Below are 114,155 nucleotides of genomic sequence, written 5' to 3' on the forward strand. Positions count from 1 at the left end.
TACTTCTAATACACTTTCTGCAGTATCTTTCTCTCTTATGCGCACCTGAGTGCCCATTTTAGCCCAACAAAGTAGAATGTCTGGGGTGAGGATCCATTCCACAAAGCTTCATATCTACACCACATGCACAGTAAAATCCCCATTCCCAGTTTCATATGGGGAAGTGAAGCAAAGTTGAAGTGAATGCCTTTTAGCTGAAAAAAACTGTACACGGCTTGCCAAAGTATACTTATTCTACACAAAACTTTGCTGGGTTGCAGCTTTTTCTGTAGAATTCCTGTGAATGCAGAGTATATTTTGGTTGTTGCTATTCTTGACTTGATAAAAGAAACAGCATAAGCTATTACTGCTATTTATAAAAGGACTTTGTGACCCTATACCATAGTGTAGAACTGTAAACAGATTGCCTGCCAATTTTTTAATCCAAAAATGTAGCATTGCAGCTGAACAAAAACTGATAATGGCAACTCTGACTCTTTTTAAAAAATACTTCAAGTTCATTGATGTAGAAATAGTCCAAAAAAACCCCCCATTAGATTCCTCTTAACTTCTAAACCGCTATGTTTATGTCTAACCGCTATGTCTAAACCCCTGTGGAGGAGCTGCTAAGGAAAATGAAAGAAATGTACTTCTGAAGACTGGGTTAGTCTGAGCAATACCACCCATTTATTTTGAGGTCTTTATTTCTTTACTTTTACATCATCAGGGCCAAAGCCTCTACTGAACCCAAATGCACAGTCTATGGCAGAATGTTTAATAAAATTAATAATTTCTGAGGGGTTTGCCCCTGCAAAATAGTAACTGCATTCATGTGTGTGAGGATTGTATGTGAGAAGGTCAAGAAAGAGTTTGGCTTGCTTTACTGAGGTCTTATCCTGACATAGAGAACTGTTATCTACAATGAGAGACCATACCAAAACCCAGTTTGGTATTTTATTTCCATCTTTCCTGTTCTGCTTAAGTAAGTGTATTAAGACTTTTTTTAATGAGTTTATTAATTTGTATGATTTGTAATTTTGATTCAAGATAAAAGATTCAGATATCTGTTCTGTACTCCACACCCAAGTATGATTTCACTTGGCATTAGTAAGACATATGTGCACATTTATGGACATAGTGCTTCAAATAATCTTTTATGGGTTAAGAGACACCACATGAAAGGCTATTATCTCTGACTCAGCTGTGATGATATTTTTAAAGCAGCATTTACCAAACTTTGATCCATAGATTGATAGCCATGTTTTGATGACTTCTTGATTTTTGCCTGCTAAGTTACAAGAGAAGAGTTTAAAATCCTTTGGCTTGGCAGAGTTTCTTTGCTATTGCTGGGACAGGAAGCTGTGCTATTACAAATGGGCATGTAGCTGGTTCCCAGTTCTAACTATATAAAAAGATTTGAGACTCCCTGCTATATAAAATTCAGTATGAAATGTCTTCCTTTAGTGACCAAATCCCTGTGGGCAATGATGTGAAGCCTGCCACTGACGTAACTGGGATCAAAACTAGGTATGTCCTACAAGTCCTGATAAACAATCTCATTGGGAAAGTACTCCCTTGTCAGAATTGTTGTCTAGGGACAGAGGGGATGCAGGGAAGATGAATCTATGGAAGCTATGATACGAAGTCCTGGAATATTCAAGTGTGCTAAAGTGATTGGCAAAACAGAAGAGTCTATGTGTGGTAGAATATGGTAGACGAGAAGAAAAATGCAGTGGAGAGATCTGAATGGGAAACCAAAGTGAGTGTAGCAGTAGGCAAATAGTTGATGTTTGTGCACAAATCTTGACTGGGCTGAGGAAAGTGAGATGAGAACTGAAGTGGGACAACAGCATCCTGGCTTCTTCAGAAGAGACTGTTGGGATGATCTATGTGAGTGACAGATGAGAATGGCAGATGGCTCTGATTTGGGCATCTGGATATGCAGTGTAAAATACCCACTGATAGTGAGCCACCTCTCTCTGAGTGGAATCAGTGGAACGGGTCAGAAGCAAATGGTAACATCCATCCTCTAATTCCTTTGGAAGAGAAGGGGTGCTGGGTGTGTACCTTCCCTCCCCTTCCATGAAGTGATAAGCACTATGACCTCTGCAATAATCTTAAAAATCTGTAGAGATACCAACGTTCCCGTGCCAGGTCATAGTTCTAGTTCTGTCTGAAATTGTACATAACTGGCCGTAGGATCCCTGAAGTGAAAGCTGTGTAACTGTGTATCTTTCTGGCAAACCCAATTAGTCTGTCTCTTCCTTAAAGGAAAAAAAAAAGCTTGTAGCATGTCTTTTGCGCAGACTGCAGGGAGAAGAGGAGCTGGCAGAGACACTCATGCGTGAGCGAGGGGCAGTCTCTGTCTGTAGAATGTCATGGGAGGAAGGTCATTCAGGCCCATTTCTCAAAGGAAAAGCTGTATCTCAATCTCTGCTTTATGCTGTTTCTCCCTTGATGCTGCTATCCCTCACCTTTCCAAATTGTTTGGAAGCCAGCACAGCTGTGCTGCACGGTAGATGTGAGTACTCTATGGTTATAAGGGCAACAGATACAGATGGAGATGAATAACTTCTGTGGAACACGCTTTTGCACACACTGATTAATTGTGTTGTGTCAGTGGCCTTGAAATGCTGCTGGAGCCGCTCTGGTGCCTGCAGGTTTTCCCAGCAGCTTTAGTTTCTTTGTGTCATGGAAAGATTAATGCTGTGAGACACATGACATAAGGGTATAAACTGACCTCATACGCCCTATGATGACTTTTGGAATTGGTAGATAAGGTTGTTCTCCAGCCTTCTTATTTTTAATGAGCTATTATCTTCCCGCAGTATCCTGCAAAAAGTGCAGTGACTTCTCAGTAATGCATAGGGGCTAAAAAGATGTCCTTTTATGGTAATCTCTTAGATGTGATACGGTTTTCAGCAAGGAGTTAATGTTGGAAGATTATTGTTACTGCTACAGTGGATCACACAGGCAAATTTACTTTTTTGTCTTTGGTTATAAAATCTCGAAGGAGAGCAAAAAAACTTGAAGCACAGTTCCTGATGACATTAACACCTACATGACCTACTAATGACAGGGAAAAGGGAGCATCAGCCTATTCCTCCAGCTAGAAAGAAGTGAATACAGCAGCTGTAATGGATTCTTCTTACTCATATTTTCAGAAAGCCTGATCCAGACCAAACCCTCCAGGGCCAAAGCTCTGGAGCTTTGGATGTTCACCTTTGACTAGAAGGCAAGGAAGAAGCAGCTTTTTCTTTGGAAGGCCCTCTTGGTATGCTAATGAAATCCTTTTGCAGGTGACACACCATCAACAGTTTTCTCTGCTTCCTTCTGAGGGGCTGTTTTTAGAGATGCTTAAGTAGCTCCTTTAAGAATAAGGACTCTGAGAATTAAGGGCATATTTTCTGGGAGCCTTATCTATTCATCTTCAATACAAATCCATAGCCTCCATTTGTTTTGGTTTTTTTAGAGAATGAATGGGAAGGAAAGGGTTTGGAGAACTAGTCACAAATGTGACCATGTTTTAAACTGTCCTAGAATGGCTTTCCCCAGCAGAACTATTTACAGTCTGTGGTTTAACAGATGACAGTATAAGTTACATTTTTTTTTTTTCCAAAAGGTGAAACTGCCAGTTACAGCTCTAGTTGCTATATAGTATGCAGCAGGTTCTGCTCATAAAGACTCATAAAACCGAGGAAAGTTTCAATATGAGGGGGCTGAATGTTAGAAAACAGTTCTCATTTCAGAGCACGCTTCTGTCGTGTTTAAACCTGTATCTTTTTGCAGTGTTCATTCTTTTGACTCTAGTTTGAACAAAATCAGCCTGAAGTCGCGAGGTTTTTGCTTAGTTTTACGTGCATTTTTATAGCCATCATATTCCTTTGGTGCAAAAGTGCTTATTTCCATATTAAAATCAGGATGTAAGAACAAATAAGGCTTTCTTGAGTCAAAAAAATATTACAAAAGATTTGAAGGATATGGATTGTTGTCCATTTTTAAATGTCATGTGCCTTTGCAAATCTTATGACATCACTTGACTAGATTTTGTCTGTCTTTATGGATATAGTGTTAAAAGTTCTTTTCAGAACTAAATCATATGCTTGTGTGACTGGTGCTGTGGCTGCTTTTCCTAATAGCAACAACGTATAAGAAATTGTCTGATATAGAAAATACATGCTTAGTTGTGAAGACTTCAGAATGTTGGGGGCGGGGGGAAATTCCTGTAGCAATGTCTCTGAAACCTGAAAAGCTTTCCTTGCTTGCTGATGTCCTGTCACAGCTGTCTTCTGCAAAGTAGGCTGGTAGTTGTCTGGTATTTGTCCTAACACTATTTGCCCTGGTAGTGAATAGATGTACAGAAAAGAAAAGGGAGCAGACAATGACTTATCAATCCAGCCTTTGATTCTCCCTTGCTTTCTGGACTCAGCTGTTGTGGGTCTTTCTAACACTGGAGGGAAAAAAAGGGAGATGAGGTGAATCACAGCTGTTAGTTTAGTTCCCACTCTCCTGTTTCATCTATTGTGTCTACTGTTTCCTCACCTGTATGAAAGACCAGCGTCCTAACATCATGATGTAAATGGCTCTTACTAGTTGAGTGAACAGGCAGCAAAGTTGTAACCTGCCAGGTAGTAAATACAACTTCATTTTGAAGTCGCATGTTCTTTCCATAATCATTTTATCTAGAGTCCTGCAGGAATCTCTACTATTTCTGCATTGGCTGAAATGTACCTATTGCTTTAATAGTTGTTAAATAGACTGAGCTGGAAGATTTCCTACTTGACCAAGCGCTTGGCTTGGATGTCAGTGCATGCCTTACTTAAATAAGAGGACTTTAACTGGTCTGAATCAAACCAAATTAAACTTTTGAGGTGATGGTAAAGTGGCTTCCTGGTGCTTTTGACTTTTGCTTCTCACTTGCGTTATTAGAGGGGTCGGGTTTTCCTTTCAATAGAATGATCTCGGTCTAGTCTTATTTTCCTGAAGATGCCATGTTTCCAACTTAATGAGGATGTCAGAAATGCTGGGCAGAGGAAGGTTTCTGAATAATCCACCAGGAGAAAGGCACTGATAAGATACGAGAATAATCTTACATGTAAACCGATATGTATGTGATCAGCAGAGTTGTCAAAGAGAAGGCATAGCAAAGAATTGGAAGTTAAGAGTTAAAGCTTGTTAACAGACTCTGTGTGTGTGTGTATATATGTATACATAAAAAATTATCTGCTGAATTGCAAGGGTCATTTAAAATCAGTTTAGTATAAAATTCATTTGAGTTCTGACAGTCATATATTTTTTCAGCAGCTCTGACAATGAAGCTTCTGGGGGCATATTCTGAGGCCTCTCATTTAGGCCAGGAGAGTTGCTACTACAGTTTAAGTTAGGAGGTAGCTTGTTATTGACCCAGTCCTCCTGTTCAGCTCCACACTGGCAGATAAGCTTTATCAGGAATTGAGAGCCTCAGCATAACTGAGAGGCAAATTCATCCCTGAGGTGATTCCATTGAAGTCAGTGGCTTACAATAGCCTGCAGGAATATTCAACACCAAATTAATTTCTAACTAACAAGTTTTATTAAAGAGGTAGATTAATGGGACTTAGTTTTTAAATCTCGTGGTCTATTATCTTCATGTCTTCTCAGCCCTGTTTACTTCAACAGGAGCTGCCGTTCTGGTCAATAGTAAGTAGTGTGTCTCTATGGCAACTTTCAATAAAAGAATGATTTATTTGTACACACATGCCTTTTGTACCTCATTTGTAACTTAAGGGATATGTCTGAATCAGTGTAAACATAATGATTTATAGTTTTATCTTTTAAATAAATCAAACTCTACCCTGTTTCAGGCCCACCAAGGGAAAATACTAAGTCATTGAGACTTGTGCACAGAAGAGGAAACGATGATGTGCTGTAGGAATGTTAGGTCTGGATGGGGTGGTATACACTGATCCTTTACTGAACACCTGTAAGGTGTAAGACTTTAAGTTGTGTACATCCTGTTCCTTTTTAATCTTTGGAATTTGAGTAGCAATTCTCAAGCTGAACCAATCACAGATGGAATTTGTAAAGATCAGTCCCACTGGCTTTCTAAAAGTATTAGTTATTAGTCTTAAGTACTATTTCTCATTGCTGTTTAAGTGTGTACAGTTATAAGCTTGTTTCATGTGAAAATACATGGTATAAAACGGAATTACTTCTAAGTTTTTCATGGAGTGCAAAATGCATATTTTCTATCTATATATCTGCATTTTATTCAATTATAGTTATGTTAAACCTACTTTTTAATGTATTCCATTGCTTCTGAGTGATTCTAATCTTTGTATAAGTTCATTAGGCCTAAAACTGCTTTTGGTTTTACTTGTGTAATTCTGAAGCTAGCCGCTATTTTCCATGGTTGAGCTGAAGGTAGCAGTAGGCTCCATAAGTTGAGTAGGCTTGCACTGGGGAAAAATTAGCTTAACAAACTTATAATAAGTTAAGATATTTACAAGTGTATGGAAAATATTAATGTTTATCACCTTTGATTGTATGGAAGAGAAAAGCAGTATTACCCAAGTAGAAGGCTGCAACTGAAATGAATCAAGAATAGCAGCTGTGTATAGTGTATTAACCAGAAAAGCTGAGAAATTGTATTAAATTCACTGTTTTTCCTTTGGAGCATTCATAGAACTTCTATGAATACGCTTATTTCTGCAAGGGAATTAAATACCACAGCATTCACTTCATAGCGGGGTTACCTAAACCTATGCCATGAGTCTGAATGTACCTTCAGGTAATGTTATGGACACTGGTGATGTGCATTTAAAATTGTGTAATACTTATTCCACATTAAAAATATAAAAATCTTTGTACTGTTGGGTATTTCAGAGTCTTATCTAACACCAAATTTTGGTATGGGTGGGATATGCTAGAAAGAAGTCCTTCCTGAGGCTAAAAGTCCTTATTTGTTATTGCTAAAGAGCTCTCTTTTGCCTCTAGATATTGTTGTCTAAATAGTTTTTGTAATAAAAAGCCCCAGTAGGTCATGTCAGGCTTGTTTATTATCATTACTTCTAAAATTTCTTTGGTGTTATTTTTATGAAAGCTAGGCAGTGTCACAAAAAAGCTGTGGAGCCCTATGGTGCTAAGAAACCCTGAAAATGAGTCAGCCTTAAATAATTTGTAACAGACAACAATTGCTCTGTTTCCCAAATAAGTGAAAACTATTAGCAGTTGCTATGCAAGTTAATTTGACATTTAATTGCATGGTATTTGTCTGTGAGCCAGAAAATATATAGAGCGAGCTTTGTTTATTGTCATGTTATGCACAAAAGCATGTGCGTATCAGCTTACCCTAGGATAAATACCAGCTTCTCCAGCAATGATTTTTCATTTGGGAACCCTACTCTGTGGTGGAACTGCAACTTTTAAAAAAATTTGCTGCATAGGAAATGACGTGTGACTTGGCTCACTTATAGTTGGCAAGACATGGAGAAAAGGATGTGTGAGTTGAAGTAAAATTGTGTATAGTGTTATTTTTGCCATGTGGATACATTTCTTTGGCATCTGTGATGCTGTGTCTTAGGAGACAGAAGTCAAAACACTTGTGTATCTTGCATGTCAACATAAAGCAATATATATGTGTTGTGAGACTGGTTCTAATGGCAATCCTGAAGTTACTGCTTTTCCTGCTGGTCTAGCCATGTCAGTTATACCCCACAAGAGCTGGGGATGGAGACTGATTTTGAAGACATAATTGCTGCCGGTGCTCCTTTTTGGGGCAGTAAAACCATTCTGCAGCTCAACACAGTCCTTGGTAGTTCAGTTGTCTTCATGTCTGCATACAAGTTTTATTTATTCAGAAGGGAGTGGTCATTTTGTTTTACAGGTTATAGTTTGTCTTGTGGCTCAGATTTGCTTGCCAGGTCAGAGGCTTGAAATTCTTTGCCCATGTATAGCAGGAGCACGGTTTCTTTCTGTGCTTCTAAACCCTTTAAACATTTTCATCTGGTGACTTGGGAACAATTAATAATGTTTTGGTAATGAATTTTGATAGATATTCGACAAGAAAAGTGCTATTTATAGGGATTGTATTGCAGAGCCCATAGTAAACCTTGTTTATAAATGGCTGAGGCTTTTTTCTTGGAGAATGTAGTGTAATATTACTAAGATGGGGAAAGGAAAGCTTCATTTTAGAATTTGAATAATGCCGTTCCAGATTAAAAAAAAAAAAAAAAAATCTTAAAAATCATTCCAGCAACAAGTAATGAAAAACTTTAATCTGTCAATTGACACAGGTCAATAACCTGGTGCTTGTATAATCCTGGAGACATTTTTCTGGGAGTTTATATATGCTTTTTCTTTGGTTCGAGTGAGATCACAAGAGGAATCCATTTGTTTTCTCAGAGAAAGGGGCAGTGTTGTATCTCTTTCAGAAAAGTAAGATAGAGTGCATGATTCCTTAAAAACGTTCGGAAAACATTTTCACATATTCATCTACCAAGGCCTGTACTGTAGTTGACAAAAGCATGGAATAAACTACAGATGTTGTTCTACTCCCTCAACTGACAAGCTAACATATGAGTTTGTTTATCATTTCAAAACAGTATGGAATGCAAAATACAGCCACATTTAGTGTGAAATTATAGAACTAACTATGGTTTCAGATTATACGTTTAGAAATTCATTTGCTATGTTCTTGAATTGATGCCTTTTTCACATATTTGTTTAAAATATACATTTTCTAATTCATAAGATTTAAACAAAACAACTGATATAAACAGAACAAAGTCTAAGGTTCTTCATAGTTAATAGAAAAGCATAATCATAATGAACTGTTGGAAGCTCTGCTCATCTGTTTCATATATTAGGAATATACAGCTGCCAAGCTCTTAGTGGCTCACAAAACAACCCCTCCACCCCTTCTTTTATCCTGGTTTGAAACTTCTGTTAAACAGATAAAATCCTTGAATGCATTTATTGTTTGAAGTTCTTTCTCATTATGTTTTTCAGCCATTTTTTTTTTTATTCTTTGAAATGTTTAATTCAAATGTATGCTTATTTATCTGTATCGTTCAGGAATACTTGGGTTCTCAGACTGTCCATATCAGAAGACAGGTCTGCAAACAGTACTTGTCTACACATCCAGCTATTTCAAGAGAGTTGATGTTGGGGAAAGTAAAATTTGGTGGGTTAGGACACTATTCCATATAAAATGTGAAGCTATCATACCACAACCGAGACTCATAATTAAAGGATCTAGTTGATGAAGAGCAAAGACAAAGATTCCAGAAAGCAATTCAGCCTGTTAAAGATCTGAATCTTTAATGCTGTCTGGTGATGCCTTTTTCTACTGACTGCAGAGGAAGTCTAAATGTGTATACACTAGTATTTAAATCCAGATCAGGATTGCTCTTTTAACACACATCTTCTATTTGTATCTCCTCATATGTTTTGGCTTGCATGGAGCGATATCGGAGTAGTCCTCAGCGCACCTTACCTTCGGTGGTGGTGTCTGCAGAAGGTCAGGATTGCACTGTTTTCAGTAGTATATTAGATATTTGCCCTTTCCCATGACTTTAAAGTAATATGTGACAGAAAAAAAAGAAGGCAACATGATAATCTAAGCTTTTAACTGCACTTTTAGCAAGGTGCATGATTGCACAGCTTTGTGGTCCTAAATTATTCTGTAGTATTTTAACATATGCTATCGGTAGAATGGAAATTAGCCCCTCAGGAGCTTTTTTCAGTCTTCGAGCAAAAAAACTTTCATGTTTGCAGAGACTTGTCAGTTCAAAATTTCATGTTGAATTCCAATAGATACTCATGCAAGATGTTCCCCTGTATTTCCTCTGCCCTACATTTTGTTTATCTTTGTAAACGTTTCAGAGGAGATTGGCTGTTCGGTGAATGACCAAGCTTGAGAATTTTCTGCAGATCTTCTGAATGTCTTTCGTTAGACAGATATGGGTATGTTCACACAGTTGAATCTGAGTATATTTCTGGGTTGATATTTTATGGAAGTATTGCTGCTGTGGAAATTTTAGGAAATAATGAAAGCCCCATCTCTAGGGGTTATGCTAACCATGGTCAGTGGCTTTGAGTTTATAGTTTATTATAGCCAGGTCCAATATAAGAATTTTCTCTTGAGGTAAACATGCATCAATCTAGATGCCACTGGTTGGGCACACAAAGTACATAAACAAGAAATAAGGAGGAATCTATAACTCTTCATGCTTGAATCGTAATAGGGACAGGATTGGAATGAAGTGTTCTCTGAGATTTGGAGAAACCTGGAACAACGGCTGAGAGGTTTTGGTTTTTTTTAGTGAAGTTCATTGTTTGACATCAGGCCATTCTGTTGTATTTTGTATGTTGTATGAATATGTACAAACTATAATAATGATAATTATATCTAGAAAAAACACACTGCCAGAACTTAGCTTCAGGAATTACTTTGCTTTCTTGGATATTTCTTAACTATCTTAAATTTAGGATGGTATTTAATGTTTAATATTTATAAATCATGGAAAGGGCTTTTCTGGAAGCTTGTACAAGAATTGGAATAGTGTGCTTGCACATACTTTTTCCTGCTGGAAGATGTTTGACAGGTTTTTATACAGCTTGAAAACATTCAAATAAGATCAGATGCAAGTTTTTGAGAATGGGAGCTTTTAGATCAGGAACCAGACAGATTAATGTTTTGTGAATTAGATTAGAGTTGAAATTGTCTGAATGAGTTTGATACCAGACAGCTAACCAAAATTTTTTTCCTCTTGAATTGGATTAAACTGTTGTAGTCACAGCAATTATACTGTGGTTTGTGGGCAGTTTACTGACTTTTATTATTTAAATAAATTTGAAGGAATTTTGTAAGTTTGACCTTTTGTATCATCAGATAGCAGCAGAAGTTTGGAAGGAAACCAGCTGGCTAAAGAACTGTTGAAATGCCAGATTTTCTCAAGCATATAATCATTACTGAAGATGGATTATATTAAAAATACAGAAGATCTTTTGAAACCTCTTGAATAATTCTAAGGGATATTTTTCTAATTTTTAGTGTTTAGTTCACATCAGTTTTTTTTATTGCTATGTTGGAAATGAAGCCTTGGAAATTAAGAAATACTGGGTGGTAATTTCTATTCCAAATACTTTGATACCCTCCTGATGCATTTGTTATGGCTAGGCAATAACTACTTATTCTGCTTGCATACAAAAACTGTTAAATAACATCCTTCAGAAATAAAGGAAGAAAATCCCTGGGAATGTCTGACAATCTCTGTGGAACTCTTATTTATCATTTTGACTCAAAATGGAAATATGGGAAGTAGAGATTTAAATAAGGATTATGCACACCCGAATTGTGAGTACAGAGTTGTTTCAAACCCAATACAAGTAGAGAAAAAATCAGTGAAGTTAATAGCAATAAATTTGTACTGATTTTTGTGTGTACAGGATCCAAATCTGTATAGAACAGCCCAATAAACATCCTTGTAGGTCATCATTTCATTTTTGGCCCGGAAATGGGAACGTAGTATGAGTTAAAGGAACTCTGATCCAGTCAAAGTCATTTAACTTTTTCTATCATCTCTACTTAGTCTGTATAATATATTCCAGTCTTATTAAATACATGAGCAAAAGTTAGCTATTCAATAGACATAAAAGGACTATTTTTGCTGAAATTGTAGCAAAATGTTGTGTTGAACAAAGCACTAAATAATTTCTTCCCTGCTTTGTAAAGAAAAATTTTCTGAAACAAAATTTTGGGGGGGCTAGCATAATTTTCTTGACAGAAGCTTTAACTGCTTGCCTAAAAATACAGTCTATATTGTACAAAATACTTAGCTCATAAGCTGTTTTTTTTAGACTGAGGCCCTCATTTGGTCAGTTTTAATTTTAATCTTATGGACACTGAGGTTGCTATCAAGAAAATAATCCAAAAAGTCTATTCTGGTGTAGCTACAGAACACGTAGCTGGGTTGAAGATATTCCTGGGAATCAAGCTGGCATTGCTGATAGGTGCTAATGATAGATAATGAAAAATAGCAGTGATAACTCATTTGTCATGGACTAGAACTCAAAACCCAGGGAAAAATGAAATATGTCTTTTTAAAATACGAAACTGAAATATCTCAGAAGTCTTTGGGACAGGCCCTATGTAATGCCTAAAAAGGTGTTTCAAGGGCTATTAGTTAAAGCAAAACATCTAGAAGAGGTGGTAAGGTATCTTTTAAGTTTTGTCATACTTGGGACTCCTATGTCTGGGGTAAAAACAAAACAAAAAACCTAACCCACAGAATAGAGCCTGAACTGAACTCTTTCTGACCTGAACTTGCCTGCTATCCTCATTTGTATTGTGAGGAGTGTCAGAGCCAATATATCTCCAACAGGGTTCTGCATGGAAGGGGTGAATAGGAGCAGAAATGGTTGATCATGATTCTTTTTATCTTTTTAGTTGCTTAATTGTATCTTAGCTTTGTGTACAGTGACTTTTCTGTGCTACCTATTTCTTCATGACAACAGCCCCATGTACTTAAAGGGTAATGTCATTTGGGCTTCAGAAAGCATTGAAAAGTCAGTGGAAAATGTGAACTACTGAACTGGCATATTGCAAGGACAAAAACATCAAATCAGAAAACAGCTCATTCTGTTCTTGGATAACAAAGAATATTCTACATGCCTAGGAGGGACATTAATATTTCAGGTTTAATTTTTAAATAAAATAGAGTTAAAAACAAAGAACAAAATAGTTTAAGAGATTCAAGGTCAGTTCAGTAGGTGTATTCAATTATTTGCTCTGTAACATGCTTAACAAAAAGCAAAAGAGCAAAATAGTGATACAGAGTTTGAAACTCCTAGGCTTTTTTAGTGTTTCAAACTAGAGCAAGGCTGATGTGGGCTTCTGGCCTTTCTAGGTAGGTGAGCTGGCACTCAGTCAGCACCCAAGCTTTTCTTGCCCTTCTTTAGGATGAGACAACTAGAAATTGAAAAACAGTTTGTTCTTGTCAAAAAATGGGAAATCAAAGTTCTTATACAGTCACTTCTCAGCCTTATTTACTATCGTAATAGGAATGGGGCCATTGAAGCCAAATTTAGTATTTACATAATAAAATAAAATCAGCTCTTTCTAACATTCAAACTTCACAGTTTTCAAATGCAGACCTTTATCTATGTTTTCTTAGATCATGGAATGTTTTACGGAAAACTTAATACAAAACTTAACCCTATGCAGGTTGCATAGCTGGCAAACCTGAGGTGACAGGAAAGGCAAGGCAGTAACCCGTAGCCCGGTGCAGTGCAGCTAGGGGACAGTATTAGTGTCAGCTAGCAGAGCTGATGCCAGTCAATGTGTGCCATGGCCTTACTTCATTAATGCTATATGTTCTTTTAGAGGGCTATCCTTTCACTATGTGAAGCTCTTGGTGGTCTGCGTTTCTCACCACACAGCCCTACAATGCCTTTGTCCCCTTCAGAATTTTCATTACTGATGGTGAAAGCTTAGTGACAGCAGAATTAAAAATAGGCTGTAAAGTTAAATCAATATAGTCTTTACAACCAGATTTAATTACCATTAAGGTTTGAAAGCAGAAGCTTAAGGGAAGCTGTCTTAGCAGAACATGGAAGACTTAATGTTGTTCAGCTCTCGGGACCAAAGTTCTAACGAAGACAGTAGGTGGCAGAAAAATCAATCAGTTCTAGGAACTAAAACCAGGACAAGATCCATTATCTTGCAGTCAGTGTCTGTTTCACCTCAGGCTCAAAAATTCTGGTCTGTGGTTCTTATGTGTGTTCTGGAAAGAAGTCAGGAAATGGTTTAGATACATGTGTATTTGGTTGCAAGCAAATCACCAATATTTACTGTAAGCCTCGATTCAAGATAAGCTTCCCTTCTTGGGGAGGGAGGAATTACCCTTAGTTAAGTATATATTGAACAGATATCCTTTTTTTTTGTCCCTTATATTGCACTTGAAGAAAGAACAAAAGCTTTCTGTATAATTGGGCCACCTGCACTCAGAATATCCTTTGAGTCAGGTATTCCTAGAGAGCCACTTGAATTCTGTCTCTTTTGGTGACTCTTGCGCCATAATCAGAGTAGGTGTTTTGTAAGGCATTTTTCACATCAGTCTTCCAGGATTGTCTCATGCATAATGGTTAATAGCCATAATGAAATTTTTGATCTTTTATTTTAGATTTTCTGGTTTTCCCCATATAAATATAAGAATGAAGCATCACTCTTTTGTGGTACTATTTTAAATTTGTTAAAGTGATTTTTCACTTGCATTTGTCACTTGATGGAGCACTGGGTACCCTGGCAGGTTTGTGACGGTCACTGTCTGCATATGAGATAGCAATAACAGAGGTAAGTAAGGCTTGCTCTGTTACAGGCTGGATTTGTCACAAACTTTCTTCAGGAGGAAGCTGATATTCTGTCAGGTGTGTTAGAATATTGCTGTCTTTCAGTTCATGGGCTCTCTTGCTGATCAGCCTGTCGCAGGTTTGCCGAAACTGTAGTCTTATTTCCATGTTTCTTGTCTGCTTTGGGGTGAAATGGCAGTATAAGTTTTTTGTTGAGCTCCTTAGTTAACAATTGACTTGGAATTGATTAATGGTCATAATGGCATCCCTGGACCTTTTGGTCTTGCAGAGATCTTTTTTGGCTTTCTGTTCTTTCTGTACACCTGTATATACGTGCGTATGTGTTGATATGCACTGGGCAATGGGTGCAATTGTCTTGGAAGACTTTGTCAGTACCTTCCACTTTATCTTACTGACTTGAAACATCTTTTGCAACATGCATGTTTTGTTGTCAGTTTTTTCATCTACCAAAGAAGAAAACAATTATTTGCAGGAAAACCCACTGATTTTTCTGAAAGAGAAAATTAGCCTTAAACTCTACTATATTTATGCCCAGGCACTCCCTATTAGAACTTTTGTGGCAAAAGATCAGAAGTAAAATACCAAGAGTTGTTATGGTCAGGCTTAGAAGGATGTGTAGGATAGCTTTCCTAGTTGTAAAATTTTATTGGTTTAAAGATAGATGTGTTCATATTTTTTAGGTGGCCTGTCGTTCATAAGCAACAGCTGCTCAGCTGCAAGCACTAAGGAGAAAAGATAGAAATTGGCAATGAAAAAGAATTGCTGATGGCACATATATCAATCTGCAGATTAGGTGCTTCAGCTGCTCTAGCAGAGGTTTTATATGCAGATAAACTGTGAGTAATAGGTAATTTATATTAAGTATGGTCAGCAGTAGTCAGAGCTTTGCCTGTGGAGGGAAGCTGCTTTAGGCATTTGGCTTGGGATATTTCACAAAATTATCTCATCTGGCTGCAATGTTAGTGGGGCATCCAGTATGCTTCCATCAGAAGAAAAAGGAGAATTTTGACAGTACTAGCACAGGAGTGTGTGGCTTCTGCTCTTCTCATATGTTCATTAATGTTGGAAAGAATAATAGTGCCTGGTTTTCTTAGATGTAAAGTTCTTAATGTATGGAATATTACATTTAAGTTATCTCTCATTGTAGTTTTTAAGGGTTCTTCAGACCATAAGATATCAAAGTAAAGTTTGGGTAGACATGGAATTTTTACTTAAGGCTGGGTGAGAGAAGAGAGGGAACTATGGAGACAGGGTTAAATTTAGTCCCACATTTTATATCCTATATAATTTGAAACCTTGGGAAATTTCCTCCTAGTTGAATGACGGTATCTGAGCGCCTCTGCAGAGTTTTCAGATTGGCAGCTCCCATTAAGGGAGTCAATACTATCAGAGAATTCTGCTATTGCAGGGATATAGATTATGATAGAAACACCTTTTTTGGTTTGTGAAGTTTTTCCTATGAATTTTTTCACTTTTCCAAATTAAAAAAATGGCTGAAAATATGCAGTATCAATTATGCAGCTTTCAATTTTTCAATTGAATAGCTGTAACTGTGATCGTTTCCAGTCATGGTCAATGTCAAAATATACAAATTTGTCAAACTATACAAGTTTCTCAAGCCTTGCTTTCATGGCCACCACCAAATGAAGTGTCAAGCATCTTTTCTTTGAAAGGTAGTAGTAGTGTTTCTGTGATTTTTGTTTTTTTTAATTTTTTTGCTATCTACATATGCTTTATTTCTACTGTGGCTGTCTGGGAAGGGTTAGGTAAAAGGTAATGAGTCATGAAAACCAAAATGTAGTGGCAATATATTGATGTCAGTGAAACTTTTAAAGGGAATGGAATTTCCAGTCAAAGTTACAGACAGGTGACAGTAACAGGTAATAAAGAACTCAAACTACATAGTCACTGCCAGATTCAGAACAGGATCAGGAGCAGCTCATTGTAACATTTGGGCTGAAAAACAATTTGTGGGACTGAATCACAATGAATAAATTCTGTAAATAAACAGAACACTTAAGAGTGAGATTAAAAGCATGTCTGCTTGAATTAGAATAGCATTTGGATCTAGATCTCTTGCATATTCTGTACAAGTACCTACCTATCAATTGGATACAGGGAGTGAGGAATACAGCAACCTCTTTCTCTGTGTGTTGAGAGTATGGACATGCATGAAAAATTGAAAGCAAGACATTTTCAAAAAAGTGTTCTGGCTTTTCCTTGAGCCCTATTCCATAATGTACAGAAAATGTTGAATATGCAGGTAATGACTAATACAAAATTCACTGCGTTTTCTCAGTGTTCCCTAAAATATGTTATTTTCATGTCCCCTGATCTAAGTTTTGTTTTTACAGTATTTGGAAAGGTCAGTTGGAAGCACGTTACTAACTTTGTGTAGGTGACAATTCTGTTCTTGAAATTAAACTGACAGTCTGAAACTTAATTGATCATTTGGCAAATGGGATCGTGGCTTTTTAGATTTTTATGTGTTTTTCTGAAAACATCTGCTGCAGCGTAATACAGCCATTAGCTGTAGAAGCAATCTGTTGCAGTTAGATATTACTGCATGTGGTTTATATCTAATGGGATCTCAAAAATTTTTATCACATCTTCAGAGAACAGCTTAATTAAAAGCCACTTACTGCATCTGTATGATGAACTATTATGCATGGCTGAGAAAAATGTGTGATTTTCTTCTTTCCTTAACAACAGTATAGGTAGTCATTGTAGTGAATATGTAGATGTCACATGCATCTTTTAATAAGGGGTTTATTTGTGTAGATCATGAATGTCTGAATAATTGTCCTTTGAAAGCAACACAGAATAAGCTATTATGAACCCTTCTCTAGATGTGCTGCTTTTTTCTTTGTCTGGTTTATACAATAAACAAAGCAGTGACACGAACTGGATTTTTCCTTAAAAGCGAAGTAGCGAGCCAGGTTTTTCACAAGCTTTCTTCTATATGAAAATCAATCTTTTTAAAGTACAAATATTACAAGAACAAATACTTGCATGAACTGGGTTGAAATTACTGAGTTGAAGCATTCAGGTTGGGAGTATTTCTTCCTTCTGACTTTTAAACTCAGCCACAGATCTTTTTTTCTCTGTACTGAAATAATTACACTGAACTAAAAAGATGACCTGTTTAAACGTGTTATCACTCTGTTCTTAATCTTTCAAGTTGAAGAATTGGGTGTTAATAGGTCAAATAGGCCTTAATTCTACCTGCCTTATGTTCACTGAGGCTGACCAATCTAGAGAAAAAGGTGTAATCAGTCTCCAAGGACTCTAATAAATCTTTGTATGAATTAAGCTAGTATAGCTGATCCTTCACCACCCACAGTGTAACAGGCCTGGAAAAGAAAAGACCGGTCACGTGTCAGTAATGTTGGTCACTGGCAAAATCCTAGTCCTTTTTTGAATTCAGACAATTAAGACTCCATATGAAGGTACTCTGAATTCATCCATGATCCTGATGTGTTGCTCAGTTGCCTAGAATCAGTGAATTGCAAAAGTGGCTTTACTGCAGAAATGGTTTGGCAGGAGAAGGAACAAAGTCCTTCAATAATAAAAGGTATTCTATATGTTGGAATAAAGGAGCATGTAATGAAACTTGATTTCAGGAGTGGTTTTTAAATGCAGATGTATGCGATGTGGAAGACGCCAAGACTGTCCTCTACAGCACTGGAAATGCAACATCAGCCATGCAAATAGTCACAAAGACCAAAAGTCAACCTGTGAAACTGAGTAGTCTAGCGCTGTACTCAAAGATGTCTGAATTGCAAAGGCACAGCTGAGTAAATACTTCCCCAAATTGCTCATGAATAACCACTTAGACCACAATGTCAGTTTTGTTCTCTGTTTGTAAACTGTTATGTTCACATTTGCTAATATTGTTGCAAATGGGTGCTTGCAGAAATATCTCTAGAAGCAATAATTTTCATGTTAATATTTGTGGAAAGCAAGTGCTCTTTTGGATAAAACCGAAAACATAACTCTGAGCATTAATCTCATGAAATTATCAGGACTGGTATTGTGTGTCAATTAAGAAAACTTGAACTTCAAGTGTTGTTTTACAAGCCAGTCTGAGGAAAATTTGTGATCAGGAATTTAGAAAAACAGTATCAACCAACAACATTCCCTGCTTGATTGTTTTCTTGCTTTGGCAGAAATAAAGGTAATTACAAAAAATGGATTTTAATTTTAAAATGTTTCACTCTTATATAGGTGTCTTAAATTACATTTTGGTTTTTTTGAGTCTCATGACTACAAGTAATAAAACCTTACATTGATGCCTTCTGAAAATGTATGCAGTGTCACATATTTTGGTTAAAATTGATTTCTGTCCATGTAGTTTGAAAACAAAATCTTTACTGAAATGGAAATCGATGGCTTGACCATACATTTTTGCCTGAAACGACAGTAAACATTCCAATTTGATTTTAACAAGACACTGAAGAGAGATGAATTAACGGGTGGCTGAACTTTTAGTCTGCTTATGTGTATAAGGAGAAATTAAGACCAGTGGATACTGGTATTTAGCTTTTCAGTTTGGTTCAATGATTTGTGATTTGTGTAATGTGGAATAACAGTTCATTAAAATGTGGAAACGTTTCCACAGACACTGTGGAAGAAAATTATTTCCTTCTTTTGATTCCTTATTGCAAACCATGAGAAGAGGAGAATTAGCATTGGGTCCCCTTATCTTGCACAAGTGCTACTTACTCCTAAGTGATTTATAAGAGCAGGGATTCCTTCAACTAGTTTTCTGTGTCTGCATCAAATCACACCCCCCAAGACCTATATCTTTTCAGTGGCTCAAGCTGTATTCTTAAATGTAGTTTTGAGGAAATGTTTGCTTATTTAAACATCTCGTGCTGGGGGGGGGGGGGGGGGGGGCGGGGCAGGGTGGATAGATCTGCAGTTAGTGTGTCACCATATTTGATTTTGGAGTAAGTTGCTCCAGTTGTCCTTTGGAGGTGATGTTACTATGAAAGCTTGAAGGAAAAGATGACAAGCAGTAGGTGGGAGTTAAAGGAGTAAACTATTCAGCACACATTTTTCAGAATTTCCTTTCGTGTTTCATGGTGGAGACAGCGAAAGTGTAATAAGCACCAAATAGCGGTGCATGCTTATGTTATCACAAGTCACGAACCTCATCTGACTGATCTGAGCATCAGAGGAACAGGTTACTTTTCTTTAGGGTAACTGTGTAGGAGTAAGAAAGAAATGATTCTGTTTATGTTTGGGTTTAAGATTATTGCATCAGAACAGGAAATGGGCTGCAGATAGAGCAGCAAAATATTTTGAATGAATCAAGCAAACACTTGTTGCTGACAGTATCACCAGATGTAAACACGATAGCCCAGGTTTCTGCAGCATGACATGCTTGTTTGGTGCCTTGGGGTTTTGCTTTTCTAGAATGGACCCAAAGCAGGGTAGTGATGCCTATGTAAATTAAAATTCTTCCGTGCTGTAGTTAGAACAGGTAGGAAATTACGTTCATAGCTTTTTTTTTTTTGCTAGCTTTTTTGGTATGTATGCTTAGAGTTTGATTAATTCTCTGTACTGGGAAAAAGAGTTGTGAACAATAGATTTAACTCGTTCCTCTAGAAAACCTGGCAGTTAGATGATTGAAATTTGAAGCACTGAGCTTTTCTATCTCTAATGGGAAATGCAGTCACGTATCTGTAAAGATCATCTAACTTCTAATACACTGAGAAAATTACTGTTATATTACGTATTCCAGATATAACTCTTTGAATATTTTTCTTCCATAACAATAAAAAACCCAAAGAAAGAGAACAGTTTATCTGCAAAGAATTTCAAGCGTCATTGATTTTTGTAAAGAAAAAAATGCAGGAATTCTTGAAGACTAACGGTGTATATAATTTACCTATCTTCCTCTGGCCGAGAATTTTTTCCTGTTATTTGCTAGCTGAGTTTTGAAGGTCAAGTGGGCTTTGGATCTATATGGCTGATTTTCTGCCCAAGCCAATGTGAATTGGCATTGTGTAAGATGTAACTATCTGAAGATGATCAGCCACTATTATGAAAATCTAAACACCTACAGTAAGGATAATGCTTAGCTTTTACAGAGCACTTCTCGTCCACTGATTTTAAAGGTACTGTAGAAGTACCTTAAAAGATCAACTCCCTTACCCTGATTAGCCATTCTGTTGAAACATGAATTGATAGAGTGTATGCCTGTAAAGAATTACTTTGTTACTTGTGAATCCTTGTGATATTTTGGTGTCTCTTACCCTTTTAATTCTTTTGATGTTTGAAACCACACTTGCTATTAATGTTTGTTTAATTTGCAAGATGTATTAAGCTTCTGAATTGCTGAGGTATTTTATAGGGAGCTGCTGTGACTTAACCATTCATGTTTTCGCTTCCAAAAATTCTTCAGGGTTTCAGGATAGCTGTTAGCTATAGAATCAGTCCCAGTGTTTGAAAATTGAAGCTATTTATAGTTATTTCAGTTCTGCAGGAACTTCTCTAGAATATTTCTATATTCTCTAGAATATCTCAGTTGTTACCTGTTCTTTTGATTGCATAAGAAGCTGTGGTTTTCAAGTATTTCACTCCCATGAATGAGGAGAGGGCAGAGCAGGGTACGTCTTCAGCTTTGTAAAAGCTTGAAACAGTGGTTTTCAAAGTGGCTAGCATCTACAGACTGATCTAAAGTTGTTTGATGGGTAGACTTCAAACTGGTTTATTTTTGCCTTTCATCTAGTTTTAACCTGACTAAATAAAAGAAAAACTCCTTTAGTTCTTAAACGCTGAATATTTTGGTTTTATTCTTTTCTGTTTTATTCTTCACCTCTGTGATGCAAGGCAATCAAGCTGGAAATTCTGTTTATTTTATTGGGGTTTTTTGTTTTTGTTTTGAAAAATGTTTCTTTTCCTATAGAAATGTTTGGTTTTAACTTCTGTTTTCTGTATTTTCTGCTTTGTCTTCAGTGCTATGAATACACAATTCTGTCCCTCCAGGACCTCGGCTTTTCTTTTCTCATGTATTTCAAGCGTTTAGAATAGTAATGCCTGGATATGAGACTTTCTCTGTATTTTTAAGACATTTAAAACTTAGTGTTTAAGTCAGAAGAAAATGAATTCTCTAGCAAGATTATCCTGCAAAAGTAATTCTGAAAATAATCTAGCACAATAATTTATTTAGTCATGGCACCAGCTGTGTATGTTTCTGTCACATCTCATCCCATTCTGTTTGTACATCTGCCCACAGCTGATGTTTTCCGATCTGAAGTAAAAGCACCCATGCAGATTATGCTTGGATTTGGCATAATGGTGGTTTTTGGTAGATATCAACTTTATGCAGCTCTACAATGTGTCAATTTATTTTGAATGTGCAGGCGGAAGATATGATGGCTGTTCCCTTCAGCAACTTGTTTGTCTATGTTTATGTAAATGATATTGCTCCTTTAACTGGGTCCATGCTGGCTTCAGATTTTCATTGTTGGCTGAGGTGGATAGTTAAAACTAATGAGCTTCGTATAAGACCAGAAGATTGGTTTCTTGTCCTGTTACTATGAAATTTGGGAGAACTGTGCTTCAGAATGCTAAATGTCATCTGATATCTAGAATAATTCAGTAGAAAATACTCAATATTTGGATGTACTTGCTGCCTGGGCCTATAAACTTATGGTATGCTGTTATTCCTGTATTCTGAAGGAACATAGTGGGTGCTGACCCATTCTGCCATGCCAAAGAATTATTAATCTGGTAGCAAGAGTATAAAGACGATTTGATGGGAAATAGTTAGACAATAAATTGTGATAGTATAGGGAAAGATTGTATTGATGTAAGAAGAAAACTGCAGTAGTCACTCTAAATGTGACTCTTTCTCTAAACTCAATTTAATCTTTTATATTCATAGCACTTTAAATACAGAGGTGGATACCTGATCCAATTTTGCATGTCTCTTAACTTGCATCTAGAACGATAATGAGAAACAACAGAATATAACTTGACAGCTGCAGTGGTACATTAGCTGAGGGGTTGTGACTGGCCATTCTTTTCCTAGTCTGTTTTACACAGTGATTTTGCAAGTCCGTCACTGGCCTTGTGAGAGAAATGATCTTTCTTGCAACTTTGGCCGAGTTTGAGGGCAGGACCCGTGAGGGGGCTTGGTATCCCAAGGTTCTTCAGTTCTTGACTCTCAGGCTGGAATCCACAGGACTGAGTTAGGCAGTAAGCTTCCTCTGTGTGTGTGGGGGGCAGGGGGGGAACCTTCTTGGAGAGGAAGGTCTCTGGGAAGAGACTGTGGACTTCTGAGATTATGGGCCAAGGCATGTCCAAGGTGTATCTTTTGAATCTGGACCTTTCTCTGCTGGGGGCTTCTATAAGTGGCACTAATAGCATGCTCTTATGAGGATGTTAGGAAGAGAAAGGCACAAAGAGGCTACTTGGTTGCTTTCAGGAGGGTACTGAAACCCCCACAACATTCATAGGTGATTTTGAAAATAGTGCTGAAGAAAATAAGAGTAAGAGAAGCGGACATATGGCTGGATTGGGAGAAGAGGAAGCAGGTAGCAGCATAGTTTGGTTGGAAAAGATTGTTGAAGATGCTTTGAGAACCATGTGACATATAGACCCTTTCAAAGGCAAAGTGCTTTTGCCACTCGAGTGATTTAAAGTCCTTAACTGAAAAATAATACTTTTCAATGCAGATGTGAAAGAAAGCTAAGGCAAACTTCTTTCCAAAATACAGGAGAGTTTATAGGAGGGTACAACATTATGGGCTTTTTTGGTGCTTTAGTAAGTTTTAATAACTGCAAGAGTGAAGGGTTCTAATATTTGGTTTGTGTATGCCATTGCTGTGGTCTGTCTAAGATCTTGCAAAACTTTATGGAGATACGCAGTATTATCACTGTTTTTACAGTTGAGGAAGCAGAGAGCCTTTCTGTTCTCTAGGAATTACTTTTGATTTATTGCTGGAATGACACGTTGGTGGATTATGCAAGCGAGTGTTTCTGGTTCTCTCTCAATTATAGCAGTACATTTTTAGTTTTTAAAAAAACTAAATGGGTTTGTCTTTGAACATTTTTTAAAAAGTAAGTGTTTGTTACTTGTAGTTACTACTTTTAAACAATCACATCTGTTTTTCTCTCTCCATTCTCTTTGGATTTACAAGAGTCTTAATTTTTTGGCAGCATTGTTCGTTTGTGTTGTAATGAAAAAAGAATCAGATGTATTCTGACTTTTCCCCAGCCTTCAATTTTCTTTTCAAAGATAAAATTTTTGTTGTCCTTTGCATTTTAAATTAACTTAGGTTATAAATATTAGCTTAGATAAGGGGGCAAATTAAAACTTCATGTTTACTTGTGTGAATCTGAGATGCTGGAGAATCAGAGATGCTGAAGCAGTTGTCTTTACTACTAGTAGCATCGGTACCTAATCCGCCTCTTCTGTTTTGGGTGTTGAAAAAGGCTGTAACTTAAGTTCCTGCTTTTAGAGGAATTAGAGAAGAGATGATGTAGTTATCCAAAAGCAGACAGGAAACTTGGTTTCTAGAATACTTCCAGGAGGGCAAAATTCCTGCATTATTTTAAGTAAGCCCTGCCTAGTTTACTTTCATAATAGCATGCTAATGCTGAGTCTAAAAGACTTACCAATTGACCGAAGCTTGGTGAAAGTGGTAAATGGGAGAATGAAGAGTAGTGAAAAATGAAAATTTTGTAAACAGGCTTCTGTTGAACAGCAAAATACATTAAAAGAAACGTCTGTGAAACTCTTTAAAGTATTTTGAAATTAATTAGCTTTGAGTTATTTTAATACTAATTCGTGATTTTAAATGTTTAACATTATTAAAAACTGACATACAAAAATTTTCATTACTCAGTTTTTCAGATGTATTAAAAATAATTTAACTCATGTTTTTCTTGCTTGAAGGCAGGAGAGGAATACGAACAACTGAAGGCTGTACCTTAATAACATTGAGATCTTTTTAAAAAAAAGCACTGTGGGAAGTAGATTAGTCTCTGTACGTGCCAAGTATGAAATTTGCATGTAGATAATTGAGAGCCAAACAAAATGTACCTTTGGAAATAGTGCTTCACATAATTTTGTGATGTTCCATGTGGAAATTAAAAAAATGGTTTAAGTTTTAGTAAAGTCATTGTTATCTATTCTTCCTTCATGTTGGATAAGAGTAGCCTTTTCCTGGCTGATCCATAAATTAAGAATAGTTTTCTTATGGCTATTACTACTTATGGCAAAGTTAATGAGACAAAAGGAATTGCTTGCAAAAAGGAAAACAATGTAGCCTTGGGGAATTACAGCTTTTGTACTATGCATTTTGATTCACGTTCCTAAAAGGTCTTGATTATTTTCTTTCAGTGTGTGGTTGTGAAAATGCCATTGCATTACTGTAATTACATTCCTGAAGGGAGTTCAAATGTAGAAATGAATCTGTTCACTGCATCTGCTGGACACTGACAAGGTGTGAGCCATCTCATGAAGGTTGAGAGCTGTATAGGGTTCCTGCTTTTGGGCTTTTGTTTTCAGCTTTCTGCTAGTCTTTAGAGTCAGCTCAAGACAGGCTTCTAGAAGCCCTTTCCACACTGCTGTCAGGCAGTCCTGCTCCAGAAATACCTGGCCCTGGGAGGCAAGCGTGCCACTGCTGGGGAGATCGCTGCAGAGCCAAGGGCCAGCTGTCACTCTGGAGCTTTAGCTGGGAATAGTATTGACAACAAGCAAAACTTTCATTTCAGCTTTTAATTGACTGTCATAAGTAAGTTCTTGGTACATAAGACTTTTCTTTATACTCTTTTTATGTGCATATTTGTCAGATTTTATTTAAATAATTTTATACACAATATTGGAATAATCTGTTACATTAATGCACAGCTTAAAACAGTTCTTATTTACACTGATCACAGAAAGACAGAGGAATGAGGACAAATACTTTACATTCACCATCTTTATCAGCATTTGAAGTATAGTTAACCAGCACACATCACACACATCCATATCCATATTTATAAGAAATGTGGTTGTTTCTAATTATACACACGGGTATGTAGGCGTCTCCCTTTCAAAAAAAAAAAAAAAAGAAATGCCATTTCCCCCAGGTAACCAAAGACTTAGAAAAAAAGGCAAATGGACCTGCAGATTGCACAATTAATGGAATCAGGCATAGAAATGTGGTGGCTGTGTTTGGACACTTTTGGTCACTAGGGCGCTTTGGAAAGCATTTTTACTAGTGGCAAGTTTTGAACTCCTATGAAAACTTATTCCTGAAAACTGTAATGTGATCTCTTGCTTTGGAAGTAGACCTACTGGACACTAACACATTTGGTTTAATGTTAAGTCGTCTAACAACATGAAATTACAGCCAAAGGATGCTCTGGATTTTTTTGGTTTTAGAATATAAATTAAAACCACATGACTTCCTTTTATGAGATTAAGGCAGCAATGGAGAATATTGTGCTACAATGTGCATTTAGCTGTAGATAATGTTTTATTCTCCTTTATCACATTTTCACATTTATAATCAAAGGCCAACATATTATTGAACTAGACTGGCTGACTACAAAATCTTATAATGGAGAAATAGGTCTTGTGTGATAACCTTGTTACAGCAAAGTTGAATTTCTCGCCTTACAATATACACTTATATTCTATGAAAATTAAAAAAACTGGTAAAAATATTAAAATATTTCCTATACAGAGGTACCCTTATCTAAGGTAAAGTCTAGTCACTGCTATAAAAAGGCATTAAAAATTAAGTAAAACACTGGTGTAAACCAAGTAAACGCTCACTATAAAGCTTTTATTTGTAAGGCAAATCTTCATCAGACCTATTAGAAGTTATTTTGAAAATGTACTATTTGGAGATTCTCCCTTTGTAACTGATACTACCCATAGAAAACAAAAGCTGTCTTGCAGATAGGCTCACAGAGAGTGCAACATAAATGACAAATGCAGGTCACCTGCAAGTTTGAGGCTTCATGGCAGTGACCAAGAAACAACATGACACCTTTAAAAGAGAGCCAGCTTAAGGCTTAGTAATTTTCTTAGTTCACTGAATTTATTCTGTTCCCTTATTAAATAAATTAAGCAACTTTTGTTTAGTATGGGAGCTAAAGAAACACATTTAGAAAGGAGGAAAGCAAAGCACACAGGCGGCCCCATCTTGCTGTCAGTGCTTAGGCAAAAAAGGCCCACTGTTCTCAACATGAAAACTAATGGCAGTAATGGTTACATTACATGATGGCTGCACTGCTGGACTGAGACTTAAGCTCTCAGTTTTTCCCCTTCTTGGCTCCATCCCAGCCACTTGCATCTAGACACCTGTGTGTTCTTCTAAGGAGGACAGTTTCACTGAATGCAATCATGATTATCTGTGTTACTTATAGTCTTCTGGCTGTCTTCTGTTTCTCTGCATGCTTCTGCTAGGTCGGTCATACAGTGATTGCAATTTGTCTAAACGTATTCTGGTTTTAAATGGTGAAGGAAAACTGATCAAATTCTGTACTTAAAAGCAGCTATATTATGCTGTTATGTTTTTCTGCAGGTCGGAATGTCTTTATCTGCCATCTAGTTCTCTATAGTAGTCTCTGATGCATGTAGATGCATCTAAATTCAGTCTCAGGCAGTGAACAGTACCACTGTACAAATTAATCACCAGCTGAGGATCTTGGTCCTATGTTGATTTAATTTTTATTAGGAACAAGGTGCAAAAATCTGAAATTTTTTTGTCTAGAAAAAGTTTCTCTGTGCATGGCATGGCTTACAAATCTTGTCGTTCCCCAGTTAAGCTTAAGCAGGCAAAACCAAGTAATTGTACATCTAATCACAGCTAAGGAACACATGCATGCCTGCTTGGTCAGTCTGAGTGGTCTTGGCTGATAGTCAGCAAAAACTGTCCTTTGACAATATGGATTAGAGTGGGACAAGTGCTTGGTGAAGTGTTCCAGTTGAAGTCTAAGTTACAACAGACTGAAATGGCTGAACAAAAAACTGTTTTCCGCAGCACAGAAACACTCAAACATGGATGTTTGAGATACAACTACTCCCTGTATATGATCCTCTGTGAAACTCAGTGATGCAAGGTCACGAATGTAACGGGGCTTAACTGAAGGCTTAACTTCTATAAATTAAGTTCTAAAAAGATTCCCCGACTGTTTTGCAGTATCCTGTACTAGTGTACCTTTTTCCTAAAGGGAGACAGAATGTGGCGAGCTTTCTTATGTACCAGCTAATATGAGTTTAGTAAATGAAGATCTGTAATAATTCAGGTGTTAAAGCAGTTCCCAGATTCAGTCCTGTATGGTGAATTCTGGGCAGCTTTGCTTAAAATAGTCCATATGCTACTTTCATCTTGTATATAGATATGAACCTAGTAAGGTCACTTCAAGGTCCTGTTTCTGACTTCTGTAATGTATTATAAACAGTGTAGCTTCATATTCTAACAGCTTAACTTTCCACTGATTAGCTATGTCAGCCCACAGTCATCAACAGGAACATGGGTATGAATCAGAGGAAGGTAAACTGAAAAAGTGTTTTCCTTTGGAGGAGAATTTCTAGAAGTGTTTCAGAAGATCTGTCTCCCTGTACTATAGCCAAGACTCCAAACTTGTTCAAGGGTCTGATCTGAAACATCGTGTTGGCCTTTAAATTAAGGAGATTGAGTTCTTGCACACGAGCTGATCTGTGGACCATAAATATTCTTAGCCCTGAGAAAATAAAGTGTATTAAAACAAATGTATCCTATTTTACTGCTCTGAGAGGCTCAGAGTACACACATAATTTCTGCAGGTAGATTATATACTGTCGTTTGTTGAGCTATGGTAACTGTCTTATGTCTGAGTCCTTCAGGTCTATTTTAAAATGTTTTAATGGGGCATTGCAAGTAAAACATTTTTAAGTCTCTCTTGAAATTGCTGATCTACAGTTTAAATTTGGTTCTTAGGAAAGAAATTCTTAAATGTTTGCCAATGCCTCATGCAACTTAGTGAATCAGTCCAGGATATGATCGAAAGCTATCTACTCCCATAAAAGCAAGTGTCCGCTAATTAATGCTGTATGAATCGGAAGAACTAGGAGAGAGACACTAAAAGTGAGAGAACTTTCTGCGTGGCCTCCTACAACCTAACAGTACAAAATCAGCTTAATTCATGTCAAAACAATAGCATAAGAAGTGGATGTATACACAAAATGTTTGGGTTTGACCTTTTTAAATAATAGCATTTAAATGGTATTTTGCTGAGAAGAAATGAACAATTATATGGAATTTCCTCTGGGAGAATTACATACAACATACGTTGCACGTGCAGTTAGGCAACATGTACAATAGTAACAGCCAAGTATTTCTCCTACATTCTATATTTAAAATGTCATGTTTGATCCTGGATTTCCCGCAAAATCCCTCACTATGGTAAGATGTCCTTCAGGTGTTGCCAGAGTGTATGCCTCAGGACATGACAGAACACAAGAAGGACTGACAAAAAACCATATGGTTCAAAGAGGGGCCGAACACTAAATAGCACTAGTGCTTTTTGGACTGTTGCCCATGAAAGACCCACTGTTTCTACCAGAAATCTGAATCTCTGGAGTTTTAGTAATGTAGCTTTAGAACAGTACCAAGTCTATGAAGAATCAGTCTGATTGACTGACAGCAGGAGGGTTACAAAGAAAATGGAGGATCTCTTTCCTTGGTGCTAACTTTCTGTGGCTTGATGAAAAAATATGGATCACAGGCAGGTCTTTTTCCCTGACCGAAAAGAAGGTCAGAAGAGAGATGCTAGCGTATGACAGCTGCTTCCTTTATCAGATTACAAAAAGGCTTTCAAGAAAATATTTTCTAGAACTGTCAAATGAGCTATTTAATTGCTTCACTCAGTTATTCCCACTGGCTTGTTACCAAAACAGCCAACGTAATTAGCAACCAGATGATGCTGCATCTTGAATAAGCTTGTATCAAAAATTTTCTTCTTTTGGAAGTGGGCTACGAACTCCATCAGCATATACATGCCATCCTGCAGGGATAGCTGGGAGAGCACCAGTCCCCAGAGCGGGTCTGTTCCCACAATAGGTATAGCTGAGGGAAAGAGTGACCTGCTTGGCTGAAAATTCCAGACTGAGTTAGAGGAAGACTTACAGGTAAACCAGATGGGTGATAAGGACCTGACTGGGTGATTATTTTTTTTAAACTACAAGTGGTTGAACTGAAGGGAGATGAGTGTCTTAGTGGCATTTGATATTTTCCATACTGAAAATGTATTAGGCAGCTCAAAGCAGGTGCCTAAGAGGAGCTGGGTGCCAGAGCTGTGGCTTCTTATTGGACTGTCTGTACCATATCACTGAGTTAAGGAAAAGAATATAACCTGGTCTTCACAAGGGTATTTGTCATTTGAATGGATGCTAGTTTGTGTCTGAGGGCATCATTTATCGTCCAAGAGGCATGAGGTAGTTGAGCATCTTATTCTGTGGAGAATTGAAGACATTGTTCTTCATCTCTGGGGCAGAAGTTGTATTATTTTTGGGGAGACTTCCTTTGGGCAACATCTTGAACGTAAAGCCTAGCTGTGCAGTCATGCAATGTATTATCTTTCTTTTTCATTTGGACTATTCCTGGTAATAAGATTCCTGCTTTCTCTGATTTGCGTATTGTCTTCTGTATAGATTGCAAGGTCTTTGTCTATAAAACCTCAGAACAAGATGGCAATAGTGCAATGGAGTCCTGAGCTATAAATACTACACTAAACCTAAGAAATTATACAGTAATAGAAATAAAAATAATGTAGTAGGTAACTGCCTTGGGAGTTGGGTGTTAAAAATACAATCAAACCCTAACATGCTGGGTAAAGCCGATTTCACTCCTGTGTTAAAATAGCTTTGCTCCTATTTCAGAGCTCAGTGGTGATGAAATGTAACTTTTCCTGCATGGGTTTTGCTATACGGATGGTGGTGATGGGGTGCGTCACAGGTGAACATTGATGCAGGTTGTTAGCATTTCCAACCATGAGCGATCCAAACAGCGTATAATGTGACAAGCTGTTAAAGCTCCACGTTACAGAGCCCCCAAGAGCTTCAAAACTTGGTAATTATACCTATGCTAAGAAGCTTTTGAGCCATGCCAAGCCAGTGACTGAAGCAGCTGTATTATTGAAAAATAAGCTTTATAACCATGAAAAGATTCTTATGTAGTTTAGCAAACAATAAAAATGGGATCAACTACGAAGGTAGTGGGATTGCTTTTTTTGAAGCCCTCAACATATTTTCACTGTTTGGCCTCTTGTGTAATTACAGAACTAGAACCGCAACATTTGGAATTCCTTTATTATTGAAATGTATTTACTAACAGGGTTTAAACAGCTATCGGCCATCAGCTGGGCCAGAAAATAGGACTTTCTTTGTAATTAGAAGAAAGTATGCTTTGGGTTTAAAACCCTGTTTAAATAACACTATTTGTCACAGAGACTCTTTAAGAAAATGACAATACTTGATATGTTCCAAAGTATTGATTATGTTGGAGGAAAAGGACAAATAAGGAGAGAAATTTCCCTTCCATTATTTTGAACAGAAATCAATGTTAAATGGAAGAGGCCAAAATCACTTGTGACTTTTAAATTGGGCTGTTTTTAAAAAGGAAGAAACCCACTCAACAAAAATTGTATGACAAATAAAAAAGCTCCATCCTTTTAAATGGTCTTTTTAAAAAGAGGAAGCACTGCATGCATTTAAAAGACAAGCTGAATTGAATGTATAAAGGCAAAAAACTTCAGAGGTAAGGTCCAGAGGTGAACTCCGGACTGGGTTCAGCTGAGAAGCTACTGCCTCTGAACATTACTATAGATCTAGTGATAAATAAGTACAAGAAATAACTCAAAGCTACCAAATCTAGTGATCACTGGGAAGATACTACAGTGATAAGTGACCACAGAATAAGAACAGCACCCAAATGCAGAGTTTGTTCTGTATCTTCTACCTTGCATAATGCTACCAGAGAGAAGAGCTGGAACAGGCTTAGAGAGCTGAGTATGCCCGAAATATCCTTCTAAATTATTCAACACAGTCTTACTATGGTTTGGTAGGTGAATCCGGGTTAGATTATAATAATAGCATGTTCACAGCAGGAGAATGAAGCCAAAGTCTGGTATTTTGGTGCCTCTGGGTAGATTATGTAATTCTAAAAAATCATTCTCTTCACCTATGTATCTTGCATTCTTTATTTGGAACAAAATATAACAAGAAGATGAAAGTCTCTCTATTTGCATGTAACTTTCATAGTCAGCTGAAAAAGCCTGTGGAGTATGGTTCATATGATAAAGCCATTTTAATTGTTGATATAAGGGAATATATTTTTCATTAAGTACAGTGTGGTATTAAAGTGTATTCTGTACTAAGCTACAACAGGAATTCTGTTCCTGCTGCTCTTCAGATTGTATAATTAAACTGGACAGAAAACAGCATGGACATATACAGACAGCAAAGACAACCTTCTTCACCAAGAGAAGAAACTACTAACAAACCACTGAAGATGAAGCACTGAGTCTTCACTTCAGAAGGATGCAAACTCATATCCCAAAGGATAGTATGGCAAGAAAGCTAATGACATTAGTACATAGTTAAAGTTGCTCTTTCCTCATAATTGAGATGTACTCTTTCCTTAGAGCTAAGAACGTTCAGATGTTCTTGGTTTAAAATAGGTCGTGGCATGAATATCTGAAGTTATTATTACTGTCAGAAAAGTTTAATTCACTTCTTCACGATAAAAGAGCATTTAACTTATGTTGATTGCTTTTTTCTCTGCTCCCCCCTCCTCCACTTCTGCCAATAGCAAAACTCACAAGTTTTGGTCATGTAGGGATCTCATGGCACCAAAGGATATAAGAAAAATTAAACTGAGTCTTTAAAGATCATTTGAAGCCAAGTAATAGAAGGGAGGCATTGAGAACAGAGAGCAGATGTCTTCCCTCACAGAGTCAGTAGATAAGCTCTGAGCCAGCCTGGTCCAAGCATAATCGAGGGAGCTTTGAACTTGACTTTTCTGTATTCCCAGTTTAGCTTAACATATTGGCTTTTTCCTCAACCTGTTGGCTGTCATATTGTTAGCCAGTGTTGAAGCTGTAAGGGAACAGAAGTAGTTGTTTAATAACATTATTGATTCAATATGAGAGATGTTTTAAATAAATTAGTTAACAAATCTAGAGTTTACAAGGAGGTTTCAAAATAACAGATTATAACTAAATTTTTATGGATTCCAGTTTGCAGTGAGAAATGTGCTGAATGTGAAGACTATTTAGTCAGCTCTCAGTTCAGTTTTAAAATTCAGAACTGCCCAACGTATGAGCGAAGAAAATTTTTGTATGTGTTTGATTATGGTAGTCAGTGTTTTGTTTACAAACTTAAACATCATGAACAAATCACTAACTATGCTTTAACAATAACAAAGCTATTCCTAGCTCTTCCTTGAAGACAGCAACAAATTAATACACCCTAGTGTTTGACACGGTTTGAGGTATCATTGGGAATTCTGAGTACAATCTTTTCTAATTTAAGTGAAATTCATTTGCTTCCTTTCTGCCATTATAGATTTGGGTTCAGAAGACTGGCACTGTGTAGGAATGGCTGTTTATAGCCCAGTCGCACAGGAACATCTGCCTCTGGAAAAATCAAGTTATTACAGCTGGAATATTAAATATTCAGACAACTGAGGGCAGGAATTAGGGGAAAGAGAAAGCAGGAAGAGGTGCTGTGCTACTACATATTCTTGGCCACATCAAATAAATTGTGGGCATGAAACAGGGAGCCTTTTCTTCCTGCTTCCATTCTGCATCCCATAAATCTACACTTGGATTATTTCCTTTAAAATTCAAAATTATACTTCAAATAGTAGTTTTCAGAGTAAGCAAAAGGCAAATTTATTTTTTCAATACCAACATACAAACCACCACTATAAAATCTGGGTCATGTTTTGAAGTGATGTGCATAATTCTAGTTGCTTTCAACTTTGAAGACAGAAAGTGGTCCGGCATGAATGCTGATAAGTGTAACAAGCTTCATATTTGCATCCTTTTTATCTTCTACAAAAAGGACTTTATTTCAATAAGCCCATTTTATTTGCTGAAAGGAAAGCAGTGTTTGGAATCCTATAGCATATTTTTCATGGCTGCTTAAGAAGTCTCCAGCAGTGTTTTCAATCAACTGTAGGCCTGTGGGGAAAGCCTGTTCCATATAACCTAGCACATTATTTCATCACGGCCATTATGTCTAAGCTCTGACACTGGGTATTTGTTTTGCTGTTTACCATATTTTGTGGTACATAATTGGAGTTTAGGAAATGTGACTTCAGATTTCTGTGCAATAACTGAGGGAGAGGCTACGACCTGTTCAAATGCACATGATAGTTTGAAAATACCTTCATCTCTTGGTGATATGTCGCTGTATTCAGATACAACCTAAAATACTGGATTCAAGTGATCTGTAAAATTGTGGGTTCTGCTTAGTTGAGGAAGGAAGCTGCCAAAAGCCTTCCAACAGAGTTGATGTGTATAGTACTGAGCCTCCTGCATCTTGTCATGCTGGTAGAAAAAAAAAGAACCACAGACCTGCAAAGGTATCCACTATGAGGAGATTGGTGCAAACCTGTAGCTGTTGCTAATGACAGGAAAGGGTTGGTATCAGGAGAGGAAGCATGGTGAAAGGAGTACAAACCTTAAACTGCCTGACATTTCCTTGGACCACGAGTTGGTGCTCATTTTCAGGTGTGATGCAGTAAGCTAGTCTCTAAACCAGATGAGAAGAGGAAAAAGTCAGCCATATGAAGTGGGATTATGTCTGTAATCCCCAATCTATAACGGGGAAGTAGCATGAACTTTATTTAAAACAGTAACTTAAATCTTTAATATCACTGCATCATGTGCCTTTAACTTAGTCACTGAGAGAACAAGCTTATTATAAGCCCCTTGGTATTAGCCTTTAATATAAGAAGCAACAGTAGAAAGCTTATGCAAATACTAAGTCCAAATATTTAGCAAATGCATATGGAAAAGAACATCAGGAACAAGTTGGTACACAGGCCTTACATCCCCTAAATTCACACTTTTCTGTTAGTGCTGTCATGCAGTTGACTAGTCCCAGTGGAAGAGGAAGGAAGTACTGACTCTTTTGCACCTCATCTCCCTTGTCTACCCTGTGCTGTGCCATTTGGGATCACATGTAGGTTTTGGTTTATCATGAACTTTTAACCAACTTAAGGTGTTCCCATTAGACTAAGAGCATACCTTTCCCCATACTTTTAAGAGCCACAATTTAGGGCATCATATCTTATGAGAGTTATTTGGATGTAATACACTAGCCTTTTGCTCTCTTTCTCATGGGGAGACTGAAAAGTGACTGTCTACAGGAGCTGTAAAAGACAAATCAGAACTTGCTAACACTACAAAATGAATGAGCAAATGTGTTTTTGGCCAAAGGCCTGTTGGGCCAGTACAAATTATTCTTTGACACTTAGGGGCTCCTAGAAAATTGGTTTGTAAACCGCCAGGAATGGAACAAAACAAAGGGCTTATAGAATTGCTGGAAATGAGAGCTGGAAATTGTGCACAACTTTGAGATGTTGGAGCTGATGAAAAGAGGGCAGGTGAAGAGAAGTTCCCTCTTTGGGGTGCCTTTCTGAGGTGAACATTAAGTGAGGTGACTGTAATGTTTCAGAAACAAGGCTTTTATCCCTTTGGGCCTGCCAGGTCAGTGTGAGGGGTAACTCTATCTAGGTAAAGGGTGAGATCCTATTTTCTTGCTTAATTCTCTGTGTGGTGGTTGTGGTTCAGTGATTTGCCTAAGAGCATCAAGATCTTGCTACACCATTGTGTAACTCTAGCTGTAGGAAAGGAGAGCAATAGAACTAGGTATACGTCAGAGAGTCTAGGTTAGGCTATAAAATTATGACATATGATGGGACAAAAATTGATGCTGTATACTGGTGAGGAGTCTTACTTCTGAGCAGCAGTAGAGGTTTTAACACTATAGATAATTTAGTATGACAGTGATGGTAAAATTAATATGATCAGTGAACCTTAATCCCATGCCATTTTGAACTGATAAATAAAGTACAGGGGAGTGAACTGTAAGGAAATACGGGTGAGTTTTTTCCCATAGAAACAGGTTCTTTTAAATAGAATTCATATATTATTACACATAAACACATAAATGAATTTAAAAGAACACTATTAAGGTTGCAATGTTAAACTTCTTGCTGTTAGGCAAATCATTAGAATAAGATGGTCACAAATTGTTTCTCACTCAGTTTCTGCTTTATTCAATGCACAGACCAGGCATATTATGCATGAAGTGGGTTTCTGTAGTGCAAGACGCTGCTGTCTAGTACGCTGGTTCTTTTACTGAAGTAGTTAAAAAGCAACAGGCTAGATGAGACCATAGCAGTGCCTATATCAGAATTTTCTTGATTTCTAGATCTATTTCAGTACCTTGGTCTATCTTGAATATTAAGTTTCTTCAAGCATTTTGGTATTAGTGATGAACACAATAGAAAGATCTGCATTAATTCTAGCCTTGGCAGAATCTTGAAATAATTCCAGTAAATAGAGGATAAGGATACATATTTGACAGAGAAAATCAAATACAAAGTGGCTGCTGTTAAAGACAGAATACTGGGCTAAATGGATCTATTGCTGTGACCCAGTAAGGCACTTCTTCCCTCCTTGCTGGATGCTCATAAAATGAACAAAAGTCATCCTGAACACAGGGCTACTTTGGGGGTACATCCCACCCTCCCAGCATATGGATATATATTTAGAGACTCTTACAACGCTAATATAGGAGAGGGCTGAATTACCTTTGTACTTATAACAGTTTACAGCACTCCAGTATAGAGTGAATAAAGCATACCTTCGACTGAACTCTGTTTAGGTAGAACTGCGTGAAGACCATACCTCAGAACTGAACATGAAGATACCATAATTTGTATATTTTTTTGTTAATAAGGAAAAAAACCCTCATCAATTGGGTTAATTACATGCATCAAAAATAATTTTTCAGAATTATTATGGTGCTTTCTGGAAAGCTAATCTCTATCTAGAAACTCAAACAGCATGCAGTAATCCTACCTCAAAACTCCAATCCATCTGACTGTTGGATCCAAAAGGTCACTCATAAGTAATAAGTTTTGGAGTAAGAGAAACAAACTGCCAACTTAGATCCAGCTATTTCATTTCATAGCAACATTTCATGACATTCTATTTGCGTTCCACTTACTTCTTTAAAGGTCCCACGCACGTTCATAAATTTATAGATAATATAGGCAGGCACAAGTATCATTGAAGATAATGCTATTCCCCAGCCAATGCGATTTGCCCAGAGAGGGAAGGTGTAGTCATCGTAGGTCAAAGGTTTGAAATTTATTATGCTGACTATCACAACAAACTAGGGAGGAAAGAATAAAATTAACCATAGTTTTGAGATGAAGAAACTTAGTCATTTCATGTGTTTTATTAGGCAGCCACCCTAAGGTATTTTTCAACCCAGCTTTACCATTTGCCTTCATCCTATTTACTTTGTGCCTCTTACTGCTTAAACTGTTGAAGTTCTTGATGCATTTACTAGTATTAACAGTTCATTTTAGCTACTCTGGACACAGATTATCTGATATTTTCGTAGGAAGATCAGGTGGTTGTCTGCTACTGCCTCATTTAAACTAGTGTTACAGATATAAAAAAGGGATTCTGTAGTCAAGAAAAACCTCTGCAGGATCTGTTGGTTTTCCCTTCTTTGTTTCCCAAAGGCATTAGGCTTCATTTAGAAGTTTTGTGCCCATTTTACATTGAGAAGCATGATGCAAACTCCAGCATGATACATTTACTGAGGAAAGGTCAAGCAGCCTTAAGGCCTGGAAAACTAAGTTGGTTTTTTTTTGTTTTTTTTTTTTTTTTTTCCTGCTGGCATTACCCCATCCAGTACTAGATGCAAGAAGGAAAGAGTGGGGTACCACCCTACTTCCCTCCTGTTAAATCCATATGGGTTGTGTAATATGCAGAGTTCCTTGATTTGGTTCTCTGGGCCTATATGTTCTGCTCCATATAGCAATTTCAAATTTGAGTATTGTGAGCCTAGGGTTTCAAAGGCTACACAAAGAGAGTAATGGGGTGGGTTAAAGGAAGTTGACAGTGTGAAATCCAGTTGGAAAAATACTAATTCCATTTTGAGATTTTTCTTGGGATGAGGTACATAGCTGCAGACAGTATGGAAAAAAAGCTTCAAGGAGGTATTTCCTAATACCAGATACTTGACCAACCCCAACTTACCTTTATCTTACAGAGAACTGTATTTATCTTTAGGAACTGCTGTAATACATTACCAGTCCCAAACAAGGGCCACTTTGCACTAAGCACACATGGGATTGTTAGCAAGAATTGTATTGAAGTCTGACAATTTTATAGTCTTTTCCAAATTATCCTAATCTATATATAAAAAAGAACCTGTATCTGATTTTTTTTTTTACTTATTTGTATTTACTATGCTTACGGTCTCAGTTTGTATGCTTCATACGGGTGGTATAAAAATGCTGTTTCTTAGATCAAGTGACCAAATTTCTAGAATTTGTAGTTTTAAATTATGTAGGCTGATGGTGGACTACTTTTTTTTCATGCTAGTGACCATCTGTATAGTTTTCACTTATAAATTACTAAGTTAAACCATTTTGGTCAATTTAACATAATTTGCTTTATTTTCTTAATGTGTTAAATAATGAACCCAAAAGATAGGTTGTAAGAAGGTAAATTACACTTACTTTTCCCTTATAAATCAAGATTGTAATGTCCATGTTGCCTTTTAGAAAATTGAGAAAATGTACAGCTATAATAAAACTGCCCAATGTCCCTTACCAAGTGTGATATCATTCCCATGGGTTTTAAAATATATTGGTACCCAGTAATTAAGTTGATATGTTCCAAGTTTAGCACTTCCAGCTGGAAAAAAAATTGTGCATTGTGATGGCTGAAAGATGCATTACCTACAGATTCATTCTGACCCTTATGTTTATAGGCTTCGATAGGAAGGTGTTGGGGGCATTTCACCAAGAAATCTTAAGCTGCCTGACGGTTAGACTGACAGTCACTTCAGCTTCCTCTAGCTAGCTTGCTAGAACTCTGCTCTTTGTAAAATTTAAATTTTCAACAGTCTCCTAGTGTGCAAAACCTAAGGAAGCTTGGTGCAGCATTTTTTCCGTTCTACTTGAGTCAGCCTGTTCGAAGTGCTGCAGGATATAGTTCCATACAAGCTTCTCTATAGAACAATGTTTAAAAGGATAATTAATACATGCTTGGTAGGTGCTTAGTGATGAATTGGGGCCAGAAGCTTTTATATAAAAGAAAAAACGTGGACCTGAAGGCTATCATAAAAGGCTACCCAGCATAGCTTTGGAATACCAGTACTGCTTTAAGAATGCACAGCTTTAATGCAATTAATAGTCTCCTAAAATCAGAGCGAGGTCAAATTTCCGTATTATTCATCCTGACCTTTTGATTTACAAATATGCATAGGAAAAGATCCCAATATAAAACCATAGTTTAGTTCTGAATCTAACCTTTACACAAAGCAACCAAATTCACACCCTGGGATTTTTTTCCCCAAATGTAATGAAACACTTGTTTTTCACATCAAGCAGCTTACAAGGTGTATTTAATACATCTCTTCAGTGTTTCACATAGCTACTTACTGGGTGTAGTTGCATATTAATTATTCTAAGGTGTCATTCCACAATTTGGGGATCTTGGTATCCTCCAATGAAAAATAAATTCTTGCTAACACAATCTGTTATCCCTGGCTAGTTTATTTTCCCACCAGAATGATTTCTGTTTAATATGCATAGATGCTGGGGGGACAGGGAGCACACTGCCTAAGTGTTCAGTATTCCCTAAGAAAAGCTGCTTTCTTTAAATCCTGCTAAAGTGAAGGAACAGAAGGTGACCACAGCCACAATTAGCTTCTCTTTCACACTGAGATGTGTTATACAAAATACAACCAATGCCATTGAGGAGAAAAAAGAATTAAATTGGAGTGTCTTCTATTCATCCTGACAACATCAGGCATAGCAATGGGTATCTTGCTCTTGGTACCTATTGTATAGTCTAGAAAGCAACATACTAGCATTCTTTCCATGATGAAATAATTATCAACACTTACCAATAAAAAAGCAGGGCTAACAAATTTCCAGCACAATCTCCAGTAGAGGCCTGGCTTGAAGCCCATCATTTGTTGGATATCTTCGCTGAATCTGTCCACACCTAGAAGGGATGTGAACATCAGACTGGCATAAATCTAAACTAATGAGATGCTGGCATACCCAAAACCATCTGCTTTTTCAGAGAGCAGATGTGAATGACTTCCAAATCAGAAGACATACATAACAACACTGATCTCCTTTCAATGACTAGATGTGTCCTTGACATCACTGTATCCAAGATTTAAATGCCTGTGAGCACATGAGGTCTGTTGCAAATAGCATTGCCATTGAAAAGTGGCATTTCACAAATATCTAGAATTTAAGTTGTGAGTTGGACGCACATTTTTTTAATAGTTGTGGACTACTGTAACCTAATTACTCAATACTATCATGAGTACACTGAAGGAAAACCCAGACCCTTACTCACACAAACCGCTTACTGATAATGAGGTAGATTCGTATGATTCTTAGTTTATCAAAGGAGGCTTATTTGTTCCACTTAATGGCATACTTTACTTATGTATTTCACTAAATACCAGAGAATGTTCGTTATATCTATGACAAATGGCATTTCATCTTTTATCACCTTTCCAAGGAACTGGGTAGATGCTTTGTCTGTTCAGTGTAAGTATGTACAAAACTACGTTAGCTAGAAACAGGTGGCCTTTTTTAGAGCACCCTGTGTGGTTTTGAAAATTATAATACCAACTAGAATTTTCTAAAATTGTCACCTCTGTATGCATCTAAATATCTAGTAATGCAGCTGTTGTAGATGCCTTAGAAGATACATGATTTGTTCATGTGAGTAAAAACCAAGAGTAGTCAGATATTTTACCTGCTGCAGTAATTAAGACAGCAGAAGATAACATGAAAATCATTAAATGAAGACATAGATCAAAGATAAGTTCTGCTAATTGTACCAGGAATATAGAATGGGTTTAGAAACATGGATGGCTTGATTGCTTGATTATTATCAAAACCTTGATAGTAACTTACAATATTTCAGTATAAGACTTTGTTTATTAGCATGCAAGAAGTAAAGGACAAGATTTCTGTTGTCAGGAAAACTATATAACAGTATTCCATGCTAAATCACTCAAAGTTAGCGACCTGCTGTGGGATTTGCTGCACTGTAGTGCAGAGAAATGGAAGCACCAGAACAAAATGTTTAACGAGTGACATGACGGCCAGAGGGGAGAAGAGCTGCAAATACCCAGTTCTCAGTCTTTAATATTCCTTGAATCCATCTAGTCTGAGATTTTGTATGTATGTGTTGAAATCTGTGTGTATTTAGTACTTATGTCAGTTGAAGTATTAATAGTTATAAAACCAGCGTAAATAGTTGCAGTAGAAAGCTCTTTCTACAGCCAATGCAGGAAGGAAGATACTCTGACCCTGTTGACTCCCCTTCAGAAACACTATCTAGACACTGACTTCAAAATTGGAATAGGTCATGCTATGCAGGTCAAGGTGAAAACAAAAAAATCTGCTGTCCTGGGTTCCTCAGGACATACCAGATTCTGTAACAGTGAATAAGGAAGAAATAGCATTTCAGTTAGTGCCTTTTAATTCTTTGTGGGTTTTACACATTTAAGTGTTACGAATTCTGTGTCTGAATACCTTAAGAAGCCCCGCAGAAGTATAATGTGCTTTCTGTGAGTGGCACTAGCCTCATCTAGCTAAATATTGTGAATAGTCTACAAGGGTATCAAGCTGTCTGTATGTGAGAAATGTTTGGTTTTTTTTTACTCTAGTAATATTAATTCATGTCAGCTCGTATGCTTTGGACTTTCTGGAAATCTTCTAGTCTTCAGTGGGACATGTTCCATCATCAGTATTTATTGGAACACTTTTTTGCATTGAGTAATTTACTGTAATTTACTATGCAAAGCAAATATGCATTTTATAGTGACTGCAAAATGTCCGTTTGAATGGTAGCTTCTTCCCAGTTTTTCTTATTGATTTTATTCTGGTTGGACTTACCAGTATGAGGTGGCTTGCAAAAGTTTAATCTAAGCCCGTGCTATTTTCCACACTGTATTTTAGAGTGGGATGATTATCGCTGATATAAAAATGTGCAAAGAATGTCCTTTTCAGTTTTCTTTAAAAATAAAACAATCTCTGACTTCACACCTTAGAGACATTGGCTTACAGAGTAGTAGTTCTCTAGTGCAATCTGGCATGTCAGACTACTAGTTTGTAATTTATTACACTTGATGTGTTCAGGAAGTTTGCTTTTAATCCTGAACCCTATTAGGTAAACAGCAGAAATGCAGCTTTTTGCCATGAATGTTTGTTCGTTAGAGAGGATGTATGGTTTACCATAACAATCATTTCTCTTCATGTGGATCAGTTCAGTAGGATTTATTTAATGTATTTATTGTCAATAATTAGGACAGTTTGAGGTAGTCCTTTACATGCAGCCAGGGTGTAACGTATTTACAAGGTCTGGACATTTGAGTGTAAACTTCTTTTTGATTTCCACCCCCCCCAATATTATGTAGAGATGAAGCAAAGTAACCAAAAGGATCTGCAAATGCTCTTTAAATTTAATTTAACTCTATTTGCAGTGCCTCCTGTGAACTTTAAAGTGACTGAATTTCAACTGCTACAAATACTGAGTGAAATTTGTCATTGTGCAGAAGGTCAAAGTCAAGGACTAGGTATCTCCAAAAATTTTATTCATAGACTTCCAGACAGGCATATCCAGAGCTCAAATAGTGCTTTGTGTTCAATTTCTAGTGAAAATGGGGGATAAGTAGTCCATGCTCTCAGACTGCTTTTTCAATACTGTATGTCTTCAAATAACCATTCTAAGAATCAACCTGTGAAGTAGAACATAGCTATAGCTACAGATGATGGTACCTGTAGAGCTTGTTTTTTTCCAGTTCTTGAAAGAATTTACCCAGGTTTTTCTGTGATTCTGCAGGATAAACTGATACTGTGGGTGACTCGTTTAGTTACAGGAAGGAACCTGGTGTACCACAAACAAAACTCTAGATTACTTGCTGGAGACCTGGTGTTGAATATGGAAATAATCTCCTTGCTTTTCCAGTGGAAAAACAAGAAAGAGATACTTACAATTTATGATCAGGTCCTGGTTAAATACACTGAACCCAAAGAGAATTTCAGTGTAATTTCTGAACTAATAAACACTCCAGCTGCCTGAGAATGTCTCCACTGTAATGGTCTATTAAACGGTACAGAAAATTTGTCCCATTCCCTAAGTACATAATATTGTATTGTCAAGGGAATTAAATCTATATGCAAAAAAGAACAGATTAGGAAGAAAATGAAAAGTAGATTTGGCTCTAAATGCAAGTTACACTCCTCACATTGGGACAACCTTCTTTCTGAGTGATGCAGATATCAGAGTTCAGATAGAATGGAAGTCCACATGTTACCTCCTGCACCCACTGCCTGCTAGACCTTTGTAAGTCATTTTGCTGTATAGGCTCAGCCAGTGGCTTCAGAGCCTTTAAGCAGGTCCTGGCCGTGAGGTGAAACTGCTTAGTGGCCATAGCTGAAATAATTTGTGGGCTTGTTTCCAAAAAGTAGTGTCATAGCTCCAACAATTATTTGCATCCCTACAAGCAATCTTTGTATGTGTTGTTTTCCCCTCCTGTCTTATTTAACTATGTGATGTATAGTATTCTATATGCTTGGAATTTTTTTTTAATTTGGAAAGTAAAAATTAGTAGTAATGCCTTTAATGCCATACATATGATTTAAATGAATCCAAGAAATCAAATTAACTACACTGAAATAATTTAGTAGTAAGAAAAAAGGTATATTGAATCAATCGTGAAGTTATTTTGCACTTAATTCCTTTTCCCTGTGAATGTTACTTCACTGTTTTTTCTCCCATATTGAGTTTTGCTAGTGTGGACGTGTGTAACAGTGTATGAGCTCGCACAGTTTGTATGCAAATGAAGAGTCATAGTGAAACTGCTTCATCGATCCATCCTATATTTTGGCCCTTGGGAGTAATAGTAAATCATAGAACCATCAAATTGTTCCTCTTGGAGGAGTTCTTGGGAGGTGTCTAGTTCAGCCTCTTGCCTGAATCAAGGTCAGCACAATTCAGACCAGCTTTCTCCTAGCTTTGTCCAGTTGGGTCTTGAAAACCTCCAAGAACAGAGTCAGTAAGCATGCTCTGGGCAAACTGTTCCAATGTTGTAATTATCCTTATATAGAAAAATTATTTTCCTCCTTTCAATTTGATCATGGGTTTTTTTGAGGCTTTTAAGGGACATGGTTTAGTGGTGGACTTAGCAGCATTTAGGTCTATGGTTGGACTTGATGATCTTAAAGGTCTTTTCCAACCTAAACGATTCTATGATTCTATGGTCTTTTGTTCTCCCATTGTGCACCTCAGTGAAACGCCTGATTCTCTTTCTTGATAACTTCCTTGTAGGTATTGGAAGGCTGCTATCAGGCTGTCCCTAAGCCTCCTCCAGGCTAAATAAGCTCAATTCTCTCAGACTTTCTTCACAGGGCATGCGTCTTGGTGGCCCACCACTGGACTCTCTCCAGTCTACCACCACCTTCTCTTACTGAGGGTTAAAAACAGGACACAGTATTCCAGGTGCAGTCTAACAAGCACCAAGTAAAAGACAATAATCACTTCCCTTAATCTCCTGCTTACGCTTCTGTTGCAATTTAGTATGGCATTGGCCTTCATATGCCGGCAGGCCATTCTTCTGACTCGTTTAGCCTGCTGCCCACATCCCCGAGAAGCTCATCTTTGAGTGCAAGTAGCAGATCCAGAAGACTGTCACTTCTGGTTTGCCCACCCAACATCTATGCTAAGAAGTCTCCTGATACCTTCATCTGTAAGAACCAGGGTCTGATTTGGACACTTTAAGTTGCCTAAAGAAGGCTTCTTCCACTTCCTGACCCTGATCAGGTGCTCTCTAACAACGTTCCCCACAATGTCATCCTTGCTGGCCTCTGCCCTGACCCACAAGCACTCAGCCATCCTGTCATCCATTCACTACATTTGAGTTGCTCTTCTGCACATAAAGATGACACCTGCCCCCTGCTTCTGTCTAACGAGCATGTATCTATCAAATGCAGAATCCCAGTCATACAAGCCCTTGTCTAGGAGAAGATGAGGAAAAGACATGTGTTTTTCACGCAGTTCAGTGATCGTTGGCACTGGGAGCACGAGAAAGAAGGGGTAAAAAGAATATAAAAGCCATTGTGTGGCGTTCATTTGCAAATCCTACAGGGCACAGAACAAGGTATCTGTTGATTAGCCATGTAGTGAAGTAACAACTACTGTCCCTTTTTGTTCCTGAGTCTCCTTTCTAACTCTGGAGCACTATTGTTATTTGTTGGTGGTGACCCTCACCCAGTGGCAGTAAGGGAGTAAGCCATACCAATACCATTCTCAAAGAAGGGCAGCTGTGCTAGTGTAAAAGGAAGCACAACAGTAGGAAACATTTCCACACCAGGGCAGTGCAGTAAGCTCTCCAAGTTGGTTTGCTCCAGTTGTATTTCCATTTTACGGAAATGTGTGCATTCATATTTTGTTTCTCATGCCAGGCATACATCCATACAAAAGCATCTGTGAGCAAAGATGAGTACCAGCAGTCAGTACTTGGTTAATTTCTTTCCCTTTTGCAAAATCAAACAGTCGACTTCACCTTTTTTTCAAATAAATGTACCTTTTAGTCTGAAATTTCAGTCTAAGGGACCTCTTTTGGAAATGAGTTAAGTAAATTAAAGCGATGAGATTACAGGTGAGGATGAAGATCATTGCTTACTCTAGTCATTCAGGGAGATAGTCACATTAAAATCTGAGTAGAGATTTTCCTGCAAGTGAAACTGTAGAGCGGTTTTGTGTCAGTGGGAGAGGTGTCTGGCTTTTCTTAGAGCGTTCATCAGAGGGATGGTATCAGGGTTGCACGAGAGGAAAAATGGTAACAAGCTAGCAGTCATAACTAAAATACAGCTGCATAGTAAAACAAACTGGCTCTCCCTTCTTTTACAGATACAGGTGGCCTTTGCAAGAAGAAACTTCACAGTAATTGGTTATAGGCATAATTTGAACTAAATTTCCACTGTTTTGGTCTGTGCCAAAATGTCAATGCTTGCCTTCAGGCTGGCTTCATATTCAGCTGGGTCATTAAGGCAACTATCAGAAAAAAGAGGTAGACAAGACCATGCCAGGTTTTATCAGTTTAAATAGCACCCGGGGCTGTAATAAGTTCTTTATAAAGCAACAGGTCATGATATGTCAGTAAAAACATCTGGCAGCTGCTTAAGACAAATGAATAGATATTTTCCTGGTTATGGGGAGGCAGGAGGGAGAAAGGAAAGGATGATGGAGGACAGACAGTGCAACAAATAAACAAAATTTTACTAACCCTGGCTTAGCCTGTGAACCACATACAAAGCCTAGCTATTGTAAAGTGCAGTAAATCCCATTTTAATAGCAGCAGATAATAACTTGCCCTTACTAACTGAAGAACATTTTTATGCCTCTGCTTCCAAGCTAACCAACCTATGATCACTCTTCTGCATTCAGCTCTTTTACAGGGATTAAAGACAGTTGTCTGTGAAATCTAGTGCCTCCACTATTTTGAGAGAGAACAGCATGTGAGCTACTAGGTCCATGCTGATGTTGGGTGACAGAATTAGTACATGAAAGCTAAAAACTATTTATTTAGTAGATTGAACAGCTTTATGCATGAGTGCCATTCTTTCACCTCATTCACTCACCAACAGTTTTTAACTGCAAGAGAGAGTTTGTTTGACGAGAAGAATATGGTGGCACAGCATGGATGGATAAATAAGTGACTGAGGGAGGTAAATGGCAGTAAAAATGATAATGTCTAAGAACCTTCTGAATTGTGCATTAACTATAAACACTATTTCTGAATGGAAATGAAGATGACTTTCGGGGAGGAACAATCTTATTGGGAATCAGGGCAGCTAGTTCAATACAGACTTCGATGGGAAGATTTGCAGGCTGCTATGACTTTGAAACCTGGTAATAATGAAAAGAGATGTGACCAACCAGAAACTATGACACGAGAATTAAGAGGAGATCAGGAAGAAAAGCAAGAGCTCAAAAAACTTTATTAATCTAGCAGCAAGCAATTTCAGATAGAACTGATAGTTTGGACTGTTGCAGTGAGATGACTTGTATAAGACCTAAGATGCAGAATCCAATTGCTTTATTTGAAGAAAATGAGATACTCTTTTTGGTGTCCTTATGATTTTACTAACCCTGTCTGTGACAAGATAAAGAACTTGTCAGAAGAAAGGAAAAACAACTTCCACTGTTTCTTTAGCAAGATACGCCTAATTCAGATTAAATTATGACTTTTTTTTTTCTGCTTGATTTGGTGACTTAACAGCACTTTGTAATTTCTGCTCTTCCGGAGACGGCATCTTGTCCAGTGAATAAGCTTGAGGCTATGAATTGCCCTACCTTCCTATATGATAGGGGAAATTTTGAACTCTGGGTCAGTGCTGGCATATGAAAAGAACTCCTCTACGTTGGGGGCACAGGGGAAAAGGGATATGTTTGAAACGCTGAATTCAGCTATTTAAAAACATCTCATCTATTAAATACTGAATGAGGGATGGGGAGAACACCCACAGGCCAGATAATATCTCATAACTTTATAATCAGAGGTTTAGCAGACTATATATGTAATAAAATATTCAAATATTTCTACTGTAAGCAGTATTCTATTTAATCTTTTTCTTTCACGTCTTTGAGAGTAGTAGTAGTCAACTTCGTCACTTTGAGCAGAGGACTGGGTTTTTTCCTTGGTGAAATTACACAACACAGGACACGGCACAAGACTGAAGTTCCTGTAGGCTGAGGACTGAGCTCAGGCAGACTCAGTGTCCTGCTATGTTGCCAACGTCAGTGTTGTGGCGGAAAGCACAACTTCAGTTTGTTGGGTTTTTCCCAGTTAAGGTTATCCAAGTGCATTCATATGGGTTTAGAGCAGTGAATGTGGCTGTTTGCCATCACTGTGGTCATTTATACAGTGGGAAAGAAAAAAATGTTTTTCTTCTTTCTTATGAAACTTGTGTATCAAGTGTCTTGCTTTTTAGTTATGTTACTTTAGGAAGGAGGAAAAATATTAAAAACCAAATAAGGCCAGGGAAGTTATTAAATAAGCTGGGCACATCTTCTCAGACCTGACTTAAACTGTGAGCCATATTTTTTTCAGGGTACTGTAGCACATCACTGCACTCTGGTTGGCACACAGTGATTCCAGCCTAGTGCCAGAGATCAACTGAATACTCCTAAAGCCTGCCATATTGGGGATAAAGCAAATTACTGCACCCTTTTTGTGGCATAAATTAGTATGAAATACTAGAAATAGTAGTTTTTCTGGTATGTAGCATGTTGGGTATTCTATACCATGCTATGAAATAAGATAAATTTTAAACCCTAGTGTTTTACAATTAAGTAGAATATTGTCTCAAACAAAAGGGACTAATGTAGGAATTATAACTCTCTAAGGACAAACTACCTTTATTTGTGTTGCATGGGGGGATCTTGAGATTGGCCCTGGGGAAATCATGGAAGGGAGGAACAGGTGAGTCTGTATTTAGGCTAATCTACTTGCTGTGAAACTACCAGGTATAAACCTGCTACTGCAAGCCATCAGCTATGTTAACAGCAGCAAAATACTGGCAAGAGTAGCAACATTTCCATCCGACTGCAGTCTCCTTCACAAGGCAGTTTTCTTTGGCTTTGTGCAGGGTTTCAAAGTTTGGCCCACTGAACGTCTGCATTCCTGTCACTATTCATAAATCAGATGACAATCACTGTATGAAACCGGGCTTGTCATGGTTTCATGTGTACAAGGCTATGCTGTTTTCTCTTAAAACAATGTGTAAGCCTGTCATGAGCACTTGGAATTTTAGAAAAGATTTTGCAGGTGCAAAATGAAGTGCTTACCATAAAACCAGGAAACTCCAATTGCCTCCATTAGAACAGCAAACAATATCGAAGTCCCAGCTGCAAATGTGTCCAGAAGTGTGAGCACATAAATTCCACCCTAGCATTGGGGAGTTAAAAGATGCAACAAAACAAAGTTACAAACAGAATCACCTCAGTAGTTGAGTATCTAGTTAACAGAAATCTGCTTTACTTGAAACATTATCTTGACCCAAGTATTTTAATCTGCAGCTGATGCTGCAGACAGGGGTTCTATTTGCATACAAAATAGTGGAATCAGACTTGCAACTCTTTTAAAGAGGCTTCCTTTCACCTATGTCCTTGCTGAACTGGGAAACAGAAGCCTCAGCTTAGCATGATTAATGAGGACTCTTGGCACTCAGTGTTCAGTGGAAGTTGAAGGCACTGGCTGTTTGGGGGAATGCTCAGCAGCTTGTAGGACAGGGCCTGTCTACAGCAGTTAATGAAGAGCTTCCTAAATTATTGGCAGGAATGGAGCGCTACAAGAGTTTCCACAAGCCATTATCACTCGGTTTGTTCCTAAGGCCAATTATTCTGTAGTCCAGTGAATCTGCAGCCTTAGACTGATGTCTCCTTTTCCCAGAGTGCCTGCATCTCTTCCAGTGTTCCTGCAAAGGGAGCAGTTACATGTTAAGTCTGTTACCAGCCCAGCGTGGAAGCAGCTTTGCCCTCTTCAGTTTCTTTGCTGTGGTATTAGCAAGCCTTTGTTCAGTGGAGAGAGCAAACCAGATCATCTTCCTTCACAAAAGCACATTTCTGTTCTTCAGTGATTTGAGACTGAGAACTGTAAATGCATTTACTGAAGTCTTGTTTCACTGATTATTTTTTTTTAGCTGAAATTTGACTACTTTTTGCCTCATTTTACAATGTGGTATGAATTTGTGTGAATTACTGCTCATTTTATTTAGTTCAGGCTAATGAGGAATGGAAGACCATGGTATGTTTACTTGTTTAAAATTAATCTGAGTAATGTGTTTCAGGACATTCTTTGTCACATGTAAACAACTGAAATCTTTGCAGTTGCAGTAGATTTTTGTTAAAATCTTTTTTTACAACCAAACTTAATCTGACTATGCCTGTTCAGAAGAGGAGGAACAAAGGAATTATTTTCCATGGTTTTACCAATGGTATAAATAGCACTTGTACTATTTAGATCTCTAGGTGATTTTAATCTCTGCAATCAATCAGTTTTCTTTTTTCTTATAAAAAGATGGTTTTCTGAAACAGCTGTGCATATTTACAAAAATAGAGAGAACAGCGCTTAAGCCTTGTTTAGGTTTTTAATTCTGTGGGGACTTGTCCGGATACTGAATGAACTTTGGTTGTTGTGTTAGAAAGAAAATGTTGCTTATTGAATGACATTTGAGTTTGACCTCTTGTTTTTGCTCTACACCTGCTCTAAATGAATGCCTTTGCTATCAAACTTAGTAAAGTGAATGACAAATATGGTTTTGTAAGAAACATGTTTTGAAAACACAGCCTTAAAATTTCAGAGGACAAAATCAAACAGATTAATGTGATGGTATCACAAGGGTTTTTCTTTGTATTTTGTACACATTAGAAATGTTGTTCTTCAGTTATGTGAACCAATACATTTGGACAAGTCTGGGCAGTTTTGTGCATTTCAGCTGCTGGGGTGAACTTAAGTCTAGACAGGTGCCATTATTTAAAAGCTAGAGATAGGTTGTTATCTTGAACTGCTTTAGCTCCCTTGAAGGCAGTGGAATTGCCCCCCCGTCACCTGTTCAGATTCTTAACCACCGAGTTTCTTCTGATTTTGTACTTCAGGAAATTTTGCTCCAGTTGAAACTTTCAATAAGGAAGGAGCACGTTCAATTCTTCAGGTAACAATGGAGATAGCATGGTGTTAAAAGGATGGGTATTTGAAATGATATATCTATTTTTAGTGTCTCAAATGTTTTCTAGTTTGAGGAAACGAGTAAAAAATATTGGGGTATTCTTTTATTGTGAAAAGAGCTCTGTTATTTATAAACTTATGCCATTTCAGTAATCTGGAAACCATTTCTAGGGAAGGAGAAAGTTCAGCACATCTACTTTCATGGTGGCTACCTCAAGTTTCAGTTGTTCTCTGGCACTTTTGGCATCTTTGCTTACAGGGCTTTTTGCTTTTTTGTCAAAAAAAAAAAAAAAAAAGGAAAGTTCTCTTTAACCTAGAACACTGTGATTCTCATCCTTTAATTAGTTATCAAAAGGTGAGGCAAATAATTCAGGATGATGGTAGTGATAAATACAGGTTACTAGATGTCCAGGATAAGTTATCTTATGTGTGCTTTTTATGGTGTTAAGAGTAAGAGATAAGATCTAGGTACATAAAAGAACATTAAGAAACACATGGGGGAGAGGAGATAATTATTCTCAACTCCTTCCACAAGAAGTGAATGCTTCTTACTTGCTTCAAGAAGAGAATAGCCAGATGACTAAGGGTCTGGTCACTTGAAATTCTTAGTTCCTCACATAGGAATAAGCACTCAACACAGTTCCATTTAATGTGATTTAAAAAAACCCCAAAACACACAAAACCAAACAAACCCAACAGTAACACAGACAGTTCTTTGGAACAAAGACTTGTAGGTTTGATTGATAGCTAATGATCTTGTGCAAAAAAGTAGAGAAGCTTCATGTAGATAAAAGTTATGTTCTGACCATAAAGTTGTTTAAGAATTAAAATTTGTAACAAAAATAGTCACCGAAGCCTATTCATATTTCTGTCTGATGAGGTTAACTGCATTTTAGGTAGCTTGTTGATGGAAACTTTTGTTGTACTTACATTGGTGATGCAAAAAAGGGCAAGTAGGAAAGTGCCAAAAGAAACACCAAAGGTGAAGAGCTTTCTATGCTGCTTCAGAATTTGGAAATCATCTGCCAAGCCAGTGATGACAGCCTCCATTCCGCCCATCTGAGGAAGGGAAGGCAAGAGCTCTGGTTAAATGCTACTGACTGTTGTAAATACAGATCGAAGAATGTAAAGCAGCTTGCATAATTAATTCCCAACCACTGTACCATTTCTGACATTTCAGCTGCAAATCACTGGTGTTCTGAGGTATAATTTATTTTCTCGTCGTAGAGAACTGAGTCAGGGAACTGGACATCAAGTGCCATTGTTGCTGGCTCGATAGCCTTAGCAAGACCTGGGGTGCTTGGTGCAATACAATAGTTGGTTAGCAGGTGCTTACATAGCCTGTCCCGTTCCTGTAAGAATTTGATGAAACCAACGTCTCTGGTTGAAATAAGTAGCAGAGAATTATCTCGCTAGAATTTGAATGATCCCTGTCTAGAGCCAGATTGCTGGGGGCAGTGGACCTGTTCATTTTTTAAAGGTAACTAATGTTCACAAGTAAAATATCCCAAAACCTAGTGTAGGCTTGCATTTCCTGATGCCTGGGGGGCATCAGTGAGTGCCCTGCAGTTAAGATGGGTTAATATTTGATGTTCTCAGAAGTTGTTACCGTGTTGGCAGTTACATAGTCTTGGAGAAGTTGAAAATGGAAAGAGACAGCTTGGATTATTTTGGCTAAGGACCACTTCTTAATGTGTCGTGATTTATTCCCCTTGTTAATTCCCTATGCCAAGCTAGATACCTACTCCAAAAAATGTTTGCAGACATTTGTTCCATTTTCTGTCCCTTTCATTGTTGCTAGCTTAAATGTGCATGATCAGATTTCTCTTCGCTTAAACATTTTGACAGTTCCATTTTTGTACAGATGTCTGTATTTCTGTGCCAGTGCAGGCTTATACGCATGAATAAAAGTATTCCTAGATAATTCTTCCCTTTAGCTTTGGGGTTATTTGATTTGTAGCTTTACAAATTTTAATTTTCCCTTCAGGAACTTGATCAGTCAAATGTGGGGGGAGAGTTTAGAAGACCACCGTAAAAAATACTGTGTGACCTGAGTTTTTAGGTAAATGATGAAAAATCCTGAACAGAACATGAACAAGCAAATCCCTCCCTTTTAGAAAGAGCGGGCTAAACCTGGTCACAGTTTACAAGTTCATAGTATTTTAATTAGCTCCACAAGAAAGAGCTTTTTCCACTTGCAGGAAAAGTGTGTTCTACAATCTAAAGCCCTGTGTCTTTGTCACTCAAATGTTTCTTTCCGTTGCCTTAAATTTACTGCTGTGTCGCGAAGTTAGCTGTTTTGGATCTAAACACTTCTGCGCATAGATTTTCTTCTTCTTAATTCTGCCCTGTTCCTACTGGTCATTCATGCCTTTTCACTGTGCTAAACCCTTCCTTTCCATCCTTCATGTTTGCTTACAGTTGAAAAATGGCCAAGCTACAAACCCAGATATAATCTTGCCTCAAACGTTTGAATAAGGGTCCCGATCTTAGTGTATAAAGACAAACTTCATTGAACCTTCACTGGAATCCAAAAATCCAAACACTTTGGAAACATTCAGACTTGAATCTGACCTTTAAAGCTCAGACCTCACTCCACAAGATCTCATTCAACCATTTGCCAATGATTATCAAAGCTTCCTGCTGCAACCTTGGTTTTTTTTTTTTAGTTTTGCTCTCCTCCGTGTCAGTTCATTCTTTCCCTTTCTTGTCCTTGAAAATGAATGAAATTTTCTGAAATTGTAAGCAATGGAAACACTGGTTTTTGCCATTTCCAGCAAGAAATTCCTAGGTCAGCTCTGTACATTCAGAGTTACAAAAAAGACTTTTATGCTTTAAAATAGTAAGAAAACACCTACCCTACTAAAAATGATGAATGTTTGCTCGTGGTTCGCTATTCCTTAAAGACCCTGTTTGTTTTTCCCAGAAATTAATCAACTTTTAAGCTAAATACAACAGGATGTCTTGATGCCTCTTTGGCAAGAACAGAGCAGTACAAATGTTGTTAGGGGGCTTGGGATATTTTCTAGGCTGAAGTTTCTGTGATCCCAAATATCATGGTACAGTAAAAGTCATCACATTATGGAAAGATCAAATACCCTCATTAGACTAGACATTTTACAGTAAGATAGTAGTAAAATGAAACTCCTATGGAAATATTCTGGTGTAACTTTTAAATTGTGACTAAATGTACAGGAAATTCTGTATCATTGCCTGTAGAAAAAAATCAGACTACCTTCAGACATTGTCTGTCTTGAGCAGATTAATGAATTTCAGCACATGTAAAAACCAATGTCTTACTGTGGCTTGTGTTTTGCAAGTAGGGTTCCAAAACCTTATTGCAGGTTTGTAGTAGTAATAGTTCATAGCAGTGATGTTGGGTTATACCTTTCAATAATAATAATTGTTGATGAACAGCCCCTTGGTAAGGTCGTAAAAAAACCAGCAGTGAGTAATTATTTGCTTGCTTGTAAAAGATGCGATCTTTTCCTAAACCTGTTAAATGTTGTGAGTCCTTAAATATACTGCCAAGTGTAATACTATTGCTATGTTGACTGTGACTGTGAAAACAGATTCAGGGAATGCACATAATGTTTATTTGAAATGTTATAAAGCCTCTGTTTAAGGCTGATACCTCTCCAGTTACAGAATATAACAGTAAAGGAAAAATGTCAAGGCTAGAAGGAAAAAATACTCACAGAGCTGTCGATGCCAAGAGTAAGGAGCATGATGAAGAATACCACAGCCCAAAATGTAGATCCTGAAAGAGTTGAAATTGCCTCTGGATACAGGATGAAAACTAAACCAGCTCCTGAAAAAAAAAATAATTTAAAAATTACTAAATTATGTTTCTTAGCTTCACAAAAGTGTTCATTTTAATAAGAAATGATGACTAAGTTGACTTTTACATCAGTCCACATCACACCTGGAGTAGCTGTTAAAACAAAATACGCATTATACCAAAAATATATCCAAAATACTTTAATAATGTACTCATGACAGTTTTGTTTTTTTAAAAAAATAATCTATCCCATTCTTTTCCACTTCTAATAATCTTTTATGTGATTCACAACCTTACTAGCTATTTTTCAACTGTGTAGTAGAGAAGGAACCCTGTGTATGTGGACTCCACTGTTTGGCAGGAGAACTCTCGGATGTGATGAGAGATACAGGAACTGAAATCATGGGTGACCTCTTACCAGTGAAAGTACTCTACAGCTAAGCTTACCAGAACCATCCAAAACAGTAACCTATGGCAGTGAACAGCAATACTTTCACAAGATATTGTGCAGTGGTAAATACCTGTTGGTTGTACAGGCTGAACTTGTGAGGGACATGATGTTGGGGAACCTCGATTCAGTAGAGGTGAGATGAATCAATACCGTTTAGAGTTTACATTTCAGCCAGGCAACCAAAGCAGAGTTTTGGTTCCAAGTAATTTAATTCAGGTCACTTCCATGAGATTTTCACACACTTGTTTGAAATAAATATAAACACATTTGCAAAGAAATGGTGGACAAAAAGGGGTAAAACTAGTATAAAATTAACTTCCTACCTTCAGTGGCTACATCCTCAATTTTAACTTTGTGCTCATGAGCCATGTAGCCCAATATGGAGAAAATTGCAAATCCTGAGATGAAGCTTGTGACACAGTTAATGGTACTAGTCAGCAGAGCATCCCTAATGATGGAGAGAAGAACAGCCCAGTGAAAAAAAACACTTTAAGAACTAGATGGGGATTGTCTTATAGCAATAGGAAGATTCTTGTGAAAATGCTAATTTTGCAATTATCCTGATTATCAAAAGCTCATATCAGCATACTATGCTAGCAAATGACATACTTCTGTTTATTAGTTTGATTTAAAACTTAGTTCTGTTCAAAAAAATCAACAAAGCTATATTAAATATTAAGGTATTAAAGAGTAATGTCATCATCCTAGCTGGTAGCTGTAACATAGCAAGAGAGTGGCCTGAAGTGATAGAGCCTTAGTATTCATCAATTCATGTGTGCAGTTATTCAGGAGTATTTTCAGACAACTCCAGGAGTGCATTTTTAGCAAACTGTGCTGCCATTCAGATGGCAGTGGATAACCATCCTTATTCTTTAATGAGGTCCCTTTATCTATGAAGTCGGCTAGGCTTTTCAGAAAAAAATACAACTCTTGTTTTCAGATTGCTACAATAGTGAATTTAGTTTAAAGGTTAGATATTATACAATGTGCGTCATATAGTAAAAGTTGTGGGTTTTAATCAATCTGCCACGGTATTACGATAGACGTATGAGTTTTCCTGGGTATTAATAAACCCTATTACCAAACTTAGCTTGAAGATAAGTAGACCATACATCTTTAGATGTCTGCCTAATCTGCACAGTGTCTGGTATGTAATCTTCTGCTGCATATGACCTTTAGAACAGAGGACATGGCTCTATGACCATCACTGATGTTTAATAAGCAGAAAGTAAATATGATTTCCTTTTGTCAGTTACAGTACCCAAAAACATAGGTGCCATGCACCAAACTTAATTCTCTTCCTTATATTACTTTATTTTGATAACACTGAAGAATTTATGTCCTGCAATTCTTCAAGCGTTTTCCTGGGGGAAGGCTGCAGGATCAAGAGATACCAGATTGGACCCATAAACTCAAATTCTTTTCAGTTATTGAAGAACAAAATTGCTAGGTATTTGTCACTGATAAGACGGCAACAGAATTTCTTGTTTCCCACAATTCACAAACATTCTGACACAAGTGAATAATGCTTCTTTCTGCTTGGTCAATAACTGGATTAAGTGATGCTTATCTCCTTATAAAGTGAGCTGAGCCAGCTCTCAGTATTTGCATGTAAAACTAGATCATAATCTAAGTACAGATTCTCATATTTTCTGGCCCTGATTTTCAGTATTGTTACCCTACCTTACATTACTGACACTATTCCTCTCAGGGAAGGTGTGTTGAAGCATAGATGGGACAGTATAGTGCTGAGCCACAGCCTTCATTTGGAAACAGTACTATTCTAAAGTTGTTCTGTTTCAAGAAAGCCTTTTGAACAAAATACGTCAGCAAGTTATGGAGTTATTTGACCAAAGGAATGGTATTTATAAGTGTTGTAAATGCTACTGAATTAAAGCTTTGCTTTTATGGTTAGAACTAAACCACAGTATTTAATGAAACTACAGATTACTCTTGCAGGGAAGGCAAGGCTTATGAAGCAGCATTGAACAAATATAGTAAGCTAAGAACTAAATAATATGATTTCACATATAGCCTGTGGTGTTTTCTTAGTGTCAAGTGGATTTTTTCCATTTCAGAGCAAAATTACAATACAGAAGAAAAACAGTTATATAGAGAGCTGCTATGAGATTAATGCAAAATTATTTGCAGAAGGCAATAAATGTTATTTTACAAGACTGCTATGGCTAGCGTTCTAACTGAAGGGTTCTCAAACCTGGTAATATTACCTACTGCAAATAGTCAGCTGGCAACCTAAAGTCGCTCTGGGTTAAGTACAAAGCTCTCCGAAGTTAGTGGAAGTATTGCACGATTTCGGCTTTCAATCTGTTTAAGGCAGTTAAAATCTATGTATTTTCTTGTACCTTTTCACTTTAACATTTTTTTTGCAATCCTTCAGTTCACAATGTATTTATAATACATGTACTTTCTGAATTTGTTTTTCATGGGAAACTTTAAAGTGATGCTTGTTTTCATTCCAAAACAGAATGTTAACAAAAATTCCAAATGCTGGAAGTTCTCAGAAGGTGCAGAGCAGTTCTGGTTGAATTTCCATGGCGGTGATTCAGCAAAACACAAACTGACTTGATTTAAAGTGCATTCCTAAATTGGAGCTCAACATAAAAGATCAGAAATATAATCCCAAAGCACCAAAACACTTCTGGAAACTGGAGTCCTTCTGCTTTTAGTTCCTGGACCAATAAGATTTCATCCTGTGTCCACTGTTGCGCTTAATGGTATTTTTGAAAGGCAAACACAAGCACAGTTTACACAGCTGTCTATAAAGTCCAAACCTAATCCCATTCTGTTTTGCTGTACAGTGGATATCTTGGCAGGTTCCTATTGCTAAAATTTCAGAAAGGAAGACAGTGTTTCAAGATTTGCATTGGTTGCTATGTCTGCACAAGACTGACCATCATTAATAAACACCTGAAGATCAAAAGATAGCTTAGTACTTATTCCAGCTGCAGTTAAACAGTATAATTCTGAAGCAGTAATGAAAGAATAGGCTGTCTTACCTGTAACAGTTGTTGTCAAACTTATTGTAACTGGCAAATGCAATTAAAACGCCAAACCCGGCTCCTAAGGAGTAAAATATCTGAGTAGCTGCATCAATCCATACCTGCATAATGACACCAACATTGTCCGTGTCAGTTCAGTCCAAAAGATACATCAGGGAAATGCAAGAGTGTACAAGACAACTGGCTTTGAAAAATGATCAGCACTCATGCTTATGGGAGTGTAAGTGCTTCTCAGCCCCTGTGAGATGTCACATGGAGCACAGGCATGGTCTGGAAAGGCTTAACCTGAAATGGTAAGGGCCAAAGCAGTGGGCACGTCGGTGCGTGCACACTGCTGCCATGGTGGGGTGTACCACTTGGTCCTGTACTTCTGAGCTTTTAGTGAGTACTGAAATGATTACATGATTTTTCTCCTGGGTGACAGAAATACACTTCCAGTAGTTCATGTTCCAAGTTAGTTTGGAATGTACAACCAGAAAACTAAAAATAGTTAATGGGTCAAGAGTTACAGGGCATTTTCTTTCCCATAGGAGAGCTTTCCTCATGGGACTCTTAGTACACTTTATATGATGCTTTCTTGTTTCAGATGCCGAAGCATGACTGACATGCTCTGAACAGAACCATGCAGGTTATCTGTCACCTTTCCCACTTAGCTGGAGATGGAGTTATTCCTGTGATAGTCATTAAATTTCGGTTTAGATGCAGCCTGGTAATTTTAAGAATTGTCCACTAGGGAAAACATGTTTTTAATGCTATAACATTTTCTTAAGTGACCCTCCAGCCCAACATCCACTCCAGATGTGCAGGTAGTGGTCAGGAATAATGCCACAGTGCTGGTATCCTGAATCAGAAGCCTGAAAATGGTCTACCCTAGTTAATGAGGGTTTCAATTCCACAGTTGTTACACAGAGATGTTTAAACAAGCATCTTCAACAAGGGTGAGGAAGTCAATGGAAAGACTAATACTCAACGTTTCTCAAAATGAGATCTTGAGTATTTGATTAAATCTGGCAAGTGCTCAAGACTACGAAAAGCACTGGATTTCATCTCCATCCATCTCTACAAAATGAGATCCAATATATCTGTTCAGCAGCAGCTTTCTAACAGGTCTCAGGAGCTTATGAGCTCCATCTGCATTGAGATTTTAATGCTAAGCTTTCACATTTGGCCCAGGGGAAAAAGAGTGCGTTATCCTACCCTAACATGATATATGAAAAGCACTTACGCTAGCGATCTATTTTTTTCTCAACATAGATGATAAATGCTTTCAACTACTGCCTGCTGAAGACTGTTAACTATTTATTGAACTCTGTATTTGTAGAGAAACTTAATTTTATGAACTGTTGAGAATTAATTACTTGAAACATAACATGAAGAACAATCTATTATGTGTTTATTGCAAACCAATGGATAGGTGGATATGATTTTTCTCAAATTCCATTTCATACAGGGCTTTTGGGTATCTTGGATTTCTTTTACTAAATAGCAAAATAATCCTGTAAATTTAATTCCTTGCTCATTCCTTTTATATACTCAGTTACATCTTAATGTTCTATCTCCACACAAAGGTTGAGATCAAATAGGGTTGTACTCTCTGAAGAGCGTTTATGTGGACAAGAGTGCAAAAGGAGGGATGCAAAGCCTGCTATAATTTTTCTTGTTTTTTAAAACATCCCATAACTTGTGTTGTTAACAAAGTGCCTGAATTTTTTTAAAATTAATTTTGCTTAAACTATAACTAGATCTGCATGCTGCCACCATAAGGCACTTGTTTGTAGAGGTTCTCTAGCTCTTTTGTGTCTTGCCAGTGGAGTTGTGCTCATTATACATCCCCTTTCTTACTATTCAAGCACCATTAGGCATCTGCTTAAGTCCTATTGGTTCAAAGAAGAGGTTAGCACCTGCTGCCTACCAAAGGAGTTATGCATATGCTTAAGTAGCTGTTGAGCAAGAGTCTTGGCTCATAGTAGCTGATTAGGAAACACATTGAGAAGATCAAGGTGAAGGGAAAAAAGAGCAGAAACCAGAAATTCCTTTAGAGCCAAGATTAAATGCAAAACATTCCCTTTGTTATAACAAAGCAGGATGTGACACAGGCAATGGGGCTGGTTCTTTGGCAGTTTACGGTTGTGTTCTCTGTTCACTTCAGCTGAATAGCTTCTGACTGATGCATAGTCTAATATAGTTTATGGTAGGATATTGTTTTCATATGCATTAAAAATGAAAAAATAGAAACATTGTACTAGAGGCAGTCATCAATATTTCAGGTTTCTTCATGGTTGTTTAGGCCATTATAAATTTTGTGCGTATCCTTTCTTTTGTATGTGGATTTAAATAATTACTGTGCTGTGTGGAGAGGAAACACTGCGTGCACCCCCAGATGTTGTATAATTTTCAGGAAACTTGTTAAGATGTATGAAAGAGCTAGTGTCTTCCTCACGTCTGATTTAACTCTGTATTTAATGCTGATTCCTTTAGCAGAACAGAAGTGTAGCTGCTGTTTTACACAGATGTTTAACGTATCCATTTGTGCAGTGGAGATGAGTATTATGGCTTTGTAGCTTCTGGACTTTCAGCAAGGAACATAGCTAGGTATTGGTCTAGTTAAGAAGTCCTCAGGTGAATATTTTTCTCTCCTTTTTATAGAGACACCCTTTGTGGATTCAATATCCCTGAAAATGAGGTGTCTCAGGGCTTGCTCAGTGCTGCGCAGTATGTAGTCCTATAAGGCAGACCTTGACATTGATCGGTGTGTTCTAAGGTCTTTTAGAAGAGCATTGGCGGAGCCCTCTGTAGGTCATTACTGTTTGTTTTGTGACTTATGACGTTTCTTCGTTAGATTCTTCATTTGGGAAAGAAAAAAATAATAATTCGGAAAGATTCAGGGACACACTGACATAAAGCTGAAGCAGGAATTTATTCTTCGGAGCCTGAGGACAAAGATTAAACACACAAGCCTACTGCAGCAGCAGGTATCCCAATCTCGGGGCAGGAGAAAGGCTGATGTGATAAAGCGGTTCATGAAACTTCTCCTTATAACTGATGTTTAGTCTTTCATTATTCTAGCGTAACTTCTGGTTTTCTGTTGTCTGAAAAATTTAGTCTTAGAAACAAATAGCTTTAGGGTCATCCAAATAGCAGCTGCAGAAATATTAAGCCAAGAAAGAGCAGTGCACAGAATATCCTTCCAAAACCAGAAGGTAGCTGTGATTATAGAGGCCTAGATTCTGGGCTGATGCAAGCTGGCACAGCTCCATAGAGAGTTGCGCTTATGATGTTTTTTCCAAAGAGCGATTAAAATATATAAGAAAAGTTTAAGCACCTCCTTTGCTCATCCTTACATCTTTGTATTTATGTGTATGCATAGGTATGAACTACTGAGGTGGCTACCGCCTTGGTGCCAAAGGTGGATGAAAGTCCCACACTGAAGTTCAGTTTGACTCTTCCAAAATGGAGTGAGATGGCGTTTGGGTTCTGGTGATAACTTCTGTTGTTGAAGAAATGCCAGTTTCCAAATTTAGTAGTACAAAACCAAGGAAGGATTGTTTTGCTAAGAGTATATAAAATAGGTCTGTATTCTAATACTCAAGGTCTTTGTCTGCCTTTTTAATTATTCAGGAAAAATCAAGATAGGATGTATAGAAAACGTACAGTGCAGCTATGTACAGACTACAGACATCTCTGAAAGCTGCAAATTTTTGAGACAGTTAATTTCCTTCTAGTAGAACTCTGTCCTCGCTTTTCAGTTTTGTAACCATTTAAATAGCCTCATGACCCATCCACAGAGATACCACTGTCTTTATAACTGATTTATGATATTTTTACAATAGCACAGTGGGAAGATCTCTCTGTAGTCACTAGATCATTGTTCTTCGTAGGTCTGAAATGCTTGTGATTTCATGAGTTATTGACTATACTTGTAGATCTTGCTTTACAATGGATGAAATAATTCTTAGTTCCAAGATACTCCACAAATTGAGTTGGTTTGGATATATTTAATGAGAATGTCTTGCAATGTTGTTAAATGATACAGTGAAATGTATGTCACTTTCAACAGTAAGATAAGAGCACCGTACTATTGAAAATCTCGTTTGTATGAAGGACAATGATTAGGTGAGTTAGACCTGAGTTAGTATGTTTAGCAAGGTTTTCATAGGCCAGGATTTTTGTTTACCATGTTAATATTTAACTTAGTGATTCAAAAAGCAAAATGTTCTTCTTAAGGGAATTCTTAGCCATTTGAGAACTAAATTTTTGCGTGACTCAATTTTCATGTATAAAGGATACCACAGTTTACAGGGTACACTAAGCATGGACTTTAATGGACTGCCACACCTGAAACTGCCCTTATACAGGTTTTTTTTGTGATCAGAACAGTTTGGGTTCAGGCTGAGATAGTCCTGTTATGGACAGTGTTAGAAAGTTAGACTGTCAGGGACAGTGGACTAGTGCTTATGCAAAAGCAGAAGTGTGGCTATATAATTTCAGAAATTAGCTCTAATATTTTCAGTTTTAATAACAGGGGCAACAAGTTTAATAATAACAAGAGAATGAGAATAGAAGAGTACACTTACTGTGGCTTCTTTTAATCTTCTGAAATCTATGTGCAGGTATGCATTTATTCCATTGTATGCGCCAGGCAGGGTTATTCCATGTATTAACAAGACAAATAATACAACGTAAGGCAAAGTGGCTGTTATCCAAACAACCTGCAGACAACAGAGATCCCAAAGGTTAATCAGTTGTTACAGAAGATTCAAGAACGTGTGGAAAAATACAGCTGGCACTTCCTTGGTTTTGTCCATTCAGTTCGATGGAGAGGCTCTTTATAGGATGTCTTGGGGGAAAATGTTGTTATGTATCATGAGTCTTTACATATGTAAGTTTACAGATACCAGTAGGAGACAGTTTTGAAAAACAGAAGACTCGGAGTGCTTATACATTAGCAGTGTGGGTTAGGCTGCTGATTAGCTGTTCAGCTATATATCCGTTTACTAAACAAGTGCAGTCATTGCCTGAGATTAGGTGATGCTTTCATGAAAACGTACAAAAAGCTCTCAGATGTATCCAACCCTAGAATTTCTGTTGAGGTGTTTTCTGGGGGATGTCAAAGAGTAACTTCAAATTACTTTCATCTGATATTTCTCGTCATGGCATTTTATACAATAAAACCAAAGCATCTCAAACCATCGAAACATTAGTACATTTGGCTAAGAATAGGAGGCACATGTAAGACAATTTAAAGTCTTTCAAAATATTTTCTGGATGAGACCACTAATGTTGAATTGAAAATAATATGCTAATAAAATTTCCAGGTAGAACATCACACAAGCAAAACTTGTAAATAAAATAAAGGTTGAATTGGGATTGTGTATTTCCACCGTACATATATGAAGGCCTCTCACATGGTTTGGTCCCCAAGGATCCCTCAGAAGCAGTGATTTAGTCTCTTGCTTTCTAAAATTAGGAGACTTCTTAAAGGAGACAAAGAACGTAGTTGAGATAGAAGGACAATATTAGCTCTACCTTTCCTGAAGTCTTCACGCCTTTCCACAGACTAAAGAAAAGAATGATTACCACCACCAAGAGGCAGAGGGAAAGTTGCCAGCGAGGCAAGCCAAGGTCATGGATTCCACGGCTTTCGTGCAGGTGCAGAACTCCTCGCCTACATACCAGATACACAGAAAGAAAGCGAAGTCACTGGGGGAAAAAGGCTTTTACATATCTCACCCTGTGGGCAGCAGAAATGGATGCTGCACTGCAGTAGTAGCTGCCCTACTGCTGTCGCCAGCAGTTAGTGAAATCTGTTTTGTGAAGCCCTGTATTGTGCTGCTTCCCACAACGCCTTTATGGTCTCACTGGCCCATCAGTGCCTGTTTAGCATCAGAGTGCCATAGTGATAGCACTCTCTCCTTCACTTGGAGGTGTTTGGCGATTTTGGAAGTGTCATTCGTTGATTCTTGCTTGAACACGGAACAGATGTCCAGAGAGGCTGCAGCATCTCTGTCCTTGGAGATTTTAAAACTTGGCCAGTGAAGGCCTTGAGCAGACTGATTTACTTTTGAAGTTAGCCTTGCTTTTGGGTAAGGAATTGTAATAGATGACCTTGAGAGATCTCTTTCAACCTAAATTATTTTGTGATTATAGATAAGCAAACAGCTGGCTTCCTGAAACTTGAGCAGTTCCAAAGTTACTTTCAATTTCTTTTTGAATAGGCTATTGTGAGGCTGCAAATGAGAAAAGTGGTTTGGATAGGAAAAGCAACAGTGGTACATTTAAATTGGATATAGTGCTCTGTGTTGTTCACTGAGACAGTGGAATGATAGCAGAGGAAATTCTGTTGCTTACCAGAGCAGGCTAATTCTTTTGAGATCTACACAGTGAAATGGATTGAAGTGTAGAAAAGAGTGTTTGTCCTCATGACTGGGATATCTACAACTAGAGTTGTCAAAACACATTGTGTGCAACAGGCATAGGGATATGGGAGAGATGTTATAGTGGATCTCACTTCCTTTAACTCACTTCTATGCTATTGAAGTGTCTCTTGCTGATTTTTCAAATCTAAAAAATGCAGAAATATTTTGGTTTACTGAAAGCTGTATTTGCAAAGAGGAATGGCATTGCGGCTGGAGCTCTGCACTAGAGAACTGCAGAGCTAACTCCTGGTTCTGATATGGATCTACAGGATGCTGGCTCAGGGATTCAATTTCTTAGTGTTTCAGTGCCCATCCAGATAAAATGGTCACGACCTTCCTTGTCTCCTCGCCTTTATCTATCACCTTTTATTTGCAATGCACTTTTTGGGTAAAATAGGAAGTCTATCTCTTTTGGCTTTTCTTAGCACCATGATAGTACAAACAAATCAAATCAAAGAAGCCCTTTTCACTGGAGGACTCTGACATGTTTTATGAAGATAACTACATTTTAGAGAAACTGATATACTGAGTGATTTGCCCTGCATGACTGCAGACATGTAGAGACTAAATCCTGAGGAGTGTAATTCCAGCCTTATTGGCTGTCTGTATACAATCTCTTACTAGATAGATGGTACTTCAGAATTAATTTAAGCACTTGTCTTATCAAGTCAGAGATGAGTGAGATAGTTGAATAAGTTCCAAAATAGGGCAAACCTGTGTCAATGTAAAGGGGGGAAACTGAAAAATGTCTCTGTACTACTTAAACTGTAGAAACATCCTGGGAAAATTAAGGCCCATTGGAATGATCCATCTAGTAATAGGAAAGAGTTGCATACAATTCCCTTTTGATTCCTAAAGCATCAAGACACGATCAACTAAGAATTGTAATAGTTCTGCTTCTGTAGTTTCTCATGTTTAATAAGAAATGTTGTATTTTTAGACTGTTTCTATGATTTATCCCAGGTTGGATAAAAGATACTTGTAGAAAGCATCCTCCTAAATTAAGCAGCTGATCTGTTTCTGTTGCATTGTAAGGCTAATAACAAGTGAGGCATTAAAAGGGCATGTATGAGGAAAGTATGAGGTGAGTTTAACTCTTATTATACAACAATATAGCTATATAACAATATAGCTGTTACCTGTGGAAAGAGTAAAACATAGAGGCAGACTTCTTGATATCTCTCCTAAAAACGTATTATCTTTAATTAAATGTAAATAAATAGGTAGGTCTCATTCAACTTTTGCTTAGAGTGTGAGTGAAAGCTACTTGTATTTCTGCTTATAAAGTATAATTTGCCAGAGGATCCACAGTTTTAAGTGAATCCTGGGCAAGGATGCCTGATTCCATTCTAAACTTACCAGCTTGGGCAGTGATTAAGTGTAGCCGGGAGAAGCTTCACAGGCTTCTGGTCAGAGCATTCGTTCAGGATCTTGGGAGGGTTTTGGGAATCTGTGCTATCACAGTTACACTGCTATCGCTCTCAGAGCTGGATGTTGTAAAGAAAGTCCTTTGGATTGTGATGTGTAGATGTCTACTCAGAAAAACTGAATCTGAACTTGCATTCTTTGTACCCATTTTACTTTTTATTCTTCTTGCCCAAATATTTTTCTGGATTTGTAAAGAAGCCTGCTTCCTTGTGTGTTCGCTTTCCAAGAAGCAGCTAGCAATGTGTCTTACTGTTTGGAACACTTGCCAGAACTGCCATTTCAAATGTGGGATTCCCAAGATTTTCAGGAGAATCTCCATTCCAAGAGTTCTGCTCCCTTAATCAGGGTAAGGGATCATAAAATAGGAAGAAAAAAATACTTTTGTAACCAGTCAAAACAGCTGTGTAACTGGGCAGCTAAGCATGGAAATCTTCATGGACAGCTGCTGTTTCTGAGCTGTAATTCTGCGGGTTTTGCTTCCTTTCCCATTTTACTTTTTTGTTTTTCTATGTGACCTCTGAAGATAAGTCATAGAAGCTTTCCAAAAGATGCCCTTTTTGAGGGTTGCTGGGAAGTACTTCATGAATGTTTACCTATTAGAAGTTACATTTCTGTTCCAGCGGCACCGTGAAGTGTAAAAGATCTAGTGCTAGACTGCGATTAAGGTTAAGATGTCCTGACATCTGAAGAGATGGAGGAGAGAAGCAGCAGTCAAATTATTAGATATAGTAAACCTTCTTGGTTTGAAAGATATAGCTGTGTAATTTTCTTTGAAAACCAGTCATTTTTTGGTGAAGAGCGAATTTGAAAATACCTTTGCATTCATCATGTTCCTCCAAGTTCGTGTACATCAGTGATGCTATAGAAAATCCAGCTAGCTCAATTATGCCACAATTAATCTTGTTTCCAATCAAGGAGTACTTATTTCAGGAGCAGCTGAGGCTGTTTTTAGCCTCTCTCTGTTAAGGCAGATCGAGTGATAAATCCCTGACTGGCTCCTTCAGATTATACTCAGTCACTTCCCTTATACTAGCCACAAAGAGGAAAATGTGAAGAGATATACTGCAAGATTCCCCATTCTGGAAACTCTGAGGTCAAAACACTTGAATTTTCAGCCTTTTGATATTACAGCAGAATAATGCAATGTGGCCAGCATCCATTCCTGAATTGAGGTTGCCTTCACTAGCTGCAGGATTGTCCCATTTCCCAATACTCTAAAGACATGTACAAGTCAAGGACAAAATGGCATAAACTGATCTGTCTTAAATCCCTAAGCCAGGGAACCGGAGGAGATACACCACCAACTAGTATCAGAATCTGTTGTCTGTCAACTTCTTTAAATTATGTCTAAAGCTACTGAGAACATCTTAAGTGAAAGCTTCTGAAAGTGATTCTTGTTTCATAAGTATAGAGATATTTGTCCAATTCTGCTAACAAAATAAACTCTCATAATTCACAACTCTGAGTCAAAGAGAAAGGAAAAATCAGAGGCAGTAGGAGAACCAGAATAAGTATTTTGCCTGCAGATTGAGGTTATTGAGAAAAGAATGAAAGTAAATGAGAAATACGTGCAAAAAGGAGAAGAAAATGTTATGGGGGAAAGATTGAGAATAAACATTAACAGATGGAGCTGACATAAAGTAGAACAGGGACCTATTATATTATGCTGAGCAAAATACAAGAAGACCTAATAAATTGTTTAAGCTTTCTGATGTTCTAGTCAGAGCTCTGGCAATTATTTAGTTAGTACAGCATCAAGAATCAAAGAACATGCACTAGAGATAAGAAATTAACTTCTTTTTTATCAGGGATTTGTGCAAAGGAGCCTGATTTATGCTAAGACTGCTTTCCATGTAAGGGAGCGTAAATTACATTTGCAATGACTTTGAGACTGTACATCACTGTAAATACGGGTCCCAAGAGTCTTTCTGCCTATCTGCAAGAGGAGCAGGAATGTGAAGGGATTTCAGATTGAAGCTGCATTCAGAGATTAGATTCTGGTTTCTGTCTTTGGGAGATTTCTTCTGGTCCTCTCCTTCCCTGTGCGCTCTGCTGGGATGATTCCCCCCGTCACCCAGTAACTCTGGCACCAATTCTTGCCTTACTTCCACACTGCATTCAGCTAAAGGGAAATAGTTCACCTCTGTTGAAATCAGCAAACAGCAATTTGTTTGCTGGTACCACTGTCTTCTGTTTTGTCTTTGTGCAGAACTTGGGTCCTCTCTAATTTGGTGTCAGATCGCTAAGAGGCAACAGGAGGCCCAGCTGTTTAGTACTCACACATAAACCCTACTAAAGACAAATTATTGAGGAGGCAGGGGGGCAGCTGCTCAGTGGGACTCAGTAAATGAAGGATCCAGTCATCATTCTAATAATAGGTAATGTTAGAACCAATAAATTCTTCTCTGTGTCTTAGTGTTCCCATCTATAAAATAAGGATTATTATAAACCTTTGCTTTGTCTCCACTCTGAGCAATTCAGAACATACTCTTTATGGAAGTGGTGAGTATTTGAGTATAAACAGGGAACCAAACCAAAGGAAAAAGAAATGCCAAGGGTCATGGTCTGAAAATTACCCTGTATCTTGTTCACTCCAAAACATTTAATCCGTAGCCAGAAAACAGGAGGTAAGAGTTTTAGGTGTAGAATTCTCCTAGACTTTTTTGTCAGACTGGTTCTTTCTAAGGAGTCTTTTGTATTATTCATCCCTAGGGAGATTTACATGATTGTATTTTTGAAATTTAGAAGGTTTTGTACAAGCAGATCAAGTTAAAGGTCTTGGAGCAGGCCTCATTTTTCCAATCCCAAATAAATTATAACTTTAGGTTTCAATTCAAATATGATTGCACAGCTCTATAGGCTCATTCTTTCTGTTTTTATTAAAGGCAATAGTTATTTGCCTAAATCTGATGTAATCAGTAGATCGGTGTCATTCATCTAAACAATTTTTAGATGTGTTGTATCAGATTTGTTCAGATTGCAAAAATGCCATCAACTTGTCAGCAAATTGGTAGGTTAACTATTTCTTAGTTAACATATTAAGTACTTCTAAAAACTTAAGTACTTCTAAGAACTTCCAAGTACTTCTAAAAGTTAATAGTCACTTTTACGGGATCAAACCCAAATGGCTTGCATATGTTAAGTACCAACAAATTGGCTAAGATATAAATAGACACAGTCCTGGTCTCCTGAGCTCTGTTCCCTATTCTGGTAGTTAGACTAGTTTTTATGATTTAAAACTTAATGCAAATTGTAGATTGAAGATGCTAAGAGGACTGTCAGTGTATACAGTGTGCAATCTATAGAAGTTAAATTACACACTCAATTTAGAAGGCAATTTGAAGCATGGTAATTGTACTCAATTAGAAGGCTCTCCTACATGCATCTCTTGTGTTACATATTTGGGCAACCATAGTTCAGTTGTCATTGCTGCCAGTTTCCTTCACAGTATAAAATACAGTTGGTTCTTTTATCCATGGAAGTTTAGGTTATCTGGTTTAAGCAGCTGTGGATGGAGTTCTTTTTACACAGAGTTTGCCAGGCTCCAGGTATTTCTACTTCAGGCACAGCACTGCTTAAATTCAGCTGTACTGTTTGCACAGCAGTTTGCGTCTACAAGGTGTATATCCACAGCTGTGTGGGGCAGAGCTTGTGGTACAAACCCTGCAGACCTGAGTTGGCTCCATGCAGATTGAACACCAGTGTCTCCTCACTGTAATTCTGGGGCTAGGGGTGCAGCGCAGAGATAGCAGAGTGGCTCCGCATGAAGTCAGCAAAGTGCAACAGGGTTCGCCTGGCTCAGCTCCAGCTGTCGGACATACAGCTGCTGTCTGAGCTGCTTGGGTGCCTCTGGGTGCTTCGTAAAGAGCCCTGGGTATGGCATCACTGCAATGCAGAAGGATAGCCTGGCTCCGGGAGAGCGCTCTCCTACAGCCAAGAGCACAGAAGAGTGGTGCCGAGCCATCTGACGTGCAGTGCTACACATGCACTACATACCTCTCCTCTACCATGGTGTGCTGGGCATGCTTTAGTGGCATGCCAGGGGCTCTGCAGCAGCCAGCTTGGGTTCAGCTGGATGTAGTCACTCCAGCTCTGTTGGATACTGCGTTGTCTTTTGCCAACACCTTTGTTGTCTGGGTTTTTCTGTTTCTCAAGATATTTCAGCTCCCTCTTGTGTTGGAGAACGGAGCTATGTAATGGACTTCAAGCTACATTTTGGGAATCACTTACAGAAAGATAATTTATCAGTCGCACCCTGGTTGGCATCTTTATTATTTGTACTGAATGAAATGGTATTTCTTTTGAATCACTACAATCCTGAAATTATACATGGCCACTAGGACTAAACTCTTCATTCACTGAGAATGTTTATCTCAACTTACTTAAGTCTTTACCCAGCTTAATTCTCCCATTAACTTAATAATTCTGACCTCCCTTGCGATTTGTGCCACACTTCAGCACATTCCAGTCTGCAAAGCACTCTGAAAAAAGAGATTTCCAAAATCTACTTTTAAACTCATTATATTGAGATTTGCAGATAGAATGGAAACGCTTGAATTTCACTCCTCCATAGATCTAATGAATACTGAACTCCTGAAAAAAGTCTATTGTTTGAGGATACATGGCAAAGCAGTTAGAGCACATTTGCTCCCAACTGCCCCAGCCCTTAGTCAGCAAGTTAAAGGGTGCTTCAGTCAGCATTCCCAACAGGCCATGCGCTGCCCTGGACAGGAGGGGGATGACAGAAGAGCCCTAGCCTCTCGGAAGAAGCTGTTGAGCTTTCATGAAGCTTTACTGATTTCAGAAGAGCTGCACGGAAAGACACAAAGTTGCCAGAAGAAAGTCAGCCGTAGGAATAGGCCTGTGCACCACAAACTGAGGACTGCTGTCACGTTTAAACACGTGACTGGTCGCTTTATGATTTGACATTTGTTGTAATGCTGGGTCCTTTACACAGTGAGGTTAAGTTTGTAACCTATTCATGGATTAATGCTTAGATGTGATAGTGATGGATGAGCAAACACTTCCCCTATAGGAAGCAACACATAAAACACTAGTGGTGATACTATGTCAGTATTGTGTCATAGAGAACATTTGATGAGGAACGGGTGAATACAAATAAATAGGTGTCTAGTTGTGTGTGACACCTTTATTGGCTTTGCCTTGAGCAATGTGTGCAGGTGTTCCACAGAGAAAGGCTCCGCTTCTGCTTGCCAGGATTTCAAATGCAAGGTAATATAGGGGAGGTGCTGCAGCCCTGACCTCAGCTGCTTTAGCTATTGCTCAGAGCCTGGTACCACTACCAAACTACATACGAATCTGTGTGTAAAGATAAGCAGTTAGAATTCCTCCTACAAGTTAGCACAAAGCAAGACAATTGCATGCAGCATAATGTGCAGCTCCTGACATCTGCCGTACCTCATAAACCCCCCCTGCAAATTCAAGTTGGCAAAATGGTCATTCTTTCAGCCTTCTGGACTTGCTACACAAGGGCGTGTTGTGGTTTAGGAATCATTTCCATAAAGCTGTCCAAAGCCTAAGAACATGTGTACACACTTACATGGATTGACTTCCACTGTACTTGCATTCAATTTCTTTTCTCTTTGTGTAAGTAAATGGTCAACAAATGTGAAGATGTGAACATACGTGAAAAGTAAATTTCAAAGCTGCGCATGTAAATATTTGTGGAATAGCTGTGTTTATTTTATGCACATAAATACTTGTACCAGAAATTTCTGTGCACTGAGTCAAAAAGAGAAAGAATGAGTTACTTAGTTGGGTCCAAAACCGTCAACACAGTCAAAAAGTAAAAATATAATGTGTAGGGATGCAAATATGTTAGTCTCAGACTATGGATGTGTAAACAATGCATCCAAATACTTCCTAAATATGCCCGTGCAGTTAATACAGAATTGATTTATAAAGCAGCTTGCTTATTGCTATTTCAACAATGTGGCCATAAATTTCCCACATAAAGTATTTAATAATGTACCTGATTCTAAGCCCACTGAAATCAGGAGTAGTTCTATTACATTCAGGGGACCTTCTAGGGGTGAAGGTACAGAACCTGGCTAGAATTATTGTTAGTCTTTGATCGCGTGATCTCTATGAAGGTAAACAGATGACTGCCTACTCAACTTCAAACCTGCCAGAAACATCTGACAACTTTCCTTTCAATTAAGATGCAAAAGATGAGTAAATCTAGATGTCTAGAGAGGTTCTTAATTTCTCATTGCTTACAAACTCTCAAATTAGTTTATAAGGTATGGATGTTCTATGAAGAAACCTCTTAAAGAAACTTCAGATGTATTCAGTGGAGGTTTGTTGTCCAGGAAAGTGGTATATCATTGAGAACTGCTGATCATGTTTAGCCTGAGCTTAGTGTCTCTTCTTACCAGATGTGATTAGCAGAATAATAGGGCTAATGGAGTTTTCTCTCTTCTGGGAGAGGTTGCTTCACAATTCTTTATGGGGATAGGTTCCTGCATCTTCCTTTGGAGCACATAGTGATGATCACTCCGTTTGATGTGCTACTGAACTATGTGGACCCTTAGGTCTGTGGTGGTATTTCCTGTGAAGACTTGTACCCCAAAACACAAACCTATTGGTCTATAAAAGTTACCTTTGATGTATAGGGTGAGGGTTTTTTCAGGATATTCTTGGTTCACACACTTCTCATAAATTTATGTTCATAAATACGATAGACATAGACTGCCGTGACTGAATGTTGTCTTTATTCCTTGTTCTTGGGTACCTTTTTGCAATTACTCACATCTGGGCAGACTTGTGAATTCTGTGAATTGCCTTTATTGAATCTGGCATGAAAATTTCCCCGTAAAAATGTGGGGTTTTTTTTCTTCCACAGAAAGAATGGATTACAGTCCTGGGAAAAAGTACTACCGGAGGAAAATGGCCGTAGCTCAACACATTTGTTGACAATTTCACTATTTTGTTTAAAAAATTGCCAGGATTTGTTCCTACAACAGATCATGATTTTTCACAGGCACAGTACCTCGTGAGAAGAATAGTGCTTTTGTTCCTCCAAACTGGTATTTTGTAATTGTCAGCATAAATGAAAGCAAGATGGTAACAAACTTTTCCCAGACACAAGAATGGAGAGAACAAATATAAAGTATGCCTGTATTCAGATAAAGTATTTAAATAGGAGTGATATAAAGTAGATAAGGGAACTTTGTTTCAGTGATGCACTTGTGTTCTTCCAAAAAATGTTTATAATGAATTATTTTAACATATGTTGAAAGGATAGAAGGTCCTTTGCATTTTATGTGTTTAATTCCAAACCACTGAAGAAGGAAGAAATTAAAGTAATGTGCGTCTCAAAAGAAATGTGGAATTGACATTTTATTCCTAACTGGCTTTCTCTTATGACTGATTATTACTGCAGAAGGGCACCAGTTGTTATCAGATTTTGGAGTGCTTGCTTTGCTAAGTTTGCAGTGTACAAATAGTTTATAATTGATTTTAACCATCTCTAATGAGGTATTGTAGAGGTCCCATTCCATTCTGTGTTCCTGTTGTAAGCAATTGTCCCATTGATGTCAGTGGCACCTTGGCCTGAATTAAGCCTGAATGACTGAAACCAGACTTAGTAAAATGAAACACTCTAGAAAGCCTAACTGTAGAACCACTTCAATCTGAATTATTGCCCAATCTGAAGGCTTGAAAACAAAAGCCAAATATGTTTGTCAAAGTCTGCCTGTCACTGACTTGGCTTGGAAATTGCAATTTTGAAGTGATTTCTTCTAAGTCTGAGGCTTAGAGGTTTCTCCCTGCTTTCCCGTCCCGCCAAACACTAGACAGCTGAAAGATCTGGCCTAGATTCTTAGCAAGTTTTCCCTTCTCTCACTCAACGTAAGTGGTGAGAATCAGCGTATTTCTGTTGAACTTAGAGGTGCCGTTCTTGAAGTATTAGGTGAACTGCCACCTCTTGCTACAGTTTATTCCTGTACTGGTGGAGATAGAGACAGTCAGCTCTGGCAGCTGCATGGTTTTAGGAAATAATCTACTCTAAATTCATGGTCAGGCGAGCTTTGTGTGAAGGAATCATGTCCCAAAGAGAAGTGGTGTCTGTTTCTCTTAAGGGTAGCCACACCAGCTTTCTGCTTGTGGCCTATTTCGGAAGTACCTCTTTTTGGTCATTCTCCTGCAAAACAGATGTTTGGTGGTTTGCATATGTTCTTGATGTAAATATACAACCTAGAGAACCGAGTTCAAGCTGTACCACTTCCCCTGTAGTCGAGGCTGGAGACTTAAGTGCTTGGGCATTTAACATCCTTAACAAGTTTTCCATGAGCTGCAGTGCATCCCAGTAACACAAGCAGCAAGATCTTGTTATACTGGTTACTGTGGTTGAAAACATGGCCCCCAGTACTCCAAATGGGATGGTTTCCCACATGCCCTGGTAGTACTGAGGAGAATAATGGAACTTATTTTAACCTCTGTGGGCAAAATCACCGCCTTTCTATGATATTTTTACAGTGAGCACCAGTGCTATTGCTGTTTTCAATCCCTGTTTTAATAATGCTAATTATCACACCCTATGTTAGTGCAGAGGCTGGGCTTCCATAGGTATCCCACTGAAGTTTGAGTGGCAAGGTTTGATTTCTCTCTGGTATAAAAGTAGCTGCTCTGTTTCCTTGTTTCTCTATATAACTGATCAAAACTCAAAATCTGACATCTGCTGTATTAAATCTATTGCCCAAAAGGTAATTGTTTCTGTTATTGCTAACAACTGGCAACACTGGATAGCAGTACAAACCTTAAGAAAGTAAACATGATCATAGAATTTGGAAAGCAGTGTCTTTATGATGCTGTTACTTAAAAACTCTTACTCACCCACAGCATTACTGAGGAAGGATCAATTAGCTATCCAGTTGATAATTTAGAATTTCTGGCTGTAAGGAATAGACTGACCTGACACAAACTATTCTGTCTGGAACTGCAGTTCTCTGCTGGCAAAGATTTGTTGATTAAAAGTGACTAATGACTATCTACCAGGAAGAATCAGGGGTGATTCCTACACAAACACTTGGGTCAAGTTCAGCAGGCATTCAAACAGTGGTACAATATGGTATAAGGACACCCAGTATTCTTAAAAGAATATTCAGTCTTTGCTTGAAGGGGTTTTCAGAGGGAATGTCGCCTGTCAAGATCCTTACTTGAACTGTTACTTGACAATATACTGCATCCACACATGGTGTATCATTTTGTAAACTCATTATACTGATGCAAATTTAACATTACATCATCACTTCTATTTCCGGACCCTGTTGCATGTAATATAAAACTTCAATCAGAAGATTCAGCTCTCTCTGTTGTAAAAAGACCATGGGAATGAGTTAGGTTATTTGATACAAAAGAAGAAACACTGTTTTCTGAATTGGGCTGTCTTTGTTAGGTTGGATCTGAATACCCTAAAACTTTGTACAAGTTTGGGTCCACACCTGAGCTTTACAGCTGGCCTTGATGAGCTAATCCAAATACTGGATAAGTGAGCATAATGCCCCTTGTGATTCCCTGTTTTTACAGCTGGGGAAGCAGATGTTATAGATTGTGATACTTGAGTGGTTATTCTCATTTTTGCAATATAATCTAGTTGCTAGTAAGTATAGGACCTAAGGACTTAATTACTGCCCCAAAATTCAGGGATCAAAGCATAATGAAATGTCAAATTCCCTTTTTATTCTTACCTTCTGAAAACTGCACCTTCAATCTATTTCATGGTAAGGAAAGAACCCTAATGTTTCAGTGACAGACAGAATCACCACTTAAGCTGTTTTCTAGATCAATGGAACTAGATCAAACCATTGTGAATAGAGTCTACCACTACGTCACCCACTACAAAATCAAAATCATACCCCAAGCATGATGTGATAACAGAAAATGCGTAGAACCACTTTAAATCATAAAGGAGCAAAGCAAGAATATAGGGATCGTATTTTGCTGTACAAAGGCTTAAGCACAAGAAAATTATAAAGAAAACCTTTTTATAAATGCTGTTCACATGAAAGTTCTGTAATAATGCAGTTTGTTTGAAGATGCCGAATGTATTAATTTCTTATAGTTCACTTCAAAGTCAGGTTCTTTAACTGACTACATGCGTATATAGCCTTTTGCTATAAATGATCTCCCTTTACATTTGAGTTATGAACACATCCCATTCTGTCTTTGTAAGGGCAGTAGATTTCCTAGCTGTCATTATTTGCCATTGTAGTTGAGTTCCTTTGAACTCAACCCCCCTTATTGTTTTCAAAGCACTGAGTTTAGTTTACCCAAACCCCTGCCAACAGTTTGTGTATCGCTACTGATCTTTCACTGTGCTGTCTTCAGAGGAGAAATAGCAGCCACAAATGTTTCAGAGCTATAAACACAGACCTCAAGATCCCTACTGTATCCAGGCATGGTGCAGCACACACTAGGTTATTTATGGTAACAGTGGTGTCCCTTTGTTTCTACAGGGTAGGACTCGCTGCTCAGCAGGTGTGTGCCCTGATATCCTTCTATTCCCAACACAGAAGTATTAATGGATTATTCGGATTAATTCAACAGCTGATTCAATTAGCCTGATGCCCACCCTTCTTTCTTTACCCTAATTGAAACCCATTTTCCCCTGGAGATCCATAATGCAATTATTTATACACAGATTGATATCTTTGTTTTATATTTCAGTTGTTAATTTTTATACCTTTTTGGTTTTGATTCCAAGTGTTTGATTTGGGTGTGCCTTTGCTTATTTTGGCCCATATTGCAGAATGCTCTTTTGCTTAGGAATTAGAAAAAGCCCGGCTTTCTACGACTGTGGTGCTCTCCGCCCTGCTCAGTGCTTCATCTTACTTCATTGAACTATTGAAGCAGCTGAGCAAACAGAGGTCTGCTCTGAGATACTTTGCAAGTGGAGAAACAGGCCAAGTCTGTTGAACAAATGATTATTTTAAAGCCTTAAAATCAGCTCAGTTCCGCATGCAGTCATCTTTGTAAGAATATTGCTGTGTTTCCTTGCCCTGGCAAAGTTGGTGCAAATAAAAATGGAGAATGAGGGAAAATTTGTGTCTTGCCCAATTCTGTATTGCTCAGTGGCAAGTATTGCATTTGTGCTGGAAAAACTAAAGTTTGCAGAGGCAAGAGTCTTACTCACACAAGAATACAGATCAACATTGCAACTGCATTTTAACCTTAGTCTTATGCTTACTTTCGAGTCTGGATGCTAAGCTGTTTTACCTTCTGTAGGAAACACTCTTAGACATAGAATTTTGAATAAATAGCGAAGTTAAGTCCACACTTACTCATAAAATTCAGCTGCAGGAGTAAGCTTGTACTTCGAGTATTTGGTACCATTGCCAAGCACTGATGCATTGAAGAGTTTGGGATCTGTACAGTTTGGGCTGTTCCAACTGTTGTCGCAGTTCGTCCAGGGCAGCTCAAATGTGAATGATGAAAATAGGTAATACAGAGACCAAGCTATGATAACGTTGTAGTAGAAACCCACGTAAAGAGCTATGAGTATCACTGCATAGCCTACACCTAAAGACAAAGGAAAACTAGATTATACATTGTGTTTTACATGCAACAGTATATGCAAATTCATTTTAGATCTTTAGACCAATAAAAGGAATTTTTGTCATTTACATACACATATGTGGACGCAGTGTCACTGACCTTAAAACAAAAAAGTACATCAATTATTTTGGAAAATGACTGGCTTTTAGCAAATCCATTTGTTTGCCAGAAAATGAAATTAAGCAGTGCAGTGTCAAAATTTGCTATTGTACAACTCTGTTGCTGATTTGCTTCCAATGCAGAAGATTGCAAGCCCATGTCAGGAGTGAAACTCACTTCATAATGTCAGAGTCCTTGGCAACTTTTCTTGGAAAAGTAAAGCTCAAGACTTAAGTGAAGTTTCCCTATGTCTCGCACTCCCACCCTGAGCTGGTTTGGAACAGACACTGATCCCTGTCCTGTTTCTTTCCCATTGTTACTCTCCAGATTGGCTCCTGTCAGCTTGTAACTAGGTCCAAAACATGCATGAAACAGCCTGTGTTATTCCACTGAGGGGCTCAAGTGGTTCTTGGGCATGCCAGTGAGTCTTGGTTAGTATCAAGCTTGGGGCTAAACTGTGTGTGGACGTTCAAACCATTTCATTATTTCCCCAGGATTACAGAATCCCCACTGTAAGCATTCTCTTTTGACTTTGAACATTTGTTTTGTATTTTGCATACTGTGAAGTTGTGCTTGGAGGGTGCTGTTAATGAGAGAGCCCCAGAGAATGCATGCTCTCCTCATGAAAATGGACTTTTTCCAGTGGTTTGGGAGGAAGCTTTGGTACTAATGTCAGAGCAGAAGAAAAGTTTGTTGCCAGAATTGTTCAGGAAGCTTGCTTTGCCTTGTCTTATATCATTCTTCCTTTACTGTGTGCACAGCATTGTTCTCTGAACCCTACTCCAAAGTTGTATGTATTACATATAACAGGTAGAGACTACCACTGTGTTATGACTATCGTCACTGTACTGTCACAGCATCTAAGTATAAATCTTTACTTCTAATTTTCTTCAGTTTAGTTTTTTGGAGGCCTAGCAGTTGGAGATTATTAGGCTTTTGTATTTCTTGATAAAGCAAGGAAGGAGCACACACTTTGAGTATTAATTCTTGGTTTAAAACTTGCATAAGGAACAGATGCTGCCCCTGAAAGAGCAGGCAGTTCAAAGACTGCTGCATATACCAAAGTTACTCTTTGCTCTTCAGGAGGCTTTTACTACATAGGCCAGTTTGCTCGTTCCTAACATTGGGGAAAAGATTGTGAAAGCAAAGATGAAACAGTATCTTCAAATCCTTGGTGCTTAAATGAATCCAGTACATTAACACTCAAACTCTAGTGATACATTATGATCAATAGAATGGAGCGGGGAGGGGGGAATCACCTAAGGGGATAATCCTTAAATATTAATGTGAATGTTAAAATACTAAGTGTGAATAATATATGTTGCACTGAAATTGGATGATTTCTGTTTAAAAAAGTGTTCCTGAAATTCCTCCTATTCAGGAGGACAATGATAGATATTTAATATCAAGATTGAAAAATACTGGATCCTGTCACTCCTCTGAAATCATAAGAATGTTTAGGAATTAATTTGCTCTCTACTTTCTAGGTCTAGCTTTTCTTAAAAGTAATGCTGCACCACCCACACTCTAAAATAGACCCTGGAAAATGCAGAGATGAAAACAGACTGTGTTGCAAAGGTTACAGGGTATATTTTTAAATGCATGCGTTATAAGAGCATCTCATTAGAAGTAGCGTCCTTAGAGTTCACAGCAATAATATTCGTAGCTAAAATTAGTACTTTATAGTGCTGTTCATTTAGTAAAGCTGTTATAAATTTGTGTAGACTGTGTACTTTTCATATGAGTGAGAGATTTGAGTTATCCCAGAAACAACTCAAAAGCATTAGCAGTAAAATGTGTTTGTATGTTACCAGAAGATTCAGTCAAAACTTTTAAAGTCCTGAGTTCATACTAGTGCTGATGTGCAAATACAACTCAATGCTTATTACTTTTTGAGAATCAAATAACTTATGCTATTCTATATCCTAGTAATAAGAACACTTAAAAATCAACAGTAATGTAGGTTTAGTCCACCTTGAAAATGTCAGCTTAAAAACACAGCTGGAATGTCAACGAGACCATACATGAAATAAGTTCTGTTTTCCTTTCTCATCATCTTTTCAATCCTGAAGTCAACAGATAGAGTTCCTCTGAGCACAGTGGTATTTGGCTCAAACAGTTTGAGATCCTTAAGGTCTAAATTTGCAGTTAGGTTTTCAAAATCCTCATTGCTATCCAGAGGTATTAACTGATATCAGCAGGAATTTTGAATTGAGCAAGGGTCTTCAGGTTCCCGGGTGGTGGGATGAATTTTGTCTCCCGTGAAGGGATTATAGAAGGGCGAGGTGAATCTATATGAATTAATTTTAAATTTTTGGGGCACATATTTTATTAGCTCACTTACTTATTTTTTTATTAAATCTCTAATTTTGCTGTGGGTTTTGAGTTTGACTGATAAGAAAAAAACCTGCAGTTTTGCTATTCTGTGGCACTAGCCTCCTTGAAGAGGAAAGCTGTATTTTGAGAAAGACGACTAACATTTACTCAGTGTAACCTACATCCAAGCACCAGATCCGCCAAGTTTGGATTGCTATCGTTACGCTCCTCAGCTTTTGTCAGTCACGGGATGAACATGATCTGAATTTTAAGCCTCTTAAGATCAGCTGAGCTTGAGTCGTTTCATTTCAGATAGCTCTGTGTTGAAAAGACTTTTACATAAGATTTTAGATATAATCTGGTATAGATATAAGGGAACTTAAAATTTTTGCTGGTAAGCAATACTTAAGAAAATTCTTGAGGCTCCTTAAGAAATACTTGTTTCATGTACAGAAAGCGTATGGCTTCTTTCACCCAGGGAGATCCCTTTATCCCTGATCAGTGCCAAACACCCTGATCAGTATCCAAACACCTAACCTTGGCTATTTCTTTCTTGCAAAATGATTGCAACTCAGTGCACAAGACAACACTCCACAGCTTTCTTTATTCAGGACACTGGAGAGTTAAGCCTAGTGGAAAACACTCAATAGTAATAATAATGTTCAGGTTTTAATAAGCGCTTTTCATTGCTAGGTTGGAAAACCACTTTACAAAGTCTATCAGAATCATTGCTCCCATTTCATAGACAGGAAAACTGAGGTACAGAGCCACAGACAAGTCGTGTGATGTTGTAAGTCTAGCAGCTGTGCTACAGTCTTCACAACTCCATTTTAGTGTTCTAGCCACTGTCGTACGCTGACTTCTGCAGAGAAAGCTCCACACAATGAGCTGAATGGAGTCAGCGGTTATCTTAGTCACTGGGGGAGACAGGGCTGAACTGACCTGGATGGGATTTGGTATTTCCAGATGTTTGCATTGCCAACCCCTCCCTCCACCTAGAGATACCCACTTCCTCCCACTCCCCAATATGCAGGGGAAAGGGGGGGACAGGGCTGAACTGCCTCTGCTCATTGTTCTCTGTTGCACTCCTCAGCATCACCCTGAAGATGATTTCTGTGGCTTTTCCCATTTTGTGCTCCACCTGTGATAACAAAAACACTTCTGACTTCGAGGGTTGGGGAAAGGTCAGCAAATATCATGCTGTCTGTGGAATGATGAGAGACCTTTACTTTGTGATCACAACTGTGTGGCACCCTCATCGTGCTATTTAAGTGAGCAGAGGGACGCTTACCTTTGAAAACTGGACAGATCTTCCACACAGTGGCAGCCCCTTCTCGGTTATACTGTCCCAGTGCTAATTCCATATAGAACAGGGGCATTCCAGCAATGATTAAGAAGAGGATGTAGGGAATAAGAAAAGCACCTGGAAAGAGAATAATTAGACATTGTAGTCTATGTTTTGGTTATATTTTGCTTTCTCTATTGCTGACTTTTACTGGCTAAAGACAGAGCCACTGCCTTTGGGAAGTAGAAAGGAAATATCAGGAAGGAAGAACCCATGTTCTCTTGGCCCTTTTCTGTATTTTTTTAAGGTCTCAGAGACAGAACCCCTGAAAAAAGCTGTAGACCATGGTTCCTATTCCCCCCTAATGTTTCCCCTCTGCTTTTTGGCTTCAAAGGGGGAAAAAAATGTGTGTCTGAAAATTAATCCCTAACTGAAGAAGAAATGATGCTGAACACACTTGCAGGGCTAAAAGGGAAAGGGACGATGGAAAACTTTGTGAAGGTTTTTTAGTGTAGCTTGTTCAAAAGGGAGCATGAAGACCAGCAACAGAGGGGAAAAAAATGTCGTGCGAGTTCCTGTAAGTGTGGTTTATATCATGTGTAAGGTGTCTTCAGGAACCCCTGGCTTGAAAATGAATCACTACTGGTCAGTCATATGGAATTTGGGCTTCCATGGCATATTTTGGTTTTTGCTGTAATAAATTCCCTTGTTCTTATGAAATGTGTTAAACAACACACCCCTTTCCAACCTAGTGATACTTCTGGCCATTAATGTGGAGTATGTGCTAGGTGTCACTGCTGGGCCCAAGTACAGCATCTTTATATTGCAGCAGGACAGTGCTGGGGCTGCTTGCACCTTCCTGGAATACGTAACTTGATTTGACTGACGATCGTCCTGTGAGTTCGTACCACAGAAACTGTCACCTGTGGAAAAATCCTGATGTGTCAGTGCTACTATCATAAAAAGTATTGCCAACTGCAAGACAAAAGGATCATCTAATGTAGCAACCACCTGAAAATTTCTTAGCTATTTAACATGATCCAGGTTACAGAAAGAAGACTCCTCCAGCGCATGGCTACATATGATACTATGAAACAATTACAGTTGATGTCATGTTTAATAACTGGGTGCTCTGTCAGTACTCTACTTTGTGGTACCTGTGAAGTGTAGTTTTTCTTTTATTGCATAGCTTACTTGGTCCAGAACAGTTCAATTCATGTAAATATTGTATAAAAAATGATTAGGTTGTTTTGATAAATAAGGAGCTGACAGAGTAACTACATATTCTGAATGACTGACTGCTCTCCTTAGGAGTTACCTATGAAAAAGGAACTAGATTGTGAAAATCACGGTTAAATTGTTCAGCAAAAGAGAAAAGAAAAACAGCAGCAGCTGTTTATTTCTCGCAATAGCAAGTAGTAGGAACTTTTGCAAACCTTCAAAATCCACTGTACTGGTTTAGTAATTTGAAAACTTCCCTTGCAAAAGGAAGTAAGTTTGCACTGCTTCTAAATATATAAACTTACATAAAGTATGTGTAGTCTATCAAAGTATAAAAGCATGACTGTAGCTATCTGAATCATGCCAGCAAGCGGAGTGAACTGTGTACTTAAAAAGTACTTCTGGAAGTACTGTTGCACTTTTAAAAGTCTGAATAGTTGTTGCTCCTTTACCTTTCATGTTTGCTTTCCACTGATGTTACTAGGCTAAGCTGCCTAGCATGACTGTTCAGAGAGGGAATTTTGAGTATATACTGGAGAATAAGAAGGGAAAACTAATCTCTGTTCTCTTAGAAGTAGATTTGTGGTATGACTAAAAGGAACATGCTGTACCATAATGGTAAGGACAATGTATTGAGCATTCAGTCGTAAGTTTAGGCATTTGAAAGTTGAAATCTTGCAATGAAACAGAAAGACAAGGTGTATCAAAAGACATAGAGAATAGCTTAAAGCTTTGAGAATGTATCCTAAAAGCTGAAATATATTGGTTGTATCACTTTAGGGGCAAGAATCTTCTTATTCATGCTGTTTATATGGTGTGTAGTGTGAAGGCAACCTGCATTCACATAAGCTACTACGCTAAGCTGCCAGTGAAACATGTTTTAATGATATTTCAGTGCCATTCCTTTCTATGATTGTCATGTTAAACTGTCATATGTTTGAATATAGTAGAGAAAAAAATACTTGTATTCAAAAAATACTTGGTACCCTGCAGTTCTGAGCTCTGTTCATGTTGAAACATACTCAGCTAAATCAATCTGGGACACTACGTATTGCTTTCACTATATCTAGTATCTAGAAAAATTATTATAGGTGGTTTTATTGTCAGGTTTCTTGTAAGTGACAGCCTTTGAAGTGCCATACTTGTCTTGCTTTGATAGTATTACAGTTCGTGGAGCTGACTCACAAACTAGCTTGTATTTGGGAGGTGTGGTGTTTGCACAGAGTGCTGTAACTTTAATGTCAAAAGACTGTGGAGAACATGATGCCACAAATTGAACAGGGGAATTTCTTTTTGAGAAAATTAATCCTGGAGATGTGTACTGGACATACGTATTAAATGCTAGTTTAAAATACATGTTTTCTAAGTATGACTAATACCATGATGAACTGTGAAGTGTACTGTACTTAGGCATAACTTGCTTAAGCGTCATCTATTTGGCTGCGAGTCATTCCAGGCTTTAGTTAAAGGAGGTTTCTTTCTCTTTTTTCTGCCCCCGCCCTGCCCCCGCAAGGGATTACTAAAGTGTGGTGTAATTTTCAGCAAAGAGCAGTTACGCAGTATGGCAGGGTTTCATAGCTGGGTTACTTTTCAGGTAACTAAATGATTGAAGTATTTTGAAGTAGAGATAAATACCAAAGGTAGGGGTGCTTAGTCACGTTAATTTGACTTCATGTTTTGGAGACTTCTGGAAACTTCTTGCTTAGCAACTTCTGATTAGGTAAAAAATACCAAAAAGTTAGGTATTTTGTAAATATCTTGGTATTTGCTCTTCTCTTCCTAGCCAATATCCAGAATCAAACTTCTTGGTGTTCACTGAACCCTTTCTGAGATCATGGGCACTTCAGCGGAAAATAAATGATGGTCAAAGTATCATTCAAATTGCTGCAACCTAGAATGGTGTGCAAATGCTTATAAACAGCATATGTGTGATACATGATCAACCTCACTCTGTGGTTGCACAGGGGCTCCATCACAGGACTGGTTTGTGTACAGTATCTTATGAACAAGAGGTGTTGTTTGGAAGGAGACTTCATACCGTCCTGCACGAGTGTGATTCTAACAGCCTGTGGGCCGGGGAGGAGGCAAACCAACATCCCGGTGGGCCTCTTGCTTTAGGTCCACTGGTGTGAATTTGAGCATCATACCAGACTTCTCTGAAGGAGCAGCCTTGCTGTTAATGCCTACCTGGTCTGTGAAGTCAAAATGTGTTAGGAAGAGTGACGTGACGCCAGCTGTGTCACTCCCGCCTGTGCTGCTGGCCAGAGAAACTGCTGTGCTTTACTTGCGTGAATGCAAGGGGCCAGTCGGATTTGTATAGTCCAGACAGCTGAACTCTTAGGGAGCACACAGTTTGGCTAACACTTCAGACTAGCTTGCCAAGACCTACCTACCTCAGAGAGCTGAGGGAATGCAATCTGTGGGATTGCTGCCTTGGCAGTAACATACTGATAGCGCTCGAGGGCGTTCCACTCCCCCACTGTGTGATGGGATGGGGCTGAGCACACAGCTGCATCCCTCAAGGCAATACTGGTCTCAGCAATCCCTAGTGGTTCCTAATTTCCCTTTACAGCTAAAAATCTGAAGTAATTAACATCTGTAATACAGCCCTGGCATAAGAGCCGTACTTAACTTGCTACTGAGTCACCTGCAGCTCAAAAGCCACAGGCTGGCCTTGGACTGTTGTGAATAGCTACATCTCTCTGTTTACAGATTTCATGAGATCCATATACATCCCTTAAGGTACCAGTGTATACATGGAGTTAAGACAGCCTTATGTCTTACGCAAAACTAGATTAGGTCAAACCCTCAGCTTCTAGAAGAACCATCTGTGTAAAACTTCAAGTGGAAATTTACACAGAAGTTTTTAAAAAAACACTATTAGATTTAATTAATGAAGGACAAAATACAAGACAGGCTTTGCATTCCTGTCTTCAGTGCCAAAACCACCTCTTAATTTTGGTACAACAGAAACCATGAAAAGAGTGTCTCCTCCCTCTGTTCTTCAGCATTCACAGCATCCTAGGGGGTGGGAAGCAAAGAGGAATACAGCTCTAAATACTCCTCTCAATCCTACAGGGAGGTCTCATCTCGCTTTTAAATACCAGAAAGAAAGAAGCATTAATTTACTAATGACTGAAAAAAGATCATTTAAACAGCTGCTGTTATCCTAAAAGGATTTGTTGATGCACATACAAGAAGCAGGACAGGATAAGGGGTAGTTGAAACAACTTTGAACTGTTTGTGCTCGTTAGCCTTCTGCCTTTGTTACCATGGTTATTCTAGTCAAAATGTTAACTGGTAGGGATGTCTGCTAAAACAACAAACTTCGAGCAAATACTGCAGTATATTTTCAGATAGGAGTGTTTCCCGTATTTGTGCAGGGAAAGAGTCTGAAAACAAAGATCTCCCAACTGGTGAATTGAAATACAAGTCAATCTCCCTATCTGATCAACACTGCTTGTTTTTTTCATGCAGAATAAATAGTACTTCAAACAGTATTAGCAAACAGTTGATAGAATGCAGTACGTTTGCTCGGACAAGGAGGAGAATGGGTGGAAACTCTAATCTGTGCAGACTCTTGTGAATGAAAAAGGAAGTCCCCGATACAGAGATCTTGAAATCTAGATTGCACAGTATCGCCATAGGTAGAAAAACTAGGTAATCGGAAAGGCAGGCATTTCTTAGTACGTTAGTTCCCGCTCTTCAGCAGACTAGCTACCAGCTGGCTTGCACAGCCACCCAGGGCACCTCTGAAGAAGGTGAGCTTGAGCCTGCTGCTGACTCCTGGGAAGAAGGGGTGGAAGGGCAGACCTTTACTGACCTGAGATTAAAAGCAATAAGGGTTTGCATGGTACAGCAAAGAGAAGTCAGAGATACAGAGGAACATGATGTAACCTCAGTGTCAAAGCCAAGATGATGATTTTAACAGCAGCTGTAGGATGCTGTTGAGCCCAGCCAGCAATAGATTATAGTAGTCAAAAATAACATTTTTCTGCAAAACAGATCGCATGACATACTATAAAAACTTCAGCAGCACTTTGCACATATAAAATCCTCCAAGTATGCAATAAAATCTTCCAAGTATACAACCTTTTTCATGGAAAGTATTTCTGAATCATAAAACCAGTGGAGCTATACCATGGTGAGTGACATGTTTCTTTTGAAGCCCTTATATTTAGCTACTCCCTCTAACAAACCATTGCTAGATTTGAACCTATTTATATTTCTACTCTCAATTTCGGCTCAGAGCCTTCGGTTTTTCCAGAATTCCAATTTTAATAGCGTTCCTTTCACTCAAAAGAAAGTGAAAACAAATAGTTTCCAGAAATGGTTCAATGCTGTTCATGGGCTGATGCCAACTGAAGCCTGCATTTTTTGTCTCGAGCTGTTAACCTGCTGCTGCCTTGAAATCACTTGAAGGGGCTTGAAGTGCAATGTATTTATAAGCTGGTCACTGGGTTGTAACAGAAAGGGTTACCCAAGCCCTTCCATGCAAACCCAGTCATCTCTTTGGCTTTTTGTTACAAGAGTAATGAGCTAAAGAAACCCATTAGTAGCTATTTTGAACAAATTAATGAGAGTTAAATATACCCAGCCACTCAGAGCAGCATGATTCATTCATAAATAACACCCAAGTCATTGGCTAAGGTCCTATTTACATAAATTAATGAAATGGTCACGTTTACAACAGTGTATAGTTTAAAGATAATCGCAGGAACGTACAGGAACAGAACCCTGGCCTATGTTGTTTGATAGGGAATTAAAGAATAAATAAAGAGACACGGTGGGTTTGAGATAATATAACTCAGGTTGGTCCAAGATGTCCAGTGTGGCAGTGGGAGATCTGGAGCTTTGCGGGGTGTCCCTGTTGCTGACCTTCACAACACTCTCACTGCTGCTAGCTTAGGAAATCAAGCCATTCCCGTCTTCTGCTGTGAGTGTGACCATAGGAAGTCCAACAATCTGCTTTACAGGGTTGCAGTGACAGCTTTTGGTTTTACATCGTGCCTCCTCATAGCAAAGGAACTATTAGAGCTGGCCCCTTTGTTTCTAAATAAATGAATTAGCATCAAGGTGAGTTTTGGCAGTAGTTTGGTAAGTAAATAACCTGGAGTTTCTAACAATGTGAAGGTCTAGCTACTAACATTCCTGCTCAAATCCATCTTGTTGATTTTGTGCCTTTTTCTTTGTTAACTACCTGGCTGGTTTAAACAAGAAATGAGAGAGTAAGTGAGCTGGACTGTGGAGCCAAGTTGTAGACTGTTTTGTTACGTGATTTATGAAATCCCTACTACTAATGTTCAATAGGACAGGGTTTGTAGGAGTAGATGTCTCCTCTCCTGGAGCAGCTAACACTGTTGGGAACAAACTGGCAAACTTTCTAGTTCAAAAGCTCTTCAGAAAGTGCTGGTCAGGGGAAGCGCATAGTGTTGGACTGCCAGGTCAGCGTGCAGATGCCTGGCTGGAGAACACTGCTGCTTCACAATAGACGTGACTGGAAGCCTAAGGGATGCTACATTAAGAGGAAAAAATGCTATTCTATAATTTTATTAATAGGAGTGTTCTATTCGTGTTTTTTCCCCAACCTTGCAATTATTACGGGTGACACAAGGATATATTCACCTGCAATTCCATATCAACAAAACCACCCATGTAAGGTGTAGGCTGTACTTGAGATGTACAAAATCAAGGGTCTGTCAAAGTGTACCCTGATTTATTGGTGGCAGAACATCCATGGCTAAAAATATTTTTGAATTGAGACATCGGAAGCTATTTGCTGTGAGCTTGTGGATCAAGATAAGCCAGTTTTGCTGGATTCCAGCACTAGAAAATCCATAATAACAGAACCTCATGTGGCAAGTTTTCCTTGAAATGTGGGTACTGAAAAACTATTTTCTGTGATGTACAGAATATAGTCATGTACATGAAAGGAAATACTACTTCATCAGCTTTAGCTGTCTCTTAAATGTAGGGAAGTCCTTGCTTGGTGCCAGGGAGATTTTGGCAACTACAGTTTTGCTTCGGTTCAGATACAGCCTGTTAGTCATAGCTTTCTCTTCCTTTTCTCAGAGAACTTGTATGTTCATTTTTGTTTGTTTTGTATCAGTCAAATGAATGTTTTCAAAATTCGTGGATCCATCTGATTGTGATGCCAGAATGGATTGTTAGATACTTTGATCTAACTTCCTGTCTAACATAAACGGAGTTGCAGACAGAAAAACAAACAATCCTGATTTGAAGATACCAGGCAGATTCTTTGCTTTTTTTGGTAGTTTATTTCATAGGTTAATAACTTTGGTGTTATAAAAAACAATTAAAAAATTATTATTTCTAATTTGAATATATCTGACATTTGATTGTGGCAGTGCTTTCACCGATAAATTAAAATACCCTGCAATACTTTGTTTCCCTCCTGTGAAGATGCTTAAGCGCTGCAATCAAGTGTTTCTGCCGCCTTCTTATAATCTGTAGAGACTGACTGAACTAAACTAATGAATTACAGTGTAATAGCGATTCCTGCTTTTCTGTCTAAAATTCCCACCTTACACCTATTTCTTGGTGTAGCAGGTTCATATATTGGCAGGTTGAAGAGCTGTGGGCACTTTTTGTACCCACATTAAGTTATGGTACCCACTTCCTGAGCTGTGCATTTGATGCTTCAGGAATGCCAAGTTTATATCCCCGAGATGTTCCTCCACGTTACTAGAAAAAGCCTGGGATGAATCCTCTGGATTTCAGCCCCTCATTTAGGCAGTGTTAGTCCTTGCTTTGGTCTTTCTACTCTTTCTAGCATTCTCAGGATTGCCCTTGTGGGAGCCGCTCGCTGTCCTGTGTACATTGTACAGGGTATACACAGGGACAGTCACCTCCTAGTTATGTCACCTGCGCTGGGTGCCTAATATGAGGTGATGCGACTGCCCTGGCAGAGCTAACTAGAGCCACAGTAGTAGCTAATGTACCCAGTGAGACAAGGCATGTTCAGTGTGCTTTGTTTTGTACACGTAGCAGTGCAATTTCTGGTTCACAACACAACCTCAGATGGAGGGTGTTTCTCTTAAAGACTGCTTTTCTTTTGCAGGTTGTCAAAATAAAAAACAGTCCCAAAATTAAGCACCCTCTGGAGAGGACACAGTACCCATTTTAGGCAGCATGAGATTCATAACTGTGCCAGGGTAAAACAAAATGCTTAAGGCATCTTAAATCAGCTCTAGACAAGTGCCAGGCAGCTTTCAAGAGGATTAATGTACAAACCAATAGGAGGTAAATGCCTTGAAATTCTGCTAGAGAAGAATCAAGTATAAACACTCTGAGGTACACTTAAAACTTGCCTTACCGTTTAGTGATTAATCCAATTTTAAGTTGTAACTTCAATTTTTGGACTCAATGACCAAAGCAAAACATTCCTTTTCCTTCCAGGCTTTATTAGAGATTTATTTGTAATAGTGTAATATTTTCTGTACTATCTTAATCTTTACAAATGAAATCCTCTAAATTCTTCCTACCAATAAAGGGTTATGTTCTATCCCAGAAGTATGAGACAGTTATACGTTCCTATCTATAAGAATTCTAGTAAATCTAACCTTTACTCTCAGTCATTATAAATGAAGCCTTCGGGATGAATGTTCTTTCTGATGCCACTAAAGGAAGCAGAATAACTATACTGTAAACTACATATAATGCATATTTATACAGGGCTTTAAAGTAGAAGGCAAACGGTTACATACACTATAAAGCCATTCTCCATGTTTTATTATAACCCACCTATGTTTTCTGTCAACACTACTGGGAAGTATTCTTTATGTACAGTTTTCTGGTACATCTATATTTCTTAGACATGCTATATAAACTACAAAGTACAGATTTCACACATATTTTGAAATGGATAGTATGCTACCTAGCCATAAATAATATTTTCTTACATAAGACACATTACATGAATTTAATTTATTTGTAAACTTTAATGGCTGTGTGTGAAGCTGTTAGCAATGATTTTGGCAAATTTACCATTACAGTGATGGCTACTACTGCATAATTGCCTAGAACAATGCAAAACCCCGTACTCTTACCAAAGTTTATAGTTGCTATTGGATTGTGCTAGAATTTTGGAAGGTCTGGGCGAGGGTAGCTTCCAAATGGCTGTGGCTTTTTTACTTTGTACCTTTCTGTTAGCACTGAACACAAGAATTTCACAAAAACAGTCACAGCATTCTTCACAGAAAACCTTTCCATGTGAAAAAAATCTGTATTTGGCCTAGGGTAGTGCTGGTAATACTCTGTATGCAAAGCAGAGCCATCAGGTGGGGTCTCTGAGAATTTGGGGACTGTGGGCACAAAGCAAAACTTTCCAGGAGCATCCCTGCAACAGGAGGACTATAAGAACTACTTCCCTTGATGCTCCCTTGCTCCAAAGGGTAAACTGAGTCTCACCTAGACCAGTATGAAACCACAACAGTGCTGCATCAATCTAGCTGTACTGGCTAGCAACACCCTTCCTTCATTTTCTGCCCAACTACTCTCCCTCTTCTGTGGGAATTAATCAGACAAAAGTTTTTATTTAAGTTTGAATCCTGAGCTTTATGTTTGTTCTTATTTAGTGGACTGTTTTCCTAATAGGCTTCAGGCAATGAAGCAGATTTTCCCCTCAGTCCAAGCTGTCCAGTACATACTTTATCACTGCCATTCTGCACAGGGCCTCCTAGCTTGAAATGCCATAGAAGAATGTGAAAATGACCTCAGGGCCCATCATAGCTCACTGCCAAGATGAAGCAGAGGCCTATTAACAGTTTGAAGCAAAATCCTTCTTATCACAGTGCAAACTTTTGCTAGAGCAGATTGTGGGGCAATTTTATTCACTGATTACTCAGACTGTATGATAAATCAGTGTGGCTGAGTTTGGTGTTTTCAGCTTATCACACAGCTGTATTTTGTTTCATATTTCTAAACAGCTTTTAAACACATAATACCTCATGACTGTAAAACTGTATTTAGAAGGAAAAATATAGGTGATCTTGAAGATCTCCAAGCCTCTTACTTTAGGGTTAGAGACATTGATTTTGTCATCAGCCTCTGTATGCATCAATGAAAGATTAACCTGCAATTTAGGAATAGCCTGGTAACTGTTTTCTGTCACTGTCTTTTAGGGAAGAGTCAAGGGAGAGAGAGTAACTGATGCCAGCTATATTCCCCCAACCGCCAGTTTCGAAAGTTCAAAACCCATGGGTTAGGCCCCAGAACAATTTAAAATGTCTTAAAATGTAAGATCTTCTAGTCCAATCCTTTTATTTGCCTGCTGGTTTTTAGTCTTGTACTTGCTTTGTATTTTCCCAGCTTTTCTCTTTAGCCTTGAGAGCTAGAAAGAGACTCTTGCCTAATCATTTGTCTCTACGAAACTGTGAGAGTAAAAAGCACTTCTTAAAATAGTACTTTTTTTTATTGCTTGAGCCCTACATAGGAGAATGCCGAGGTCATAGTCTAACTCTCACAGAGTAAATTCATTTTGTGTAATAATGACCATCATCTATGTAAGTCCTGACATTTTCTTATTAGGTAAAGTACTGAGCTATTGCACTGAGTGAAGATCAGTTATTAGTCAGTGGAAGTCTTCTGTATCAGTTTAGTCTGAACAGTTTTTTATTACTTTACTCTGTTTTTCTTCTCACATAATTCTTAGTCTGGAAATTCTGTCTACTTAGGAGTCCTTAAGAGAGAGACGTCTGTTATTTGGGTTGAAATCCTGGCTCTGGTGACGTCAATGGAAAAAAACCACCCATTGACTTCAGCTGGGTCAGGATTTCTCCCTTGTGGTTTACGAATCTATTGATTTTAACTAAGGCTGTAGAGCCATACATAAACGAGAAACAAACTGCAGAAAAGGCACAAATGATCAAACTCTTCCCCAAAACAAAATCCTGGAGCGTCTCCAGTCTCACCAACACCTGCCTCATGATCTCATTGACACATCTGCATTTCTTTTTAGAGAGGAGACAAAAGCACTGCACAGCGTAAACTATTCCTTAGTTTTGTGATAAATCTTATTTATAAGATGCCTATGTGCAGCTATAATCACCCCTCAGTCGGGCACATGAGCTTTTGAGCTTTCTTCTGGCATCAGTCTTATTGGACATCAGTAGACAGATACAGTCCTGCGCGCTGACAAAGAGTCATGTAGCAAAGATACTTCTGAGTAGCTTCTAAGCTGTGAACTTGATGTTTTGATAACACTTGGCTTTGAACTTTCTAATATCATAGTTAGTCCAATACACTTAATTGTTCTTGCTCACTGAAACTCTTTGCTTTCTGTTACTGGTGTTGTGAAATAATGATGCTTCTGCCAAGCAGGCAAGGCGCCGAGACCTGCGGGTTACGTTAACATTGAAGAAGGGAAAAAAAAAAAGCATGTCTCTTTATTGTAGAATGGTTGTGGAAGTCTGTGTGGAGCTTGTTTGTTTCCCAAAGGTAAATCTTTTGAGGGGACTGCAGAGAACAACCTCCTAAACTTAGTATTTGAGAAATTATTTCCTCCTGTATCATTCATTGGGGGGAAAAGACTGTACCTCCATTTTAATGTTGCACTTATTTAAAACATGGCGTGTCCAGGGGGTAACATCTTGTTATCAATGGATTGTCTCTTTGCTGTCGTGGCCATGCTGACAGGTGAGCTCCTTGATGTGAATTAGGCATCACTAAAAGCTGCCACTCCTATAACATCCTAATAAATGAAATGAATCAGGAAATCCAAGAAGGGTCTGCTTGGGAACAATCATTGCTATTACTGGGCAGCTCTGTATTTGAAAATCATGAGCCACCCTGTTAGGTCCCCCAGTAAATTTTTTTTTTCCTATAAACGCAGTAGGTTGCTGTTATGTTAATTATCAGGTTAGGATCTACAAAGATCTATAAGGATCTACTGCTCCACCTTGTGGTCTGAAAAAAGTTGTCCGTTACTCTACTCTGTAGAGTGGTGTGTCAGAAAAAGTCCAGCCTCTCACCCTTTTTTTACTAAACTGGAATTTGACTGGAATCAGTATCATACTTTTCTTCAAGATACAGATCTTAAAGGTAAGTAATGCGTGGTCACCTTTGGCATGCTTCAGGATAGACATTGCAAGAGGTGTTCGATTACAGACGAGAAAGAGAGAGAAAGAAAAATAAAAGTTAAGTCAGTGAAGAGTGCTATTTAGTACACATACTTGAGAAGGTGCAGAATAAATTATAAATAGCTAGCAAAAAATAATATACACAATACTCAGCTGCTTTTTTCAGTACGTATGCTAGGCCCATGGTAACAGCTTGTTTGTATGCTCAGTGAAGCAATCAGATAGGGTGTATTCTTCCATGCTGCTGATGGGCCAGAAAATCAGTGGCTTCCCACAGTTCTGCAGACTTCAGTAAAGATGAATGCTATGCAATTACCCGGCCACAATCCTTCCTGTACATCAATGCCACAAACACTGTTTCTGAAAACTAACAAGAGTGCTATAGGAAGACATGGCTTTTTACTCACTCTGTCACTAATTGCAGTGCTTGGAAATCATGCAATATTTTTCTCCGGCTCTGAAATAAAGACTATAAAGAAGTAATATTCTTCTGCTGTTGAAATCACAACTGCTGTGTACTTCAGTGGGGCGGGATCAAACTGGTACTGCTCTTCTGATGCTTGGTTTTTTTCTAGGGAAGCAGTTTCCAGCAAAGCAGTCCAAGATATTTGTGTAGTCCAACACCACCTGTCTGGGAGTGTCAGATCCTATTTTGGACACTTAAATTAGTGTATATTCTTAAACAATAGTAATAGCCAAACAATAACAACCAGTTAATACCTGCATTAAAAGCACAGCTTCTGCCATCGCTTGTGCTTTTGGAAGTGAGTGGTTGTGCTCATAAAGCCTTAAAGAGCAGGAGCACTGGAAAAATTACCATCTTCTATAAAAAGGCTTATTGTATAATAAGGGCAGCTTGTCTTACTGCATACCAGCAATCAGAACACTAGTCATAAAAAACATTTATGGACTGGCAAAAGACAACTGCCTGCCCAGTCCTGTCCGAGTTTTGTTTAGTAATATGTTATCACGGAATTCCGTGCACTGGGAAGTTGGTAGCGTGCTTTGGGTGAATACGAGTGTAAAGAAGTATGTGGCTTACATAGCCAGACCTCCCTGCTGACAGTTTCTGTTTCTGAATGGTAGACCCTAGTCCTCAAAGTGGTGTGCTGTGCTGTGCTGTCACCTTTGTCATGCTTCAGGAGACAGATTGCAAAACTTGTTTAAATAGAGAATAGGGGAAAGGAGGAGAAGGAGTGAAAATAAAACAAAGGATAGCTTTGATAAGTAGTTTAGAGGTTCTTTCCTATGGTCTTTGTGAAGAATAATCTGTCATAAGGCAAGGAACTTAACTGTTTCCCTTCGGTTCCCCTCACCTCCTGCCCCCTTCTTTATGGAATAAAGGTTTCAAAATCTGTATGGCTAAAATTAAGTATGTTGAATCTATACAGAAGTTAAGATGCTGAGTTATACTATAGTTACGTCTCCAGAATTTCCATGAGAACAGGGATTATTCAGCAGCACTGGGGGTCTAGGCCCTTTCGGTGCTGATTTCCTGAAGGACTCAGATACCCATCTTTGGGAAGCCAAGTTTTGAGTGTCAGTAAAGCCTTTCATTTGAAACTATTCTGACTTGGCACCAGTGCATAAGATCTACACAATTAGGATGAAATCTTGCCATGAAAGGTTCAAGACTTAACTCGGAGGCAGGGAGAAGGAAAAGGGAAGATTAAGGAGTTGTAGTTGGAGGAGGGAATTACAGGTTGTCAAGACATGGGTAATAGGCTACTAACATGAATCCTTTGTCTCCAAATGCCCTGAGGAAGGGAAACTGAAGGTTTATAATCAGTGTGATATTCCTGGAATCTTTACATACTCTTCATTGAAACTGGATTGGGGCAGTGGAGTTGTCCTGAGTACAACTTAATTCAACTTTAATAATAGTAACAATTTCTTGTTGTCACATTTCAAGTCAAGAAGTCAGGAGTCAGTTGCAAGATTCCCCCAAATCCAGTACCATGGTTTTGTATATTCTATATGAAGAATGGAAGGTACTAAGAGCAAGGTAATACCGAAAGATCTAGAACTGTATTACAAAGACACTCCGTTTAAATGTGTCTCCTGCCTCCTGAATTACAATATTTTAATGTAAATAAATCTCTAAGTATAGGATTTATTTGGTTATGGTTTACTACTTTGTAATAGTGCTGAGAGCAGTTAGGTACAACATCACCTAATAATTACAAAGTATGTAAATGCTATGGAGTTTACAGTGCAAACTGATATTAGAGGGCCATACTACAGTTCTTTACTATTTAATCAATTGGTTAACCTAGGATAAAGGCTTTAGAACTGGGAGTTGCTGATATGCTTCCCAATAGACATAGGAAAAATGAAGGCATGAGCTATTTGATGGTGCTCCTCAGAATTACTCAAAATTCTTTAAACCATTTGTTTCCATTTTAATTCACAGCAAGAGGTACAGTACTTTGTGGACTGATTTTAATCATCATTTCCCTCACAGCATATCTAAACACTTGCTAAAGCTGTATGTTCCCTCTGATTTTATGTGTAAATAGTTGTATTAGCATTCTGTTTCATATCAGTGTAAATATGGGGAGGAAAGTATCTGTCTTGAAATAACATCTTTAGACTGCTGGAGCTGTATTCACATGTTCACTGAACTGACAGACAGGTTTGTGGTATTTTGCCAAAAGATGAAAGGGAAATTCTTCTCCAAAACCATGTAGACCACGTCTCAGTCTCCTTAGAGATATTTTGGTTTCTTCAGTAAAGAAGGGCTGTGGCTGCTACACTCCTAATACGGCCTTTCTATTTTCCATTGCTCCCCGGGAATTTAATAAATAGCTTAAAAAGATGTTAGTGAGAAAACAGACTAGAAGCAGATGAAGCTTAAGTGCCTGCTATTTCAGCTTGAGTGCGTATCCAAAATGTGAGATCCCTAGCCAAGCTATAAGAAACTCCTGTTTCTTGTCTTACTGTTTCATTTTCAATTGGTGTTAATACGAACGTAGAAGGCTTCCTAATGCAACTTCCAGAATTTGCTTGTCCAGGAGGGATATATATCCTATTGGAATGGCTTTCTAGGGATATTTCAGTACTTCAGTTTCTTGGCAAAATTGAGAAGGGCATACAGGAATGAAGGCAGGGGGTGGGGGGCAGAGACCTTAAGCAGAGTTTTAAAATTTCCAAACAACAGAACTAAGTTTACTACTTGATGTCTTTTCTGCCTCTTACTTTAGAATAAAGTGCTTCTGACTGGTAATCAAAATGTGTTCATTCAGCATGCTTAGAAAGAGGTATCTTTGCTTTTGTCAGAACAGCTCATTTGGTTCACACCAGCATTTTTATTGCCTTGGTAACGTGGAGGAGCAAAGGTGGAAGACCAGTTTTGGTGATTGATTGGAGCACCCCTTCGATCAGTTCTGAATGCTTGTCCTGCATTAATCACAGGATGGTTCTCTTAAGGTGTAACATCAAGCTAAATACCATGAATCTTGTCTAGAACCTTTCTATGCTCGTATATCTCTAGAACCTTTGTAAAATTGTCAATCTAAGGGTTGTCAGAATTGTTCAGGAACAAATAACTTCTCCGCTCAGCCAGGTATTTAGCTGAGAGTCCATACAGTGTACCGCTTATACATTATTTTCGTGGTATCTTACCCCAGAGTCAGAAACTAGAATTTTAGAATTGATAAAAGATTTGGGTGAGAAAGATTCAGTTCTTCCTTATCAACTATTCATAATGCTTCATATGTAGTAGGCGTATGACATCGTAGCTTATAGCGCTGCAGACATTACAGTTCTGAAGATTTATTTTGCGGAGCCAACAAGACATGCAGAGGAGAACAGGGAATTTCAGAGAAGCAGCCGACAACTGGCATGTGAGCTACAGTGCTGGTGAGCCTAGGTGCATCTATGCTCTGTGGACACCAGATGATAGTGGCTGATCAAGGAGAGGGAAGAGAAGTGATGAAGTCATGTGGGAGAGGGAAGAGCACAACTGTGAGCTGGCCACTGACTCCAGCTCTGGGGAAGGAGGTACTGTCACACCACACAACTGAACATTGTCCCCAATGTCACACGATGCCCAGGAGCCCAAAGCTCATGGCCACAGTGTGGAGATCAGCATAATAGTTTAACCTATCTGAGGTCACTGGTTCGATGTGCTAATGGGAGTTGAAAACCCCTATTAGGAAACCAGAATCACTAGATTTGCATCTAAGCTTTGATTGATTGATGAGTCAAACGCTTGGCGTAGGCTTTGCAGTGAGATTACTTCAAAGTTGATTTATTGTTATCATCATCAATGCTATTTTGGAATGTAAACCCTGATATTACAAGGCAAAGGTCATCCACCTATGAAGCGTAAAATGCTAGATTATATTCTTTCTCAAAACAGTGTGGCAGGCACTTGGCAAAACGCAGGGGGCAGAGCCTAGTAGAAAGGCAAGGTGCTGCTGGTCAGCATCACAGCTTGCTTTCGGTGAAGCGGTGCGCTAGCCAGGCTCACAGCTCTGTGGGAGGTGATGCTTTCACAGGTGTCGTTCTCAATGTGTGACAGCTCTTGGCTCCTGGCTTTGTGCTGGCCCTGTTTGGGGATTTTTGGATTTGGTTGTATGCTGTCTTTTGTACCTGTGCTGTGGATTGTTCAGTCCTGCATTATAGCTTGTGAAAGTATGAATAGGAAAGGGAACATTAGGATAAATTGTAAGATACTTCTGTTCTAAAGCGTATTGATTGCTGGCGAACTGTTCTTTGAAGCAAACAATTTCTTCTAGAAATACTGTGGTCTAAAAACACTTAAGAAAATAATGCTTCAGAGGAGATTAAAAGTGGATATTATGATAGCTAGAGAACTGTTAAAATATTTATCTGCAGCTAGTCGTAAATTCATTAAAAGCTTAATCTGATTCTTATGATACACTAAGTCTCCAGTGACTAATCCGACAATTACATGCTTCCTAATGAGTAGTCTGAACACGACTGACCTTGCAAATACTTTGGCTCACAAAAACGTACTTTATGTTGGTAAACATTTTTTCCACAAATTTCAATGGGAAATACTAATTTTGCCTATGACTATGCAGGAAAATGAAACAAAAATGAACATTAATACTAAAGGTATCTTGTACAAAAACTACAATAGCTTTGTTACCCAAGACTGAGCATCATCCTCCCCCACTGTGAGCACATCAGTTAATCATACTAGGCATTACTCAACTTCGTTTGGCATCAGTAAAATTTTAGATGTAATCCAAATATCAGGGTAAATCTTTCCCTGAGTTGATGAGTCTAATTTTAATACTCTTCTTATTCTTTAATTCAGCATAGCCTCTTACAGAACTGGGGAGCACTTAAAAGGTTGGATGTGTTACAAAGACTTGTTTTGAGTACATTGATGTTGACCACTTACAGACAGAGTCATACAGCTAGGGAGTCTCTTTTTAAGAAAAGAAAAATGGGCTCTTGCCAGAAACGAGTTATAAAGAGGATATAGCACTTGTGAGAATAGCCAGTAGAAATGACCGTGGTTGATGATTTCTCCAGTGACATACCCTGCTCCTTGAAACTCTCACAAATGGACTGCACAAAAAGTATTTGATTGGCTGCAAACAGTGCTTCTCCTTTGTGCTGTGAGCAGCAGTCAAATACATGTGGTGTTTATTGATCAGCCAAAAGGACAAAGCGATGTTTGAGAATTCCCCCTTCTGGAGCATTGCCTTACCTGCTTAATGAGAGCTTACAGAATTTTACTGTCTGTACAGAGCCTCCCTATCATCTTATAAAGTAGTTTAGAGCACACAGTGGGCAAATCCTGCTTCCACAAAGTCAGTGAGGGCAAGATCTCATCCAATCTGTTCATACTAAATTTCCCAAAAGTTTTCTGTGGCCTGTTTCATATTAAAATACAGCCACTGGATCTGTCTCTGCCCTTGTAAGGCAGGCAAGTCCTATGGAAGTAGGTAACTGATACAAAAAATAAACGCTCTAGCTTTTTAGATCTTACTAAAGATTGGGGATTATTTTTTTAATAGCAGAAGAATGTTTCAAAAAATCACAGTTGTTCACAGAAGGGTTACATTCTGCCATCTATCTTTGTGCAGAAGTCCCATTGGGGTCTCTCAGCAGGCTAATCCCAAAACACAGATGTTTCTGGCTATTCATTCAGCATTTTAGTGCTGCTGGATGGTTCTTCCTCTCTAGCTTTTACTGGGAGCTTGTTAAAATACAAATATGTTTTTTGTTAACACCACCGGTGCTGTTTCCAAAGTTACCTAACATAAAGAAGTCTATATAACTACCACTGGGTGGTGTATGCCTTGCGTAAGGAAAACTCCCTGAGGTAAAGTGTCGGGAGTTTTGTATGTATGGAACTTCAAGATCTAACCCAAAAGCCTGTATGTCTAGTTTTTAATCAGGAAATTTCCCTGGAATTTATCGGAGAAAGAACCTCAAGGATTTGGCTAGTAAGAAGGTGGGGGTGTATATGCATCCGTGCCCTTGTAAAATTCAACTTTGAATGAGGGAATACAGCGTGTATTTATACTTTCCTTCAGTTCCTGTAAGTTCTCACGCTTTATTGAGAAGCACCTATTTTTACAAGCATGGAAAGGCCCTTAGCGTGTCTGCTGGCATCTCAGATTAATCATAGCCAGTCTTAGGAGCATAACAGTCCACATGTCACCCATGTCACTTTTTTCAGATGTAAAGGGGCATGCCATTTTCTACCGCTTTCATGTCCTTGATACTGTTGTTCAACGTTTAAGAGCATTTGTAGAACCTCTGTGGGTGTAGATTTTGGAAGGATAGCAGAATTTCTTTTTGCTAGATAGAACAAGCTATGCTGAAAACGAGTGTTAAAATACCTTAGTGGCTTAGGACTTACGGCATTGCCACATGCTTCCTTTTCACTGCCTATTTTGTATCAATCTGTTGAAGATACACAAGTTTATAACCCACATTTGACTATCTTTGTCTAAAGTCAGCTCTAGTTAAATTGCTGAGGCTGAGTAATTGCTGAGGCTTTCAGAATAAAGAGAAACTGAGGGAGGAAGAAGAAAGGAAACCTTTTTTCTTCCACTGATTTACTTTATACATGCCATCCAATTTAAGTTTAATCTGGTTTTTTTTTTTCCTTTATCTAGTAGCTCCTTATAAATATCAAAATGCAAACTATAACCCTATTATAAGCATCTTGTAAAACTGTTTTAAAGAATAAGTCTGAGCATGCTATACAAGTACGGAAACAGCACCTGATTTTGTCTCTTTAGCTTGCTCGGCAGTCCAGCAAAACTAAGATAATGAAATTAGATTTTCTCCATGTCTATTAGTACTTTATTTTTATTACATCTTCTGTATGGAGATACATAAGCCAGCAGTTATGTGAAAACCACTGGATTATTCTTTTGAGGTAGCAAAACTTGCTCTAGTGCTAAAAAGGTTCCCTCATGCAGTAGTGGGGGGGGAAGGGGGGAAGATATTTAAGAATATCTGTGATTTAGGACTGGAAAGATAGCAATGAAATCCAGCAATATCCGATAGCTCTGCCCTGTTGCCTCATGTTCTGTGCTGCTGTAGGAAAATTTACCCATAGGGCAAACAAGCTCCCAAACCCAGTTTGACAGAGAAAAAGGACTGAGTTGGCTTGAAACTCAGTACTTTCAGAGCCTCAGTCTCTTACAGGAGTGTCTACTAAACGAAATCGAGAGATATATCTACATCCAACATGGGAGGCAATGGCTTGAAAATTTTTAAGATAGCATAGAGACAATTGTTGTAAAGAGAAGAAAGAGAGGAGTTAACCAGTCCCTGGCTATGTTTCTATTCCTCACTTCACAGTGCAGGGTCTGTCCTGGAAATTCTGTCACAACTGATATGCTGATGGCCGTGCTCTATCAAACAGCATAGAAAAAGAAAAATAATCTCAATATCCAGATATGATTAAACTTCATTAAGTCAAACACAATCAAGTTGTAAAAATCAGTTTGCCCCCATTAGCCTGAGCTGATGTGTCTTCGTCCAGCTCAGCTAGCTGATGTCCTCCGTGAGAACACCTCCTTAGGAAAAGGCCATTGTTGATGGTTTTTGACCATTGGGATTATCCCATCTTTCATGTTATGGTAAAATAAGTCTTTTAAGTATCAGTAAAAGATGTTGTGGTATTATGTATGTGTTCGGGAATGACATCCTAGGTGTTGCTTGAGGTGCTTCATACTGCGGTTTGTTCTCTATTGAAGAGCAGGGTAAAGGAGTGTTTGTAATCTCTGTATCAGTAAGCAGTTCTCAGTCGTTCTATAGACTTCGATAGCATAGGGCCTCTCTACCTTTGCTTGTAAAGGTCTGAGTTCACTTTGATGGTATGGAAGAATTGGTGCAAACTTTTCACTGAAAGGTGCCTCTTGCAGCTGTGAAGTAGTTAGCTTTCTCTCCACTGCAATTTGGAAGTATTTGAATGAAAAGATGCTAATAAAGACACAGGTTTCTCTAGCTGAACTGACATACGATAATACGTGGAGACTAAACAAAATGGAAGAGAGCTGCGGACTGTTACCTCCTGTGCCTGAGCTAGCAGTAAATTATAAAGGAAGCAGGTTAGCAAATTAAGTGACCCAAAATACAATAGAAAAGAGTTCAAGCACTCTGGGTGTCACCTTGTGCAATGTGAGATAGGGGAATATATCTCTTTCCCTAAAAATTGCCAGATGACCTGGAGATCTGGCAATGGTGTATATGTAGTGAGTGGCATGAATGATGCTGCTGCTACACCTGCACCTGACAGCCCGGGCACCTGCTGGGTTCATGATGCATTGTGCTGCTGTAGCGTGAATTGCTAGAATTATTTTTGGACATAATGAAATAAGGATGGAGGTTGTTTTTCAGTACTAACCACTTTCTTCAGCCTGTCTGGGTGGTGAGCAGAGAGATTTTCTGACTCCTCTCAGAAGTTTTGGAGGTACCAAACTAGACCAAGCGTTTCAGTACCAGCCCTTTCTAGTATCCTATTAAGTTCCAAGGATGGGTGTAATTCCATGTTATTTGGTAGGGATTTTCCCATCCTGCAGTCCTCTTTTCACAGGAAGCAAGTATTTTATGCCACAAGTGTGAGCCATTAGCCTTTATCACCAGGCAACCACATTATCAAGACATACATAACTATCTTACAGCACATGCTTTCTATCTAGCAGTTCTTCTATCTGTATCGTTCACCATTCACACAAACAGTCCTCCATCTGCTAGGCAGGGTCTGTTCTTCCTATGTGTGATTTGAAAGCACCCCAGGCACCTGCCCGGCTTGCAGATGGTGTTACTCCATCACAGTGTGGAGTCATCACTGACAACACAGCGTATTTCAGGGAGATGAAAGGGGGTGATGGAGTTAAGGTCTCACTAAAGATGTGCCAGACGATCTGAGCTAACTGGAGTTATTGTGTGTAATTTTGTGTTGCTGCTGTCATTGCCAAACTGTGGAGGAGGTGAGCTTTTGTTTGCAACAAGTCTCCTACCTACTTTGGGGGAGGGGGGGGGAGAACCCCCAAACTGCAGAATGGAGAGCAGAAATCTGGATCCCACGTTAAAACTGCCCCCGAGAAACCTTTCAGTGGTCCGGCGCTAACTTTTCTAGATGCCGTTTTCCTGCTCAAGTGTTTTTGGTTGGGTTCCCCCCCCCCGCCCCCCCCCGATGCTACTTTTTGCGAACGAAAAAAGTGTTAAGCAGGCTCAAGTGGCAGCAGCCGGCGAATACGCCTGGGCTGCAAACTAAGTTAAACTCCGAGGGGCGTGCGAGCGATCCTTACCGTGCAGGGTCTGCGCGGCAGGGCGGGAGCGGCGAGCCGTGCGCTGCCGGGGCCCGGGGCCGCGGCGGGTGCCCCGCTCGCCGGGACGCGCGGTGCCGGATGGCGAAGGGAGGAGCGGGGGAGCGCTGGGGCAGAGCGGCAGTGCCGCCGCTCCTCCCTTCGCCATCCGGCACCGCTCCCGGGCGCAGCGGGGTGCGCCTCGGCTCTTGGCTTTCCCCCTGGAACTCCGGGAGGAGGAAGGGGATGCCGCCCTTGCGGCCGTGCGGCTTTGGGGCGCGGGGCCGGGGAGAAGGACCTCGCAAGCGGTGCTCTTACCCCCTCCATTTTTGTAGCAGAGGTAGGGGAATCGCCAGACGTTGGCCAGGTCCACGGCGAAGCCGATGACGGAGAGGAGGAAGTCGATCTTCTTGCCCCAGGTCTCCCTGTCCTGGGCGCCGTAGCGCGGCGCGGGCGCGGCGGGCAGCAGGCTGCTGCTGGTGTACTGCACCCCGTTGTGCTCCTTCACCAGGATCAGCTCCACGTCCTTCCTCGGGGGCGGCGGCCCCGCGCGGTCCGGCAAGGGGGCCACCACCGACACTTTGCGGTCGGGCTGGATCTGTTTGTTCATCCTTGCCTTAAACATCCAGAGAGAGCGAGCTGAGGAGGGGGAGCGGGCGAGGCGGGGTGTGGGAGCGCAGATAACGGAAGTGCACTTCCCGCTGGAGGCGACTCCGCGCTCCAGCCCGCCGGTGTCAGCGCGGCAGGAGCGAGGCACGGCCGTAATAAGAGCCATGCAAATGAGGCGGGAGAGGGGGGACCGCGGCGCCCGCGCCCGCCGGGGTGCCCCCGGGGAGCGGGGCTTCCCGCGCCCTTCCTCCGCGGGGGAGCGGCCGGCAGCCGGGCGCGGCGCCGCTGCCCGCAGCCTGCCGAGCGGCGGGCGCACCTGGGGCGCGCCGCCCCGGCCGCCGGCGGAGCCGGAGCCTCCCGACCCGCGCCGTGCGCCGGCTGAGCCGGGGAGAGCGGAGCCGGCCGCGGCCCCGCGCCGTCCGGCCCCGCGCTGCCCCGGCGCCAGCGCTGCACCTCGTCCGCCAGCCGCGGCTTCACCTTAGAGCCGGGCGACTAGGGCTCGTCCTGCCGCGGACTGCGGGGCGCTCGGGGCTGCTCCTTCCCGCGAGGCACGGTACGCGTCCCCGGCCAAGCAACCTGAGAGCGCCGTTAGCAGGCAACAGGTAGAGCTAACTGGGATTGCCCGCTCCCCTTCTTTCCCGGCTGAACCGCACGACAGAGGCAGCTTTCCCCTGTCTGCTAGCGTGGCTTTAGTTAAACAGTAGAAGTTGGCTTTTGACATCAGAACCTGGTGGGGTGCGGGCTGAATGGCAGAGCCGGACACCGCTAATACTCCCACGCCAGGACTGATGGATGCCCGGCTTTTTCTTTCCTGGAAAGCATGGGGCCGGTAGGATTCAGTTGTCAGGTTGAGGTATTTGCAGGGCATTAACTATTTGCTGCCATTCCAAATGGGACCTGGGTCTTTTATGTGTAAAAGGAGCAAAGAATTAGCTGGCAGAACAACAGTGATTGGTGCCAAAAGTTGGCTAAATATATAGCTGCAGAAAGGGGTTTTCTGGGGCTCTTCCTGCTACAGCTGTGAGCGGTAACTGGACGTTCAGTGTCTGTTAAGGGAATAAAATTTGAGCACAAAAGGCAAAAATGGGCTCCCCCTCCCCAGTGTTAAATAGCTTCCCTTCTGCCTGGCATCAATGAGAATAGGTCAGATGGCAGAGGATTCTCGGTGGTGCTACAGCCTACCGTTCTTATTCACTCTGCTAGGACTGATAATACAGTATTATAATTGTAATCTACGAAGAGGTGCTAGTCAGAGTTTGCAAGGAATACCAGGTTCCTCTGCAAGCTTGGAATGTGGAAAAGAACCCCAACTCAGAGTTAAAGCTCTGATGCATATTGGCATCTTCCCCTCCTCTCTTCAGGCCACAGACTACAAAGATGCTAGTAAGACAGCTATTGACAATTTGCAGATTTTCTGCCTTCATAAAAAGCTTTTGGTTCAAGCTCCAAGATCCAAGCTGTGACTTGGATCCCAAAGCCCTCGTCTGGGTGAAGTATTTAAGCAGTGGCAATACTGTTTCAGAGCAATTGTATGCTTAGAACACGCAGCTCATATGTTCTCTTTTGGTTACTCTGTGGTTTCCTGCCCTCATCTTCTCCGAATACACCACATAAAACCATTTTCTCTATTCTTTTTGATATTGTGTGCCATACGTGCTGCAAGTACTTCCCCCGTGCACAGTCATTACATAGTACCCTGTAAATACTCGCTGTTTGCCCATGCAGTACAACCCACGTTTTTATACTAATGCGCAGCTACGCTGCTGCCTACTCCTTATACCATCCATCCATCACAGCCACCAAACGCATCAAATACATACTCATGTTATATGCAGTGCCCCCAAATATGCCCACATTCCCCTGCGTTTCAGTGAGCCTGCACACCCGTTCTCCTACAGCAAATAAGGACAAGCTCTGTTCTGGGCATAAGGAGAGCCTCTGCTCCCAGCTGCAGAGCCCTGAAGCCACCTTGCTGACAGACTCACCAGGAAGCACTGGGGATGTCTCTGTCCCATTCCCTGGTGCCTATGGGGAGGGGAAAGATGACTGAAGTGGGATTCCTCCTTCTTGGTTCCACCACTCTAGGACTGCAGTCTCTCTGGGAGCTGAAGCTGTAGCCTCGCCAGTAAGGAGCTTTTTAAACCTGGTTCCCCTCTCTCCACGTGACTATTACTGCCTTAATAATCTGCACAGACTTCCTACGCTAGACAACAGCGCTCCCATATTGCTTCTGGAAAAATAAGGCCTTGCTAAGGAACACCCTTTTCCCCACAAGGTCTCAATTAGCTGAGCTTGATCATGATGTCTATGGTGGGAGGAATCTAGAAAGCCCCCGCTTACTTCCTAAGAGAATTAAGTCACTGTGCATATATATATGCGCCTTTAGTTCTTGCATGGAAAGTGTGCACAATCTGGTTAATGTAATATCTGCTACACCCTCAAGGTAAGAAAGTCCTCAATTGGATTTTATAAAAAAGTTGCTTAATCTTGACTCTGTCTGGGTCTTGTTATGCCTAATGGAGCCTGACAGCGGGTAGAGTTGAAGTCAGAGAAGGGAATATTGTATTTAGAAACCTCAATGGAGCCGGGCAAGATGGCAGGCTGTTAGTGATATTCCACTGTTGACTGGGAAATGGGCTATAGTTTTCTTTAGAAAATAGCCGGGTGTTGCTAGGTTAGTCATCAGTTATTCAAATTCTTGTCTATCATTCTCTTTGCAACATATAGGAGAATATACTGTATGCTGTAACAGTAAGCTGGTATTGTCATTCTCATACGTTAGTGTCTGTGAAGAAAAAAACCACCCCAATGAACAACAACTTAGTGTGTGCTTCCAGATCTCCATTTGCTGCTGGTGTGAAGACTTACTGTGCTTGTTGGCAGCAGGGTTTGAGTTCTCCACCTTCGGCAGCACAGCCCTTTGCCACTGATGTTACGGAACTACAGGAGCTGGCTACTGTCCTTCCTATGGACCAGCTTTTGGGAAGGGCTGTATCAGTGTTCAAATATGTTGGTGCATCTGAAAGAGTCTTGCTTCATGTTAGGTCTGATACACTTGATGAAAGAGCTTGGCAGTTGAGCCAAACAAAACAGTGACTGAGAGGGGATATGATTGCTTTATAAATAAATTGAGGTAACTGTCACTGAGAAAAAAACCCCACCACCATTTAAATCAAAGGACAGAAGAATAATGATAAATTTAGTTGGAAAATGAGAAGAAGAGTTCTAACTATCAAACCAGTGAATACAGTGGGAACTAAAAACCCGGGTTTTAAGATACTGTTTTAAGAGGAGGGTTGTATGATGAAGTTGCTTGTGAGAGCTGGGATTTGGACTTGAAGTCCCAGGACATCACTTTCTCATTATAATTCAATATGTAATGAAAAGAGTAAAAAGGGGCAGGGGATATATACACCAACTATTTAATTTCACGTCCTGGTACATCCACAGAAACTCTGAGCTCATTCTGGCCTTGGGGCTCACCAGTACTGAAAGACTAAACGTTTTTCAAACAAAGTGCATAAGCTGAATGAAGTTAGGTTTGGTTATTCTGTGATAAAAGAAACTCGGGGAATAGCCAGTTGCTGTAGGAACTGGGAACAAAGTAGACGACAGCCTTCTGCCTGAATCGATGTTAAAACAATTTCCCAGTGATAGGAACATGGCAGTGGCAGGGGTGCCCATCTTTCTAGGTTAGCAGGTAAAGGATACCACACTGTAGACTGTATCAGACACCTTTTGATGACAGTAGATAGATCAGCTCCGGCTTCTTGGACTGTTAGGAGTGGGTTTGGCAGGTTTGCTTCATAGTATCTCTAAAATCATATTGCCATTCCAAATGTAGTGTTTACTTAGTATTTAAAAGCTTTGTGTTGTATTGTTATCAGGCTGTTGTCATAGTATCTCTTCCCTAGAGCCAAAGAAATGCATCTCTTTCACTGAGAGGGCCCATTTGGGTTGGTCCAACCCTGCATTTTGACAGTCAGTGTCTGTCATACTACAAACTGTCTTCAGACTGAAAATAAATATTACAAAAGCACTCCACAATGTTTTGTTATTCCATTTATACAAGAATGCCAAGTTCTAGGGGAAAACAGTGCCTCTCCCTGTTTCTTACGATAGTAGCATTTGTATCTTCCTTATCAAGTTGCTTGAGATTGTCACAAATACACACCTCCCAAGCTCATTTTACCTGGGATCTGCTGCCCCTGGCATCAGGTGACCTTCTTCAAGGGAGCCATCGGTGCCACTCAAGTAAGCTATCCCAGGGCATCTTTATCATTTTATCACATACAGAATGTGTGTGTGTGGAGAGGATGATGTTGAAGTCTAGGAGGTTTGTCCCTCAGAATTTCACCACTGCCCCCTCTCTATAGGCGCACCCTCTTCACCTCACTTTGGGCTCTTCCCAGCTTACTAGCACTTACTGTCTTTTCAAGATTATAAATCTACTTTGGAACATTTCACACCAGAAGTAGTTAAGTTCCAGCTTCAACAATATTCTTTCTTGCTACCTGTTTTGAATCGCTAGCTCTTGCTGCTGCTTTAGCATCAGGTTTATTTTATCTCAGAGATAGTTTTATGCGAGCAATTTGCAAAGCTGCGTATAAGCGGGGTGAAACTGGGAGCACTCCCAATTTCAGTCTGACTGTGCGTGAGGTGTGCTCCATCCTCCTCCCTTCATCTTGGCTTGTGCAGGAGAGAATCCAGGTGCGGGGTCCAGAAGGGAGCAAGGGCACTCACTGACCTAGCCCCTACTTCGAACAGTAAGAGAACCAGAACACTTGGGTCCACTGTAGTCCACCCTCTGGGTTCACCATGTCATATGTCCATGTAATCTTTTTCTTTCTAGTTGGAATAAACCTTTCCTGAGCAAAAATGGCCTAGATTTCAGATGAAGTCTTACCTACATTTAGTGAAACACTAATAATTCCCAGGATTATCAGCCAAGACTTCAATGAGAAGGGGATCTCGCTTGCCTTTTTCACACTTGTATTAAATGTTTGTCCACAGACAGGTTATAAACACCCAAGTCATTCTGCTCTGTCATTTCCAGATGGCGATCCTGTAGTTTACAGAGCAAATTCTTGTTTCTCTAATCCTTAAAGGCCAGCTTTAACATTTTATTCTGTTTGCTTGCATCCCATTTCTGTTACTTTAGGATTCCTTTGTTTTCCTGTGAGTCCCATTCTTCACTGTTTTAATATTTCCTGCCAACTTAATAATCTCCAAATTTCATTAGCGAACATAAACTTTTGGGTGCATATTATTAATGCAAATGTTTAATAAGCTCATTCCCAATAACAGATCTTTCCGGATAGGTAATCTCACTCCAAGCCTGTAATTATCCTTATAGCACAACATAGTATTATATCCTCCTTAGTCAGTTCCTTTCCTGTCTTAACAATTCTATTTATCTCCATCTCTTCTGCTCAGACTAACAATTACAAGTGTCACTGTAGCAGCTGCTTTTCTGAAGTCGTGACAGATGAATATCTACCACGTTTTCCTTGCTTTTATAAAAGGCAGTTATCAGAATAAGGTACCAGATTAATCTGGCTTCCTTTGGGAAGCTCGTTTTGCGCGTAGCAGTCTTCTGTGCTTATATGCCTATGGGTAGAATTCGTGAAAAGCGTTTTAACTTGGGAACTCCATGTGGTCATAGGATTATATATACGTCCCTAAATCAAGGCTTTTGTAAGATACTTCATAATTTCTGTCATCTGCAGACCCTGGACAAGACGCCTCGCTCGATGTCCAAAGCTAGACTGAGAGATGACCCAAAATATATCATGATATGAAAACTTGTTGAATTTCAGCTGACCTTAAGATTAGATTTTTTTTTTTTTACTGCACTGCTGATGGCAAGGTGCTGAATATTCTTTTCCTCCTGTTGAAAAGACTAAAAAAAAACCAGAAGCAACTTGTCCTTGCTTGCTGGGAGGACCTGTCCTTTCTCTTGGTGCCAGTCTCTTGCCGGTATCTCTGCTTGTACAGCAAGTAAAATATGTCCAATCGTGCAGGCTGCAAAAAAGACAGAATGAGCACTGATATCTTGCTTAATTAGAAATAGGCACCCTAACATGGGCTTCTGCTCTTAAATTTATTGTGTACTACACTGATTATTAAACAAATTCAAAGCAAATCTTTATGTAGTCTCATTCATTTTAAGAGGCATCATGCACCTATATCTGAAGACACAATAAGACTGATTCTTTTTCCAAATGCAAAACAGCTGATGTCACTGATTTCACTAAAGCCCAAACAAACAGTGAGAACGTTTAAATTATTCACTGTTGGTGCTTTCTACTAGGCCTAATATTAACATTTGGGACCAAATAATTTCCTTTGGTATAGAAACAGAACTCCCTTTGCGGCCAGGGAGAATGGTATGCACAGATCTGGAGAGGGCATGTGGAAATGAAAGCCTCACTTATCTAAATTCTGTTTGTCATTTTTGGCTTTTCTAAGAGTACTCAGAAACAAGTGAACTGTGCTCAGTAAAGTTGCCTTCTCAATACGGGAAGGCGTGCAAGCAGCAGCTCACAGTACTGTTGCCCAAGGCTTACACTGCAGTTATACCCAAATCAGAGTTCTGTTGTGCTAGACGCTGAACATGCAGAAGTGCAAAAAAAAAAAGTCAGAGTCACCTTATCTACCTAGAAGCAATTAGCTTTCCATTGCTGGAAGCTGGAGAGAAAGGACTGCTGTGTCTGCCAGTGGTTCTAAGGCAACTGATTTCCTTAAGCCTTTGATATTGCGATTCCATCTCTTTGAGATAGGAGGAGAACAAAAAACAGTAGCTAACTGAAAGTAGTCTCCTCCAAAACACTGAACAAAACCAGTTCTTTATTTCTTTTAAAAACAAAGTCAATCTGTAAAAATATAAACACTCAAAAGGATCCAAATCTCATCACCGGTATTAATTCAAGAGCCAAAACCAATTTCTTCTCAAAGTTTTAGAACTTTTGTGTATGTTTTGCCTTATGTAAGTTTACACACCTATCTTACAGGTGTTTTCACCTGGTGACCTCGTGTATAGGTTTGAATGGGTTTTACTTATTTGTACTGTCCAAAGCCTTTGCAGTTCTATAGCAACAGGTCCATCAAGTTGTGAACTGATTTAGTACTTGGAAACCTCCAGTTGCCCTCAGTTGTATCATTTATCCAAGTGCCGCACCAAGTAGCAAATTAGCTTCCCAGCTAACATTGACTAGTTTGGACACTTCTAAGTAAATTGTTTTTGTTGAGGTGATTGTTTTAAAATTAAGCCTCCAAGCACCGAAAGAATCAGCAATGCCGAAGGAGGCTCAGAGCCTGTCTTCGAAGTTATGACAAGTCAGGCACTTGGCAGTTTTCACAATGACCTATATTTTAATATGGGCTATTGGATTATTTCTAAAGGGGCTTCTTAGCCATAAAAGAATTATGCTCATTGGCTGGGCTGTGGCAAAAATACAATCGAATTAAGGATTGAAATAATTTAGGATCCAGCTGGACAAGTTGTCCCTGCGGCTGAGCAGTAACAGATGTATTAAGCATTGGAAATTGCACAGAAAAAAAGGTATAATTGATCTAAGGTAACCTCACTACTTTATATTAAATAAATCAATGCTGATAAGCTGAAAGGTTAGAAGCAACAAGCTGAATTGAAGGAAGGTGGACCTGGGAAAAAGCAAGTCTAGGTAAAACGAGTTAACCTTTAGGTCCTAAACGTGGTAGGGACTGTGGACTCCTGAGCTCTGTAAGTACAGTGGCTACGAGTTTCCAGATCAGCAGGAACGCTGGGGAGTGCTGGGGGAGAGCAGAGGAGGGAACACCGAATTGCACATCCTTGCAGAAGAGACACATTTTCTAAGTGAGAAAAAAAAAATTATAATTAGCCATCTCTATGATAATTTGTGCATGTAAAATCATTCGTCAGTGAAAACCGTAGGCGACCCACTGTCCTCCCTCTCTCGCACGTGTGTACCTGTACGTATCGCTGCGGTTCGGCTCAGAGTGAAAGGGAAGGCTGCACTGCGACAGCCCCGTTGCACAGAGCAGTTGATGTTTTGGGAGTGCGGAGAGAGTGTGCGCACGTGTGTGTGCGTCTCTGTTAGCGTTAAAAGCAGCAGGTAAAACCAAAATGTTGGCCAGCAATGTAGGATACAGTAAATTCCTTCTGGGGACAGCCAGTGCCTGAACACCAGCAAATGGAGCAGTACGGGCGTGGGAGGCTATAGAATAAGGAAAAAAAATATTTTTCTAGCTCTATCTGCTCTTCGAAACATTAGAGACAAACTTTACACAGCGAGAGCAACTTCAGATGAACTCGTGTACGTATGTAATGCAGGTGGAAACACTGACGGGTAGTGGAAGACAGGATTTCCCAGTTGTTACTCACTTAACTTCTAATTCCGCTTCCGCATTTCCAGACTAAGCAGAAGCGGTTTCATAGGCATTAACCTTGGTTTGCAAAGAATGAAGAGCTAGAGAAGACTTGCATTATTGCTTTGAGCGTACGTATACTGAAGCGAGCTCACACTTGCTGCTCTTGCTGCTCTGGGTGTACCTACATGAAAGGGAACACGCACTCGCGAGACTGCCGAGCCTGGGAAGCGGGGGCAGCGGGCTGGCAGGGACTCCACTGCCTCGCTGAGGCTCCTGCCGCACGCTCCGCGGCCGCGCGCCCCGCAGAGCCGCCCAGGCGGCTGCCGGGACGGGGCCGCCTTTGCCCAGGGCGGGCTCACCGAGTCAGCGCCTCGCGCGGCCCTCCGCGCGCCGCCCGCAGCCGGCGGCCGCTCGCGCGCGGGGGCGGGGGTGGGAAAGGCGGGAACGGCCTCGTGGCTTGCCCTGAGGCGCCCCCTGCCGGCTGTGCCGCGGCGGGAGGGGCTGCCGCCGCACTCCCTGCTGCTGCGGGCGCCTGTCTTCCGGGAAGGCCTTCAAGGGGCGCTGGGTCCGGGTTTATGTGCCCCTTCTCTTACTCCTGGCAGATACTGGAGACCTCTAAAAAGCCTGGGGCTCGGTGGGCTTCCACAGAAATGACAGACACCTGCTTTGGGAATAAGGAAGATACAAACTTCCTCAACCGTGCAGCAAATACGCTGATTTAAAGCATATGTTCGAGACCTATGAAGAGCAACATTAAAAGCCAGTCCCGGCTGCAAAGTCAAGCAGTGAAAGTTTAGGAAATGTCAAGAATAATGTTTTACTTGAGATTTTGCGAATGGAAGAGCTGATGTTAGCGCTCGGAACACGGCTGTGCCTGTGAGGTTCCCCTGACAGCCAGCCCTCTCGCCCACCAGACGGCTTCTGTCCCTCCGCCATTTCCAGGAATTGAAAATTTTGTGGCCTACTAATTCCATAGAGGTTTCCTAAAGCTAATACCAAATTTTGCCTAATTGCTCCTTGTCCTGAGCAGACGAGAATCTTTGACGTAAAAGGAAGGGGAATGAAAGTGCTGATTTTGAAGTTACATGTAGATTTGAAGAATCGGTTGTTTCTTTGTTCAATTCAAATAAGTGAGCTGAGATGTAACCAGCAGGTAAACATGCAGTCACCCTTCCTTGCTGCGATTATTTAGTTTTCAAACTGTTCTTAATCAAAGTGCATTGCATGCATCTCAGTAAAACATAAGCATAGAAATGGCTAAACATAAAATTATGTAATTAAAAAATATAACCATACTTTGCCCAGCCAAAGCTTCAATTTTTGTTCATGTACTGAAAGAGTAGTGATACCAGAAGATTAATCAGCATGAGAGATTCTTTGTGAGACATACTCTGAAGGACAGATGGGGCGTTCAGATGTATCCTCAATGTTAAAAAGATCTCTTTTGTTTTCTGAAGATTTGCATGTTGCATTCTCATGGTGTCCAAGTTATGATGTGAGAGCGTATAATGCCTCGTGGTCAAGGACAAAAATTATCATTCATTGGGAAAGCATGATGGGGAAGCTGAATATACTCACCTCTATACTGTCATTAACAATTTCTGTGCTGTTTCTGAGAGACAATTGTGACGTGTTTGACAGCAGAGTCTAGAACCCTGTTGTAATAGCAAGTCTACAGTGGACTTCATCCTGTGCTCATGCACAGTTAGAGACAGGGACAGAAGATTACGGTGGCAACAGATTAGAGGGAGAGGAGAAGAGATACATAAACAGTGGCCCAGATTATGCTACGGAAGAGGTCATCTGCAAGTCCGTGGACAGAATCAGATCCTCTGAATGGTAATTCTTACCTTTTCTGTAGACTGAGGATACATCTGCGAACTATACAGTCTCTGTTCTACCTGAAATCCATCTCCCGGGTAGCTTGTTATCAGGATAATTGCTCTTCTGATACACATTAGAGTACAAAGTTTTTAGTGTTCCCAGGAGGGATCATGGTGGCAAGTATGGTAGCACTGGGATTCCACGTTGGTACTGGAGCACCATTGCACTTCATGAGGTATAAGGAGAACTCACCCCTCTAAGAAGAGCTGACAGCTATGCTCCTTCTCTTTCTTAGGGAACACCTGCATTTGCAGTCTCCCCATTCTCTGTCCCACTGGTGGTCTCTTACATCCCTTCGCAGATCATCGTTATTAACTGATTAGTTCACGCAATCTCAGCAGAATAGTATTCTGCCTACCTTTCTTGTGTCTGCAATTTGGATTTTTCAAATTTAGGCATAGAGAATATGACTCTGCACTGGAAAGGGAAAGTGAGTTGCTACACAGCTTATCTCCAAGCATGGCAGAACATTGTGCTATGCGCCCG

The 114,155-nt window shown here is 39.2% G+C and overlaps 1 protein-coding gene across 1 annotated transcript; it reads right to left on the reverse strand.

Moving 5' to 3' along the window:
- Positions 1-32,400: 32,400 nt before the first annotated feature.
- SLC6A2 (solute carrier family 6 member 2) lies at positions 32,401-105,427 on the reverse strand. Its single transcript, XM_059824706.1, has 15 exons — positions 105,398-105,427; positions 103,122-103,419; positions 80,735-80,866; positions 76,755-76,992; positions 63,134-63,272; positions 62,182-62,316; positions 57,605-57,708; positions 54,911-55,035; positions 54,054-54,166; positions 51,286-51,414; positions 48,477-48,576; positions 39,499-39,599; positions 36,574-36,741; positions 34,015-34,086; positions 32,401-32,424 (listed from the first exon to the last, which is right to left on the reverse strand). Exons 1-15 carry the CDS (start codon positions 105,425-105,427, stop codon positions 32,401-32,403), a joined length of 1,908 nt encoding a protein of 635 aa, XP_059680689.1.
- Positions 105,428-114,155: the final 8,728 nt, after the last annotated feature.

Source organism: Gavia stellata, chromosome 15, assembly GCF_030936135.1.
Source record: "Gavia stellata isolate bGavSte3 chromosome 15, bGavSte3.hap2, whole genome shotgun sequence".
NCBI classification, from domain to species: Eukaryota; Metazoa; Chordata; class Aves; order Gaviiformes; family Gaviidae; genus Gavia; species Gavia stellata.

What these genes read in the sequence shown, in the direction of transcription:
- SLC6A2 (XM_059824706.1), bottom strand. Translation starts at nt 105,427, where the DNA reads ATGGGACAGAGACATCCCCAGTGCTTCCTG. An exon ending in CTGCTACAAAAATGGAGGGG is followed by an intron (nt 80,867 to 103,121) that starts GTAAGAGCACCG and finishes TTCTCTTTCCAG; the next exon opens with GTGCTTTTCTTATTCCCTAC. An exon ending in TGCGTGGGACCTTTAAAGAA is followed by an intron (nt 34,087 to 36,573) that starts GTAAGTGGAACG and finishes CATCTGGTTTAG; the next exon opens with AGACTAGCTTACTGCATCAC.